The sequence below is a fragment of the Lygodium microphyllum genome, chromosome 23, assembly GCF_053477565.2.
Source record: "Lygodium microphyllum isolate KBCC chromosome 23, Lygodium_microphyllum_v1.1.10, whole genome shotgun sequence".
Lineage (NCBI taxonomy): Eukaryota > Viridiplantae > Streptophyta > Polypodiopsida > Schizaeales > Lygodiaceae > Lygodium > Lygodium microphyllum.
Genome location: NC_141157.1, coordinates 57,495,042 through 57,639,220, shown reverse-complemented (window position 1 = coordinate 57,639,220; position 144,179 = coordinate 57,495,042). Strand labels below are relative to the sequence as shown.

Sequence of the window (144,179 nt, the reverse complement as noted above, 5' to 3'; positions counted from 1 at the left end):
GAAACAAAAATAGAGTGTGTGTATGAGGGCGCACCTCTTGTAGCTCTCTCACCCCATGGCATCGAGTCATGTTGATGCACATTGATAGCTCCACCCTCCACCCATGACAAGGTCCCTTACTGTGCCTCCAGCTACCATTCTACATACTTTCTTGATATGAATATGACTTTTTGCCCTCAAGATGGGCCATTCTGCAAACAAGTGAGCATGTCATGCTCTGTGTTGCATTTCGTGGTGGATACGCCAATCTTTTTTTTTTCACCCAAGAAGGGGCTGCCAGCAACCCCTTCTTGGGCAAAAAAAAAAACATTCAGTTGCTCTCTCTTCTCCCCATGCTGTCTATTCTCGGAACAGTGGTTTGTTTTTTTGCCAAAAGAAGGGGAGGTGGCAGCTACCGATAAACAAGTGAGACTTGTGGTTTTTTTTTCCCACAATACAATGCCAATAAGAATGGTTTGTATTTTTGTAGAGGGGGATACAATTTTAGATTTTCAACCTATAATGTTGGAGGATGTGCCAACCACCACCACAGACAGTGGTGAACTAACCTGTCTCGATAATACTATCTACAATAACATTTTGAACGAGAAATATGTTGCTAATTATGAATTTATCATGCAAGAGGGCCATACTAAAAGTCACGTGGAAGTCCCCTTGCAAGACATCGTCTCCCATGAAGCTACAATGGTACAAGATGTTCCAACCACACGTGCAGGTAAACAAACGTGTAAGAAGTAATCTATTGTTAACATTCAGTAAGAAGAATATGTTACCAATCAAGGAGTCAATGTGCAAAGGTCCACAACATTGAAAGCCCCATGGAAGACCCCTTGTAAGTCGATGTCTCCCATGCTGCTATGATGGTGAAGGTGGAGTGGCATATTGTTCTGTGCGACCCATTAGAGATTGGAGATGCATTGTGAAATGATCAGTCAAGTGAGGCATTCTCTCGCTTTTGTAGAGGCATTGGAGGAGGTCAACCAACACAAGATGGACGAGGTTGACGAAGAAACCACAAACACAGCATGCGATATCATGGTGATTTGTCTCCTTGAAGATAGTATCGTGCATGGATTGGGGAATGGAATTCCATCATGGAACTCCCATACTGGGGCAAAGTCATCAGTCATCGATGCCATGTATCTGGTTGATTGTGTTCTGAAGGTCACAAAGATGTTACTTTTCCTTGCCACAACACATTCCATGGTAGAGCTTGTCGAGTAGGTTGTGGAGGATGGACACTGACAGATGGAGTCAAGAAAGAAGTGTTGGGGTTCATTGCGAGACATCTGTCTGTGTCATTAGAGGTAGAGAGGTGAGAGTTTTAAAGTTATGATATGGTCATGCTGGATACTATTTATGTATCACACTTGTTGGCTCCTTTTAGTGAATGCAATTACTAAAATTAGTATTTCAAGCTTTAAATGTAGGTACATGTGCTATATATTCTAGCATACATGCGTTCAAATATTGCTTACAATGGAATCATCCCTCCGGAGTTCACAAAAAACGATATTACTATGAATGAGTGGGTGTGAGATACATCAGGATCCCCAATGAGAGGTCAATATGAGATCCAATGTTGTTAAATTACTGTAGAGATGTTTTGTAAACATTTGGTAGATTCCTAATCCATTATATGACTACCAAATATTGTAGGTGTTATGCAATGTGGCAGGGATTTTTGAAACTTGTTCTTGAAAACATACACAAAAGAAGGGGACACCATTTTAGATTGTAATGTGGGATGTGGTGACTTTGCATCGATAGTGCTAAATTCCAATAAATAGATTTCATGTCTGTATCGCTTCGCCGAATATGGAAGATATCTAAGAGCAAAGGTAACATGTTTACATAAACTTGTACAATAACTGATTGCAATGTAGTGTGATATATCAAGATATAATATAAAATCATGCACATAAAAGTGAGTGATATTCTTTTCATCTTGATATTAACAACTAAAAGTGTCTAATACAATTTACCTCATGCAAACCCTTGACCCTTGTAAAAATAAGAGGGTTGTGAAAAACGAATGGATGACCCTTGCAAATTAAGAGGGGGGAGAAGAGAAAAGTTGCTAATTTAGAGAGAGAGAGAGAGAGAGAGGTTCCTATTTGAGAGAGTGTGAGTGAGTGAGTGAGTGAGTGTGTGTGTGTGTGCGTGTGCGTGTGCGTGTGCGTGTGCGTGTGCGTGTGCGTGTGCGTGCGTGTGTGTGTCTTTGTGAGTGCACAAGGGGAGAGAGAGAGAGAGAGAGAGAGAGAGAGAGAGAGAGAGAGAGAGAGAGAGAGAGAGTGTGTGTGTGTGTGTGTGTGTGTGTGTGTGTGTGTGTGTGTGTGTGTGTGTGTGTGTGTGTAGGAGAGGGAGAAAGTGAAAAGTTGCTAATTGAGAGAGAGAGAGAGAGAGAGAATGTGTGTGTGTATGTAAGAGGGGAAGAGAGAGTTGCTTATTTGGTCTAGTGCTCTCTGATCTTATATTAATTAGTTGCTTTATTTACTTGCTCTATTTGTGAGAGAGAGAGAGGGGGGGAAGGAGAGAGGAAGAGAGAGAAAGAGAGAGAAAAAGAGAGAGAGAGAGAATGAAAGGAAAGAGGGAGAGAGAGTGTGTGGGTGTACATATATTTGTGAGCGACACAAGGAGAGAGAGAGAGAGAGAGCAAGCGAGAGAGAAGGTGAATGTAAGAGAGGGAGAAGCGAGAAGTTGCCCACACACACACACACACACACACACACAGATGGGGAGGAGAGAAAATAGAGAGAAAATAATTGGTGGAAGATGGGGGATAGAGAGAGATGCTTGTCATCATTGTTTGGTTGTATTTGTATTAAAGGAAGGAAAGTGATCAAAACGCAAAACTCACAATGTAAGAATCAAATACATGGCCATTATTTCATTGTTTGGTCGATTGTTGCTTTTTGCCATTTGATATTTCACACTAAAATATCATTTGCACTTAGGAACCTTCACACCTAGGTTTTAGAGTTCCTTTGCACTGAAAGATCATTCTCATTGTAGTTCTTTCTCACCATAAGTTCACTCATCATATTTCACTCATTTAAGTTCACTCTCGATAGAGTTCATACTCATCAAGTTCACTCATTAGGTTCACTCATATCAAGTTCATTATTTCTAGTTTACTCATATCAAGTTCACTCATCTTGAAAGTTCACTCATATCAAGTTCATTCACTCATCTCAAGTTTACTTATATCACATTCACTCATATTGATTCACTCCCTCATATCAAGTTCATTCACTCATATCTAGTTATCACTCGTCTTGAAAGTTCACTCATATCAAGTTCACTCTCGTTAATTCATTCTTGAGAGTTCACTCTCGTAATTTCACTCTCATGAGTTCATTCTCGTCAGTTCACTCTCATGAAGTCCACTTTACCCTTGCCCTTTCCATTAGGCTAGCATTAACTCATTAACATCTTAATGATAGTGTTACCCTATGGCATTGCTTGTATATATGTATAGTGAAGTTGAAAGAAAGAAAGCTTGATTTTGCACATCTCACTCTTGTATATTCAAAATGTCTCAAGTATCTTCAAGATTGTATGTTTTTAAATCAATTTTTTGGAAGAATACTTTAAGTGCCTTAGAAATTCACTAAGAATCTTATACAAACCAAGGCCAAGAGGCCTAGGAAATAGTTCGACACATCACAAGGACCTAGCACCTAGGCAACTCACATTAGGCTAACATCACCTAGGGACATTTAGGATCATAGTGCACAACCACAACAATCATTTTCACATTTAGGAAACACTTTGTCACATCACAAGGACTTGACACACATAGAACCTAAGTAATACACATTAGGCTAACATCACCTAGGAACATTTAGGATCATAGTGTACAATTACAACAATTATTTCCACATTTAGGCATAGAACACACTACAAGTCAAGGAGGAAAATCATCCTACCAAGCTCCCATCTAGTGCTTATTTCCAAATGTTATATAGGTCAAACAAGTAAGAGGCTATTGACCAAGCTACCAAGAGTCCTAAGCCAAATTCGAATCATTTTAAGTCTTGAAGTGCACCAAGATTGAAGCAATTGAGAGGAAAATCCACCCATTGAGCCCACAAATTGAATACTTACACTTAATGCATGTAGATTCAACAAAGAGAGACAAATTTTAAGGATAGGAATTCCAAGAATCAAAGTTGAGAGATCCAAGAAGAGTTGATGATTCTAGAGATTCAAAACAATTGAAGCACATATAAGGCCGCACAAGACCTTGATTTAACAAGAAGATTAAAAGAGTTTGTTCTCTGGCTATTAAGATCCTTACACTTAGCTTACATGCTTAATTGTGAACTAGACAATGAATTCTATGAGTCCTAAACCTTTAGGAGTCAACTAAGAGCATACATTTCCATCCAACTATCCATTGACAAGATAGCTAAGTTAGCAACTCCAAAGCCAAGGCCACAACTAGTGGATTAGATGGCAATAGATAATTCTTCAAAGGTTGACCTTCGGTGCATTGAGTGTGGCATCACTCATATGTATCATGATTGTTCAACACATAAGGCATCCCTAGTAGCATCCTAACTAGATCTACTGCACTTAACATTCAAAAGGTCAAAGCCACAAACATTGAGTTGAAAGATGAAGAGCTAATACCTCCTACATATCTTAGGTTCAAACTAACTACCAAGCAAGAGTTCATCATTTATGCTCTCATTGACAAAGGTTTCAATTACAACATCTTGACTTATGATGTATGGACTAAGATTGATCAACCTAAACTAGTCTCAATAAATGCAATCATCAAAGCTTATGTAGGATCACCTTATCCCCTCCTAAGACAATGCAAGATTCTTCTAACTATAGAGATTGAGGGCCTACCCATCATTTTCTATGTGCCTCTAAAGCAAGAAGATATGGGCAAGGAAGTCCTACTTGGAATACATTTTAGGCATGTAACTAAATGCAATGTGGAATATGAAGCACATAGAATGGAATTAAGCTTACCAAATGTCTAGATTGTCACTATTTTTAGTAAAGGTAATCTTATCTCTTCTCCCCATAAGAGTAAGAAGCATGTCCTAGAGGCAGACCAAAACCCCTCACTCATGCACATGTTCATGCCAACATTGGAATTCAGACTGTCGAGGATAAAAAGCTCTTAGAAAGGCCTCTAACATGGTTAGAGCAATCACAAATTTGTTGGTATTATTATCTAGTAGTGATGGGAGAAGTCATGAAGAAAATGACCAAGGTAGAGCAAGAGAAGCATCACTTGCTTTCTCTCTTCCAACCTAGGCAATGTCAAGTAAGTATGGAGGAAGTTGCAATATCAGCTAAAATGCTGAAGGATGAAGTGAGTTTGAAAGAAAATGATATTCAAGTCAAGGTTTAGTTGCACGGTATGGCAACTAGATAATGACTATTATTGATCAAAGAAGGCACTATGGAATTTCTTGCATGATCTGACATATGTAGCCCCTATATCTTTGAGAGCGGTTGCAACTATCCATGGTGTCAACATTTCTAAACTTGCTAAAATAGATCCCTTGTGTGATAAACTCCTTTCAGAGGAAGAGCTACACATTGCAAGTCGATTGGGGCAATGCGACATGATGATTAGTGTCATTAGATATGTATTTTGCCTTACCCATGAGCCACAACTTCTTGATGGCCACAATCTTGATTTCTATGATTGGCTTATTCCAAGCTTGAGTGACACAAAACCTCATCTTTCCTCTGCTTCTAGTACCACACACAATGAATCTTTATCCACTTATGGAAAGTAGAGCATTGTACATATACCTTCTACAAACCTTGACATCATGGCTAAAAGCAATATGCTTGAAACTATGACTGCTAAGCCCAATGCCATTGATCTCCCTACTAGCCTATACCACCAATTAGACCTAAATGAGCAAACTAAACTACAAAACACTTCAAAGGAGGTTGCTTGGGCTCCCCTCCAAATTAATGCTACTAAACATACCCTCCTTTTGGCCTCTAGACTTTGCTAGTGTGTCAACCATTAAGTATGATGAATCAATTCATTGGAAACAAAATGCCAAAATGTTTGCTCCAATTTAATGCCACATTCACCACTTATGTCAAGCTATTTGCAATGATTGATTTAGACCTTGCTACAATGATGAGGCAATACAAGTTGCTTCCAAATGGAATTCCACTTGGGAAGGGAGTGAACTTCTTTACCACAAAAGTCTCTTGGTTTAAGATGAATATGTTAAGACTTTTCTCAGAAGCAATTGCAGTCATGCCGACTTATTACATCTTATGCTATTGATCAAAATCAATGACTAGTCTCAATACTTGATCGACTTGAGCATAATTGTGATTCCTCGATTCCATTCTTATAGAAGTGGTATTCTCATCGACTTGACCTTGCTTGCAATGGCAATCATCTTATGTGATAATAATAGAGTAGCAGTGTATAGTTAGTACACTTCAATCATACCTAACTTTCTATGACACCACTTCACTAAGCTCTATCGTCCTAGCTTGAAATCTAGACATGCCATCACAATTGAAATATCACGAATTGATTGAGAGAATTTTGATTGAAGAGGAATTACATATAGTGAGTAACTTTACAAGACCTTCCTTACTTAATGATTTGATACCTTTGTGGACTGGCCACCATCAAACCAATTGACTTGGATGCTTTTGTTGAATTCGAGTACAACCTAAATTTCTACAACTGGTGGATTCCTAAAACTCTAAAATCCTAGCCCTTGTTACTTTGTACGTATTCATTTTTTTAACTCCATGTGTTGCACTAACAAGAACCAAAGACCCCCTGACTTTTGGAACAATGCTATATCTTATCTGAGGGCAAGATTCGAGCTCCATGTGTTGCATTGACAAGAACCAAAAGACCCTCTAAAATTTGGAACAATTCTACATCTTATAGGAGGGTAAAATCCAAGGAAATGTCAAATGACAAAGCAACACAATGAAAACTCAATGTTTGAAGCTAATATCATCAACAATAGCACCTTTCTTAGAAGATTCAAAGCTTTTGTAAAATTGAGACAACAAGATCATCTAAGAGACTCCATCAAGAGACATAGACATGAGCTACCCATCCACAATGTGGTTCGCAATTTCTTCAATGCAAACATCCCTTGACTCTACAACATACAATGGTCATCTATATCCTATAGAGGAGTTGAAAATTGCTTCATTGATGAACACGTAATTCTTCATCAATAGTTCGATTCTTCTTCAACAACAACTTCATCAACAACATAGCATTGTGATTCACCATTCCAAGCTTAGTATTCAATCTTTAACATACGCACTTTGTTGCACAACTTCACTCTTTGAGCCACATTTACAATTTGTAGTCAATCTTTGGATCTTTTATGGCTGCATTTATCTTTGTATGGCTACATTCTAGTTGTACAACAATTTGATTATTCACAACATGAAGGAAAAAAAGGAGGAGCAAAAAGAAAAGAAAAGAGAGCAAAAGACCAATGATTAGTCTCGTGCACTCACCTTTCACTACACAAAGGAAGAATCAAAAGGACTGAGGAAACAAAGAAAAGGAAAGAAAAAGCAATATGCACACATATGCATTGCACCGCACCCACCAAGGTCCTCAAGTTGGATGCATTCAGTGACCCTAGTCAATTGGCATAGACTACTTTGTTACATTCATAAACGATTAATCGCATAAGTTTGGGGCCTTTCTTACAAGCAAAAATTGAATGGTTTGCCTATGTTTCGCGGCACTTTCTTGCCATGGTTGAGAACCACTCCAGGTATAGGCTAAAAGGCCTGACCATGGGTGATTATGTCTCTAAGGCTTATTTAAAACGTTTTGGATTTGGCCATGTAGTTGTTAGGATTGTGAATACTCTTTTTTTTTAAATAAAAAATTTGTTAGAGAAGGGACCATTAAAGGTCTCCTATATTGTTACCATATTTTGTTATTTGTTTATATGAACACACTTTAGTACCACTGGGGCAATTTCTTTTTGCCTCGCCTCCAGCTTTGCATACATGACCATTCACTCTAGGGTAAACTCAATCGTGTAAATCTTCTACACAAAAACTTCTCCATATATTTTGTGTTGTATGATATCAAGCTTCTCCTTCTCCAAGCTACATGTGTGCATTCTTACAACCCTAAATCAAACATTTAGTATAAGTGTGGGCTTTTAACTCCTCGAGTAGAGTCATGAACACCCTCTACTTCATCTCCTCCAATTAGGCAAAATTCAATGACCAACCATAGGTTGACTTAATACAGTGAGAGGGCCTTTAGGGCTTGGTGTCATTAGGTATTTTAATCTGTATTCAAGTTGATTTCAAGCTCCATTTGCACAATTGCAAGTATTATGAATGCTACTTTGTCCTTTTGTACAAATATTCTCGACAACATTCATTTCTACAAGGCCTTTGATAATCTATTTTGTGCAATGCTGTATATCAATGTTATGTAGATTTTCTTCTATATATACAACTTTTTCATTAGGTAAAGTCAGTGTCCATGGCTAGTAACAATCATGTATATTGTATATTGGCTATTAAGGACAAGGTGATTGGACCAACTATCAATTATGGCCTTATATGATATGTCATGCATTGGCTCCAAAGGGGTTGTGGAACATTGACCAAGGAATTCCTCTATATCTTGTTATATCTATGAAAGTTGCAATTGTAGCAAAAACAAGTGCTATTAAGGATATTATAGGCTCTAGTTCCATCAAAGTTAATGCTACAACACACTACCTAATACTGCTGAATAAAGATATTGGGAGGGTAGAAATGCAGAGGCTGATACCTCTAGTTTCATAAGCATGCTACCTAGTACTACCAAGCAAATTTACTAGGATAGCAAATATTTAGAGGCTCATTGCATGATTGCACGCTATTGATCATAACTTGATTCCACAAATTTCCTCATGTAAGATGACTAAAGAGGCTTGGGATAGACTTGCAACTTTATATTAAGAAACAAATGAGACTCATGTTGCTTAGTTATATAAACAATAAAGGGGTGATATACATGGATGAAGGCGACTCCATGGAAAGTTTTTTGACAAAGTTCAAGGATCTTAAGGGGCAATTAATTGATGCAATTGAGATTTTTCAACATAATTTTGCTTACGTATACTATTTTTAATGCTTTTCCTAAACCTTATAAAAGTCTTGCATCCACTTTTCTCTTGAAGATGAAAGGTAATCCCAAGGCCTTGCAATTTAAATAATTAGTATATGTTTTCCTACAAGAAGGTAACCAATCTTGGCAAAGTAGATCCATAATATGTGGTACATATCAAGCTTTTATGGCTAGTAAGAAAGGTAAAAAAATGCTACATTTTCAAGTAATAAGAAAAAATTTGTAAATATATTCAAACAAATAAGGATGATAAGAATGAAAGTAAAATCTTTTGCAAGTATCAAATAAATAAGGGTGATAAGGATGAAAGTGAAATAATTTCATGTATTATAACTCACAAATTGTGTCATTAAGGATCTTCCTAAACTAGCTACAAAAGAGGCTAACAAGAAAGAGAGCTAGTAGCATTGTTTTAGATACCTCTCCATCTAATTTAACATTTGTAAATGTTGTGTATAATATTGAATGGATATTTAGTGCACAATATAGGCACAACCCTTCTATGTGATCCATGCATATCTATGGTGGATTCAAATATGTGGTACTTTGATAGTGATGTCAATAAGCACATTACTGTGGAGCACAAATTTTTCATTTCCATTGAGTCTTTCTTTAAGGATAGTATTATCACATGTACTAATAACTCCTCTTATCTTGTTAAAGAAGTCAATAAAATTGTGTTGACTCTACTAATGGTAGTTCTTTCACACATTCACATGTTTTGTCCATACCAAATATAAAAAAGAATTTGTTGTCGATTTCTACACTTACAAGATTGACTTGATTATCAAATTCATGGATGAAAAAAATATTGTTCATGATCTCTAGTGTGGTGATACACTTGTTTCATTTGTTTCACTATGTCGTAGATAGTATAAGCTTGATAATTATGGGAAATGCGTGGAAGATATGTGTAATTGCATATTTGCGTCCTATGCAAAAATTTGGCGTGCATGCTTTGATCGTCTGTAATTTGCTAGTTTACCATGCATGCAAAAATCTACATGGTATCTTCATTGCCTACTCTCAAGGCACTTGTAAAACATAATTGTAAGGGTTGCATATTGAGTAAAATGCAACATGCTTCCTTTTTAAATTATGGTTTACTGAGTGTTGTTTGCAAATTGTAGTTTTTACACATTAATCTTTGCAATTTTTTAATCCAAACACTTATCTTTTGGCAATTACCTATATTTTCATGACTTTTATTGATGATTACTTCAAGCATGCATGGGTATGTCCTTTGAAAGCTTAGTCATCATACTTCAAAAAGTTTTTCTACATTAAGATAAAGTAGATACTTCTATTCTAATCAAGAGGGGAAGTATATCTTTAAAAATTCTAATAAATATATGGTTGCATGTGAGATAAAATACCAATGTACAATGATATATACACCTCAACAAAATGGTTCTGCTAAGAGAAAATATAGATCTTAGAGATGGCATGACGTATCATCAAAAGACAAGCTTTGTCATATGGTTTCTAGCTTGTCTATGGTGTGTACAACTTATGTATTGAATAGGTGCCACACCAAAGTATTGTACTTTGTCACAGCATATTAGGGTTGGTATGGAAAAAAACCATTTTTTACTCACTTGTGTGTTTTTAGTTTCCAAAGTTATGCATCAATACTTATTTGTTTTCAGTATTCTAAGTTATGCATAAATACTTACGTTTTTTTGATATCCTAATTTGTGCATTAATACTTGTGCAACATTGTAAGAAATTGGATGACAAGGCTATGAAATGTAAGTCTAGGAATATTTCGGTTAGTCACGATGTTGTCTTTATGGAAAATGTTGTACTTCCTTTACTTTCATGTATCAAGGAGATAGATATATGCTCATAGGATATATATGATACCTTGTTGTCTCTTTTTCCATGGTGGGTAGTTAAATGCAACACCAAATGAGGTAGTTTTTCAATACACACACGTTTATAGTGAATCAACTAATGAGAATATTTCTTATGTGGATGTGAATGATGCACTTATTGATGAGACACTAGAGATTGAGAAGTCTAGGACTATGCTAAAACGATTTGTGCGAACATTACATGATAGTAAATTGGGTGCACATTTTTCTAATGTGTCTAGCTCTCCTACTTGTTGAAAGGTGGAGTTGGAAGTGGAAGCATAACTTGAAGCAAGAAGGGAGCAAGAGCTATGGAGGGTTTAAGCAAGAAGAGAGAGACCAATGTATGGAAACTCCAACAGTCACAATGTGTAACCCACCTTCCCTTATTCTATTGTCATAAAAAGAATAAAGAATAAAGTGATTGTGAGAGCACCCACCACTTCTAGTGTATAGTTGTGCGTGTACTATATACAAGCAAATGTAGGTGGGTAGGTATAGGAGGCCTTTGACCCCCAACAACATCCCACTTAAAGGTGAATGTGCCTCAGTGAGGAGTGAAAGTAAAAAGGAGGGAAAAAAATACAACAGTATAAAGAGTACAATAGGATGAGAAAAAGCACCATTTCATTCTATGGCCATCAACCTCCTAAGGAAGGCATATCATTTCACTTGTAGATCTATAGGATTCGTATCCATAGGGATCTTGATAAGCTCAATGGACTTGTCCTCTACCACCTCTCTAATGAAGTGATATCACACCTCAATGTGGTTTGTCTTCCCATGGAAGATCGGATTACGAGCCAATTGAATGGCACTCATTGAATTTGAATGCAATGTAGGAGTCATAGTCATACCAAGATCTACAACCAAATAGCCTAACCATAGGGCCTCCTTGCAAGACTCAATGGTGGCTGCAATGTACTCAACCTCAATAGTAGATAAGGTTGTGCATTTCTACACCCTATGTATCCAAGAAATAACATCTCCAATAAAAGGTAAAGAGATACCCAAAGGTAGCCTTCCTATTGTTTGCATATCTTACATAATTTGACTTGATGTAACCTATGACTCATGTATCTCGGATACCATAGTAAATGCACATATTTGTAGTGCCTTTAAAGTATCTCGTGATATCATTTATGGCGTCCCAATGTCATGCCTGCCAGATGTAGTCATATAATGTGCTAGAACTCCCACTACAAATGCTATGTCAAGACGAGTGGCTATCATGGCACATATCAAACTGCCCACTACAGATGCATATGGAACCTTGGCCATCTCAACCCTCAACTGAGGATAATGGACTTGACTAACATTTACATAAGAAGATAAAAGGCAGCTTACCATCCCGCATATGGAATCACTTGAGTACTCTGTGAATGTACTCCTTCTAGGACAAGTAGAGAAGTTCGTTAGAGCAATTGCATGTAATATGCCTACCAAGTATGTATGAGGCCTACCCCATGTCCTTCATCTCAAAGCTCTTCTTGAGAGCTGAGTCTTTAAAGCATCTATCTTAGCATGAGCACTCCCCACAATAATCATACCATCACATAAAGCACCAAGATAATAAGGTTACCATCATAAGTCTTCTTTTTGTATAGACACAAATGCATATCACTGTGGGAATAACCCTACGAATGCATGAAAGCATCAAATTTATGGTACCATTTCCTAGGTGCTTGCTTAAGCCCATAAATACTCTTCTTCAATTTGCACACTAGGTGTTCTTTGTCTCTTTCCATAAATCCCTTAGGCTACTGCATATAAATGTCCTCATGCAAGTCCACGTGTAGAAAAACCATCTTAATATCCATTTGATAAAGATCCAAATCCAACTAAGCAACCAAGATTAAGACCAAGTGCTGTCATCTTGACCAAATAGAGAAGATCTTATAAAAATCAACTCCCTTTTCTTGCTTAAATCCCTTAGTAACCAATCTAGCCTTATATGTTGGCTTTGGGTGACTAGGGATACTCTTCAACTTGTACACCCACTTGTATAGTAATGCACACTTTCCATTCGGTATGAAAACAAAGTCCCATGTATGGTTCTTCTACAATGAATCAAACTTGGATTACATAGCCCTCTCCAAAGAATGAGAATCACCGCTACACATAGCCTCCTCATACGTAAGTGGCTCAATAGAGTCTATCACCATGACATAATCCATAGAGGGTTCATAGTGATCGGGAGGACATGAAGCTCTAGGAAAACATCTCAAGACTAGCTATAGGGCTTGTATGGCTTGTCCTCTTTATCCATTATCATAATCATGCTTAACAGGAGAATCCTAGGCAACTTCATCACATCAACAACTACATCAGGTTGTCTCACTAGGACTGACTGTAAGGTAACAAGAGGCTTCTCCTAAAAATCACCGTGCATACATCAATAATCTACTGTAGTCTCGTATGCATCTTCTTCTCGTGGAAATAACATCATGGTGAAGGGGATGCAATGGCAGTGGAGAAGGAGAAGAGGAAGATGCGGGAGAGAAGAGCACACACAATGTAGGTGCTATCCAATTGAATTGACAGCCTTATTACATTGTCATATTATATATGAAAAAAGAATGGGCAGTCACAGTGTACACGGGTAGGCCCAGAGGCCTTTTACCCCAACAACCTCCCACTAAAAGGCCAATGTGGCTGGGGAGTGAAAACAAAGAAAATAAAAAAAAAGACAAGGTGAGGAATCATGACATCTTACCCAACGCCCAATCGAAAAGCGAGCTGTGCAAGAAGTGTCAAGAACCTCTACAAAAGAAGAGTCAAGCATCCCCGAGTCCATGACATTCGGGAGATAAGCGATCTCACAGCTCCATACAATGGAGAAATCCAAGAATGCTTCTCATGAAGCAAGCACAACTCATCAGTGCACAGCTATAAAGCATCAGAGTCGCACATAGCATCACGTAGCGCATACAAGACAGTGGAGAGCAGTCAAACTCTCCAGAGTCAATCACTGCTGAAAGAGAGCCAACATCCCGAACACTTGTCCAACGGGGTCTCAAGACTACATGTGGCCTCAGCGAAGCGGAAGACTACTGGCTATCCAACCTACAAAACTACAAGAAAACAGCTCTCATGAGCCTGCAAGGGGTCTAGCAACTGACCACCAACATTCTTACCCTAACTGCTATGCATAACTATGTCATTTGGGCCAATAAGTGCCTCATTTCAACATAAACGGCTTGTTGTAATGGCACTATATTTGCTGTAAAATCAGCCATAAAGCGTATTGAATGCTCATCAAGAGGCCTGAGAGGTGTCTACGTCTCATAGAAGATAGCATGACGGCTGCGTATGACCTGCTGGGTATCCAAATCCCATAATCTGTAGACCTTAAAGTCACCACCTCCATAACCAAGGAGGATACATCCACGTGACATAGGCTCATGTGGCATATGTACAAATGCATGGCAACCAAACATCCTCAAGTAATCATAGGAGGGCTGCATGCCACTCCATGCCTCATGGGGTGTAATACCATCCAAGGTCAAGCAAGGCATCCTGTTAACCAAATAGACTGTCGTCATAAGGGCCTCAGCCCAAAAGCCATAAGACAACCTAGTTGTGGTAAGCATAGAAGCAACCTTTGCCTGTAAGGTCAGGCACATGCCATGAGCAATCCCATAATATAGTGGGCATAAGAAATCAATGCCGTACTGCTGACAAGAGGTCCAAAAGGTGGGAGAGAGAGCATGAGTCTCATAATCCATCTACAAGCACCTAGGCCTACTACCAGCAAAATCCATAAACATGTCAAGCATAACTGCAACATCCTCAATCTGCACCAAGGGAAAAGCCCAAACATGATGGGTAGCATGATCAACAAAGGTCACAAAGTACGACACTCCACCAAGTGATTGGAAAGGCATAGGTCCATATACTACACAATGGACAAGATCGAGCATGCCTCGAACGATTGCCATAAGCCAGGGGGGCACTGCAATGACCAAAAGTACAATCAGGGAAAGCATCAAGATCTGTAAGTGACATAGGAGGCAACAATGAGTCTAAACGAGACAAGATCTCCATATCTCTGTGATGCATATGGCCTAGGCGATAATGCCATAACAATGCATGTGGTATCTGGATAACTGCAACCATAGAATCTTCCACATGAGAGACATGCACTGGTTAATGAGAACCAACTCTAGAACCTCTAGCCAAAAACAAGCAACCATGATAGATCTTCCATGACCTATCCTAAAGAGAAATAGTATATCCTACATTATATAATTGACTGATAGAAATCAAGCTCTTACTAAGCATGGGAACATGTAAAACATCCCTGAGTATAAGAGAAGTCCCATTAGGCAAAGCCAGGTGTATATCCCCTGTATCAACAATAGCATAAGACAGCTCAAGGCCCAAATCAATACATCTGTCAACCTCCGTGTAAGAAGAGAACCATGCTCTATGAGGGGTAACATGACAAGATTCCATAAAGTCCAAAATCCAATCAAATGCATAGGCATGATCATAGAGCAAGTAAATTGTAGGGAAATAAGATGGCAGGAGTACATGCTCAACTGCATCATCATGGATAACTGCATGTACCTCACCACTAGTAAGAGTGGTAACACCTGCTGCATCTATTGTATCTCTGACTCTCTGCTCATGTAGAGTCTATCTTTGTCTCTACTGCTTTCTAATCCATCTAAAGCATTTTCTTTGAATATGCCCAAGCTTCCCACAATGGAAGCAAACAACATCTGAAGTAGAAGAACCTGTAGAAGATGACAAGGAATCCAAGTCATCATGAATAGGGCTATCCATAGCATCCACGAAGCTCAAGCAGTTGAGGGCTATCCCAACGGAGGGAACCTACTCATAAAGACAATCATCTGCAAGTACATCAGTGGTAGAAGCATGCTGCAAAGGCTCATGAAACCTCAACAAACGGGAGAACATAAAGGCATCAACCAAGGATGCAAAAGCTCCCACATGAAGAAGAGTCGTAGCCAACTACATGACATAACCAACCATAGTACGGTAAAGCATAAGACATCTGTCATAAGAGCATATGGTATTCACCCATTAAATCATCCCATAACCATAATGGCAAACAGGACTCTGCAATACATCAGACCACATAGTAGCATCCAAGTCAATGCAAGACCGATAAGTGGCGTAAGATCTTGCAATGGTCAAGCTCCAAGAGAAGCCCAAGTATCTGTACAACAACATCCAAATAAGTGGCTCTGTAAAGTACATGACAATAGACAAAGTGCATAGCCAGGTAAGCATCAAGAGCAACTGCTCTCAGACCTATATGGGCAAAAGCAACCCAACTAGCATAGAAGCTAGGCAACACAGACAAAGCCATAACTGCTAAACCCAAGCACTGTCAAGAAGTCTAGTGATCAAGGAGAAACCCACAAAGAACAAAGCATCAATGAGCAATGAAATCTCAATAACCAACTGCGAAGACAATGGAGCAAGCACTGCTCAAAACATGTATATGCATCCAAGTAAATCCAAGATCCATAATCGAGGCATTAAGGGCCAAATAGCATCCAAGTTGCATAAGTGATAAGCCAACCAAATGCAAAATGCTCCACAAAATTCTCAAATGCAAGTCGATTCTAGCCCAAACATCTGCCATACTGCGACCGAACCCAAAAGCATCCACATCAAACATCAGTCCCATAATGGGTAGCACGGGGCATAAACCTTGTCAAGTGAAGTACGAGCTGCAAATAAAATGACAATGAACCAATAATTGAGTTCTACTCTTTGCTCCAGGAGTATAAACATCAAAGTGGCATCATCCAAATACATCAACATATCATCCCGAGTAGTCGGGAGCACCCGTAAACCATAGGCATAACCAAACTGGAGGTAAAATAACCTATCAACCAAGATAGCATAAATCCCAACCAACAACGAAGTGTCGGCATCCAAATCAAGGCTCAATAGCTCTCAAATAGCATATCCGGACATAAACCATGATGACCAAGCATCAATAGATTCAACAGGACACCCGAATGTCAACAAATAGCATTATGCATAAGCCGTCCTTGATAAAGCCTTGCTGCCTGAACAATGTACAGCAGTAAATCCCTGCATAAATCAAGCTATGGAAGCTCAAACCAAGTCCCAAAGCATCTCAAAACATTGGGCGAACATCCCCAAAGCATTTGGGCATCAAATATCAAGCCTCGGGAGCATCACATAAGCTAAGAGCATGACATTTTCTTACTGTAAATCAACTCATATATATTACAAAAAAATTTGTGATCAGAATTTGGTAGGTCTGATATCACCATTGCGTTCAGAGCGTGCCAAAACCCCAAGTTAGACTCTTACCTTGCCTAAATTGGGTTCCGGATGCCCAAGATATGAGAAAAAATGTAAATGTTAAGCCAGATTTTGAAACAGGTGCAAAAAAATGTGAGCTGCTACTGTGGGGCCTATTGGTTATGCTGAGGATAAGGGGGCGAATGGGGGCATACAAGGTGCCCAATGAAGCCAAGGAACACCTGTAAAGAGCCTATGAGGGGCGGGGAGAGGTGGGAGATGAAATCTTACCTCGGGGGAAAGAAGCCATGGTTGGCATTGAAGCTCCAAGCTCCAGGTCTTCAATCCAAGCTGAAGTAATGCTGAGCCAAGCTCCATGATCAAGCTCCAATACTAGTTGAAGAGGATGCAATGGCAGTGGAGAAGGAGAAGATGAAGATGTGGGAGAGAGGAGCACACACAATGTAAGTGCTGTCCAACTGAACTGACAGCCTTATTGCACTATCATATTATATATGAATAAAGAATGGGTAGTCACAGTGTACACAGGCAAGCCCAGAGGCGTTTTACCTCAACACATGGCTATGGATAACCTTCCGAGCATGTAGATCCATGATAGTCCATCTCACTTGCATTCCCATATCCAAGGAAGATGCATTTGATAGACTTTGGATCCAACTTATTGTGCTTGTCTTTGGGAATATAGCATAAAGCCTCACATCCAAAGACTAGCAAGTATGCATATGAGGGAGATTTTCTAGACCGTACCGCCTCTGCAACTCTACCACTAAGAGTAGTGCATGGGAATCTATTAACAAGGGGGGTTTATTAGATCATATCTCCTTTGTAAATCTACCACCAAGAGCAGTGCATGGGGATCTATTAATGAGATGCACAACATTAGTAACTGCCTCAGTCCAAAATCGTTAAAGCTAGGACATGATGTACATTGTGAAGCACAAAAGGAGAACCAATACCAAACTACATTCTATGCCAATGATATCCAATGTAGTGTCATTTCCTAGTCTAACACAACTCGTAACAATACAATGGCTATGAAACCAATGGCAATGCAGGGTAATATGAAAGGAAATCCCTAAATCAAGAAGCCAACACTAAGAGTAAGAGAATGATGCATCGTCAAGTAAGTAGCATCACGAGATGAATTTGAAAGAATGTAGTCATCAAAACTATACTCCAATGTGTTTATCTCCTCTACCTTCACACTGGAATTAGGTACAATCTTAACGGACTATGCATTTTCTTGTCTTTCATTACCAATTTTATGGCATTACAATCTAATGTAACCTTATCACCCCTAATAATGACGTGTCAAACAGGATTTATGACCGTAAGATGTACCACAAGGTTACCCATAAGATTGAGATTTTCCCTTGTTGGGCTATGAGTCTCTACCATAGATATTATTACTATTTCCATCATTTCTACCTCTAATAGTTAGTGCATGAGAAGTGCAACTACATCAACATTCTTCTTGTTTACTTTTTCGATCAGTAGAGCACTCTCTATATCACTACATTTAAAACCACCTTAGGGGGATTAGCACTCATAGCAGTATAAAATGTATCCCATGATTCAATTAGACAAGCAAGAACAAAGACATTATGTTATCCTCAAACTTGATATCTTGTGAGATAAGCTGACTAAAAATAGAGTGAAACTCATTCAAATGAGTAGACATAGGGGTACCCTTCTTCATGTGAAGGTCCACAAGCTTCTTCAACCAATATAGCTAAGATGCGTGACTATGCTTGTAAAAAAGATCAAGGATCTTCTTCCATAACTCATATGCACCACACTCAATAGAGATAACATTGAAGTATGCTTGCTTAGACAAAGGTAGTATGATAGTAAACTTGCATAACTTATCAAAGCTCATCCCAATCATCTCTATCCCAACCTTCGAGCTTTATACCCTTTGTCTTCAATAGCCTAACTTGCTTCTTCTACACCAATACATGCCTTATTTACGTCTTCCAATATTGGAAGTTGTTACCATCAAGCTTTTCAATGTTGAAAATAGCACTATCAGTAGCTAATGCATGAGAAGTGCATATCATAACACCTGCAAAGGATTGCAAAAACGACAAGAGTACGGGTTATTGTAAATATAATAAAACATTCCCAAAACTGAGCCAAAAGGATAGGCAAGAGGTGGGAAACAAAATGATATATGGCTGTCCACAAACAATATGCAATAAAGTGCTCAATAAATACATATAGATTCAAAGAAATAGCTCATAAATAGTATTTAGTGTGTAGTAAATGACCATACATTAGTAGGCAAATGACCAACAAAGTAAGCCCCCACTACTAGGAATATCTGAATAGTAACCTAGGATTTACAAAATGCAACTAGTAATGTAGCAACCAAATACCAAGAATTGTCAAAGCATATGGAGTGTCAAATACATAAATACATATATAACCAATGCATGTTAAGCATCCACCATTGACAACCCACCGACAATGATAGGTATAGGGTATCCAAATTCTTAATAGCAAATCAGGCCACAAGAGTCAATATTTGCAAGAACAATATATGTGCATATCAATTGAGCATATACATAGCAAGGGACTCCTAATGTCTCTAAATAACCAAGCTTTGCAAGAAAATTACAATTGTCTCCTATTGAAAGCGAATCTAGGATGTCCAAGAGCCAAGCAAAGCTCAGTACATAATCCTCATAACATTTGAGTGCCTAATGACACGAATCATTCATCTAGCAACATATACTCGCAATAATCTTTCAAACTCGTAAATGGGAAACCACAAAAGTAAATAGCCATTGTAGGTGTATGGGGAACCATGAAAACAAATAGCCACTACAAGTATATATCCAATGAAGCTCAAAACCAAGGATTAGAGCTTAATATAAGCATATCCATGTAACATCCCGAAAGTGTCTATATGCATCCAATACATAAGCTTTCAACTTATTAGCTTATTGTCCATAGGGTATAACAGCAAATAACCTCCAAATGTTGAGTGCTAGACAAGCTCTAATTGATCCAAAAGCCTTTTTTGAGCCTCAATACATCATTCTGGCATAAAAAACATGGCCCCATAAGCATCAATAGAGCATTAAACTAGTAAAATACTTGCCCTGAATAATATATAGCAAGTCTATTTTGAACAATAGTTAGGACGATAGGTTTGTCTTGAACATAATGAATGGCAAGTCTGTCTTGAATGTAGTGAACAATAGGTCCATCTACAATACAATGAACAGTGAACAATAGGACTATCCTCCAACATAGTGAATAGCAAGTCTATCCTGCACATAATGAGCAATAGATCTGAACAACATGTATGTCCTACACAAAGTGAAACAACAAATCTATCCTGCACAGAGTAAACAACAAGAGCTGGAAGAGGTGAAAAATGTCAAGAACATGCACAACAAATCAAGTGTAGATCACACTGATGGCTATTGATTGTCTGCTACTACTATTGAGCTCAATGCTCACTTGGCAAAGCTCAAAAGTTTTGAAGAATGGTCCTAGTCAATGCTCGAAAGGATTAAAATGATTGGGGGACCAATAGAACTAATGCATATCTCAATGAGTGACTGCTATGGAAGCCGCAAATGAAGCTTTCTTCCTAAGCTGAAGTGAATGTCAACGAAACTCCTTGTATGCCCGCTCTCATACTAGTTAAAAAGTGGAGCCAAAAGTGGAAGCAGAAGAAAAAGCAAGAGCTATGGAGGGTCAAGCAATAAGAGAGAGACTAGTGTGTGAAAACTCCAACAGTCACAATGTGTGACATGCCTTTCCTTATTCTATTGTCACAATAAGAATAGCGAATAAAGTGACAGTGATGGGTGCTTATCACTTTTGCAGTGTACATGTGTACAAGTATTATATATAAGTAAATGTAGGTGGCTAGACACATGTGGCCTTTAATCCACAATAATTGTTATCCATTGGTTATTTCTAGTATGTGTGATGAGGATAAACTAGTTTCTTGTGAAGAGATATAAAATTCCATGGATGATTGATATGCAATTCGAGTATGATGCCACACTTCAATTTTGTATGACTTGTCTCTTAGCAAAAATACCATTGGTATTAAGTGGATTTATAAGTTAAAACATGGGCCAAATGACAATGTTGATCATTATATGCTTAGAGTTGTGGCAAAGGGTTATGCTCAACAAAAGCATAAACTTTCTATGAAACATTCATTTCCACTCATTTTACGATGATAATTCATAGCATTTGTGCATTAGCAACTCACAATGGTCAGAATACATATCAATTGGACATAAAAACCACATTTTTAAATGGTGACTTGCACTAGGAATTATATGTATTTCAAACTCTCTGTTTTATTAAAAAATGTTAGAAAAGCAAAGTGTGCAATTTGAAGAATATATAGTAAAGTCTAAAGGAAGCAACTTGTGTTTGGTAATGAGAAAATACATGCATACTTGACAACATATGGTTTTTAGAATAGACCAACTAATAGTACTTATGTCTCAGAAATGAGACTAACATGCCTTTAATCATTGTGGTTTATATCCATAACATGCTACTCATTGGTCCTAATGAGACATGTATTGTTGATTTTAAGGATGACTTACATTTGGTTTTTAAAATGCCAAATTTGGACTTATTGCATCATCATTTTGGCATTTAACAAGCAATGCTATGGAAGTTTTGAATTGTACCAAAGTATGTAGGTTTGAATGTGAGCTTTCATGATGATGTCAAACTACTTTGATATCTTTCTTTATTGGTAGGTTGTTGGATGATTGATTTGAGTATACATTATGGGATATGGCATTCAATTTGTAGTGTCACATATAAAGACTTGTATGGATAGCCTAGCCACCAAAAATCTGGTAGACAATGAAATGCATCTTTTGCTATTCAAATAATACTTAATACTTTGGGCTATTTTATCCTAAGAGGAGATCATTCCTATTAGCTTTACATGCTTTTTTGGACTCTAACTAGGTTGGCTCTTATAGTACTTGTGTCTCCACATGTGGGTTTTGGTTCATGATTGATTCTCATGTATACCATGGTTCTTGTTTCATGATTGGTTCTCATGCATATTGTGGCAAAGCAAGAAGTAGCCCACTATGCCCACTTTTGTTGTGAAGTTGAATATAGGTCAACTTTCATAGCTGCGGTTGAGCGTGATTATCTTTAGTGTACCTTTTTGGTTAATTTGGGTTTTGGATAGCCATCTTTCACCACCATCTTCACTAATAATTAGAGTGCATTAGGAGCTGAATGGAACTCAGTTTTCCATACTTACACATTGAGGTGCATTATCATTATTTTATAGGGAGAGACTCTTTGTAATATAGATCTCAACTTGGCTTATGCACTAGCACAAGTGAACCCTTGGAGATATTTTCACAAAGGCTTAATCTCATGATAAGTTTGAAGTTTTTTATACATGTTTGTGCTTAGTGCCCCTAATGAATTGATCATAGTCAATTGACTTGGCACTTTCTTATGCATGAGTACTAGCTCTAGGTCACTACATCACTCTTAGGGAGGCTTTATTATCATATTTTTTGATAGTGATGTGTGTGAACTCACTTAGGACCACTAGGGCATTCTTTTTCCTCACTAGAAGGCTTTTTTCCCTCGATATTGTATATATACCAATTCACTCTAGGGCAAACCCAGTCTTCTAAATCTTCTCTATAGATATTTCTTAGTGCAATTTGTGTTGTATGCTTTCAAGATTATCTTTCTTTAAGATGTGTGTGTGGCCAACCCTGGTCTTATAAATCTTCCTACTTGATACCTCTCAATACACTTTGTATTGTGTGTTCTTAAGCTTTTCTTTCTCCAAGATGTGTGTGTGTGTGTGTGTGTGTCATGGACATGGCATGATCAAGTGTATGGATTAATTATTGCTCGTGCCATATGAATCCACATCCCATGTGAACGCACCCTTAACAGGACATCCTTGAGCCAACTGTGCACATTGCCATATCATCATAGAACCTTCTAGAAGATATGCCGTGCCATTGCTTGCACTATTGATGATGTCATCATGGAACATCCTAGAAGATCTTTAGCCGCCCTTCGACACTTATAAAAGGAGGGGCTCACCATAGAGCTCCTCAGTCTTGCCAATGCCAGTCTTGGGAGCTCAAGGAGTTGAGACCTCCAAGTAAGTGACTTCAAGTTCTAGTTCTAGTTCTTGTCTAGTCATGGTATCTAAGCTTGTCTTGTATTCCATTATACTCATGTTGTCTTATCACATTGTAATCTCTTGTAATCTCATGGTATGAGATATTGTCTAGTACTGCCTTGTATCTTGTTCATTCCTGTCGAGAAAGATCTTGTAATTTTGATATCTTGTATCTATATCTATGGTCCTAGGTTGTGGGATCCTTCATACCCTATTGAGTCTTGTTGTCTATACCTACAGTCCCATATTGTGGGATTTTCCGTATCTTTTTAAGTTATCATTGTACTTTGTACGCCTACATGGGATTATCTTGTAATCAAAATCCTTGTAATCTTGCACCTAGTCTAGTCTCTTGAGCATAGTCTAGTGCTCCCATAACAGTGTGTGTTAGTCTTCCTATAACCCTAAGTCCAATGTGAATCGAGAAGATAGGCCCTTTGTGGCTTGGTTTTTTAAATTAATGATACTTTTATTGGTGTGGTAGCCAAGAAGTAAGTAGTGGACTATTTATTGGAGGTTTAGGACTAATTTACAAAGCTTTTTGCTTCAAAATCAGTCGAGCTAAGATTGAGAGTCTACTTTGGTCTTAGAGAGGCTGAAGTTTGGATTGGTTAATACAGATTCAAGCCCATTAAACTCAAAGAGGTATTAAGGTTAATTGGTTGCCCATTAGGCATTGGGAAATCCTTAAAACAATTGATTTAAGAGTAAGGCTATGGCAAAGGTCTCTGAGTGGACATTGATTCCTCTTACTTCTTTCGATAAGCTAGTAATGGTGAAAGGCATGTTGTCTTCCCTGATTACCTTTAGGGATGTAATTTCAAAATTCTATAGAATTGCTTGGGAGCTACTTGAGAAGGTTTCCATGAACTTCGTATGGGGTTTGGTCCTACACAAAAAATCTCGTTTGATTCCTTTGAATCTTATGACTACTATTGAGAAGGACTGAGCATTGGGTTTGGAGAAACTCAATGTCTTTCTAGTAATAAAGGTATGTGGCAATGCGCTATTTTGGGGACGACTTTGAGCTCATGTTTGAATCTATGGAATGTATTTGAGCTACGCATAAGCTCCGTCTTGGTTGGTTTTCACTGGCATTTGGACCGACTTGGCATGCTCTTGGATCGCTTATGCCTCGTGTCTATGCTTGACAGTTAGGCTTCATACATTACATGCTTTGGTTTGTGATATATGCTGCTTGGTTCGTCTATGCTTTACCGACATTGGGAGCTTTGCCTGGGATGGTTAAACTTAGAAGATTTGGGAATTGGACAGGGTTGTAGATAAATTTTGATTGTCTAAGAGGGAGACCATATGGCTACTTAATTTCCTATGGATGAACAAGATAGATTTGCCCATTGTTTATAAGGATTAGCTATGGTCATATCTTAAATACTTGGTTTCCCCTTTGTGGAAGTGTTGGATGAGAAGAGACAGACTTAAATCCAACAATATACACTTTTTGAAGGTGTGGTAGAAATGGAAGAAAGCCCTTCTTTATCAAAGTTGAGAGCAAGGAAGCAAAAAATATAGAACAGTTTGGCTAGTATACCCTTTACAAAACAAAAATTGTCCACTAGAGAATTGATTATGGCCAAGTAACATACTAAGGATAGAGTTAGGAGTAGAGTGGACCTCTCCCCACTATGCACACAAAAGAACCATAATTCACCTCTTTTGGGAAGATATAGATGACGAGACACTAAAAGTTTGGAATGTCATTGGTGCCTTGACCATTATGCTTGTCTAGATGTGGAGAAACTCTTTCTTGTCTTTAAATGTTTCTCTTGTAGGACAAGCCAATTGAGGGGATACCTTAATGAAAAGAAGAAGCAATTGCTTTTTTAAGGGCATTATGAAGAAAGTTCATGCGTATAAAATGTCTTGCAAAATGCTACCTATGATCTAAATAGTTATGGTAGAGATATAGTCTTTTTGGTATATGGGTTTAGGTTTGCTCAATGGGACACCCCATGTTACATCTTTAAATGAAGTGTAAATATATTTAAAACCTTTATTTACAATATTTTGCATAATCAAATAATACATTGCGTGAGGATGGATTCGACCTTGTCACAATGAAAATTACAATTGTGAGTTTCCTTGTAAGCTGAGAAATCACAATATTTTACATGCAAAAAGATAGATTTTAAATAACAACCAATAAAGGAGAGCAATTTCCTCGTTGTAATTTTTGCTAGTATGAGGAAGTGCCATATTTGGTTTACTTCTCATTCATAATAGGCTTGGCAACATTATTTCAAAAAAAGTTGCAAGGCATTGTTATTATTTTTAATACGATATGGTTAAAAGTTCTGCATGTTTTAAAAGCTACAGGTGGACTACTCTTTGAAGGTGTACGAGATGGGCACCAGGAACAGGCCACGCAGAGAGAAGCATAAGCAGGTTGAAGGACAGAGCTCCATCTATAAGCATCGTGCAGAAGAAGACGACGACGCTGAAGGAGGTGACAAGGCGGCTTTGGAGACAGGAGAAGACGACGCTCTCACAGGCGTTCTGTCGGATGATACCATCATCCACATTCTGCGTCACTTCCCCTCTCGATTCTTGCTCTCCTCGCCTGCACTCGTGTGCCGGCGCTGGCACCGCCTTTCCTCTGATGCGGTAACGTGGCTCTCTAATTTCAATGTCTTTCATAGATTGCTGTAGCTTTAGTGGATGCAACTTGGAAGAATCCTTTTTCAAAATAGCAAGACAAGACAAACAGACCATCAGCTAGTCCTCTATTTGCAATGTATGCAAACTATCTGGCAGAAATTGGTGTTTCAGCTTCAGCGAGCAAAGCTGGCACATTTCACTGGAAATGGCCTCCAAGCTAGCATCCTTTGCATGCAAGAAAGCCACGCAACCACCTGGCAGAAATTGGTGCATTTCAGCTTCAGCTAGCAAAGCTAGCACATTTGACTGAAAATGGTTTCCAAGCTAGCATCCTTTGCATGCAAGAAAGTCATACCATGAACGTGAGTGAGGGTAATATGTCACCATTCATAGCCCATTTGTAAAGCAAGGGGCTTTTGGATTAGCCAAGGAGATAGGAGAATCTTGCCTTCTTGTAATTGATCCATTGGCAATTGAAGTTAAAGAAATACTGAAAGAGGCATCCGTTTTGGGGCCAACAGCTAGTCTATTGTCCAAGATTGTTAAGGTAATGTGTGGATTTCAGTTTATGCTCAATTATTAATTGTTGTAATCAAGTGCTTGATGAGGTTTTACTATCCTATTTGAGAAGGAAGACTCCCACTACTAAAAGGTAGGCACACTCAGAATGTAAGAAAGTGAAAGGAGAAATGTGCAACAGAAAAGAGAAGAAGACAAACTAGAGTGTGCTCTATAAGGATCAAGTGATGCATAGGTGGGAAGTGGAAAGGGATCACGGTCAATATTGTGGAGATCTGAATCAGAGTAAGGCTTCATAATGTGTTGGGCCGAAGGGTCTCTAGAAAAAGTGGGCTCAGGTGCTCTTGGTTGCGAACTTGAAGGAGAGGATAACTCGGAGCGGGAAGGGGACTCATCAAGTTTGTCCTCAAGAGAGATAACATGTGTCCAAGGATAGCTAAAGTCCATAACAGTAGGATGGGTAGACATTTTTGACAACTCCCTAAGTGAAAAGGGAGTAGAAGAACCATTTGCCATACGAGCAGTGGGTCTACCCTGTCGTCTCGACATTGTGTAGGGGGGATAGGAGTGCCCTCACCAGATGTGCTCGAGATGTGAGCCTTGGGTGGACTGCTCTTAGCCTCTAAATGACACTTGTTGTCAAAGCGACGAGTCTTTTGAAAATGTTGATAATATTGATTTTTCTTTGGTACATTTTGTCACCCGGGTTTGAGTTTTGATTGGAAAGCTCTTTTGACTCACTAGCTTCGGTTTGATTTGGATTTTGATTGGAAGTTTGAGTTTGCTTGCCTTTCCCTTGCTACCCCTTTGGAGAAGATGCAACAAAGGTCCTCTTTGTGGAGGATGTCCCATGAAATTGATTAAACGCTTGAGCATAACACAATAGTTGACACTAAAGTTTATAGAATGTGTTGAGGCTATGAGATCACTTGCTGCACAAAATGGAAATATTTCCTCAGGAGCTTATTAAGGAATAATGTAACCTGATCGTCAGGGGACTTAGGGGCTCCAGTGTGGTTGTTGAGAACTTAGTGATAAGACACCGATACTTAGCCAACTTGACTTTCAAGTCATCCTTATCAATGATTGTGAAGTTTTGCAGCTCGTGGTCTAAGTTAATGCAATGAGTTTGATCTCATGCCACATATCAATCAATGAGATGGGCCTTACGCTTAGAGACACATGAGCCTTGTGCAAATGTCGACTGGGGAAGAGAAGAATGACCAATTGATCCACTAGATAATGCCATGGAGGCAAATGCAGTTCCAATTGGGGCACACTTAGGACGTTTGGGATGCACTCCTAAAGGGATAGCCTGAAAATGTATGTGGGGGAGGGGGAGCCTTCATCATGGGTACATTGCTTGGATAGGTGGAGGAGGTGTCTTAAAGGCTGTGCCTATTGTGCAGAATACCCTAAGGTAGTGTGTGGTGAAACGTGTCACACTCAATGACAATAGGCAGGACACATGACAGTTTGGTCGTACAGCAAGTTGCAGTCATCGCAGGTGCCACGTGGCACAACAGGAGTAGTTGGCTAGTTTGTGTGTAGTCTGCTGCATTGACCGACCTACATTATTTTTAGCATTTCTTTTTGGGCTATTTATTTTACCCAGCCTCCACACACTTTCACATATTTTGATCATAGGTTTCCAGATTGCTGATTGTGGAGATTGTTGCATATACTTCGAGGTTCATAGCTCATGAGATCTTCGAGGTGGAGACATATGTAGACATACACTGTGTGCCTGTATACATATCTGCTTCCTTATACAACATTCTTTATTGAAGATTTTCTGTGTTTCACTGTCTCTTTCTCTCTCTTCTCTCTCTATTTACTCTCAAGACTTGGTCATACACTTCTGTACTTCACTTTGGCATGGTATTAGAGCATTGAAAGACTTTGACTAAGGGTGGACCTACTTGAAAGGAGATTTCAGCGCGACACAAGGCTGTGTTTTCAGCATTCAAGGGCGAGTAGGAGGGTTGCGCATTAGAACAAGGTTAAGGCAAGTGTGGGTGTGCGAGAAAAGGAGCAAAGTTGCTGAAGCTCCTACTGATTTTTGCTGTTTTAGAAGGAAGAAGGCTGCATTTTAGACTTTCAAGTGTAGATTTCACATTTTCATCGCCTTTGGTGGGTGAAGGAGAAGTAGAATGAGCGGAGAAGAGTCCTAGTTGGTTGCGTTTTCACAGTTAGAGGGGACTGCTTTTTGTGTTTTGTGCAGGCATTTTAGGTGAAGATGTCTTCTGAGGCCAAGACAGCGTTTTAGGCAATCATGGACCGGAAGGTGCCCGTCTTACCCAACTCTTTCATTAGATCAAAAGCTCGATGGTGAGAACTACCGCATTTGGCGTGTTACAATGCTTGCTATTCTGGAGTCCTATGATTTGGTGCAACTTGTTACGAAGGCTATCCACCGTTCTTCATTGAGAGACGAGTCCAAACTCTCTACATGTGATAAGTTGGAGTTGGCAAAGAATGCACGCATCCGCTCATTTTTCTCTCTCTCATGTACTATAGAAACTATAGTTGTGACATATAGAGCATTTGATGGTGGCTTGGGAGATATGGTTGGATCTTGATCAGATGTATAACTGAATGACCATCATGAAACAAGTTTCTTTGGAAGTACAGATGAGGACCACGAGTGTCAACAAGTCATCTTCTATGCGAAAGCATATCAACAAGTTGAGAGAGCTTCAAATGTGGGTGTACAACGTAGAAAAGGTGATCACTTTTGAAGACATGGCGATAACTCTTCTTTCATAGTTACCGCCTTGGCTCAGTGGTTTTTATTTTGCCTTGAGTGCCTCAGGGTGCTCGGAGACTTTTCGTTGGGAGGAGTTGGTTCCTATGGTCTTGGACCAAGAGGAGCAGTTTAAAGGGACCGATGCTTCTAAATTGGAGGTATTGATAGGTAGTCCTCTTAGAAGAAGAGGAAGGACCAAAAGAAGGAGGGGGAGAACAAATCAAAGAAGGACAATGAAAAGGAGTCCCTTTGTCACATTTGTGGCAAGACAAGTCATTGAAAGAATGACTGCCTTGACAAGGAGAAGAAGGAGAAATCTTCAAAGGATTTGGAAGCAGTGATGACTGGTCCCTCATTAGCTGCTTTCCTCCACTTGAAGTGGTTGAGGCATTGACCTTGAAGGCCTTTGATGTTGCATTGACAGCTCCACAATTGGAAGTGGATTGTTGATAGTGGTGCATCTCGGCACATGACTCCTTCTATAGGAAATGTTACTTATTTGCGGCCTTTGCATGGGCAGATTTTCATTGGTGATAGTTCTTCTATCTCTATTCAGGGACAGGGTAACATGCATCTTATTCCAGATGGGCATGGTGATGCTCATATATCCGAGATGCTTTTTGTACCGGCCTTGGGATACCATTTGCTTTCAGTGCGCAAGATTTGTGCCCTCAGCCTCTTGGTCGAGTTTGATGTGGATTCCTTTTAGATTCTTGATCATGGATTGAGATAGGTCCTTGCTTCAGGTTATGAGGAGAATGGAGTCTACAAGTTGAGATTTTCTTTTGCCTTGACTTCTCTTCTTCTCACCTCTCAGACACAATTTGATCTATGGCATGCTTGGTTTGGCCACCTCAACTATGATTACCTTCAGAAGGCGTCTAGGGGACAACTTGTTTGATTTTTGTCAGACATTGTGGTGAGCCAGCAGCCATGTGTATCTTGCATCCATGGAAAGCAAACTTGTGATGCTATTCCCAGCAAGGTTTTGAGGTAGGGGATAGCTTGTTCGAGGTTTGCCAAACATTGTGGTGAGCTAGCAACCATGTGTATCTTGCATTTATGGGAAACAAACTCGTGGTGCTACTCCTAGCCAAGGCTTCGAGGCGGTCTTTAGCACCCTTGGAGGTTGTTTGCATTGATATTTGTGGACTGATGTGGATGGAGTCCCTTAAACGGAGCTTGTATTTCATGCTAATTGTGGATGACCACAACAGGATGACGTGGGCTTATTTTTTGAAGTTAAAGTCGGAGGCTTTCTTTAATTGCATGGATTGGTTACTCTTTGAGGAGAACTGATCAGGCTGGAAACTGAAGGCCTTATGATCGGATAAGGGCGGAGAATTTGTTTCTAATGAGCTTGCGCATTTTTGTGTAGATCGTGGTATCCACTAGGAGTTTGCCAATGCAAACACCCCTCGAGAGAATGACATATTGGAGGGGAAGAATCGCAGTGTGATTGAGATGGCGCTTGTCATGATGGAGCATAGACAGACACCTCAATGTCTATGGGCTAAGGCTGTGGCTATTGCATCGAGATTCAGTACCATTTCACTGGAGAGAAGCTTATGGATGAGATTATTGATGTGGTATACTCCAAGATAGAGGATAATCTTGCAGACTCGCTTACGAAGGCTCTTCCTCAGGCTTTACTTCGACAACATTCCCGATCCCTCAGTCTTATGCCCTGTCTAGGATTGAGAGGGGGCTTAGAGATTGTCATCCCCTAGATAGGTAGTCATATGCATTTCCTGTCAGACAAGCATTCGCGAGTAGTTTTGCATGGTGGAGCAAGCAGGATATCCACGTGGCAGATTTGTGTGTAGTCACAGTAGGTAGGACATGAAACCAACCTTCCTTCTTGGAATGGGTGGTGATAACCTGATTTAAGAGTTAATTACAACAATAAATAAATGCACATAAAATGAAATACACACTTTACCATAACATTCTTGGATAGTAGACACTGTTGGCCCCAAAATTGGCGCCCCTTGTGGTATTTCTTTAGCTTTCATTCAATTGGAAGGAGTACAACTCGAGATTCTTCAATCTCCTCCTGCTAACCAATTGCTCTTGCTGTCATAAATGACCAGCAAGCCTTTTGGGTCATTTGCCCCTTGATTCACCCAGGACTCCTTTAGCTTTCATTCAATTGGAAGGAGTACAACTCGAGATTCTTCAATCTCCTCCTGCTAACCAATTGCTCTTGCTGTCATAAATGACCAGCAAGCCTTTTGGGTCATTTGCCCCTTGATTCACCCAGGACTCCTCCTCCAATTTGACCCTTGGCTGGCCAAATGCTGCCCCACATCAATTTGGGATGGGCTGGCTCTTGAAATCCCTTGATAATCTTCAATTATCAGCTGCTAATTTCAGTCCCTTGAGTCTTCAATCTTTGGCACGGATCCCAAGGTGGCTACTAAACCCTAATTTCTGCTGTAAATTAGGGTTTATTGTAGAAATTACAAATCAGCCCACCAAAAATGGCTAAGATCTCCTCCGAATGGCTAAGAATAGTTGAGAATGGCTGAGCATAGATTGAAGGAGATGAGAGAATGCTATAGAGAGAAAATTTTGAGATTTGTCGCGAAGAACTGATCAAAATCAGCACTGCCCTGTTGTACCAGCCCCAAACGGATGCACCAACAATAGGAGCATCAGAGACTGTGATCTTCAGGAGAGTGCATCAGCAGCAATCGCCAGCTTCCCAAGGTCAAGAATATGCAATCTCCATCACCAAAATGGTCTCCAATGGCTGGGAAATGGCCCCAAAAGCTGGCAGCAACAATCCAACACATCTTTCCAACAGCTCCAAAATGAAAAAAACGAGATTTCCCTCTCCTTTTAGCCCTATTTAGCCTTTTCCCCACTTGTATGGGAAAGTTTTGCCAAGTGGCAACTTTCTTAATCCATTTGCAGCAATTTCCAGCCATTTAATTAATTTTCAAAATTAATTAATTCTGAAAATTAATTCAGCCCTTAATCCATGCCCAAAAAATTGACCTTGCTCATCCAAAAATTAATTGGCTAGGCCATTTGCAACCCAAAGTGGTCCCATGCATTAATTGACCCTTGGACAAGCATTAATCCATTAATGAATGCCTAGTTCCTAGTGTCACCACTGACACTTAATGGCCAATTAATGGTCCTAGGGGCAAATTGACACCAAAATTCACCTAGAATCTAACAAGTGTAACTTGTTACAACTTTTGCCTTTGACACCCATCTTTTTCACAGGGTCCTTTGGCCTTCAACTGTGAAAAAGTATCTTGCACCTCACATGTGCAACATGTGCATCTTTTAATTGCACATTTGATTAATCCTTTAATCAAATGTCAATTAAACATAAGCAAAGCATCAAATTTTCATGTCCTTGTGATAGACCACCCCCTTGAAATCCTTGCAATCGTCCTTGATTGCACTGTAATGTGTCAAAGTAAACAATACTGCACTGGAATTTCCACAAGGCATCATAGTCAACACAACATTGGCCACTGCTGGCTAACTATCTCTTATGCCCACCATTTGCGGAAAATTTCCAGCCAGCATAAACATAGCATAAAGCTCAACAATAGTCCAGAACTGTTGCCAGAAACCCATCGGATGCATCCCTAACTCTTGTTTCTCAACAGTGCTGACTACACAACCATAGTAAAGCATAAACCGAGCCGAAACCATGGCTGAATTGTCAATGGCATTCGGTACACATGCTGCTGTCCATAGAACCAGCTGAATACCACTGAAACTAATGATTATACACTGAAAACTAGCACTCGGTAATAAATCTCTCATGATCATAACTTGATGCAATGTACAGTTTTAGAGCTGCAGTGAAAACCATACCCATTTGCATACATACTACAGTGACTAGTACATTGAATAGTGACCTCATGGCAGACATACTGTTAGCACAGTGCCTTGGATGCATGCTGAATACATCCGAGATCCACTATACACGAGAGCAGTCCTGATAGATGACGGAAAGTCAGATAGAAAAAACGATGAAAATGCACGAGTGATTCTTCTCCTCCCAACCACGCCTAGATCAGTGCTGGCCCTCTCACTCGGATTCCTTTGCCAGCCGTCAACTTCCTGGAGTCCTACTATTCCTGGACTCTCTTACTCTCTAGGCTCCCCTTAACCCCGTTCAGGCGCCCAAGAGCTCGGACGGTCATTCTTGTGCATGTTCCCCTAGATTTACCTTAATGTGACATTAAATGTCACTTTTAATGTCACATTTCATATTTATGACCTTAATGTGACATTAAATATCACATTTAATGTCACATTAATGTCACATTTCCTTCCTCTTAAGAATTGGTTTCGTCCTCGAAAACGATAGTTGGAAGGTCTAACTGTAAATCGGGAAACCTTTTCTTTAAAGTACTTACTCGCTCCCATGTTGAGCTTTCCTCTGAACAATCTTTCCACTTAACCAAACATTCTTGATAAATAGTATTCCTCGTTCGCCTATTACGAACATTTAATATTTTTTCTAGTTCATGTGGATTAGATTGATCATAGAATAACTCCTCAATATCATCATTTAAGATGAGATTATCCAAATCACCCAGCTTTTTCCTTAATTTACTTACATGAAAAATTGGATGTATTTTACTACCAGCAGGTAGTTGGAGCTTGTAAGCCAATTCTCCCACCCTTTTAAGTATTATGAAAGGACCATAATACCTGGGTGAAAGCTTTGGACAGTGTCCCTTTTTCATAGTTTTAGTTTGTTCAGGCACCTTAAGATAGACCAATTCTCCTTCTTCAAAGGAGATGTCTCTTCGGTGAGGATCCGCATATGCTCTAGCTCGATTTTGAGCTTTTTTAATATTTTCTTGAGCAAATTTTAACATACTATTCATATCCTCCAAAAAATCTTTAGCTGCTTGAACCCTTTCCTTATGCAGTCCTACTGCAAAAGTAGGACTGCATAAGGAGCTCTGGGCTGAAATCCATACATTAACATAAATGGACTATATCCAGTGGAAGAGTGCTTGGCACTATTATATGCAAACTTTGCTATCGGCAAATACTCTTCCCAATTAGTTTGCCTTTTACTTACATATGCCCTAAGCATATCTTCAAGAATTTGGTTAACCCTTTCAGTTTGCCCATCTGTTTGCGGGTGATCCGCCGTACTCATGCTAAGTTTAGTATCCAATTTCCTAAATACCGCACGCCAAAAATGGCTATCAAATTTTCTATCCCGATCAGAAACTATATTTGCCGGAAGGCCATACAATCGGTATATGTTCTCTACGAACAATTTAGCCAATTCTGGTGTTTTAACATCAGTTGAAGTTGGAATGAACCTAGCCATTTTGGTTAACCTATCCACAATCACCCACACAGAGTCATGCCCCCTCTGTGTTCTAGGTAAAGCAACAATCAAGTCCATGGAGATACTCTCCCATTTTCCCGAAGGAATTTCTAATGGATGGAGAAGTCCTCCCATTTTTAATTTTTCAGCTTTATTAACCTGGCATTTATTACATTTGACCACATAGTCAAGGACGTCCTTATTCATTCCAGGCCAATAGAACTGCCTTTTAATAAGACTATAAGTCTTACTAACTCCTGGATGTCCCGCACTAGGGTATCATGACACTCAAAGAGTATCTGGCGCCTTATTTCTGTATCTTTCGAGACACATACCCTACCCTTGTAGAGTAAATAACCATTATCAATGGTAAAATTCTTCCACTTGAATCCAGTTTGAGCAACCCCTGATGCTCCCTTTCCTTGTTGAACATCCTCAGATATTCCTTTCTCAGTAGAAGCACTTTCAGTTGGATCCCCATTTTTTATTGCTTCCCATATGTTGGAATATGCCGGATCAACCTGGCATTTCCCTTTTAAAGATTCAAGCAAGTTGGAAGTGAACTGAGTAAAACTCAATTCATTAATGATGGGCATATACCAATGATAGATGACGGAAAGTCAGATAGAAAAAACGATGAAAATGCACGAGTGATTCTTCTCCTCCCAACCACGCCTAGATCAGTGCTGGCCCTCTCACTCGGATTCCTTTGCCAGCCATCAACTTCCTGGAGTCCTACTATTCCTGGACTCTCTTACTCTCTAGGCTCCCCTTAACCCCGTTCGGGTGCCCAAGAGCCCGGATGGTCATTCTCGTGCATGTTCCCCTAGATTTACCTTAATGTGACATTAAATGTCACTTTTAATGTCACATTCCATATTTATGACCTTAATGTGACATTAAATATCACATTTAATGTCACAAGTCCATTCCTGGAGGAGTGGAAGTGCTACCTCCCCCTTGAGTATCAGGTGGTACTTTGGACCCATGCCATGCTGAACCTGAAAGAGCCCGATCCAAAGTCGGCTCTAAGTGAAAGGCATCAAGGTAAAGCTGCAACAACTAAGGATGGTCTGCCAAGACATCCTCTTCCATTCATTTAGCATCCATTGGTGAACAGTTGTGAAACTTCACCCAACAGCTTATGGAAACTTTACCTTTGACCTTTTCTTTTTATGTGCCAAAATCTGCTCAGATATCAATATCTCATTCAGCTCCTTTACATTGGATTGAATTTCAGTAGATACATCCTTAGGCACATCACCATAAAAAGGCCTCAACAAGCTCACATGAAAGGCATAGTGTATCTGCTAGTGTAGAGGCAATTTCCATGATAGGCAGCATTAAACGGAGCATTTGCATGACCAGCACTTATTCCTTGAGCCCCAAAAGCACGATAGGGTACTGATGCTAGCCCATATGCGTGATTTTGCACACTAGGCATCATACCGATGCCGCTATACATCGGATTATGCATTCCATGAGCCATACCCGAGTACATTGGGCTATGCAAGCCATGCATTGGTTGCTGAAAGTTATGGGGAGGTGTGCCATACATTGCTCACCCACCATAGCATGAAAAATTGTGCTACCACCAAAGTAAGCTGGCTGCCTCAAATTCTCATGCAAACCTTGCTGTCCAAAAACCATAGGATTAGCATTTACATCATGAACTTGCATTTGCATTTCTTGCCCAATTGGCACCAACTGCTTTTCACCATGAGCATCTTTAGGGGCATCTTGAGAAGGCTTTGGCTTGTTCTGTGGTGCATCTTGCTGTCTCGAAGTTCTAGGAGAGGATTTTCTCTTCTTGCCCTTCTTGTCCTTCGTAGGAGTGTTCAAAAACCGAGTAAACTGAGGATCTTTTGCCAATTCAGCAAAGATATTGGCTGTTGCCCTCATTCGATTCTTGAATGCATCATCGAATTCCATTTCCCCTTGTTGATCATCATCCTCTTTCTACATTGAGGGTCCAACATCCTGGCCTTCAGCCACATTTTCAGCATGTTGTCCATGATTCGTGCCTTGTCCAAGATTATTAGGCATTGCATTTTCTTCTTCCCCATGTGAATGTGCATCATGAGAGGCATCATTACTGCTTGATTGCATCCCATTGTATGAAGACATCTTGCTGTAATTTCTTAGCTGAGCACAAAGATCAACACTAGCACAAAAGTTTGGCTTGCAATCAAGTGCCTCGGGTCCACCAAATCAAGAGATTTGATGTATTCCGGCAATGGAACCTTGAAACTAGCCTTCCTTCTTGGAATGGGTGGTGATAACCTGATTTAAGAGTTAATTACAGCAATAAACAAATGCACATAAAATGAAATACACACTTTACTATAACATTCTTGGCCAGTAGACACCCTGTTGGCCCCAAAATTGGCGCCCCTTGCGGTATTTCTTTAGCTTTCATTCAATTGGAAGGAGTACAACTCGAGATTCTTCAATCTCCTCTTGCTAACCAATTGCTCTTGCTGTCATAAATGACCAGCAAGCCTTTTGGGTCATTTGCCCCTTGATTCACCTAGGACTTCTTCTCCAATTTGACCCTTGGCTGGCCAAATGTTGCCCCAAATCATTTTGGGATGGGCTGGCTCCTGAAATCCCTTGATAATCTTCAATTATCAATTGCTGATTTCAGTTCCTTGAGCCTTCAATCTTTGGCACGGATCCCAAGGTGACTGCTAAACCCTAATTTCTGCTATAAATTAGGGTTTACTGTAGAAATTACAGATCAGCCCACCAAAAAAGGCCGAGATCTCCTCCAAATGGCTAAGAATTGTTGAGAATGATTGATTGTCGGGAAGAATTGATTAAAATCAGCAGCCCTGTTGTACTAGCCCCAAACGGATGCACCAACAATAATAGGAGCATCAGAACTGTGATCTTCAGGAGAAAGTGCATCAGCAGCAATTGCCAGCTTCCCAAGGTCAAGAATATGCAATCTCCATCACCAAAATGGTCTCCAATGGTTGGGAAATGGCCCCAAAAGTTGGCAGCAACAGTCCAACACCTCTCCCAACAGGTCCAAAATGAAAAAAACGAGATTTCCCTCTCCCTTCAGCCCTATTTAGCCTTTCCTCCATTTGCATGGGAAAGTTTTGCCAAGTGGCAGTTTAGAATTAATTAATTCTGAAAATTAATTCAGCCCTTAATCCATGCCCAAAAAATTGACCTTGCCCAACCAAAAATTAATTGGCTAGGCCATTTGCAACCCAAAGTGGTCCCATGCATTAATTGACCCTTGGACAAGCGTTAATCCATTAATTAATGCCTAGCCCCTAGTGTCACCACTGATACTTAATGGCCAATTAATGGTCCTAGGGGCAAATTGACACCAAAATTCACCTAGAATCTAACAAGTGTAACTTGTTACAACTTTTGCCTTTGTGCATCTTTTAATTGCACATTTGATTAATCCTTTGAGGAGAGAGAAAAATTGGAGCAAGTTGATGATGATGTGGCAAGCTGATGGTAACAAAAGTGCATGCATGATGATGTGGCAAGATGAGGGTAGTAAAAACGTAGGTATGATGATATGGTAGTTTGTACAGTAGCCCTAGATTACAAACACAGTAGTTCAACAGTTCGCTAGTTGATGATGTGGCTGATCAGTAAATGTTACAGAGACGTGAAATTTTGAGATGCTTTAATCCACCTAATAACATTTATTAATCAAATGTACAAGGCTGTTTAGCACGTGATGCACATGGCAATTATTTCATAGTAACAAGCCAAGGACCTTGAGGATGTAGTGGGTGTCAAAGGCAAAAGTTGTAATAAGTTATGCTTGACAGTAACTAGGTGGTACTCGGTGTGAGATTTGGGTCTAGACCAATTTATTGGCCATTAATGTCAATGGTGACATTAGAGACTAGGTATTAATTAATTAATTAATGCTTGTCTAAGGGTCAATAATTGCTCAAGGATACTTGGAAGATAAATTGACCTAGCCAATTTAATTATTGGTTGATAAAAGTAAAAATTTGAGCACTAGAATAATTATTAAATTAATTTTTAGAACTAGTATTTTAAAAATTAATTTAATAAGCTAGATAGTGTTGAAAAATTATTAAACTAATTTTTAAACTAGATAATGCTGAAAAATGGGATTAAAAGGCTACCACTTGGCAAAACTTGCTTAGGCAAATGAGAAAAACGTTTTTGGGGGCTAGTGGAACTCTATTCCAGCTATTGTGAGAGAGAAGGAGGTTGTTAGAGAGTAAAGAGAGGCTCTGTTGATGTGATTTGCAGCCACCAGGGATAAGTCCTTTAGTATGTGACAACAGATTGGAGCCCTCTAGGAGCAGGTGACAGTAGCCCAAGGTCCTTTTGGTGCAGATGACAGCATACAGGAGGGGGTAGCAGTCTTTGTGGCGGTCCTAAGCTGTAGATGACAGCTTCCATGGTTGTTTGAGCAGGCCAGCAGTAGCTTTTCAGCGTTTCTCGTGATGAAACTCTGAAATTTCTCTCTACAACATTCTCTCTCATTCCCCATCCATCTCTCAAGTTATCTCAGCATTTTTCAGCAATTTGAGCCATTAGAGGAAGAGATTTCTGTCAATCTCTGTCGTAAACCCTAATTTACAGCAAAAAGTAAGATTTTGACGATTGCCTTGGGATGTGTGCTTAAAATTGAGAGCCTAGGACTTGAATTGCAGCAGTTTAAATTGAGGAATTTGAGGGAGATTCAAGAGGCCAGCTAATCACTATTAGATTTAGGGCTGAATTTGTCTTTCAAGGAGCAGGGTGAAGGCCAACCCCCAAGCAAACCTAGGGGTAAATTGGTTTGGAGGCTTGTTGGTCAGTTTTGACAGTAAGAGGCACTTGGATTAGTGGAGGAGATCAGAGTATCTCAATTATAGTTCTTCCGTTTGCAATATACGATAAAGAAATACCGCAAGAAGTGCTAATCTTGAGGCCAAGTGGGTGTCCAATGTCCAAGATTAAAGTGGTAAAGTGTGACTTTTTAGTTTATGTGAATTTTATGCTTGTTGTAATTAGTGCTAAATCAGGTTATTTACTACCCTATCCGAGAAGGAAGGCTAGTTTTAGCAAACACAATAGAAAACAATGTAAACTGCTCGATGGAGGCTGGAAACATGTGTTAGACTGATGTAGACAGCAATGGGCAACTTCGAATGAGATGTCCTTTGCGAACAAGGTGTGGGCTGGGAAGCTAGAGGAAATGAAACCTCCAAAAATGAGATTGTGGGAGTGTGGTGAGCTACATGCCTATTTATAGAAAGTTTGGGGCACCTAAATTAGGGTTTTGTATGTGGGACATAGTAACTCTCTAGGATCGTTTATCTTTTTAACATAAGAAGGTTTCTTCATTAATTAAGCGTGTTTTGGGGCTGTTTAAGTCAACATATTTTTGTAGCTCAACATTTCCTCTTAGATCCAAGATTGAGCCATGAGAAATAAGCTCTTTTGTTTATTTTCTTTTATCCAAAGACATCCCATTCCAAAGTAGGCAAGGTTGCAAGCAAAGGGTGCGCGTCGGCTGCACAATGACCTATCAAGACTACCGAGGGAGAGGGAGCCCAAATGAACATCCCAGAGAGGCCAGGATATCGGGAACCAAGGGTGCTCGTTGGCTACCCAGGGGCCTACCAAGTCTTGCAAAGGTGGATGGAATCAACAATTGACTTTTTTTTTTTTTTGAGGCTTTGTTTTAGTTTGTCAAAAGATTTAACATTAAGTGAGGGTTTCAAATCAATGTTCATCCCATTGAGTCATTGTGCCCCAAGGTACGGGAAATAAGGACGGGTAGCCCCACTACCTTCATAAAACAAGCAAAAAAAATCCCACACACTACTAGGATAAGTGCCTAGGGATTATGTAAGGGTGTGTGTGTGTGTGCTAATCATGTGGAGAATATGTGGAGAGAGGCAAGATGATCGGATAGCAAGCAAGACAAGCAAAGTCAACATGCAAGCATAGGAAAAAATTGCCTTTGAAGATTGCCATGCCACGAGTATGGTGGATCTAGGGTCGACCACTCCAAGGGTGACCGAAAAGGGATAAATGGGCAAAGATGCATGTTTATATGAACAAAATGCCAATGCATAGGGTAATGCAAAGGAAGATGTAAGATTTCATGCCCATTCAGAATGCGATGCAATGGTGCCACTTGGACAGTGTCCTCGCAAGGGAATTGTGTAGTTGTCCAAGTGCACTTTTACAATCACGTCATTCTGACAACATGGATATACAATATAAAATGCTTGTAATAAAATCTGAAAGCATCATCACTATTACTATCAAGAGAAGAAGCCACCTCTTCTCAAAGTGAAAGGGAAAACTGTAGACCACCCCCTCTCACCAAGGGATTGTGGAAGGAGAAGTAAGCACCCCCTATGTTCACATAATGTTGATATCGATGGGAAAGTAGAGTAGCACCCAAAAAAGAAAAGTGAGATACATGTCCAGCTGAAAACTTGTGAAATGAGTAGCCTCCAAGGTGGTCTCCGATGAGGCAATGACAAATCCCAGGAAAGAAGCGCCACCAAAAGATGCAACCATGGGAAGGGGTGTTGAATGATCCAAGGCTTCACCAGGCTATAGATCCAGTAGAAGCAAATGGCGAACTGCAAAAGGAACTACATAAGATAATAAAACATGCAGACCTCGACTTCAATGTTAAGCGCAAGTTAGTGGAATGGACAAATGTGAATGGGACTTCCACCACAAAAGGTTTGCTAAGAATGTAAGAAGGTAAAAGGAGAAATGGAAAAGAGACGATAAACTAGAGCGTGCACTACAAGGATTGAGTAATATAGGTGGGGAGTGGAAAGGAATCACATGCAGTATCACGGAGATTTGAACTGGAGCAAGGCTCCACAATCTACTAGGCCAATGGTCTCTAGAGAAAGTAGGCTCAAGTGCTTTTGGCTATGAACTTGAAGGAGAGGGCAACTCAGAACGGGAAATGGACTCATTAAGCCGGTCCTTAAGAGAGACAACACATGCTTGAGGATAACTAAAGTCCACAACAATAAGATGGTTAGACATTTTTGACAACTCCTTAGGTGAAGAGGAGCAGAGGAACCAACTGCCATGTGAGTAGTGTGTCTATCGTGTTGTCTCAATTGTGGAGGGGGGGCGGGAGTGCCTGTACTAGATGGGCTTGAGACACTAGTTATGGGTGGATTGTCCTTAGCCTTTAAATGACACTCATTGTCAAAATGATTAGCCTTTTGACAACATTGACAATACCGATTTTTCTTTGGTACATTCTGCCACCCGGGTTTGAGTTTTGATGGGGAAGTTCCTTGTGACTCACAAGTTTGGTTTGGATTTGGATGTTGATTGAAAGGTTGATTTTGCTTGCCCTTTCCTTGCTGCCCCTTTTGAGAAGATACAACAAAGATCCCTCTCTGTGGAGGATGCCCCATGAAATTGATTGAATAGCCGAGAGTAAGGCAATAGTTGATACTCAAATTCATAGAACATGGGCATCTGAGGCTATGAGATCACTTGTTGCACAAAATGCAAATATTCTTGCGATAGCTTATTGAGGAACAATGTAACCTGATCGTCAGGGGATTTGGGGACTCCAGTGATTGAGAAATAGCAAGTAAACATTAATACTCAGCCAACTTGACTTTCAAATCATCTTTATTAGTGATAGTAAAGTTTTGAAGCTCATGATCTAAGTTGATGCGACGAATCCGATCTCGTGTCACATAGTGGTCAACGAGATGGGCCTAACGCTCAGAGGCAAGGTCAAAGTGCTGGAGCCATGAGTGAAATTTGACATTTTTGCTTTTCCAAGAGCGACCCTTATATGAATACTAGCAAGGGTCAAACTAAGGTACTTGTATGAGGACAAGCTCTCACAAAACTTGGGAATCCAATACATGCCTTATCAAATTGGATCAAGTGGTAAAATTCGACCCGCTAAAATGAGTCTCATCTGAAAAAGCATTCTTGGTGGATGAGGATGAATGGGAAGTTGGGGGGGGGGGGAGATAGATGGGTGGTGTAGAATATGGAGGTGTATAAGGTGGATTTGTTGGAGGATGAGGTGGGTAGGCAGAAATAGGCTGTGAATGTCCAAGGGGTGCCGATTGATGCGGAGACACAGGAACATGAATGTCTCCATAAGGTGTCCATGGGGGAGGTGGAGGCACCGAGACACGTAAGCCTTGTCCAAATATTGGTTGGGGAATGGAAAAATGACTAGTTGGGCCACTAGGTAAGGCCATGGAGGCAAATTTGTGGTGTCAATTGGGGGACACTTGGATATGTTTAGGATGCACTCCCAAAGGGATACCCAAAAAGTGTGTGGTGGGGGAGGCTGAGTCTCCATTATGGGGATGCTGACCAGATAGGGGGAAGGAGGTGCCCTAAAGGTTGTGCTAAGTGTGTGGAACCCCTTGAGGTGGGATAGGTGGAAGTCCAAAAGGATTTGTGATGGATGTGGAAATGGGAAATAAAGTGGGTTCCTTTTGTCCATTAAATGCATTAAATTGAAAAGATGATTATGATATGGGTGTGGATACACGTACTTCAGTTTGACCATGAGGAACAAAATCATTTGAAGGAAAAAGAGGTGAAGGAATACTAACAGCTTTTGCGTTCAATTGAATACCTTCTTTTGAGCAGTCTTACCGTCAATCTATTGCTGAGCCCTATGTATAAGAATAAGATTGTGCTCCACAGCTGAAATCTTGTATGGTGGGTGGACTCCATGGTAGTTTGAAGTTTCTCCATCCATGCTAGATCTATTAGAAGCAAGCTAGGAGGCCCATAACGGCGGATTGTTTCTAGACATGTTTGATTATGGAGACTGAAGCAATGTGGAAGTATTCAAAGTCAGCTGACCCTTTTGTTGTTTCTGCTTCTGCAGATGGGCTTTCCGATCAAAGTCCTAGGTATCTCAAAGAGAACTTGGCTTTGATACCATGTGAAGAAATGCTCTAAACACAGAAAACACAAAACCAATTGCACGACAAAGCATAAATTGATAAACATAGAACACAGTTAGGGTTAGGGTAATTTAGAGATAGTGAAAACAATGAATAATGAAGTGAATGACTATTGAACATGCAATGCTCATGCAACAAACACACTATGTAGTGAATACTGAACCTCGAACTCTCGTATTTCAAGGATGAAGGCAGAGGTTATGAGCTGGAGAGTGTGTCATTGTAGAGGCGAGCTCACGCTCAACCGCCAAGATCCACGGACCGCTCATTGTTTCAAGCGTTTCAAGTGAACAGCTATGGCTATCTCTCACCTAGCCGACACACCTTCGATCCTACCGGGGTGTGGTGAGCTTACCTTGATGCCCAAACGAATTGCCTCCTCTCTCAAGCACATCGGTAGCTCCACGATTCGTGATGCGAGCTCAAGCAACCTTAAGCTTCCACCTTCAAGCTCCATCCTCCATAGCCGCGCACAAGAGAAGAGAAGAGAATAAGAGAGGAGATGATGGAGAGATTCTTCTCCTTGATCCCGCACCCTCACATACTCACTCCCTCACACTCTCACACTCCCTCTCTCAAGCACACACAAGCAAGCAAGGAGAGAAGAAGATGAGTCCACTTTGCTACACACCAAAGAATGAGCTCCTCATTCACTTTTCAACTTTATATACAAAACCCTGAATCCCTTTTGGCCAGTCATTCCCTTATCCCCTTTTTTACACGGCCTAGGCTCTCTTTCCCATTGTCCTCCTATCTTCCGAGCTTCCTTCTTACTGCCCATCTACCTTTACAATTTGCATAGGAGGGAGATTGGTGCTCTTTTACAAAAGTTTTAGGGGCGCCTTGCATTAAAAAATGTGTTTTTGCCTTCGACTTAGCTTTTGAGGTCGCCCTTGTGCTATTGGGCGTTTCCCTTCCTGCTTTTTTCTTTGTGTCTTCATTTGGAGTTTTCTTGGACCTTATTGGACTTATTCTTTTTTCGTCTTGAACTGGGGTTAACATTATCACCCTCCTAGACGAGTGCCAGTCCCATGGCACTTACGTGTCCGTGTTGTTGAGGGCTCGGTGATTCGAAAGGGTGGTTGGTGGGTTGATGATAATGGGGTCTCATTGGGATTAGTTGTTGGAGAGAAGCTAATCAAAATGTTGAGGTGGTGGAGGTCGAGAATGGTTGGAGTGGATGATGAGGCCTCCGAAGTTGGTGGTTTACCGCCTTTATTTGTACCTGAAAAGAAAAAAAATTGCTCTACTTGGGGGTGTGTCTACCTTATCGTGTGGTGCATTGTGCTCATGCTAGTGAAACTGGAAGTTGGGTCGAACCACAAGCCTAGGTGTTATCCCACACTTGAGGACCTAGTTTGTGCATTGTTGGAGATGTGGTGCGTGGCTTAGGGAGACAGGTCTATCCATAGGCAAGTGTGACCTCCCTCGGGATGCCCTGCCCTTCATGTGCCCTAAGCATGATGTGGGGAATCAAAATGGGCTAGGGGGTTAGAGACGGAGCCGGCCAATTGAAGCCACCGGATATTGCTAACTTGAGGACCCCTAGGTGTAGTGTTTGTGACCTTTGTGCATGTTTTTTTTTTTGTTGAAAATTACATAGTCATGATGAGAGCTAATTTTTGTCATCCGTGTCGGGAGAGGGTGGAGTTGGAGGCTTATGAGATTTACTAATGAATTGCCAGCTCTGTAGGTACCCTCTGAGGTTCAGCCTTCAGGTGGACTTGGAGAGTAGTACTAGAAAGAAATGGATGATTGCAGCGTATGAAGTGGCTATCACTCATATCTTCCAAGAGGGCTAAGCAAAACTAAGGAAGTAGAGTTACTTGCATCATCAATCTTGCCATGGCGCAACTATCTATTCCATTGGGATAAAAAAGAGAGGATGGAAGGCGATGCTCATGGTGTGGGATCCTATCTAAGGAGTATCCTAAGTAGTCTAAGATAATTACAGGTAGTGATGAAGGCGGGATTGGATTATGAGGAGAATTCATCAATGAAGCGGACTATGGAATCATATAGGCCCTCTGGCGCGAAAATGAGGGCCTCTTCAGGTTTAGTAGCGTTGGCGTTATAGATCGATGGGAAGTCGTATCGGCCGTGGATGCTTGGGTTAAAATCCACTCCTACCCTTCGCAGATATGGCATGAAGGTTGGATTATTTCGCTTGAAGGATAGGGTGTTACAAAAAGCCATCCAAGTGTCCATGTTCACGTAAAAAATGTGCCTCCTCCATGTGGGTTGGTACTCATAGCCCTTCACAGCCCTAGGCACTTCAAAAATTTTATCCTGCCAAAAATCTGCGTCCTTGGTCCATTTGTCTCCTAGCCGGCTTCCCACATTAATGACCTCTTTCACCACCTCGATTGGCAGTACTCTGCGCAAGTTGGTGGGGAATCGGAAATTAAGGTCGAAGGTCCTTCTAGTGATCTCTTGTTGCTCCTAGATCACAAGTTAGGCATTGAAGCTTGCTGGGCCGTCGTCTTGGCTTGGTGGGATGGGCGTGGACGGCACCACTATTGGCTTGGTATTCAATCTGCGCCTTGCTTGCTCCACTATCCGTTGCCTCTTCCTTTTAAGCTCTGCCTTTCTTTCAACAAAGGTGTCTACTTGCTGCTGCTATTCTTCTGGGCGTGGGGAAAGAGATTGTGGGACGAGTTCTTCTTTGTGAGGTCCCACGTCAAAGCTTGTGCTAGCTCCTTTTCCTTGTTGGTCTTCTTGTTGTGCCCCCTCAGCGAACCCTAGTGTATTGTCTTCTTGTGGGGTCAAGCCTGCTTGCAGTAGATAGCTTCGTTGCTCCTCAAGGCCAAGGCTGACACCCACGGGTTGCGTTGGAATTTGTAGGCCTGCTCTCGGGGCTCTATGTGCAATCCCTAGCTTTCTCTTTATAGAGTCAACGGCCTCCCCTTCCTCTATTTGAGTGATATCAAGCAGTGTGCTCAGGAAGGTGCGTTGCTGGGCTTCGAAACTCACTTTGGCGGCCTCTGCTCTGCTCTCTGCTAGCACCTTCTCTCCTTCCACACGCGCTAGACGGTGCACCGAGGCCTTAACTCTTCGTTGATTATGATTAACCCAATCTTTTGCTCTTCTTTTCATTTCTTCAAGGCTCTTCCCTTGCCTTTGAGCTAGGACCATCAGTCTTTGCTCTTGATCTTCAATACTCTCTCGAATCTCTCTTGCTTCTCCTGCTTCAAGATTACCTCATTTTTCAAATTTTCTATCTCTTTTTGATATCTGTGTGTCCTTTCCTCTCTTGCTGCTTCTAGCATTTCTGTGGCGTCTTGGACATTCTCCATTCCCTCTTGTAGCTTTTTATACAACTTTGCTAGCTCGTCAGTGTGTTGCTCCATCCTCACTAGGCCCTGTTTCTCCTTAGCCGGCTTCGCTTCCTACTTTTTTTCTTCTCCTTCCTTAGCTTCGAGCTTTACCTTCAACTCATGTATTTCTTTTTGGCGCATAGCTACTTGGCCGGTCTTCTCTAGTTGAAACGCCGCCATAAACTCCTTTTCCGCTTCCAACTCAACCACTGCTACCTTCTTATCCTTCTTTGCTTTCTCTAAGTGCGAGAGGAGCTATTGGGCATACTCATCATAGTTTGTAGGTGGCGTCATCATTGTGGGAATGGAGGTTGTGGAGCTTCCACCTTCCCCTCTTAGGGTCCTGTCTCGACTTTGTGTCTGTTGCTGCCGGCGGTCCCTTAATTCTCGCCCTGGGAGCTCCTTCATATGCCCCTTGGGCCATTTCCTTATTCACCAAGAATTGCACCCAGGCCAAGAAGTTGCTGGCACCAATTTTAGGTATGGAGTCTGTAAAGAAAATACCCTAACACAGAAGCATAAACAGAAACCGTACGACAAAGCACAGATTGATAAAAGAACATAGTTAGGGTAACTCAGAGACAATGAACACAATTAATAAATGAAATGATATGACTACTAATAATACGATGCTCATGCTGCAAACACACTATGCAGTGAATGAATACTGAACCTCGAACTCCTATATCTCAAGGATCAGGGCAGGGGTAATGAGCAGGAGAGTGTGTTGTACTTCAAACGGATCCTGAATCGTAGCAAGGCAGCCTCCGGATGTCGAATACTAGCAAACGCAATAGTGAGAAGTTGGATCTGATGCAGACAGCAGTGAGGAGAGAGAAAGACTCAAAACGCAGGCGGGACAGCTTGCAGGAGAGAGAAAGGTTAAAAACGCTGGCAACAGGTGAGAGAAAGACTAAAAACGTAGGCAGGACAGCCTGTAGGAGAGAGAAAGACTAAAAACGCAGGTAGGACAGCCTGTAGGAGATAAAAAAACTGCAGTGATTGCTACAGGAGAGAGAAAACTGTTAGGGCGGCAGCTGGGTTCTGCAAACGCAGTAGTTTGTTGACGTGGCAGGCTGTACGACAGCAGTGCAGATGATCATCAGTCAGTCGCCAGGCAGAAACAGCAAGAATCAGCGTGTGGAGGGTTGGAAATAGGCACCAGATTGTAGGGAACAGTGATGGACAGCAAGGGCTGAGATGTCCTCCGCAAACGGGGTGTGGGCAGCAAGCTGCTAACACTTGAAACCTGCAAAAACGAGATTGGGGGAAGAGTGGAGGGTTGGCTGCCAATTTATTGAAAATTAGGGTTCTAGATTCTCTCCCACTTAAATCTCTCGATCCGCTTCCCGTTTTAGGGTTTTGACTAAAATAAGCCTAAAATAAGCATGTTTTGGGGCTGTTTAAGTGGCTAACAGCAATTCTTAGCACAACACTCCCTCTTAGACCCAAAATAGGGTGAGAAAAGTAGGCCAGCCTAAATTTTGATTTACCCCAAGGTGTCCCACCGCAAAGCAGCTAGGGCATCGGACAAAGGGTGCACGTCGGCTGCCCAGTGGCCTACCAAGACTACAGAGGCGATGGTTATCTTACGAAGGGAGCCCAAGTGATCACCCCAGAGAGGCCAGGGCCTCGGACCAAGGGTGCTCGATGGCTGCCCAAGGGCCTACCAAGTCTTACAAAGGCGGATGGAATCAATGGATTTTTTTTTTTGGGAAATGTTTTGAAAATACATAAGTAATATAGGGGCAACAGTCGATTAAGTGACAGATAGGAAAATATAAAGAGAGTTTTAAACCCAAGTCAAGCACAAAACTAGTAGACCAATCCCTTGCATTGACTAGGATAAGTGCCTAAGGATGAGAATAAGTGTGTGTATGTGTCAATCATGTGGTGAATATGTGAAAAGGCAAAAAAGAGGATGGTGGGCTGAGCGAGACAAGCAAAACAAGCAAGCAAGCAAGGGTAGGGAAACTTCCGTTAGGAGAACTGCCATGTGTTATGCTATGAATATGGTGGATCCTAGAGTCGACCACTCCAAAAGACCGAAAAGGGATAAATGTGCACAGATGCATGTTTACATGAACAGAATGCCAATGCATGGGGTAATGCAAAGGGAGATGCAAGATATCATGCTCATGCAATATGCTATGCAATGGTGCCATAGGGACAGTGCCCTTGCAGGGGAATTGTTCACTTGTCCAAGTGCCCTTTTACAATCAGGTCATCCTGATGGTGTGGATGAAGTTACAAATGCCCATAATACAATATAACAGAATAAGTGAATGTAATGTCGAAAAACTATAAGCATCATCACTGTCACGATCAAGAGTAGAAGCCACCCCCTCTCAAACTGGAAGGGAAAGCACCCTCTCCTCGTCAAGCTGAAGAAGTAGGGGAGGGTATACCCAAGCCAATCTTGGATAGCAGGTACTGAAGAACCGGCCGGTTGATCGCTTTGGTCAAGATATCTGCAAAATTATCTGATGAAGGCACAAACTCTAGGCGAATAGTGCCTAGCCCAACCTGCTCTCTGGAAAAGTGGAAGTGGACTCCCACATGTCGTGTCCGTGGTGTGATGATTGGATTGCCCGCAAGGGCAATGGCACTCTGGTTGTTGCAGTAGACAACTATGGGAGAGTCACATGGAAAATGAAGCGCCGCAAGTAAACTCCTAAGATAGATGGCCTCGGTGGTGCCATCGAAGAGAGTCTGGTACTCAGCCTCGACCGTGGAAGCCGCCATCGTCTCTTGCTTACGGCTGGACCAAGAAATGGGAGCCATGCCCAAGGTAAAAAGGTAGCCGCCATGGAAACGCTGGGTGTCAGGATCTCCTGCCCAATCAATATCAGTGTGCCCCTGCAAACATAAACTAGAACCATATGTCAAGCCATAAGAAAAAGTACACCGCAAATAACGCAACATACGAAGACATGCAATCCAATGTGACATCCTAGGTGCTGTGAAATACTAATTGAGTAAGCTAAATCTGGCCTAGTGTGAATTAACCAAAGAAGTTTTCCTACAACAGAACGATAGGTGTGTGCATCGGAGGGCTGTCCTAGGGTATCCTTCGACAACTCGACAGTAGGATCGAGAGGCGTGGCCGTTGGCCGTTTTTGATTTGAAGTGGTAAGCTTATCTATATTGTCATCAGGTGTGTGTGTGTACGCACGACACCCGAAGACTTCGAAATGGAAAATAACAGGCCGAGAGCCAAAAAATGCCTCATACGGGGTCTTCTGAGGAAGAGCCGCAGTCGGGCACTGGCCGAGGATGTACACTGAAGTGTTAACAGCCTCGACCCAAAGGTGCTCAGGAAGCTCTGCTACGAACAACATAGAGTGTGCCATTTCCATGACTGTGCGGTTCCTACGCTCTACGACTCCATTCTGAGAGGGGGAGTTGGTAGAGGTGAGCCTGTGAGAAATGCCATGCGTCTCATCACCGCTATCACTCCTCGTACACGCGACATGACGACCAGTCTGGTTATGAACTAGCAGTACCCAATTAGAAAAATATATGAAAGCATCTGACTTATGCTTGAGAAAGTACACCCACATGTATCGAGAATGTTCATCCACTATCAAAAAGAAGTACAGCGCGCTGTTCAAAGCGGCAGTGGATGTTGGTCCGCAAAGATCAACGTGAATCAATCTAAGAGGCTCCTTAGCTCTATGTGTAGACTGCTGAGGAAATGGGGTACGGTGCTGCTTCTCGAGCTGACATGCTTTATAGACATCTCGAGCTAGCTTTAGGTGTGGAAGGCCCTCAACCAGCTCACAGAGTGACAACTCATAAAGTGAGTCATAACCAAGATGCCCTAAGCGAAAATGCCAAAGACGCTCATTGTGTGTAGGCTCTCGAGATGTGGCTAAGGCTTGGAAGCTATGAAACATGGAGCCCTCGGCAGTCGGCTTGGTGAGAAAATGAGTCATGTGGGAGTCATGTGGTATAGGTTATTAGGCTGTGCCTCACCGCGAGTAATCACTAAACCAGTCTGAGAGTCAAGGACCTCGACTGTGGTCAATGTAAAGAAAACTGCTTGCTCCAACTGGCAAAGTTGTTGAACAGATAACAAGTTCACCCCAACCTGAGGAACATGATATACATTGTCCAGCGAAGCCAGATCCGGACCCTTGTCAGTGGCAAAACTAATGCAACCTTGAGCCTGAATCTTGACCGAGGAGTTGTTTACTACACGGATCCGCCCGGCTGCAAGGGCTCGGGTACGGAAAATGTCCTCTATAGGAGTCATGTGATATGTAGCTCCATTGTCCACAATCCAAATTGGAGTTGAAGTGCTCGGTTGTGACGAGTGGGCCTCTGTAGTAACTTCGTTAGGAGACAACTCACAGATGTGAACGAGACTCGCATCGGATGTCTCTACGGAGATGATGTGGGCCTGTGCAGACCAGTCAGACAAGCCCTCTGGAGTTGAGAACGTTGTCGACCGAGATGGCTGTGCAGTGGCAGTGTGAGTCTGACCTTTAAACTGCCCCTTGCTATCACCTTGCCTCCCCTGTTGGGGGTTGCCCGGCTGAGGGGCGGGGGTTTGAGACTTAGGTTTTGCTGCTGTGCCTCGTGCCTTTGATTGACACTTGTCGTCAAAATGGCCAGCCTTTTGATAATGTTGGCAATACCTATTTTTTTTAGGTACATTCTGCCACCCAGGTTTAAGTTGTGACTGGGAGTTTCCTTGAGAATCCCCAGATTGATTTAGCTTTTGAGTTTGATTTTGATTTTGAGTGGAGGTTTGGTTTGGTTTGCCCTTCCCTTGTTGCCTTTTGTGAAAATGAGCAAGAAGAGCCCTCTCTAAAGAGGAATTCATATGAAACTGATCGAACAACCGTGCGTAATGCAACAACAAACACTCAAATTCATTGAATGTAGGCATGGTAGGCTTTGAAACTATTCCTTCCACAAAATTGAAGTATTTATTGGGGAGTTTATTTAGGAACAATGTGACCTGATCGTCAGAGGACTTGGGAGTCCCCACAGTGGAGAAATAGCGAGGAGACACCGATACTTAGCCAACTTGACTTTCAAGTCATCCCGATTAGTGATTTTGAAAAGCTGAAGCTCATGGTCAAGATTAATACGACGGGTCCTATCCCGAGCCGCATAGTGGTCAGTCAAGTGTGCCCATCGCTCTGACGCTAAGTCAAAATGCTGAAGTTGAGAATGAAACTCAGGCAATAAGCTTTGCATCAGCTCGACAATAGCGGAGACATTCCTAGCCTTCCATGAGCGGACGACCTCGTATGGAACAAATGCGGGACCGGGTTGGGGTTCCAACCCCTGCACAAGATCCCATAGGTTCTATGAGTCAAGAACATGTCTCATCAAATTCGACCAAGTAGTAAAGTTTGACCCGTTAAAATGAGTCTTGCAATTAAATGCATTCTTGGTAGAAGATAAGCTAGAACCATGAGGTGTCGGGTAGGTGGTGTAAGATGATGGTGGGAAAGATGATGGAGGTGGGTGTGTTTGATAAGAGAGAGAGGGAGGGGGAAGAGGTGGGTAGGCAGAAGGAGGCTACGAGTGTCCAATGAGTGCCGATTGATACGGAGGCACTGGAACATGAATGTTTCCATAAGGTGCCAGTGTAGATGGAGACATTGGGACACAATAGCCTTGTTCAAAGTGAGGCTGGGACACAGCAGGATGACTAGAAGATCCACTAGGCAATGCCATGGAGGCAAACTGTGGAGGCAACTGATCCACACTCGGGAAGAGACTGAGTGGGATACCCAGGCTGCAATGATCCCGAAAGTGTATATGAGATAGGTGGAACACCACCCTGTTGAGGGAAGGATGAGGTCCTAAAGGAGCTGCCTAGGTTTCCATAACCCTCTGGTGTGATGTGCAGTGCAACATGAGGTGTCTGAAATGGAAATGTAAATGGTGTAAATGGAAGTGGTGAAGCAGCGGAAGAATGTGGTGGGTTTTGAAAGTGAGGTGTATGAGATGCAGATTCTTTTTGTTCATTTTTATCATTTAAAGACTGAAAATGAAATTGTGAAGATGATGATGCACTATGTAATGAAGTAAAAGGAACACCAAATTCATTCTGATAATGTGAAGTAGATGGAAAAGAAGGAAGGGCAGAAGAAGAGGTACCTGACTTTTTCTTATAATCCCCGTGACGTGTGTTAACATACAAGAATTGGTCCTCAAGAGGACCTTTTCCGTAGTCAACAGATTGAACTCTTTCTTCCACATGATCTCTACCAGTATATTGCAAAACAGAAGAGGTAAAAGAAGAATGCACAAAAGACGAATCAAAAGTACATTTCACTGGAGAGGACAAAAGAGTCTAAAAAAATGGAAAATACTTTGGATCTTGCTCTCCAAGAGGAGGGCCCATTTGTGATGGAGGTCCCGACGGCCCTGTAACATCATTAGACTTACGCGCAACATTTGAAGAGTGAAAATCATGCATACCTTCATTCAGAAGCTTTTCTTGAAGGGCAATTCTTCGGTCAAGCTCCTCAATCTTCTTTCGTCGATAGACTATGATCAATTTATATTCTTCAGAGGTCAGCTTGCCTATCTTTTCTTCCATGTACTCAAATGCGTCTTCCACCATGTCGGAACTTTGTGGAGTAAGTTGATCGGCCCACTCTTGCTCGGTTCTCGGCATAGGCTGTTTTGGAGACTGAATCGATGTTGATGTGTTCGAAATCATTTGAACCTACTATTGTTATTGCTTCTTGCGAAGCGCTCTCAGATCAAAGGCCTAGGTTTCTCAAAGAGTACCAGGCTCTGATACCATGTAAAGAAAATACCCTAACACAGAAGCATAAACAAAAACCGTACGACAAAGCACAGCCTGATAAAAGAACACAGTTAGGGTTAGGGTTAGGGTAACTCAGAGACAATGAACACAGTTAATAAATGAAATGATATGACTACTAATAATACGATGCTCATGCAGCAAACACACTATGCAGTGAATAAATACTGAACCTCAAACTCGTGTATCTCAAGGATGAGGGCAGGGGTAATGAGCAGGAGAGTGTATCATACTCCGAACGGATCTTGAATCGCAACAAGGCAGCCTCCGGATGTCGAACACCAGCAAACATAGCAGTGAGAAGTTGGATCTGATGCAGACAGCAATGAGGAGAGAGAAAGACTTAAAACGTAGGCAGCAGGTGAGAGAAAGACTAAAAACGCAGGTAGGACAGCCTGTAGGAGAGAGAAAGACTAAAAACGTAGGCATGACAGCCTGCAGGTGAGAGAAAGACTAAAAACGTAGGCGCTCCAACATGGGCACGTTGATTCTGTACATAAGCGAATTATACCTTTGGCTAGAGAATAGGGAGTGGATGACCTTTGCTTGGAACCTTATCTCTGGGTCGGGGATGTCTTGAATGCTACTTCATCATTGGTCAGAACTTGGTCTTTCTTCATGTTCAACATGACATAGACATCTCTTTTCGATTTCTTTTCCACCTTGGGTTCTAGCTCTAGTGTCTTCTCCACCAAGGCCTTACTGAGCTGGACCTGTACCTGCTTGAATCCTTCTCCTCTTCCAACTGTTACGGTGCCACATTCTCTGCCTCGGGATCGTAGGTTCTCAAGAACTCTACGCACTTAGTGTGGTTGCCCAACTTTCTCGACATACTTAGCAAGATTGCACTGTTTCATAATTCTTTTGGCAGCCTTCTCCTTGGCCACGACCATTTCAATATTGTGGATATTTCTGAACTTTAGCTGGTTGTAGGCATGGTTCTTGAGGGAGATGTGGTACTTTGCCCTTTCTTCTTCCGTGAATGGAAGCCGATGGGCTTGATCCTGCTGTGCTGCCATTTTGAGTTCTTGCCATGATACCATAGTTCACAATTATTGTTCTTAAGATAATTTCTTATTGAAAGGTAAGTAGGAATTGATTATGCTTTCATGGAAAGAATAAAATGCTCAAGCACAAAAAGAGAAATTTCCTTCAAGCAGTCCATTCATTTCAAAAAATTTATGATACTTTTCCTCAATCATAAGTTGATTTTCATCCACTCTTTTCCGCTTTTGGACATTGATTGAGGCTTTTTTCCTTGCTTGTTTCATTTACTCTATATGTTTGATTCACCTTACCCTCTCTCCTTTGGAATTGAGAAGAATTCTTCCTAGGATTAAGGTTTGAGAGGTCAAGGGCATTCAACGCGTGTTCTCGGTGCTTTACTTTTGCATGAGCCAAGCATAGAAGTCCGGATTGTATTCTAGATTAGCATAGCAGTCCACATTGAAAGGACGGATGCCTACTTGAGTAATGTAGGCGAGAACATCCATGAGGAAGTCACAAGAGTCTATTCGACTGGCAATGTATAACTCCTCTTCAGTCAGAATTCGATCTAAATATAGGTGGGTCAGGAGGTGCTCTTCTAGGGGTCGGTTACGAATGGTGGTCAACACCCTATAGGAGGTTGGAGCTACATAAGTAGAGTCATACTCTGAGGTTTTGATGGCACATCGTTGCCCAACATTGGTCACGATTTGGTAGCCCTTTTGTTTCCACTGGAGTTTGAGAGTATACCACTTGTGTAAGAAGGATGAGTCATTATCAGCTAGCTTGCGAAGTTCGTCCAACTTTTGGTTTGTGGCAGTAACTCTGCTCTCGCTATAGGAGGTGATCAACCGTTGTTTGTGCTAGAAGTGGTGCAGCAATGGAAGCATAAACACGTGCTGAAATAAACTGCTGAACACAAGACTAAAGAAAAGAAAGAGAGAACACAATACAGATGAGAACTCAGATGTATGCTCGAGAAATGGAATCCATATACCAAGACATGAGATAGTACAAGAGCAATGTGAGTCACCGGTTGTGGAGGCACTGACACATGCTCCCTCTCCCCAAGAAATGTCAGGCGATGTATGAATGAGGAGGAGGGAGCTTGAGAATATATAGGCGAAATAAATGCCATAAAATAGGCTGGCTGCAAATAATGCCAAATCCTCATGAATACTGACAAATAAAATGTCTAAAATATCTCTAGTGTCTAGCCTATTGTACCACATGTACAGACTCAGCCATGAACTGACTAATCTGCTAATACCCTCTCTCAGATCATGGGTGATCTGATACAATACAATGTATAATGATAATGTCTCATCATAGTACATATAACAATGTCCATCAGAGTAGAACCATGGATACCCAAGTAGTGGGTGCGTAAGCCACCACCAAGGTGCCTTGGAGAGAACCTGATGTCGATGTCGATCGTACCAACTCCTGAAAATAGAGAAGAATCATAGCAGCTCTCATATCCGTCAATGATGCCTCTGATGTAGCACACATGACCATCCTGTCACCAATGCCGCAGCGCATAAATGACCATGAATTCCCGTCCTTTAGCAAAACCGCCAAAGTATCCCCTCATGTGAGCTCCAGACGAAAGCCACCCACTCTCTATCAAATAACCAGCCCATTATGAACCTGGATGTCAACCTTAGCTCAGGATTTGTACTTGCCAAACTTCGGTCGTCAATGCATCAGGGATGTGTCAACTTTAGCTCAGGATTTGTACTTGCCAAACTTCGGTCGTCAATGCATCAGGGATGTCCCTCTCTCGATCCTGTGCATCTGTATAAAAATATAGATGAGGCACGGTTGCCCCATCTCATCACCCTTTCACACTCCTTGTCTGGCACTAGAGAGTCCTGAGGGATGACCGCATCACCACCACTAGAAAGTAGCTAAGGAAGGGGCCACCAAGCCCTTCCCCCAATCCGAAGAAGAGGATTCCTTCTGCGCCTTGGACTTTATCCTGGCTAGAGGATCTGGGTGGAAATTTGAGGTAGATGATGACTTGTCGGAGGAGTCCACATCCCGCTTCGTCTTCTGCTCCTTTTTCTTCCCGGAAGCCGCTAACTCTTTGCAGTCCTTTCGTAAATGATCTTTCTTGCCACAGTGGTAACACTGGGCCTTCGACTTCTTCGTCTTCCAACCCCTCTTTGAAGCTACAAAAGTTTCATGGGAATCTCCATGTAGCATATCATCAGTGGATGTGCATGGAGGAGCCATCTGTAGAGGATTGAGAAGAGAAGTAGAGAAAAGAAGGTATTTGGAGAGGGAATACAGCCAAAATACGAGCACAGACTGCCAAAAAACGAGAGTTCACATACAATATAACCCAAAATCTGACCAAAATAAGACAAAAACTGTTGCAAAAAGTCAAAAAATCAGTAAAAAACTGTCAAAAACAGCAAAAACGGACTGATAATGTAAGCACCCAGCCATGAGAAGATGCAGAGGCACCAAAATGCAGGCTGAAATGGACATGCAGGCTGTACGGATGCTGACATCAACAAAAAACGTAGGTAAAACAGGTCGCCTGGTTGGAGCAGCAGTCACCTGATCAGCAAGGGTGAAAATACTCCTGAAATCAGCAAGGAAACAGAGCAGGAGTACTAATCCTGAAATCTGATACCATGTCAGAAGTGGTGCAGCAATGGAAGCATAAACATGCGCTGAAATAAGCTGGTTACAAAAGAAAAGAAAGAGAGAACACAATATAGATGAGAACTTAGATGTATGCTCGGGAAATGGAATCCATATACCAAGACATGAGACAGTACAAAAGCAATGTGAGTCACCGGCTGTGGAGGCACTGGCACATACTCCCTCTCCCCAAGAACTGTTGGGTGATGAATGAATGAGGAGGAGTGAGCCTGAGAATATATAGGCCAAATAAATGCCATAAAATAGACTGGCTGCAAATAATACCAAATCCCCATAAATACTGACAAATAAAATGCTTAAAATATCTCTAGTGCCCAACCTGTTGTACCACATGTACAGAGTTAGCTATGAATTAACTAATTTGCTAACAATTTGAAGGCTTGGTCTTGAGATATCTTGGCATTGGCGATCAAATTTTCCACGACCGTGGGGGTTTTTATTGTCACAAATTCGTATTCCTCCTAGGTGCATGTCATGGAGCGGATCTCCGACGCCAAGGATGGATCAAGCAGACCTAGGTCCAAGTGCTCATAGCTCTTAGTGAGTAGGGTGAACGTGGCATCCAAGTGCTTGACGTGGGTAATTAGGTTGTCTCCTGTGTTTTCAGCTAGGTCTTTAGCCAACGTGAGGATCGATCGTCGTTCATAGGATGGTTTAAGACCTGCTGGCGGGTAGGGTTTGACTGAACTAGATAATTTGGCAGCTAATGGTTGCGTCTTTGGTTGCTCTTGAGAGTGTGGTTGGGCTTCTTGTATGATGGGCTTAGTTAGAGTCGGGGATGCTGTGCTACTAGACACTAGTGAGATCGTAGGGGCACTAGGACTGGGTTGAGGCAGTGTGTGAGTAGCAGGGTGCGGCTATGAGTCGTTTGTGCCATTGGTGCCTTGTTTGTCACGTGGCTTTGTGTGGTTAAGTTTGGGAGCGGCATTGGTGTAGGATCCTTGGCCATTCTCGCTTTAGGTACCCAAATCCAGGTGTTACCCTTGTAGTAGCGTTGCGCTTGCAATAAGGTTTTGGGGACCCATCGCGGCTTGACCATTTGTCTTCGCCTGTATTGCCTATTCTGCGGCCTCCTAGCTCTCGGGTGTGATTCTTTTGCGTTGCGAGGTCGTGTGCTTGCTTCTAGGAGGTGGACCTTTGTGCTTAGACATCCAATTGAGCTGTAGTTCCTGGGCCTTGGTCTTGATTTCTGTAGTTTGTTGGGATTGAGGTTTGGCGGGTTGTGACGAGTCGCGATCTCCCTTCTTAGGCTCGGTAGTGAGTTGCTCTATCGGTGGCTTGGTAGGCGGTGATGGAGTTGAGCTGCCCTCGTTGAAAGCCATTACTATCCTAACATTGCCAATGGCAAGGTGAATGCGCTGTGAGTTATAGTCGACCTTGTAGTGTGCTTGTTTCTTGAACACGCGTCCCAATAACGATTCCTTACCGGCGGTCTTACCGTCCTCCAAATGGATTGAGCTTAGTGTTTGTAGACTGCAGTTGGGGTTGACAAATGAGAGTCCAATGATTGTGCGTCAGGATGTTATAGTTAGTTCCCTCGTCAATGAGTACGTCAAATATGTGTCTTTTGGTCAGTCATTGCTAAGCGTAGGTAGGCAGGTGCCACTACTTTCTCGTCTTTATCTTCAATTTCCGTGATGGTGGCCACTCCTACCTTGACAGGGTTGGGTTGTTTATGCGAGCTTTTGGCCATCATGCAAATTGGCACAGAAGATGCGTCTCCAGGGTTATCAGCTGTCCGCTTGCTTGTACTCCTCACTGTCCAAGAATGGTAGATCTATCGTGGCAAGCATGTGCATCCAATCTCTCTTATTCTCGGGATGGGGAATATACTTGGTCAGTGGCTTGTAAGATTTCCTAATCTGCGCGTCACCCGTTAGCATGGTGGATGTGGCATCCAAGTCGACTGGTGTGGTCTTCCATGTATCCATCTCTACTCTTACTGCTTCTGTTCGATTTCCTAAGAAGATCAAACTGTTGCCTAAGTCTTCTATGACCCATGCATTGCGCATCTAGGGCCAGCCTAATAGGATGTCATAGTCCACTCCCTTCATGACTATAAAGTCAACAGAGAATTGGATTTTTGCAATCTTCAAGGACCAGTTCTTGAAATCTCCAAATGGCCACACTTTCATTCCATTGGCTAGGGTGACATTGAAGCGAGCATTCTCAACAGGCGGGTTGGCCCAGTCTTGGAGTCTACATGGCTTAACACACCAACTCTTGATCCTATATCTACAATTTCCTTTTTGGTGTTGTCTCCCAAAGCCAGGACCGGTAAGACTGCATGCCTTTCTGTGCCTTTCCAAAAAGCATTGACGTGTAGGGACTTGGGCACCGAGTGCAGTGTCAGATTGGGTATCTGAGTTACCGCGTCATGATCATGTCTCAGTTGCCCCTTGCTCCACTGGTCCTTCAACCCACTGCTTCAGTTCTTGCCATAGTGTCGGATGCTGCCTAAGTAGATCTTCTAGGCTTAGAGTCACCAAGGTGGTTACAAGCATGGTGAGGAGGTCATTGGCTGCTTGCCTCTCTCCTAATTTTATGTTTCTTGGCCAATGGCCTTGACTAGTTTGCTGGCCCGTAGTGTGTAGGCTTTTTTTAAGCGGCATTGCTTGTGGTACAGCCGCGTTCCTTGACCATGGTAGTGGAGGTGAAACTGGTGTGCTTACATTGGAGAGATCATTGATCTCATCTTCCAATATGGGCTCAACATCCTGTAGGTGCTCCTAGGCTTTTTTTACCCACTCCTTGACCTTTTCGATAGCCTCGAGTTGGCGCTTCGGGTGGGGGTACTCCTCAACCCAACCTTTGCACTTTCCTTCTCGGCCGTTTTTGGGGCTGACGTTTCTGCCTCTGCGTCTGTCACCTTTTTTCCGGCAGGTAGCATTGTGGCACTCTCGGTTTTTAGTGTGACCTTAGCATCGGCTTTCTTTCTCCTTCACCTACGGCTCTTCTTTCTGATTGAGGTTGCATCTAAATTGTTGGGCCTTGGCAATGATATGCCGGCCTGCTTTGTTTGCACGCGGGTCATGACATGCAACGGGATGGGTGTATGCTCTCCGTTAAATGTCTCAACTCCAAACAGCCCCAATGGTATAGATAGCTCATTTGCAATACTAGAGGGTGGTCTTCGTCTAGGGCGTTCGGCAAACAGGTGAGTGATTCCACACTTTGGGTATCTAAGATTGGCCTTTTTCCGATTAGCTTACTCCTGTTCGGGGCAGTGTGAGGACATATGTCCTGGGTGTCCACAAGTCCATTGGTTCTTGGGTTTGCCCTTCAAAGCCTCGGTCTCTATCTCTACCTAACGTTATCTGTTGGGTATAAAGGCCCTTTACGCATCTCCCATGTATATATTACTTCACACATGTGAACTCACCCTAGCGGGTGTAAGTGTACCGTATCCTAAGTATAAATACATTCTTTTATTCTTTGTGTGTACCACACTGGTACACACCTATTCGATGACTCACTCTCACTCTATCTCATGATTCAACACTGTTTAGTTTTGGATTATAGGGCACCTCGATTAATGCTCCTGCTCCCTGCTTCGGCTTCAACTCTATACCATCATTGGTACAGGTCGGTAATCCATAAGGATTGCTTTGCTCTCTTCGTCATACGATACGTAGGGATACACATAAGGCTCTTGGTCGTTCGGCTTCTCCACATAGTGGACTAGAGCGTCGCTCGGTGGATGGGTTATGTAGGGTCTTGGTGGCCTAGGTATGCTTGTGGGGTTTATCTCCATCTTAGGAATGGTTGGTTTGGTGTCGGGAGAGCCAATGGGGCTTTCCTCTTGAAAATGTTTTACGGCTTATTCGCTAGGTAAGGCTGTCCGTATGGTTGCGAGGACGGGAGTCTCCTCGGTAGTTTGCAGCGCATGACATCGTGACCGAACCTACCGCAGTTTGTGCAAGGTCGAGACCCGGGTTTTGACACTCAGTTGGTAGGTGGTTTCCACTACAATACACGGATTGGATGTGAGGGTGTATTGGTTGTCCCATCATTTCCTGTAATTTGGCTAGGTCCGTCTTCATCTCCTCTAGCTCCTGACTTGCGTCCGTGCCCTTTCCTTTATCTTGAGTACTTGGGCCTGATCTTTCACTTGACATTGAAACTCTCTTAGAGTTTCTAGCATTTGTCTTCTCTCGAGTTGAGCTCTTGGAGCTTCTCTCTTTGAGCTGGTCGTCCACTCTAATTACCTCGTCAAAGACCCTAGCTAGCACGTCTCCCTGCAAGCTTGAATTGCCTGCCAAGGCCTTGTAGAGTTCCTCACTTCATATCCCATTGATGAAGATTGTGGAGATTGCTTTTTTAGTGGGTCGCTCACTAGTTGGGATCCTCTTGAAAAGACTCGGCACGTGGGTAACGTAGTCTCTTATGTCCTTGTCTTTCTGCTTGACGTTCATTAGGCTCACTAGAAGGTTATCGGAGTATCCAGACCCAGAGAGTCTCTTAATGAAGAGACTCTTGAGGTTGTTGAAGTCAGTCCGCTCAGCAACGTCTAGACTCGTGTACCACGTCCTATCCTTATCTTCTAGGCATAGACCGAAATCTTGTGAGTGCAGAGTAAGATCTGTGAGGCCATTGGCCTCGTAGACTTGCTCGAATTGCTCTACGAAACTATATGGGCCATCATTTGGCTGGTACTTGTTTAGCTGCTTAGCCACTACAGGGATTCTTGATTGGCTCTTAGAGTCTTGGTTAATTTCTAATCTTGCAAGCAACGGGGTTGCCATTGCAGCGACGCTTTGCTTTGCGGACGAGTTGTCTAGCAGTTGCTTTGTAAGAAGCTCACTCAAGGTGAGATCTCCTTCAAGCGCTCTTTTCCTTTTTGTGTTAGGTCTTGTTCTATTTCTACTTGCTAGGGATAGTACTCGCTGAATCTCGTGCATTTCTATGTTTTGTCGCAAGCTTCTGGCTTGTTGCTCCTGATTGTAGGTTACTATGTCTTGCAAAGCTTTCCGTGCTAGTCTCCTCTCCTCTTCGAGATCCGTTATGATATTCTTGGATGTCCTACTTGTTGAGAAACCCTTCACTCGGAGTTTGCGTTTTTGCGTTTCTGCGTTTTGCGTTTACGGTTTGTGTTTAGGGTTTGTAGCCCCAAAAAGGGCGCCATCCTAGATTGACTGTGCATATTTATAGGCCACTCTCTCATTCATTCCTAACGGCTGATTCATTCAGTCCGTCACCTCTTCTCTCCAGCTTCTCCACTACCCTCACACCCCTTTAGGAGGACATTGCGGTTCGTGGTTTGTGGCTATCATCATCATCTTCCTTATGCTACGACACCTTTGTTCCCTTGTATCACATTCACTCCGTGATTCGGAACTTCATCATTCCATTCATCAGAGTTTCTTCTCTCTTCTTTTTTCTTCTCTTCTCCATGTTTGCTGAGTTCACTCCGTGTTCCTCCTCGCCAACCCTACTGTCTCGCTAGTACGTAATCTTTTGACACTATCGTGGTGGTCTGTCCAGGCCTGTAGGTCGTAATTGGTGACTAGCTACTGGATTTCTGTTGGCGGAAAACCACCTAGGTCAAGCTGTTTGCCATGTCTGTGGTTCGTGCTTGACTGCCATGTTTGCGGTCTCGTGCTCCACTAGGTTGTCGATGAGATTGATTAAGTCGGGTAGATCCACTCCTCCAATGGTGTCGGTCTTTGCAGCATCTGACTCTTGGGTCGTGTCCGCGCTTGGCTCTATACTTGGGGTTCTTGATCACCTGACTGCTTTTTAGGGTCTTTTTCTACTAGTGGGTTCGTTCTAATTGTTAGGTCTGAGTGAGTTCCTTATTATTTACAAACAGTTCTCAATTAAACTCACTTGGTGTGTGTGTGTATGCGTGCTCTCTTCTGTGCACTATGCGAATTCAGGCTTTTAGCTTTTCTTAATTGCACTTTAAGTGTTGGAAAACAATGTGGTGTGAATACAAAGTGACAATTGCAGCTCTCGCACTTTCGTCTTAATTCTCGGCCTAATGGGGCTCTAAACTCGATTCCTGGCCGTTTTCTCTGATCTCTAGGGTCTATGCTACATCGTTTAGCTTGCTCAGGGTCAAATGGGGTTTGTTGGTTAGCCTACGGCTCTAAGTGTGTTGAATATGCTCATATGAGTATCAGCAGTGTGCCTAGCCGTTTGGTTGTGATTTCGAGGGTTTAATTTGCCTGTAAGGCTTTCGGTGAATTCCCCTCTTGCAGATTGTATTCTCTGTCATTCCGAACGTGCTAATTTTGTCAATTTTGATGTGTCAAAATCTGGTCCGATTCTGCAAAGTCCGATTTTAGGAATTGGACTCCGACTTGACAGGTGTCAGATTTTGTATGGTCCGATTTTCATGTCCGATTCTAGGATGTCCAATTTTGGGATGTTCGATTCTAGGAATCGGACAGAGTGGTCTGAGTGTCCGATTTTCAAAATTAGACAAGGTCAGGTCCGAGTATTGAGGTGTTCCTGCAGTAGAGAGAGAGAGAGAGCTTATGCAGGACTTGGTGCTTCCAACAAATCGATCGAAGGCCACATGAGTTTATTGCTTGGATCAGGTGTGTAGAAACCTTTCTATGCATCTAACCTTTGATCTTGGTGACTCTTGCTAGCGCGCGTGGCCAGAAATCGATAGCACAAAGCGATTTTCGTTCCTTCGGTTTACGTACTGGCAGAATCGGACGCAATCTGCAAGCGTCCGATTCCCAAAATCGGACGCTCGGACGCTCTAGACTCGTTTGATTCCAAGAATCGGACGCTCTACAATCAGACGGGGACCACCCAAACTCGGACCGTCCGATTGGCTGATCGGACCAACCAAAATCGCCTGAAAATGAGATCTCTCCCTCCTAGGGTCTTAAACCCTTACCGGACTCAACCTTAATCTACCCGATCACTCCCCATGCGATTCCAACACCTCCAGACACTCATTTTTTCCATTTTTCTCCCTGTTTGGGCTTGTCCAACAACAGAAATCCTAAAGCTTTTTCCTTCAATTTCTTGGTCCTATCCTACTTTAAATGCAACAAAAATCAAAAACAGAAAACTTAAATGCTTTCTTCTATTTGCCTAATCATTAAAAAACCAAAATACTTGTTGCAGAGATTAAAAACCCAAAACCTCCTACCTATCTCAAGCTTCGGTTCGGGGATGAAAGCCTTACTTCGTTGCTCGATTTGAGGCGTGCAAGTGCTCAAGCTCGAATCCTTTGGTCCCGATAACGGAACCAAAATGTATAGGCGAGCTCACGCTCAACTGCCAAGACCCACGAACCGCTTATTGTTTCAAGCGTTTCAAGCGAACACCTATGGCTATCTCTCACCTAGCCGACGTATTTTCGATCCTACGAGGTGTAGTGAGCTTACCTTGATGCCCAAATGAGTTGCTTTCTCCCTCAAGCACATCGGTAGCTCCACGATTCGTGATGCAAGCTCAAGCAACCTCAAGCTTTCACCTTTAAGCTCCATCCTTCATAGCTATGCGCAAGAGAAGAGAAGAGAAGAGAAGAAGAGAGGCGATGATGGAGAGCTTCTTCTCCTTGATCCCGCATCCTCACACACTCACTCCCTCACATTCTCACACTCCCTCTCAAGCACACACAAGCAAGCAAGAAGGAGAGAAGAAGATGAGTCCACTTTGCTACACACCAAAGAATGAGCTCCTCATTCACTTTTCAACTTTATATACAAAACCCTAAATCCCTTTTGGCCGGTCATTTCCTTATTCCCTTTTTTACACAGCCTAGGCTCTCTTTCCCATTGTTCTCCTATCTTCTGAGCTTCCTTCCTGCCGCCCATTTATCTTTACAATTTGCATAGGAGGGAGACTGGCACTCTTTTACAAAAGTTTTAGGAGCGCCTTGCATTAAAAAATGCGTTTTTGCCTTCGACTTAGCTTTTGAGGTCGCCCTTGTGCTATTGGGCGTTTCCCTTCCTGCTTTTTTCTTTGTGTCCGTATCTAGAGTGTTCTTGGACCTTATTGGACTTCTTTTTTCTTTGTCTTGAACTGGGGTTAATAGTCATACTCTGAACGGATCTCGAAATGTAGCAAAGAAGTCTCTGTTTGTTGAAGAGCAGCAAACGTGGCCAGAGAGGCCGGATCTGATGCAGATAGGTAGTGAGGAGAGAGAAAGACTAAAAACACAAGTATCTGAGGAGAGAGAAACCACATCAAGCTGATGATGATGTGGTAGGTTGATGGTAGCAAATGTTGGGGGTAAAGGCGCCCATGCCTAGCCTCCCGTGATTAGTTATACTGACAATACATGCATACCCGCACACTAGTACACTGCAGGTGGTGGGCACCCATCACTCTCACTTCATTCTTTATTCTTTCACTGATGTTTGAATAAAGGGAAGGCCGGTCACACATTGTGACTGTTGGAGTTCCCACATCTTGTGTGTCTCTCTCTCTCTTGCTCTTGCTCCTTCCACCATAGCTCTTACTTCCGCTTCGTGCTTCCACTTCAGGGCTCACTCCCTTCAAGTGGTATCAGAGCCATTGCATCTGCATTGGGGAGCTCAACTTGACATTGCTTCAGATTGTGGAGAAAAGCTTCAGCTCATAGTTCCAATGGCAGCCATGGATTCTTCACCCTGAGGTATGCATTGAGCTCTACCTTCTTCCCGACCTTCCTATCAGCTGAGGCTTGTCCCAAGGCTTCCCTGGGACCTACTGAGCTTCCCCGAGCCTTAAACACCATCAGCATGAGCAGCCACAACAGCAGGAACAGCCAGCATGATTTGCGCTTGGCTGTCTTGCTCCTTCTCCAGCTTCATCCCACCTCCTGTGTGGCCTTTGACACTTGGGCAATCCTTCCTGACACTCCCCGGCATTGGTCTTTGCTACTTGAGCACTCCATTGGAGTGTTATCCTTCAGCTATTGACTGTGTATGAGAGTTTACAGGCTGTAATAACAGGGCAGTCCCTTGTCTTTAATGTCCCATGATCAGTGGCATGCCTGTTTGATGTCCGAATGGCTATGAATGATGCTACCATGTTCGGGGATGATATGCCTATGCTTTGAGCTCACTTTGGAACTGATTTGAGCATTGTTCTTACTCAGTTTGACAGTGATCTAGTTGCTGTAATAACCAGGGCTGAAGCCTATTTTATCAGTGAAAGGATATGCCTATTGCTCCTAGGTGCTTACCAATTATTCTGGGTGATGTACCGATGCTTATGTTCATGCTACATGCTTGGTTATGCTTCCAGATTGCCTTTGAGCTAAGATTGGAGTTTTGAATCTTAACATTGATTGTCATTCTTTGTTATGTATGGTCATTTGATACTCCAGTAAGAGCTGTGCATGATACTTGGGTCAGATGCTCCCGGATGTATGCTACTTGGATCTTGGATATATTGATTCCTTTCACATGATGTTTTGAGCTTTGTTTACTCATTTGGCATTTGACTTTCATTCTAGTGGGAGCCACTTCTTGACATTTGGAGATTACATTGAGCTTTTGGTTACATAGTTAAGCTTGAGGGTCTTACAGTGAGACCGTGGGACTTGGTGACATGTGTGTGCTCTTGTCATGCTTTATGTACGCAGTTGATGCTTAATGGGCTGATCTGACATTACTTTTGGGTTGGCACCTATCTCTGTCTCATGATGTTGTCAGTGATGTATGCATCTTGGTTGGTTAAGTATTGAGCTTCTGTTACACTGTTCAATCCGTTGTGCCTCTAGTTGGTATCCTTTGTTACCTATGAGACCTACTCTATGCATGATGGTTATGCCTATGGGATGTATCTTAGTCTAACACATTGATTCTTTGACAGTTCTCGGTGCCAATCGCATATTCACTCATTGGTAGTTGGAGAGCTACGAATCAAAAGATACATTTCAGCTGATTTTCTCTCTCTCTCTACAGCATTCTCTCATCTCCTCCAGTCCATGCTCAAGCATTCTCAGTAATTCTCAGTCATTGGTAGCAGAGTACAGCCAAATTTGGTGGACAGCACAGGGTTTACTGTTGTAAATCCTAAATTACAGCAGTAATTAGGGTTTAGCAGCCACCTTGGGACTCGTGCCATCAATCAAAGGCATTGTACACTGAAATTAGCACCGGAAATTCGTGGAATTGTGAGGATTTCAGATGCCAGCCCATCCATTGTGAATTTGGGGCAGCATTTGACCAGTTGGGGTTCCATTAGAGCAAGTCCTGGTTGAAAATCAAGGGGCAATTTGCCTGAATGCTTTGCTGATTATTGGAATAGGAAGGGGCTTTTGAATCAACCAAGGAGATCGTGAAATCTCGGCTTGTAATTTAACCATCAGCAATTGAAATTAAAAAAATACTGAAAGGGGCCCCAGTTTTGGGGCCAACAGGGTGTCCACTGTCCAAGTTTATGAAGGTAATTGAGCATTTCAGTTTATGTTCATTTGCTAATTGTTGTAATTAAGTGCTTAATCAGGTTAAACCACTCTATCCGAGAAGGAAGGCTAGTTTTAGTTTGTGCACTTGTTTGCTTTCATTATGGTTGGTGGTTCGACTGATAATGCTATCTTTAATATTGACAAGTTGGATGAGACCAACTACAACTACTGGAAGACCCAAATCTAGCAAGTTTTAGTGCAAAAAATGTAGGTTAGGCCCTTAAAAACATAAGGGTGTCAAGCCCAAACTTATTGATGCAGATGATTGGGTTGAATTAGGTGAGCTATGTAAGTCCACCATCATATTATCCCTCTCTAAGCAGGTATTCTATAATGTTGTCTTTAATGGGCAGTCTGCACAGGAATTATGGGAAAAGATTCACAATATTAATGACAAACAAGGCCCTCCTTCTTAGATGTATTGGCTGAAGCAACTCGTGGACGTTTCTATAAAGGAGGGCACTTCTATGTTAGCCCACTTAAATGAGTTTTATTCCATTATCAGTCATTTGTCTTCATAGGGGATTGAATTCAAGGGCACTCTTCTTTCCTTGTTTCTCTTAGTTACACCACTTGAATCATGGGATACATTTCGTACGGCTATGTTGCCAACACACCTATTGACGAGTTACAGTTGCAGGATGTAGAGGGTGCACTCTTGATTGAAGAGTTTAATAAGAAGAATGTCGATGCTTCCCGCATCTCTCATGCTTCGACAACAATTAAGAGGCAATAATGGTAGGGGCGGTAATGATCGTTGTGACAAAGACTCTCAGTAGACTCGCTCTCAGTCACGTGGATAGTCTCGCAATAAGTTCTATGGCCATAAGACCTCATTGACTTGTCATTATTGTGGGAAAACATGGCATATTTGGTTGCAGCGCTATGAAATGCGTGAAGACAAGCACAAAGAAAGGGGAAAGTGTAGAGCACATGACAAAAAGGATCGCATCATTGTCCCCAGCAAGTCCAGTGTTAAGATTGAAGAGATTAATGTTGTGCAGATTGATTTTGATGATGATTTCACACTTGCAGCTTTTTCTCTTGATACTTCACAGCTGATTGATGCTTTGTCAGGTTATACTTAGTGTTGGTTGATAGATTCAGGGACTTTTTTTCATGTGACCCTTTTTAGAGAGTGGTTTTACTTCTATCGCAGTATGATTATATCTGTCCATTTGGGTAATGACCTGGCATTGGAGATAGTTTGTATTGGTGATGTCTAGCCGCAATTTGGTTTAGGTCACTTGTTTACTCTTTATGATGTATGTCATGTACTGGCTCTTACGAAGAGCCTTATCTTTGTGGGCAGTTTGGATGATGCAGGTTATGTAGTTTCTTTTGGTGACTCCTCATGGAAGATTACTTGTGAGAATTTTGTCATTGCATGTGGTGCTAAGTCCAATATTCTCTATCCCTTGCTTGTATTTGGGTTCGTTGATCATATTTTGACAGTGGATGCAGTTCCACATGTATCTCTTTGGTTGTTGCCTCGGACATATGTCCTTGAAAGAAATGAAAATGCTTGCTTGCAGTATCTTCGATGTCTGACTAAGTGCTTTGAGTCTTGTGATAATTGTTTATACGGTAGGCAGACACACAATATGCTTACAAAGCTCGGTATGGGGCGTATGGGTGAGCCTTTGGCTCTTGTTCATTCGGATGTATGTGGTCCTATGCCTTGCAAGTTGTTAGGTGGTGCAACGTTTTTCGTTACTTTCATTGATGACTATACTTATAAGGTCTGGGCATATCCTATTAAGTAGAAATCAGAAGTTTTGGCTACATTTCAACGTTGACTTGCTTTGGTTGAGAATCAATCACGGTCTAGGTGGAAATGCATAAGGTCAGATAATGAGGGTGATCATGTCTCTAAAGCCTTTGAGCAGTTTTGTAATGGGAGGGATATTAAACGTAAGTTGACTGCAAGCCCATACATTCCAACCCAGAATGGTATGGCTAAGCGTACAAATATGACAATTTAGGAGCGAGTTCGTAGTATACTTAGCTAGACAAGCTTACCACAATATTTTTGGGCTGAGGTAGTTACCATTGCCATTCACTTGATTAATCGGTCCCCATATATTGCTCTTGATTATCAGGTTGCAGAGTAAGTATGGTTTGGAAAACCTCCCTCATATGCTCATTTGCATGTCTTTGGTTGTGAGGCTTTGTGCCATGTACCCAAGGATAAGCGCAATAAGTTGAATCCTAAGTTTAGGAAATGTATCTTTCTTGGTTATGGGGATGCATGTGAGATGGGCTATTGCCTATGGGATTTGTAGGCTCGAAAGATTATCCGCAACCATGATGTTGTTTTTCAGAAAATGCATAAGCAACGTGAGCATTACTGTATAGCCAGCTTGACAGTCTATAGCAGTAAGCTGATGCCCCAGTGGCCTAGGTCTCCGATGCTCCATAGGATATATAAGTCCCACAGTCAGGTTTGAGGTGGTCTACTTGAGAAAGATGATAGTTTGTGCGGTTTGAGCCCCTATGGATTATATTATGGTGACAGATGTTGGTGAGCCTCTTACTTAGGATGAGGCCATGCGCAGAGGTGATAGTCACTCTCAAGAGAGGGCTATGCAGTCAGAGTATGACTCATTGTAGAAAAATCACACGTGGGATTTAGTTCCTTTGCCTAGTGGCAAGCGTGCTTTGCTATGCAAGTGGATATACAAGTTGAAAAGTACCCCTGGACGCCCCAAGCCGAGATACAAGGTAAGATTAGTTGCTAAGGGCTTTAAGCAAACATGGTGTGGATTTTGATGAAGTCTTTTCTCTTGTCGTAAAGATGACTACTCTATGCTTGGTATTGGCTTTGGTTGCTTAACTTGACTTGGTCAGGCCGATTGTCGGTAGCCTGATGAGCAGAAGGCCGAGATGGCCAAGATCCCTTATGCATCCACAGTGGGCAGTTTGATGTATGCCATGATAGCCACTCGTCTTGACATTGCATTTACAATGGGAGTGGTGGTACGCTATATGGTTATACCTGGTAGATGGCATTGAGATGCCGCTAAGGGTATTATGAGATACTTGAAGGGTATGGCAACTATGTGTATTTGTTATCGTGGTCAGGATACAAGAGTTGTGGGATACATCGACTCTGATTATGCAGGATATGCAGACGGTAGGAAGTCCACCTTTGACTATATCTTCACCTTTTTTGGAGGTGCTGTTTCTTGGATGTCCAGGGTGCAGAAATGCATGATTCTATCTACTACAAAGGCAGAGTATGTTGTAGCCATTGAGGCTTGCAAGAGGCTCTTTGGTTAGGCTGTATGGTGGCAGACCTTGGCATTATTGATGTGATTTCTATACTGCATTTGGATTCTACGAGTGCTATTTAGTTGGCTAAGAATCTAGTTTTCCATGTGAAGACAAAGCACATTGAGATGCGTCACCACTTTATTTGAGAGGTCGTTGAGGACAAGTCCACTGAGCTTGTCAAGATCTCAACATACCAAAATCCTGCAGATTTGCTCACTAGAAATCTCTTAGCGGAGCGCTTTATCTTCCTTAGAAAGTTGATGGGCGTTGGATGAGATGACACCTGTTCTCATCCTGTTGTACTCATGTACATTTGTACTTTGTTACTTTTTTCTTATTCTCTCCTCACCAGGGGTACATTCGCTTTTAGTGGGAGGTTGTTAGGGGTAAAGGCGCCTATGCCTAGTCGCTCGTGTATTAGTTACATTGACAGTATTCGCATACTAACATGCCTGTACATTGTAGGTGGTGGGCACCTATCATTGTCACTTCATTTTTTATTCTTTGAATGACATTTGAATAAAGGGAAGGCCGGTCACACATTGTGACTATTGAAGTTTCCACATCTTGTGTCTCTGTCTCTCTTGGTTTTGCTCCTTCCATCATAGCTCTTACTTCTGCTCAAAGCTTTCACTTCCGGGCTCACTCCTTTTAGCAAAAACATAGCATGATGACGTGGTAGGCTAATAGCGGCAAAAACACATGAATGATGATGTGGCAGTCCGTACAGTAGCTGTAGATTACAAACGTAGTAGCTTAATAGTTTGCCAATTATAGATGATGTGGCTAATTAGCAAACACAACAAGAAACGACGTAAATTGCGTGATGGAGGTTGGAAATAGGCGCCAAATTGATGTAGACAGCAATGGGCAGCTTCAAATGAGATATCCTTTGTGAATGAGGTGTGGGCAGCAGCGAAGCTAGAGGGCCCGAAACTTGCAAAAGTGAGATTATGGGAGAGTTTTGGGCTACATGCCTATTTATAGAAAGTTTGGGACACCCAAATTAGAGTTTTGCATGTGGGACACTGTAACTTTCTAGGATCGCGTTTCTTTTTAATATAAGAAGGTTTCTTTCATTAATTAAACATGTTTTGGGGCTGTTCAAGTCAGGTTGATGCATTTTTGGCCCAACATAGAGACACCTGCTTCATCATGATCATCCAATTGTGCAATTGGTCTAGTTCTAGCCATATCTCCTAAGCATTAATCAAATGCTCAATGTTAGCAATCACAACAAGAGCGCAAGAGAGAAATAGAAATGAGTAGGTGTGGGCATTTAGTTTGTCCCAATGTGCATGTACCTTTACTGAAACTGGTCTATGACTCACATAAAGTGGTAGTTCCTTCAATTAATACCTGGTCTTTTCACACACACACACACACACACAAACAGAGACCTCACTTCCTCGCTCAACACCAGATTGGCCCTGAAGACCGGTACCCCTATCGGTATTTCTTTATCAATTAAAAGATGGAAAGTTACAAAAATGAAATGTTCCAAAATACATAACCTGTGAACAATTGGTTTTTATATTTTCTGAGTAAATCCTAGCTGTATAAGGACATTACAACATGACCAGAATAACATCCCTTTTAGGAAAGCATTTTTTGTGACCATAACTCAATAATTCATGTGCAGAATTGCAATCTGCAGAACTCTGTATTTACTGTTCTTACTGTCCAGCATGACCAAAACAACATCCCTTTTAGGAAAGCATTTTCTATGACCATAACTCAATGATTCAGAACAACATCCCTTTAAGGAAAGCATTTTCTGTGACTATAACTCAATGATTCATATGCAGAATTGCAGTATGCAGAACTTTGTATATACTGTTCTTACTGTCTAGCATATCTAGAACAACATCCCTTTTAGGAAAGCATTTTCTATGACCATAACTCAATGATTCATGTGCAGAATTGCAATCTGCAGAACTATGTATTTACTATTTTTACTGTCCAGCATATCCAGAACAACATCCCTTTTACCTTGGCATCATTCCAGCAGTAAAACAATCCCACAAACAACACTAAATCAGAGCTGAAAAACCATGTTCCTGTGTGGCATGGTCATCACTTTTTTTAGTTCATGCATTGGAGAAGCCAACAGCCTGCTCCTGAACCTGGACAGTGAGGCTCTTGCCTCAGTAGAAGTGCAAAGAAAACAATCGAATTTTGATCTTGGCCAGGCTCATTGTCCTGCACCATCTCCAGTGGCTAAGCATACAATCCCAAACCACTGGCTTTTTATTCTTCAGTGCCCATTCAATATGGAACCGGTCCTAAGGCTCAGACAAACCATTAGTCCAATTTGTCCCAATGGTTGCCTCTTTTGGCCATGCAAAGATCCCGGCTTAATCCAAGAGAACTCTGGGGGTAAAAAGCAACATCAACTAAAGAAAAGAAAAATAAAATATTTATACAAGTAAATAAGGAAAGCAACAACAAAAAGTATCACCACTTGGTGACATACCTTCCTCTTGAAAGAAGCAAGCGACCTTGATTACATGCCAAACATGCTAATGGATAACATAGGACGATAACAAGATTCTCCGTGTTATTTGTGCCATTGCATGTATCACTTGCTAATAGATGACACGGGGCGATGATAGGAGTTTTCCCACTACCATTTGTGCCATTGCAAGTTCAAGTCTCACATAGGTGAAGGATCACATCCTATATCCAACTATGATTACTAGGAGCCTTTCTAATATACATGTTTTTGGATGTAACACGGTGATAGTACGTATCCCCGAACTATTAGTGTCACAACATGCATAATCATTCAACTGAAGTGTAACAAATACAACTTCAAAGCACTGAGATTTCATTCAATGATACACATGTTAATGCTAAGTGTAAACCATACATTGTGCATTATTCAATGAGATGCAGTATTCAACTGTACAATAGAGAATGTACATTGCTTCAAAAAGCATTCTAAGTCACTGTAGATTCCAGTAAGAAAGCTTCTTGGTAAAGTTGTAATAACTGAGGCGAATGTGCCAATTCAGCCTCTTTCATCCATTTGGCATCCATTGGTGAATAGTTATTGAACTTCACAAAAAATCTTCTTACAACTCTACCTTTCACTTTCCTATCCTTATGTGCTAGGATCTGCTTAGGAACTAGAGTCTCATCTAATTCCTCTACTTCAGGCTGTTCCTCTTGAAACATATCTTCTGGCACTTCACCAATAAAAGGCCTCAATAAGCTCACATGGAATGCATTATGAATTTTCCAATTCTCCGGCAATTTCAGCCTATATGCCATGTCATTGATCTTCTCTGAGACTTGAAAAGGGCCGTAGTAACATATACTTAGCTTTGGAAACATATCTTTCTTGCCATTCTGTTTTCTCAAACGTGCCTTTTCAAAATGCAATAAGACCCAATCATCCTTTTTGAACAAGAGTTCCCGATGACAACTATCAGCAACTATTTTCTGTTTAGCTTGTGACTTTTCTAAGGCATACTTGACCTTTTTATATGCTTCTTCCCAATCTTTTGTATAACGATCTGCTTCAAAAATGTTATCTTTTGTTTGCAAAATGGAAGGCAATTTCTTTCCACCTTCCACAACCTCAAAAGGTGCTTTGCCAGTAGATGAGTGCACTGTATTATTGTATGCATACTCAACCAATGGCAAGTAGTGTTTCCAAGAAGTCTTATGATCTGAGACATAACACTTCAGTAGATCTAAAACATTCGAATTTGCTTCTTCAAACAATCCATCAGTTTGTGGATGGAAAGAATATGAAAATTTCAGCGTAGTGTCCATGTTTTCAAACAATGCTTACCAAAACAAGCTAGTCATTCTTGGGTCTCTATCACTCACAATCGACCGTGGCATTCCATGGTATTTGAAGATATTATGCATAAACATCTTTACCGTGTGTTCTAACTTAACCTTTTTCCTTATAGGAATGAAATGTGCCTGCTTGCTGAATCCGCAAATGATAGTCTAGATTCTATCATTCCCTGAAGAAGTTCTTGGAAGATAAAAAAATGAAATCCACGACGATACTTTCCCATGGCCTTTCTCGAATAGGTAGTGGTTGCAATAACCCTGGTGCCTTCTGTCTATCACATTTGACCTTTTGGCATACAAGGCAATATTTGACATATGCATCAACATTAGATCTCAAGGTTGGTTAATAGAAGAAAGTCTCTATCGCTTTGACTATAGCATCAATACCACGATGTCCTGCATATGGTGGAGCATGACTTTCTAATAAAACTTTTGGCTTTAGTTGTTTTGTAACGCATAGTCTTCCATGCATCATGATAAAGCATTCTTTGAACACATAATGACCATGATTTCATGGTGATAAGAAATTGAAACAACTGACACCTGTGGTTTGCGAGATAAAGCATCTGCAACTACATTCTTCTTGCCTTCCACATGTACTATTTGAAAATGAAACATAGATAGGAAATTTGCCCAACGCATGTGTTTCTCTGACAATTTAGCATGTGTGAGAAAGTATCAAAGTGTTTGATGATCCGTTTGCACTACAAAATCAGCACCAAGCAAATAGTGCTTCCAACTAGAGAGTGCATGGATCACAGCCAATAAGTCTTTCTCATAAATTTGGTAAGTCCTTTCAATGACCGAAAGTACTCTACTCTCGTATGCCACAACTCGGCCATTCTGCATTAATACAACGCCAATGCTATTTCCACATGCATCACACTACACTAGGAATGGCTTAGAGAGATCTGGCAAGATAAGTACTGGATCTGTAGTCATTTTTCCCTTCAAACATCTAAATGCTGATTTCTCTTTGTCAGTCCATTGCCATTTGACATCCTTCTTTTCAAATGCATGTAAAGGAGAAGCAATCTCTGCAAAGTGTCTTACAAATCTTCTGTAGTGAGAGCATAGGCCAAGGAAACTGTGGACATCATCAACGGTTTTCAAGTCTGGCCAAGAGACAATTGCTTCTATCTTTGCAGGATCCATCTTCACACCATCTTTAGAAACTATGTGCCCAAGGAAGTGAATCTCTTCCAAAAAGAATTCACTCTTCTTGCCATTAATGAGCAATTTGTTATGCGTAAGCTCATTAAAGATTGTAACTAAGTGTTTTCTATGCTTCTCTTCATTCTTTGAAAAGATAATCCTATCATCAAAGAATGTGCTAGCGAAACTTTGATAAGGGTGGAAAATTCTATCAATCATCCTGTTAAATGTAGCAGGAGCATTGGTCAATCCAAACGGCATGACTAAAAATTTATAGAGACCAAATGTCATTCTAAAAGCAGTCTTATGTATATCCTCTAGCCTGATTCTGATTTGAGGGTACCCACTTTTCAAATCTATCCTGCTAAACATTCCTGCTCTCTGTAATCGATCAAGAACCTCATCTATCCTTGGAATCAGAAACCTATTCTTGATTTTGTTCTTATTCAAGGCTTTGTAGTCAATACACATTTGCCAAGAGCCGTCCTTTTTCTGAACTAGCAGCATAGGTGAACAAAACGGAGAACTACTGGGCTGAATTAGTCCCTTCTCTAAAAGCTCATTAACCTGTGTCATAATCTCTTTCTGCTGCGCTGCACTGACCCTGTACAGTGGCCTATTGGGTGGACTAGTCCTTGGAATAAGATCTATGGTATGATCTTCAGGCCTCTCAGGGGCTAACTCTCCTGGTAATGAATCTAAGGAACAGCCATTGAATTTATCTAAGAAAGCCCTTCTACTTTTATCTAGTATAGACACATTAGTGTTAACTTCATTAACTTGCTTTGCAAAATTGAAGTACGCAGAAATATGATTTTTCATTGTAGAAGTAATTGCAAAAGCAAAAACAACTGGGACATACTCTTCTTTAAGCTTCACATCTAACGTATGAGTCTTGCCTCTATGTACAAGAGTAATTGTTCTATTGTAAGTATCTAAGATAGCATGCTTCCTGTGGCACCATGGAATACCCAACAGAACATCACAGCCCTCTAAAGGCATAATATGGAACTCCTCTGTGTCCACATAGCTCTGAATGTGCATACGGAGTTTGCCAAGAATAGGGGTGACAGGTTGGCATGCTAAATCAGTCTGTGCAACTGGTCCCATTTCCTCCAGACATATACCCAGCTTAACTGCCAATGCTGGTGAGACAAAGTTTGCACGAGCTCTAGGATAAAAGAAAATAAGCACTATGGAATCTCTAATCTTTCCTTAAGCTCTGCACAATTCTGAAGCATCATCAGCTGATTGATCTCCCACCATATCAAGCACTAAGCCAATGATAGGCTTCTTTTTACTTGGCGCATCTTTATCCTCTACATCTTTAGAAGATTGCTGTGGACACTTAGAAGCAATATGGCCTTTTTGTTCACATATAAAGCATTTCCCAACCATCATTAAAGCCTTTCTTTCTTCAAATGATTTGCCAAAAAGTGGCCTCTTCTGTCCTTTGCCCTGTTTAAAAGAAGTCTGAGGTTGTTGCTGAAATCTTTTCTTCCAAAAAGACTTCTTCGTAAAGCTGGTCTTTTTTGGAAATTACTTCTTCTTCTTGCCAGGATCCTGCTTAAAATGAGAATCCTTCTTTTCAGTGTCTTTAGAGCTGTCAGCTTTTCCTTTCAACAATGCATTTGCCACACCGGCATTTTCAATTAACTATACCATATTTGTAGCCCTAGTCTTGGTACAATAATCCTTGATGGCTCCGAGCAAACCGCAACAGTACTTTCCAATTTGTTCTGACAGGGACATTGTCCTGTAAGAACTCACGGGCAAAAGTGCTTTCCAAAATTTCTTATTGTACTCTTCTAAATCCGCACAATTTTCCGCGTCCAATTTATGCCATGCAGTCATGACATCTACTTCAAACGTGTTAGTTAACCATGAGGCTTCAAACAACTGTTTGAAATGGACCCAAGTGGGAGGTGCATATCCTTGCATCAACAATATGTTCCACCACTGCAAAGCATTACTTTCCAAAAAAGTTGCAACCTTCCGCACCTTAGTCTCAGTAAAATTCCCTCTAGTGTAAGCTGCATCAAACTGCTATTTAAATGTCAAAGCTTTCAGCTTATCTTGCATATCACTGAAGGTTTCAAACTTTAATGCATGACTACCCTCTTTATAGTCTTTAGGCTTTGCACTTTTTGGTGTCAGGTTGTCATAGACAGGTGGCTGTAAAAAGGGGAGTCCCTTAGGCGCATTATTAGCATTCATTTCACCTATCTTAGTTGCCATATGTCCACTAGGCTGAAAAAAACCAGCCACTGCATTTTGTACTCGAGGCATCAAATAAGGACTCTACAAAGTCTGATAATCGGGCTGTAGACCAATATTAGCATAAAGTGGGTTCACTGCCTCAATAGGCATAATTCTTGGTGGCCCTCTAGGCAAGTATTCTTGATAAACCGTGGGTAATCCGGCCATTGCTTGAAAAACTGACCCACCACCAAAGTAACCAAGATAAGTAGCAAACTGAGGAGGAATATTCTGCTGTGCCACTTGTGCATAGCTGCCTTGACCATTCACTCCCTGATCCTGTGCTTGTGCTTCTTGTTGCACTGGACCTGTCTCCATGTTTGGTGTCTTGTCCACATGCTCACGCACATTAGAGGTTTGCCTTTTTGAGTGTTCCATGGTATGATGTGATGACTCAGTCTGAGAATCCTCATTATGTGACTTCAAATTTTTTTGCATCCGAGGATTCTTTACAAGTTGTTGGAAAGAGCCAAGCATACTGAGGAGTTGTGCCATAAACAAGTCCTCCTGTTCTTGCTCCTCATCTTGTGGTTCAATATTGGTTCTGGAAGGTGCTGACACCTGTGCACCAATACTCTCTCTTCGATGTCTATGAGGAGAAGAACTCTCTTCTTCATGAGGGAGTTTTCCTTTGCCTTTATCCATGTTTGCCATCTCTCTAGTCCTGTAATCTCTGTAAAACTTGTTTGTATGGCCTCTTCACCCAAAATTGTCCGAGCTTAAATTCTTATAGAAAAGAATTTAAATCCCGGGGATGGAACCATGAAACCGATCTATGACTCACATAAAGCCTTAGTTCCTTCAATTAATACCTGGTCTTTTCACACACACACACAAACAGAGACCTCACTCCCTCTCTCAACACCAGATTGGCCTCCAAGACCGTCGCCCCTCTCGGTATTTCTTTATCAATTAAAAGATGGAAAGTTACAAAAATGAAATGTTCTAAAATATATAACCTGTAAACAGTTAATTTTCATATTTTCTGAGTAAATCCCAGCTGCATAAGGACAATACATCATGACTAGAACAACATCCCTTTTAGGAAAGCATTTTCTGTGACCATAACTCAATGATTCATGTGTAGAATTGCAGTCTGCAGAACTCTGTATTTACTATTTTTACTGTCCAGCATATCCAGAACAATATCCCTTTTACTCTGACATCATTTCAGCACTAAAATGGTCCCATAAACAGCACTAAATCAGAGCTGAAAAACCCTGTTCCTGTGTGGCATAGTCATCACTTTCTTTAGTTCCTGCATTGGAGAAGCCAATAGCTGCTCCTGAATCTAGACAGTGAGGCTCTTGCCTTAGCAGAAGTGTAAAGAAAACATAGAACTAGCTCTACCTCCGTACATGAGTTAGAGAGAAAGAAGTACTCTCCATAGCTGATGAACTTGCAGCAATCTGCCCTCACCTCCTCAAAACTTCATTCCTAGATCTGTCCCTCATGCCTATTATGTTTTTAAAAAAATGGTCTCTCTCTCTCTCTCTCTCTTTTGGGAATTTGTACCACATGGCTTACATGTAACAATTTTTCCGTTTAAATCTTCCAGTCTAAAATTCTCCCTGACCTCGGCACAGACCAAAGAATTAATCCTTGTGCAAAAACGAAGACAATGACGTGAACAGATTGTGGGGTCCAAAAATAGTAACTCCCTAAATTTTAGGGATGGTGACCCTCGCATTTCTCAAGTTTTTCTAAGTAACTTTTATCATTGCAACCACATCAAAAAGTGTAATGTGGCTCAGTTACGGTGACTTTTATTCCGTGAGCATTCTCACATGTGCATCTTGTGTCTTAGCTAGTCTCATTGTTCTGCACCATCTCTAGTGGCTAATCACATAGTCCCAAACCACTGGCATTCTATTCTTCAGTGCCCATTCAATATGGAACCGGTCCTAAGGCTCAGACAAACCATTAGTCCAAATTGTCCCAATGGCTGCCTCTTCTGGCCATGCAAAGATCTTGGCTTAATCCAAGAGAACTTTGGGGGTAAAAAGCAACATCAACTAAAGTTAAAAAAAATAAAATATTTATATAAGTAAATAAGCAAAGCAACTACAAAAAGTATCACCACCTGGTGACATTTGCCAACTCAGCTTTCTCATTAGCAGAAAGCTTGGATGTGTCACGGACTTTAGGATAGTCTATGGCTTCAGTCATGAGTTCCGCCAAATCACAGGACTCTAAGATGCCAAGTATCATTACCTGCTAGATGTGGTAATTTTCCCCATTGAGCTTTTGATCTTGAGGAAGAGTTGGTAATATAGGGACCTTATGGTCCATAATAGCTTGAAAATCCATATTGAGCTTAGAAGACATTGTCACCTGAAACAAGGGCAGCCCCCTCTAACTTCGAAAACACAGCCTGCTAGCGCTTCCTCCTCTTGTCTTGAGCTTCAAAAACACAGCCTACTAGGGCTTTCTCCTCTTGTCACGAGCTTGTTTCAACCATTGGAGGCGATGAAAATGCAAAATCTGCACCAGAAGGCTAAAAACATAGCCTTTTTTCCTTCATTAACAGCAAAAATCTGCAAAAAATAGCAACTTCTCTCCTTTCCCGTGCTTCACCTATTAGTCCTAGTCTTGTGTCAATGTGCAGCCCTCATGCTCGTCCTCGAATGTCAGAGTGCGGCAAATGCAAAAGCGTACGACCAGATTGAAAGAAAATGAATATGGAGAGAAGAGGGACAGAGAAAGAGATAGCAGAATGCAGAAATCTGCAGCGAATGAGCGCTGAAATGGAGAAGGCAGTTATGTATGGTGGATTGTCGAGTATATCTCTGTTGGACGATCTCTCTTGCCACTTGGAAAACAAGTGAGAATGACTTTGCTGACCAGCCTATAAATAGGCAATTAAAAAACACAAAAACAATCAGGTCGCTAGTAAAAACTGGCCGACTGCTGCAAAAAACTAGTTGCAACAACAAAATGAGTGTTGGGTTTTCACTCACGACTACGCTCATATAGGGGTGTTGGTTGATCGGTAGGACATTGGGACACTTTTTACTCTTGGTACGAGAGGTTTTTTCCCCTAGACTTAGTCTTATTTCCTATGTGCTTATGTCACACACTTACGAGCACTTATCGTGTTCGGGTGTGAACACCCCCTATGACCCTAAGGTTTAAGGGTTGTACTTTGTACTTTCAGTTTATACTCTTTCGGTCTATTGCATTGGGTGTCGTGCTTCACTCTCCATATCGTCTACTGCACTCTGAGTTGAGCTTTCCCTCTCTCCATCTCACATTTGGTATCAGAGCTGAGTTCAGTTGAGCTGAGCTCAGCTCACCTCAGTTCAACTCTGTTCAGCCTTTAAGAGTGCTTGCGAGCTCCACTTGCTTTGCTCTTAGCACTTGCAAAGTGCCGCCCTGTGGTGCTCTTTTTGGAGCCAGCCAGCTAGCGCCAACAGTCTTGTCCACTCCGCCTGCCTAGACTGCCTGGGCTACCAGTTAGCTAGGGAGCCCACCCGCCAACTTGCCCGTACGTGCAATGGTCATATGCCGCCTATTTGCTTGGAAGCCCGCGTGACTGTCTTGCACCCTCGCCTGTCTGTTGCGCTGCTCCAGCCACCTGCACTCGCTTGCTTGTCTTCTAGCGCCCTTGCGGTGTTATGTTGCCCTAGCGCCAACACCTCGCCCTGGTTTGCCGTCCCCTCAGTGCTCCCATGCGACTTGGAAGCCGCCATTTGTGCCCATTGACTATGTAACAACTTGATACGCCTGCCACCAACAATTGTGACAGCTTCCGATTGTTAAGTTCAAGGCAAAAGACATTTTTTCAATTAATTTTTTATTTCAAATATTATTCGTAGGAAAGCATTGTGCTTGGGCAGCACATCTCTGCACTTGCGAGTGTCTAGGATACATTTCATCTAGAGATTTTGTGAAATTTTGGGGCTTTTAAGGTTTTTGAAGACATTGACACATGTATTGTAGTCTCAGTCTCAGTGATAGACTGTTTTGGACAATTTTGGGGTTTTTCCTCATACAGTGTTGCTGAACACTAAATGCACCTTGGACTGTGTGTATTACAGAGTGTACTTGAGTGTACTAATTGCAGCAAGCTATTTGCTGTAATTTCTAGAAATTTTACGATTTTCAGGTTGGTCCAGCTTGGATATTGTTCTTTTGCTTTCTTTGGCATTGATTATCATGGCAAATCAGGGAGGTGATGTCTTTACCTATGTATCCAAGGAGAATAGATTGGATGGTAACAACTACTCACTTTGGTCCTTCATGATGAAGAATGTGCTTGTGGTGAAAAATCTTTGGGATTATGTCAGTGGAGAAGGAGTTAGGCTCGGAGTTGTGGCTCCAGCTACTCCTCCACAAGGATGTGGACAATGGGCACCTTAGCCTATTCAGCCTGCTACACTTCAGCTACTTTCCCAAAGATCAACAACTCAAAAAGCATGGGATACACGAGATGCACAGGCTTTGTCGTTGATTGCATTGGCAGCAACGGTCCATCATCCTTTAGATTCGTTCTACAGTTTCTTTACGAGAAGCTTGGCTAACTTTGGAGTAGATGTTTTGCTGGTAAGAATGAGACTCGTATCTCTTTCTTAAAGAAAGAGCTAGAGATATTGAAGATGGATAAGGGTGATTCTATACAGGATCACTTGAATAAAATTTAGGACTTGTGTGAGCAACTTATGAATGTTGATAAGTACTATTCAGATGCACAGGTGATATCTACTACATTGAACTCATTACCTCCTTTGTACTTGGCTTTCCACACTGCCCTAAATCTCACAATGAGGATAGCCCCACAGCCTATTTTCTTTCTTCAGTTAGTCAGTTTGCTTCTAGAGAAGGAGCAAACAAGAAGAAATAGTGGTGTGGATGTCATAGCCTTTGAGCAGGCTTTTATGGCTAGACAGAAGGGCAAAGGCAGCAAAGTAAAGAATGCTCCACAGAGCTCTGGGACTTTAGGCACCTCACAGGGAAGTAAAAAACAAGGGGACACGCAAGCCAAAAGGGCAAATGTCATTATTGCAAGAAGCCAGGCCACTACATCACTGAGTGTAGAAAGTGCATTGCCAAGGAGAAGAAGGAGTCAGGAATGTCTGTTTTTGATGCTCCTTCCACTGGTATTGAGTTCACGTCCTTTGTTGCAAACATGGACTATTCCTTTTTACACATGCAGTTATGACACTTCTTGGACTGATCGAGCATTTAGCTCTACTGAGGATACAAGCACTTGGTTTTTTGACAATGGTGCTTCTAAGCACATCACATCTCATAGAGATTTATTTGCTTTTGTTGGTGCAGCTCCAGTTGGCAAGTCTGTACAGTGTGCCAACAATGCATTATTCCTTGTTAGAGGTATTGAGGAGATTGTTCTCACAGCCATCGATGGCTCTATTATCCGCTTATAGGATGCTTTGTTTGTGCCAGACATAAAGAAGAATCTGCTCTCTATCTTTGGCACGTTGTGGATTGCAGGTCACATTCGATGATGACAGATGCATGGTGAGAGAGAAGGAACACATGACTTTGGTCTTGATTGGCACTTTATGTCATGGGTTATATGAGTTGGATGCTCTTTGAGTTGATCAGTCAGCGTACTTGGCATCCACTATTACTCTTGCTATGATACAAGCAAAGTAATGGCATGCTCGCATGGGGCATGCGAACTTTGGTAGCTTAATGATCTTACAGTATACACAGATGCTAGATGGATTACCTCTTTTGGAGAGACCTCCTAAGCACTTCTGCGAAGGATGTATTTTGGAGAAAATGCATCGGTTTTCGTTTCCCCATGATGTTGCTTTTAGAGCCACAGCCAGGTTACAGTTAGTGTATTCAGATGTATGTGGACCTATGCAAACAAAGTCATTGGGAGGATGTTACTATTTTGTAGCTTTTATTGATGAATTTACTCGATTCTGTTGGATCTACTCTTTGGTAAAAAAGTCAGAAGTGTATGATGTATTCTTGGCTTTTGTTGCACTTGTTGAAAACCAATCTGGTTGTAAAATAAAGACTCTCCATTCTGACCGAGGGGGGGAATATATGTCCTCTATGCTGAATTCCTTTTTGAAGCAGAAGGGCATTGTTCATCAATTCACTACTGCTTATACTCCACAGCAGAATGGGGTTGCAGAGAGGAAGAATCGGTCACTCATGGAGATGGCCAGATATATGCTGAAAGCAAAGAGCTTGCCACATAGTTTTTGGACGGAAGCTGTTATGTGTGCTTGCCATGTTTTAAACAGATGCCCCACCAAAGCATTAAAGAAAATTACACCTTTTGAGGCTTGGAACTGTCGGAAACCTTCTATTGGACACTTTCATAGGTGTCTTGCATATGCATACATTCCATAGGTACTCAAAAAAAAGTAGGATAACAAGGCTGTCAAATGCATTTTTGTGGGATATAGTAGTGAGAGCAAAGGCTATAGACTCTATGATCTTGTCTCTAAAAAGGTGTTTGTCATTAGGGATGTACTATTTGATGAAAAATCAGAATTGTCCCTTACTAGTTTAGATACATATCAGGCTGCCCATGATGTATTTGAAGGGCCGTTGCCCATTACATTTGGTGATTCAGTTGGAGTTTCAGCAAGTGAACTCAATGTGGAGCTAGCTGCTCCATTGCAAAATGCAGAAAATCAGCCATTGGTTGAACTGAATATTCAGTAAAGTGCTGAAACTGAAATTTAGCAAGAGCTTATGCACAGTCAGGAGGCCAGACAAATGCCTAGATGGTATTTACAGACTTTGAAAGATAGTCATCTGGATGCACCCATGGCTAGTCGTACTAGAAGGCAAGCTCGTATGCATGATATTGCACATACCATGGAGTTTGTTATGGCAGCAAGCATAGTTGATGATGAGGAGCCTAAATGTTTTGAGGATGCACAACAAAGTGTGCATTGGATGGCAGCAATGCAAGCTGAATTGGATTCTATTACTAAGAATCAAACATGGGATTTAGTGTCTTTGCCCTTTGGGAAGAAAGCCATTGGAACAAATGGGTCTACAAGCTGAAACAGAATGCAGATGGATCCATTGACAAATATAAGGCAAGGCTTGTAGCTAAAGGCTATGTACAGAAGAAAGGCATTGACATGAGGAGACATTTGCTCCTACCTCCCGAATGATGACCATCAGGTCTATGGTTGCTTTGGCTGCCCATTATGGATGGACTGTGCATTAGTTGGATATTAAAACTACATTTTTACATGGGGAACTTCATGAGGAAGTATATGTACAATAGCCCATTGGTTTTGCAGTTGAGGGATCCGAACACTTGGTTTGCAAGCTGAAAAAGACTTTATATGGTTTGAAACAAGCTCCTAGAGCTTGGTATGCAAAGATAGATGCCTTTTTGCTCAGCCAAGGGTTTATAAACAGCTCATCTGAGTCTACCCTTTACGTATGTAAAGAGAGGGGGATCCATGCTGATCATTTGTCTATATGTTGACGATCTTTTGCTTATAGGGACACATGCTGATCAGATTTCAGCATTCAAACAAAATTTGCAGCAAACTTTTGACATGTCAGACTTGGGGTCTTTGCATTATTACTTGGGCATTCAGTTTATACATGGTGCTAGAGGTATTGGTTTATCACAGTCAAGATACATTGGTAAACTTCCTGAGAAGTTTGGCTTACAGGATTGCAAGCCAGTGTGTACACCAATGGAACTTGGACTAAAGCTGTCATTATATGATGACAGTGATTTGTTTAATATACACACATATGCTCCAGTAGTTGGATGTCTTATTTACCTATGCAACACTAGGTCGGACATACAATTTGCAATTTCAACCCTGAGCAGATATATGCATCAGAGGTATATTGAGCCTTGAAAGAAAATACGCTTATTTGTTGGCAGTGCCACAAAGGCTTGACCAGGATGATGCTGGGCCAGATTCAGGTTGGCTAGATTTCAGCCTGTTGACATTTAGTTCAGAGGCAGCCCTTGTGGCATTTTGCAGTTATCCTTCCCTTCCATCACTATAATTGTCATCTGTGGAGTTCATGAGAAAAACACAGTTCACAGCTCAGCCTATTAGTTTCCTGATTTGTTTACGTTCTATTTGTGAGTTGAGCAAGGCTGAACTGTCCCAGTTATTTTGGTGTGCTATGACCTGTACTGTTTAAACATATTAATGGTTACTCTTTTGAGAATAGAAAAACTTCATGGTAGTGTACATGCCTTTTTTGGTTTTTAAGTAGATCACAATGCTCAGTTGTCTCATTCTTAATAATAAGAAAACTTATCTAAACCTATTATTTGTGCAGCTGGTTCGTTTTGGCATGTAGATCTGAAATAAGCCTGGTCCAGTGACATGATATTGTCTATTGATATCTTTCTTGTGGTTTGTAGGTGTTGGAATTAGTTCCATCCCCTTTGAGCTCATATAAGTCGCATTGGGGTCCATTGGTATGGTTGTTTCCTACCATCTTACTTGTTGTGGTTCCATGTTGTTAAAGGAAAGAGTGTCAGCCTGGACCTCTTGCAGTTGTTTTTGCTTGCACATAATTTATGTTGGCACTCTCTTATAACTTAGATATTTTGATTAGCTAAGCGTGAGCAACTTGTGGAATAATGATTTATCCTTGTCGTTGAAGAAATGCATGTTTGGACTTTTGGATAGTATAGGTATCCTGTGATGAATGATGGAAGTTGCAGAGGTATGTCATGTAGAAGCAATTGCTACACCAGAGAAACATGGGATGGGGGAAGGCTAAAACCAGGGAACAGAGACAGGGGGAGGATGGCATTTTAAGTCTTTATCAAACCACTTGGGCTCATGCTGCTAAAGAACAGTAAAATTATATACGTAAAGACAAACATCTTGGAGACACGACATGTATGCTCTCATGCTTGCAGTGTGTCACAATAGAGAGGCGGCTCAAATTTATGGAGGTGAAGCTGGCAACTGTTCTGTAAGGGTTTTGGGCTGTGCAGATAAAGGCTACTGCAGTTTAGGACTCAAGATTGGCAGGATCATCAAAAAGGACCTTTTTCAGCTGGATTACTTGGACATGGTGACAATAGTGCATGGAGTGGGAATGAAGACCGCTTTCTATTGAGAGCATCTTCTACATTCTGCAAACAAGGGCTTTATTGTCTGTTCGAGATAAAACAGATCAAGGCTTTATTGCTCATTGGAGATAAAAGGAAACCCATCTCTCTCGTGGTATCAAATGTGCTATTGGCTAGTTACACATCTCTTCACATCAGCTAGAGATTGAGACTGGCAGTTACGATCTATACCCGCTGAGGGCATATGCCAGATTTGTCAGCTAGGGACAAAGGCAAAGGAACATTACATTTTTTGTTGTCTGGCCTACTGTGAGATGAGGGCACACTTTCACTGTCTCTTATGAGATGGTTTTGGACCATTGTTGAGAGTCCTGGATTATTTTGATTAGTGATGTCTAGGCCTCTTTCTCCTTGAGATAAGATACTCCTTAGGGGCAAACCATCAATACACAGGTGGCCTTTCTAGAGGCAGCTTAGAGCTTTTTACGCAAGGAGTATTGAAGCAGTTTCAAAGCAGTCTCAGCTTGTATCTGGGAGGAGTATACATGGGCCTCTTTCTCCTTGAGATACACTAGCTTAGAGAGACACTCCTAAGGAGTAGAACATCAATACACCAAGGGCCTGTCCTAAGGTAACTTACACATTGTTCCATGAGGAGTACCCAGGGGGTTTCAAAACAGCTTCAGCTTACATCCTAGAAGAGCACAGAGGAGGTCCCAACACAGCCCCATCTACATCTACGTGAGGGGGATATTGCTTGATCGAGAAGTCCTACTTGGCCGATCTAGATGTCCTAGTTGTTGATCCATGTGTTGGTAGTGGTGAACATGCTTAGTAGGACAAGATTATTTCTCAAGCTAGAGCTAGGCCCTCCAAATTGTTCTCCGCATGGGACAAGATTGAGGCTATGTGATGACAATGAATGAGGGCTTTCTTAGGATGAAAAGTATCCACATTGTATTCCTAGGCATACTTGGTTCTAAATATAACCGCCATGTTTATGTGTTATGCATACTCATATCATGTTTTGTAACTACTTAGCATAAGGTAGAAGCTGTTATTGGAGCACAATGAGATTATCACTCGGAAGGAGGGTGGTAGTGGCAGGCCAAGTTTTGTTAGCCACCATTATTACTTATTTTTGGGCCTTCTCTAGGTCATGCATTGGCTAGATGAAGCGACTCATTATGGATTTTAAAGATTGATGGCAAACTTATGTGAGAGGATTTGGATTAGTTTGAGACCACAATATGATATCAATTGAGGATTAGAGTTGTGCTTCATTGTGACATGACTTGGTACTTAGTCTCAGACCCTTAGACTTGCATGATAGATGGATGAAGACATTGGGCATACAGGAGGAGGTCACTATAGAGACTTTGGTGGGACCCTAGAGAGTGGGAATGGAGAGATCCATTTGTAGAGATGCCTTGGGATGTATCCTTCTTTGGGTATACCACTAGGCTGGGGAGGAGGATACAAATGAGGAGGATTAGAGCAGTGCGAGCTGTTGCTCAGCATTGGACCACCCAGGGTGTATTGCAACCTTTCCTTGTAGACTTGTGGAGAAGATTGGATGCATACTTGTAGATGAGATTGAAGGATAGATGTAGAGGCATTGCATATGGGATACCCAAGGGCTTAGGAGGTCTGGAGGAGAGCCTTAGGAAGGTATTTCATTTCACTTTAGACTCTATGATTGCTACGTGGGGAATAGTTGATTGGGTTACAGATAGAGGACCAGTGTGTAGATATGAGGATGTACAAGGGTGTCACGCCTATCTTGTTTTGGGACAGCTTGTGAGTAGGATTATCATGCCAGATTTTTCACAGATAGTGTGGACTCAATGGCATTGTGATATATAGGAGCTAACAACTAGCTTTATTGCTTGGTACATATGGACATGAAGATGTAGCCAGGCTATTGATTTTTGGACATATTGATTGCAAAGACTCTCTCCAGGTTCTGGACAGAGATTTTCTTGGAAGATGGAGTGGATATAGGGTAGTTGGGAGACTATGAGGAGGAGGAGAGATGCTTTTCTTAGGACATGGGATAGTGGTCTAGCATTATAGACTTTTCAACTGGTCACTTGTTCAAGCTTTGTAATAGACTTCCTCGTTACATATTTCTTGATATGAAAGTACCTTACAGGGCTGCTTTGTATTTTGCATTTTGCCTTGGGATATTTTGTTTTGAGTGTCAAAAGATGACGTACCAACGAGACAGTAGGGTTGGCGGGGAGGAACACGGAGTGAACTCGGCAAACATGGAGAAGAGAAGAGAAGAGAGAAGAAACTCTGATGAATGGAATGATGAAGTTCCGAATCATGGAGTGAATGTGATACAAGGGACCAAGGGTGCCGTAGCACAAGGAAGATGATGAAGACAGCCACGAGCCACGAACCGCAATGTCCTCCTGAAGGGGTGTGAGGGTAGTGGAGAGGCTGGAGAGAAGAGGTGACGGATTGAATGAATCAGCCGTGAGGAATGAATGAGAGAGTGGCCTATATATAGGCATAGTCAGTCTAGGATGGCGTCCCTTTTTGGGGCTGCAAACCCTAAACGCAAAACGTGGAAACGCAAAAACGCAAATTGCGGGCGAAGGGTTTCTCAACATGGTCCTATTTGAGATTGTAGACCCCAAGTTCCAACACCATTGACAAGTCCTAGCTTGGAACCATAACCAGTTTTATATCAGCTTTTTATCTCGGACAGGCAGCTCTTTTGTGAATCAAAATAAATATTGTGAGGGGTGCCAAGGTTGGGGCCCAACTAGTGTCTTTGTGCTTGTGTGGGATTATCCTAGCTCCAGTATTGTGAGTAATTTAGTTGCTGATTTTCAAAATTAAGTTAATTTTGTTTGCAACTTTATGTTTCTACTGCTCTTTAGCCATGCTGAAAGACCGTTTCAAACAATGTTGTTAAAAGAAAGAATTCTGTAAAAATTCATGCTAGAAAGACGTCACCTGCTAGCCGCTATAAAATATGCAGCAGCCTTCTACCTTGGACTTTGTGTTTCTGGAGTGGTTGTCAAAACGCCTCAATCAATATGCAAAGGGAGCAAGGGAAGGCTGGAAATCTGCAAAAGCATATTAATATACTACCACAAGCACATGCCAAGAAGCTCAAGAATCGCTGACCTCTACTGTAACAGCAGACAGGATCTGCGGTGAAGACTTTTTCTGGGAGAAACGGATGTTCAGACTGCAATGCTCCCACAAACAGCAATCATCCATATTTCAGAGAAGTGTCAATAATGGGGAAGGATCTGTGCTGTGATACCATGATGATAACAGAGACACAGAGTGGACAGCAGGACAGAGAAGAATGAATACACTGATGAAAGCAGAATGAACCTAGCTACCCAGGCTGCAAATGAGTAATCAATGTGAATTAAAGTATAGTGTGTGCTGCCTAATATAGCAACAGGGAGAAACACGTCTCACCAGCCTACAAATCCAACCTAAATCAGGTTGGACCAGCCTGGACAAACATGACAGGACAGGCCCAAAACAAGGAATCATCACCTAAGAAATTCTAGGCATCAAAAGATTATGCTACAAGGAATGCATGATTCCTTTCTTTCCATCTTGGAGATACTCTAATTATAGGAGAAAATCTGCCTATTGAAATGAAATTTAGCATCTAATTGGCCTGATTGTCTATCCAAAAAAACTTCACCAGCTGGGCAATAACAGAGTATGTGCAGGGCCATCTCCATAGGCTGTGAAGCCTCAGACAACGAGGTGAGGCAATTTAGCTCTGCTTAGCCAAATTTCGTTCAGCTGGAATCACTCTGATAAAATGTTTTAAAATAAATATTGTTGACCTACCCTTGGAAGGGGAAATATGCCTCAAGTCCAAATGGGGAAACTGCACGACAGCTAGGAGTGTTCCTTATAAAATTTCAATCATTAAGTCTGCCCATTTCATGGATTTGAGGACATGATCACACACACACAAATATGCACAGGTGCACATGTATAGACCAAATCATGCATGACTTATACACCTTCCGGACACTACTCAAATGTTACTCCCCAAGTTAACAAAGAGAAAATGTGGGAATACTTTAATTTAGTATTATTTTTTCGAAATATATTCACCCAAGTTAAAAGCAGTTGTTTTCATGGAATCATGACCATTTAGCTGCTTCAACGAAAGAATTATATCTTACTGTATTTCATAAGAGTCCCTTGTTTACTGTCAGCTCCTTTTTATCCAAAGAGAAGCTCGTGCTCTGCTAGCCATAGCCAGCTCTCTGAAGGAGTTTCCACTTGTTCTGATCCTTTGATATACTGACACTTCTGTGGATCTCTTGATTCCAGAGCAAACTGTCTAAACCATTTGATCAAGCCTGAAAACAATCTGTCCTCTTGTTCATTGCCAGGAATTGTTTGGGTGCAAAAACCTGGGCATGTATCTCTTGAACAGCTGACATTCAGCATGAGACAGCATCGTATGGACCTTATCCTGTATGGTCCGATTCATACGCTCTGCAACTCCATTTTGGGGTGGATTATGAGGGGCAGTGAGCTCCCTCTTTATCTCTTTGCTGTTACAAAATGCCTGAAAGGCCTTGGACACATATTCCCCACCATTGTCAGAGCGAAGACACTTAAGTGTCTTATCTGTTTGATTTTCAGCCAATGCTAAGAATTTTTTAAACTTGTCAAGCACTTCATCCTTGCTACGAATAGAGTAAACCCATACTTTCCGTGTAGCATCATCGACAAAGGTGACAAAATATTTCTTTTCCCCTAAAGATAATCCTAGCATTTGACATACTTCGAATGTACTAACTCTAGAGGAGAAGATTTCAAAGAAAGAGACTTTTTGTAAGACCTCTGTGCATGTTTGCCATAAATGCAATGATCACAATGCTCAAAATTAGCATAACGAAGACAAAGCAATTAACCCAAATGAGAAAGCACTTTCATTCTTGTTTGACTCATGTGCCCCAACCGGCCATGCCACAAAGAAACGCTTGGCTGCTTGGTCACGGAAACAACATGGTTACGCACACTAGATACATGAAGTGGATACAAAGTGTCACTCTTGCAACCTCTGGCAATAACCCTAGATTCCTTATAGACCTTCCATTTTTCATCACCAAAGGTGGTATGAAAACCATCATCATGTAGCTGCCCTGTACTAATCAAGCTCTTCTTGAGTTGAGGTACATGCCGTACATGTTGAAGTGTGAAGACAGAGCCATGCTGAAACTGTAACTGCACACTGACAATACCTGCAGTCTCACATGCATAGTTGTCCCCAAGATGGACAACACCATGTCGACCCCCTGTATAGGCGAAAAACCACTCACGATGAGGGGTGACATGAAAGGAAGCACTTGAATCAAGAATCCAGGTATGCATGTCATCAACTGTATTTGCAAGTAAAGCATGTACACCAAAATGTGAAGAGACAGAGTACATCACTCCCACTGTCACTGTTATGAGTGACTACATTCACCTCTTTAATTTTTACACTGCTCTTCTTAGGTTGACTGTCCTTCTTTTCTTCCTTGCAATCATCCGTCTTCTTGCCTTTTCCTTTCTCTTTCTTCCATTTGTAGCAGTCACATTTAAAGTGACCCTTCTTGCCATAATGATAGCATTCAACATCTTTGCCACGTGATTTACTGCGTCCCGTGCCATCATATTTACCCTTTTGCTGTGATCTGCCCCTAGTATGCAAAGCACTGGAAGACTTGCTGGATGCATTGTTCTGTCGATTCATCTCTTCCATAAGTAGAGCACTCTCTACATCATCATACAAAAGGATCACATTAGAATTGCTCATAGCAGTCCTGAATGTATCCCAACTCTCTGGTAGAGTGCAAAGCAAGAAAGTAGCCTTAAATTCCTCATCAATCATGAACTTCAAGGCAACCAGCTGGCTGAAAATGAAGTTAAACTCACTCAAGTGAGTAGACATCGCTGTACCTTCTTTCATATGCAAATCCATAAGCTTTTTCAGCCAATACACTTTGCTTGTAGCACTCTTCTGTGCATACAGTTCTTCCAGTCTAGTCCATATAACATATGCAGAATCCAAACCTTCAATGTTGAACAGCAAGGCATCAGAAATTGATAGCTCTATGTTTGAGCGTGCAAGCTCATTCAACTCATCCCAATCATCTTGATCCATGTCCACGGGCTTTGCCCCTTTGGTTTTGATCAGCTTTGCCTGCTTCTTTTGTAACAGGATATTGTATCACTGTTTTTGCCAAATTGCAAAATTATGTGCGCCTTCAAGCTTCTTTATGTGCATCAAATTACTGTTGTCATTGCTGCCAGCCATGATTTTCAGCCCAAATGTGACAAAAAAAACCAGCAAATGCAAGCCTAAAGTGTCACCCAAGTGACAAGGTAGAAACAAGTACCAATCAGCAATAAATGGCCACGCAGAAGTACATATTTCAGATTTGTTATTTTCAGAAGCGCCAAAACAAGTGCGCTATAGCATTATCCAACTGATTACAGCTGTTCCAAGGGCATGTGCATCACATTATATGAGAAATCCCAAAATTTCAGCTGCAATTTCTGTTGTACATGTACCCACGGGCATAAAATTTGACACAAATGGTCAAAAACCCCAAAATTTTGTGCTCAAAAGCGTCAAACACACATCCGCATTTCCTTTGTCATGCATAGGACTGTCCAATTTTGCCAAAATAAAGCAATTTCAGCAAAACCCCCAAATTTTACGAAGTGTTGATCTCCAAATTGTGCGGAATTCAACCTGCATGTACATAAAGTAACCAAATGTTGCACAAATTTTACCCAAATTGCAAAAGCCCCAAATTGCACGGTGTCCAATGTGCTTCAATGTCGAGAAATTGGGTTAATTTCAGCCCAATTTGTGCATGTACATAAAAAGCGCTAATGTCGGGGAAAAAATGTCACAAATTCTTGCAATTTCTGAGACAAAATTGCTTATCATGCATCAAATTTTCCAAATTTGAGAAAAGCCTCAAATTTCTGGGCCAAAATGTTGAGAAAATTCACTCAAATGAGCAAAATTTCAACAATTTTGGCGAAATCCCCAATTCAAATTCCGCACAATGTTTGCAATTTCAACGTAGATGCCTCAATTTTTCACAAACAGTGCTGAGGCTGGCGAAGCCCCAACTTTCTGGGCCAAGATTGCACAAATTTGAGATTTTGTGCTTACACGCGCAAAACCTCGTAAGTGGGTCAACGCCCGCTGCAGTCGTGTCGCGTGACGACTTGTCACTTGTGCAGCCCGACCGTCAGGCCGCTTGTTATACGCCGCCCGACTGCTGGTCGTCGCCAGTTTGCAGCGTCGCCTGCAGAAGTCACGCTTGTGCTGCCTGTCGTCCGCTGGACCACATTGGTCAATGGTCACCTGCAGTTGTTGTTAGTTGCTGCACCGGTCGACTGTCTCTCCAGCACACGGGTCTGCTTGCGACTCTCTTGCTTGCCTTTGAGCTGTCTCTTGCCAGCTCTGGTCTTCTACCTCAGCCTGACGACTGTCTGCAGTACCTTACACTCTGATACCAGTTTGTAGAATCAATTAGGCACGGAGATCGAGGCAGACAGTCGTTACGCGCTGTGAGAGAGATAGAGAGAGTGCGAGAGAGCAGAGCAGAGAGTGGACACGTTTTTCAGTACAATGACGAGTGTATCACTTTAGGTTTTTAGATAGATATATGTATGAAAGTACAATGTGCCAAGGGTGTGTTCACACCCGTGCACATATAAAAGGCACGATGGCCCTTTATTCCCAACAGTACTTTCATATATATATCTATCTAAAACCTAAAGTGGTACACTCGTCATTGTACGAGAAAGGTGCTCACTCTCTACTCTGCACTCTCTCACTCTCTCAGTCTCTCTCATTGCGTGTAGGACAGTCTGTCTCAATCTCTGTGCCTAACCGATTCCTACAGGATGTGGTCATGATAGAAAAAACATGCCACTTATGTATTCGCCTCTTCCTTCTTCTTGGGATCCCAACTAGCATCAAGTGTGCTTTGTCTATATGCAACATGTGGTGTTGTTGATGCCATGGCCGGTGCAATGCCTGCAATAGGTGTGTTCCTGATATTGATCCTACTCTAGACACATTTGATGGGGATGATGTTGCAAAATTTGTAGGGTTAACTGCAACACGTGGTGGTGTAAATGCAAGATAAACTTGTTGACTTGTTACATGATCATGAAGCTCCTTTTGCTTCTCCAAGGTCACATTAGGACAAAACTGCACCTTTGAATTTGCCTCATGCAGAAGATGAGCTTGGACCTAATTATGTATAAGACGAAACAAGTGGCAATTGATATTTCATATTCTAATATTTAAGTAACTTTGAAAAATTAAAATCAATAAAAATTCAAAATAGAAAGGCTCGGCTCAACAGATTACCTTGTTTGCTCCACTAGTTTGCTTGTATGGTAAAGCTTGCAAGCCCATGGTTAAGATCCTCGACCACTCAATGGGTGGTCAGTATTTACTTCTTCCCACCGTGACGCTAGAAGCTGCAGGTGAGAGTAAACCGGGGGAGGCTGGAGTAGACCGGATGGGGGCAGTAAACCAGGTGCCGGACGTGTGAAGAAAAGCGTAGAGGCACCGCTAGGGTTTTTGTGTTGAGGGAAACAGTGTATGACCACGATAGAAGTACAACGACACAAATACAAACACAGAAAACAAAACTCAAAACTCAAACACAAACAGAAGAAGGGATAGAACGAACATAACTGTGAAGTGAATGAATGTTGTAATTGAATGTAAGATATACAGTGTGCCCAAGGGCAGAGTAGTGTGTCGGAGAGTGATGTCTACTAGAGATAGATTCCAAGTCATTGACCACTAGTCAAAGTGTAGGATGAAGAGGATGCAGCAAATGCAAGTGTCAGGAGGACTTAGAACACCAAACCCAAGTTGGATAGGTGTGGAAGAGAGTTGGTACCTGTTGCCCAATGTGGAGGATAGCGTTGCTTGATGTAGGAACTATCACTTGATGTGGAGGACACCAAACGCTAGTAGCGGGAGGTGATGAAGATGCTGGCGATGGCTGGTGGATGCCAAAGGTAGCCTCAAAGAGTGTCTGTCAGTGGGCGGAAATTGTAGCAGCAGGGGACACAAAGCACTGGAGCGGCAACAGATGGAGTGGTAGCAGTCGATGGGGTTGGGCAGCCACGTGTGTATGGATTGTCTGTTGAAATCAGCACTCTAGGGTGAGAAACCTTTACAAATGGGAATAAGATTGAATGGGGGCATCCTATCTATTTATAGATGAGGATGGATCCTTTCAAATTAGGGTTTCACTGAACTCTCTCGAACCACTTCTCATTTTAGGTTTTCATTAAATTAAGCTTGTTTTGGGGTTGTTTAAGTGGCTAATCAGTGTGGAATACATTTCTTAGCTCAACACCCCCTCGTAGGCCCAAAACAGGCGACCCATTTTGCCTAAGGCGTCCCACTCCAAAGCAGCTAGGACATTGGACAAAGGGTGCACGACGATTGCCTAGTGGTCTACCAAGACTATAGAGGTGATGGTTATCTACCAAGGGAGTCCATGTAGTCACCCTAGAGAGGACAAGGCATCAAACAAAGGGTGCTCGTCGGTTGCCCAGTGGCCTACCAAGCCCTACAAAGGTAGATGGAACTACAATGAACTTTAATTAGTTGTTTAAATTTTTTTTTTTTGAGAGATGGTTCATGGTTAATTGAGGAGAAGATGGGAAAACGAGAAGGGATGGTTAGGTCCAACCCATCACAAAACAAACAAGCCACTCATCGACTCGAGGATGTCAATGATGAGGCAATGGTGATGAAGTAAATGGGGGGAGGTGTACAAACTGTCAGTGGAAACAGTTTAGGATCTAACTATTGGTGCTATGCACAATGAGTATGCTACATATTGTGAAATGCTCATGCAACAGGTGTCACTTAGATAGTGTCCCTCGTAGGAACATTGTTCACTTGCCTAAGTACCCTAGTGCAAAGATGATGAAATCATCCAATGCAAAGGGTGAAGGTACAACAGGTGGGGAAGGTTGATATTGAAAACAAGTGCCGAAACCTGTAGAATACCAATAGGAGTAGGAACCCCCTCTCAACCTGGAATGTCGATGTTGAAGGAGGAAGAGGAGCCAAATGTCGGTTTTCATGTGGTGCTGAGAACCATGATGAGAAGAAGTATCTTGACTGGAAGAGCAAGGTAGAAGTCACCATCATGACAGCATCAAGAGAGATGTTGTACAATCCGCCTCGGGATGGGAAGCCTCCATGCAGGTAGAAAATCAAAACTCTTTTACGGAAAAAAAAAAGAAAAGCAAAACTCCAAGATGATGGAACCATGAATGGAATAGTGCTCATTCCATGTCTCCAATCCAGTAGGACTCCATGAATCTGTATGTTAGCCCTGCACGGAAAATAAATTCTGCAAATAGAGCAATATCTGCAATCATAGAGGTCAATAGTGAGATGCTCTAAAAACAAAACTGAAATGGAAAAAGTAAGGGAATGAACAAGTACAATAAAATGCAAATGTGCATATGTGTATAAAGGTAGTGGCAGACTGAAGGATGAAAGGCTAAGTGTGTGGCTACCATTGCATATGGTGAGGTGGGGAAGAAATCCTAGGAGGTGCAGTGGAGGTCCTAGGAATGGATGCATAAAGTGCAATAGGTGAGTCACTAGCAGACCAATCAGTTAACCTCTCAGGAGAAGAGTAGGATGGCCGCTGAGATGTGCCACATGTCCAGTAGCCGTGGGGTTTGAAGGAGCAGATGGGGTAACAACAGGAGGTGTAGTCCCACTAGACTATGTAGTTGTAGTAATTTGTTGTGATTTTCTAGGTGGTAAACCTTGGGCCTTGGTATGACACTCCTCGTCCACATGGCCGCAATCTTTGGCAGTGTATGCAAAACCTATTTTTCTTAGGAATTTGCTGCCAAAGGGGTCGTGTTTCTTTGTTTTTGTCGGAAGAAGAGATGTTACCCTTGGTTTGGCTTGCCTTTACATCTTGTGTGTTTTTGCTACTGGCGGTATTTGCTCTTGAAGAAGAGGTAACCAACCCTCGCCCCTAAAAATAGATGTAAGTGGAGGACTTCTTGTGGACTTGAGCATGTAGCCTCGCGTAATGCAAGAACTGACACTCAAACTCGTAGAAGCTCGGCAATCTAGACAGTGAGATAATGTGTTGGATAAAATGGAAGTATTTGTCAGGCAACTTGTTTAAAAAGAACGTGACTTGATTGCCATTTGACTTTAGAGAACTAGTAGTAGGAAACTTGGCTAGTAAACGTCGATATTCAGTCAACTTGACTTCCGAGTCATCCCCTTCCTTAATGGAAAAGTCTTGAAGCTCAAAGTCGTTGTTTATACACCAAGTACGATCTCTGGCCGCATAACGGTCAATGAGATGACTCCAACATTCCGATGCAAGAGGGAAGTGCTGTAACTAAGAGTGAAACTCAGGAAGCAAACCCTGCATCAGCTCAACATTGGCTATGGCATTGCGAGCTCACCATTGACGGATATAATCAGGGTGGGCTAGGTGAGGGTTAGGCATAGGCTCAAGATCAACGATGAGGTCCCAAAGACCCTAAGACTCAAGTACTTGTTGCATATAGTTCGACCAAGTAGTGAAATTCGACCCATTGAAACGAGTCTTGTTCGTGAAGGCATTCTTGGCCGAGGCAATAGGAGTGGTAGCGCTCAGATAAGGTGGATAGGTTGGGTACTGTGGGGGAAAGTAGTACACTTAGAAATGGATCCTAGAGTGCCCACCATGCATATGAGAAGTGTGCATAGTGGATCCAAATGTGTGTATAGGATGACTAGGCATGGACATTGTCGCTGCATGAGGATCCCATGGTGGAGGGATAGGAACACATGGAGCAGAGGATGGAAATCCCTGCGTAGGAGTAACCCATGGAAAGTGTGATAATGCACCATAAGAAGCAGAGGATGGAAGTCCGTGTATTTGAGAGATCATGGTGTGTAGTTGGGGGTAGTGAGGGGGATGCCCATCATAGCCATCCTAGTGGGAAAAGAAGTACCTACATGAGGAAAGGTAGAGGGAACTATGTTAGAGGGTGGCATTCCCTATAACGAAGTCCCATAGTGTGGAATGGCTTGTGAGAAAGGGTAGGTGATAGTGTTAAGAGGTGGAGTGCCCCCTAACGAGACACCATGATGTGAAGTGGTAGGGAAGTGTGAATATGGAATAGAGAATGAGAAGGTGCTAGGAGTGGAGACAGAAGGTTCAACTCCTAGTGTGGTAGAGGCATATGTGGAATGTAAGTCAAGGTTTTGAAATGAACATGATATGGCTTCAAGAGAAGAGGGTGGGATGGTAAGGAGAGAAGAAGAGTAATTGACTTGCTCAAATGAAACAAAAGATGTAGGTATACCCGATGATGAATGTTTGCTTCTTGAGCCCCCTCTATTAAGATTTACATACATTTGACCATTCGGATCCTGCACACCAAAAGACAAAACAGGAGAAGGTTTTGATTTGAATGACTCAAAAGAGTTGTACGAACCTGACATAGGGGCCAAAATGATGAAGATGGATCCCTAGTCGTTCCAAATGTCAGATTGCCTCCATGATCAGAAAGGTGGCCAACCTCACCAACCAGTTCAAAAGTAGCAAAACTAGAAGAAGAGATGTCTTTTGGTCTGTACTTGTTGCATAGGTACTCCTCAAACTCCTCTGTGAGGTTAATGAAATTTGGAATATTTGGCATGGGTGTAAACATAGAAGGTGATGGTGAGGGTGAATATGGAGTCTTGTCTTCCTCACTGAGTCCATAATGCCTCCTTAGGGCCTCTAGTGATAGAGAAGCTTGATAAGACAACATGGAGTCACGAGAAGAAGGTGTCTATGACATTGTGGTTCGGTTAGGAGTCGTATTGTGTGCCTCGTGCAAAGACTAGCACTCCACAACATTCGCAGGATACTCTTTATAAGAGCACCAACTCTGATACCATGTAAAGAAGAGTGTGGAGGCACCGCTAGGGCTTTCATTGAGGGAAACACAGAGTGTACGACCATGAGAGAAGCACAATGAGACAAACATAGACATAGAAAGCAACACTTAAACCCTAAACACAAAACTCAAAACTCAAACACAAACAAAAGAAGGGATAGAAAGAACACAACTCTGAAGTGAATGAATGTTGTAAATGAGTGTAAGAGTATACAATGTGCCCAAGGGCAAAGCAGTGTGTTAGAGAGTGATGTCAACCGAAGATGGATCCCAAGTCTGTGACCACTAGTCAGAGTGTAGGATGAAGAGGATGCTGCAAATGCAAGTGTTAGGAGGACCTGGAACATGAAACGTAGGTTGGAAAGGTGTGAAAGAAGGCTACAGCTGTAGTAGGGGATGCCAGGCATTGGAGCAGTGACAGATGGAGTGGCAGCAGTTGATGGGGCTAGACAGCCACGTGTGTGTGGATTGATGGCTGAAATTTGCACTCAAGGGTGAGAAACCTGCACAGATGGGAATAAGAGTGAATGGGGGCAGCCTGTCTATTTATAGATGATGATGAACCCTCCCAAATTAGGGTTTCACTGAACTCTCTTAAATTGCTTCCCGTTTTAGGTTTTTCATTAAATTAATCTTGTTTTGGGGCTATTTAAGTGGCTAATCAGCATGGAATGCATTTCTTAGCTCAATAGGATGGGTTGGAGGGCTGGAATAAAATGAGTAGATGGGAGTGAAACAAGGACAGTAGAGCGAAACCAGGCATAGGAGCTAGAGCCGACTAGGTAAGTGGCATGCCACCTGGTGTCCCCTATCCCATTTCGGATAGGGAATTCCCCGCTGCATTCCCTGTCCGAAATAGGATAGGGAACATTTCATAGTATAAGGATGCAATTTGCGACAAATTCGCGCCAGGGACAATGTTTCGGTGTGCCGGGGGCCGTTCCGGTTGTTTCCTGTTTCTATGAGAAGGACCCCAATTGCCAGGTCTTGATAATCCGGACCCTCGCAACCTATCATGTAAAACCTTTAAGATTTTGATTGATTGTGGAAGAACCCACTCATTTGTCTCACTGAAGTGTGCAAAAAGGCTAGGAATAAACACCACACTTGCATCTAAGTTGTTAGTAGAACTAGCAAATGGGAAAGAGGCAATTTCTACTCAACAGATTAGAAGAGTGGAATTTAACTTAGAAGGCAATCTTTCCAACATGGGGTTCAAAGTTATGAATCTAGGAGCTTACGAGTGTTTTCTAGGGATGGATTGGCTAATCTCCAATGATACTCATATTCATTGTAGGAAAGGTTAAATCGCGTTCCAAGGTTAAAAAAGGAGAGTTAGTAACCACTCATGGAGAAGCTGGAAAACTTAGAATCTAACTAGCAAAAGCTTCTCAGTTCGTGAAGGGGTTAAAAATTGGATTACCTATCTGCCTCTTCTAGACAGCTAGCAGCAAATGGTGATAGACATTGTTGGTATGCTCAGATGAGTACATGGATGAGTTTGCACGGGGTGCAAATTGACAGACTACCCCCCTTTGACTATAGCTTGGATTGCCCTACACTCAACCTAAGGTGATCAGAGTTGAACCATGTGATCAGAGTAGACATATTGAGGTTAGATACGGAGAAGACTTGGATCCAACCCCCCTCTCCCCATGGCAGGAGGATGGAAAATAAATATTTAAATTAAAGAGTTGGTTTCCAAATCCACTAAATCTGATCCACGTGTTGCCATGTCAGCATGCCACATTGGCATTTGAGAACATGTTCATTTTGTAGTTAGATGATTTTTTTTGGAATCCTCTTTCTAATTATGTAATCTTTATGTGTAAGCTACATGTTATTGAAAACTCTCATTCTTGATGCAACCTTGACTCTTGATACTTCATTGTTACATCGTACAATCATGTGCACCTTCAATCTCATCACCCCTCTATTCTTGCAAATTAGATTGATAGCCCAATAAATTAGGTTTAGCCATTTAGGTTTTATCCACAAAGATAGTGTATAGTTAAGTGTCTAGCAAAATTACTTTGGGCTGTAATACCTTTTGTGCGCTTTGTGCATTGAACATATCATAAATCTATTGACACAAAGAGATTGCTGATGCAATTGTGGTAACTACCAAACCTGCCACATGGCTGTTCCTGCTCAATCGTTGCTGTTTACAGCAGTTTATGCTGTTGTGACTGTTATTTTAGGTGGCTGTTGCAGACTGCAGTCGTTGACTTTTTTGCAGCTTTTGTGTTGAGTGTTTTGTAATTGTTTTTCTATCTGCCCGTGTTGAGTTTTCTGCAGTTGTTTTTCTATCAACTGCAGTTGTGGGCAAAAATAAAACCACTTTTTTAAAATCCCAATTCACTTTTGGCTCTGATACCAATGATAGACCAAGGGCTTTTGGTTGTTGGTTGATGAATAATTACGGTTTAGCGGAAAAATTGAAGTGAAGAAAGTAAAGAAAATTGTGTGAGAGATCCTCCCAGTCTTCGTATGTTTTACTTTTGTGATTGAGCACCTTAAATGTTAGTAAATTTCTGCATGTGTACCACATCACCCACTTACTTGGCTCTAGCCCCTGCTCACATGCGTTAATTGGCTTGAGCTCCGTATGTTGATTGGCCTTAGCCCTAAGTCTCATATGTATAACTTAAGTGTACTATTAGTTGTGCCCATTTGAACCCCATATGTGTATATTCTATCATATATAGATGGTTGCAGTTCTTTAAGGTGTTTACCCTATCAACTTCACTTTAATAATTATCACATAGCTCTTATGTGACACTCCTCCACTCTCTCCCCCTTGATACCCATCTCCTTACTCTTGGTGCACCCACACCTTTAGACCTCTTTTCGCTTCATTTAGTGGATGTTTCCTATTGCTAGCCTTGACTTCTTTTTGCAAGATTGTGTGCATATTGCTCTCATCATGTCCAAGTTTCAATCATGTTGGGTTTTACTCACGCCTATGCTCACATAGGAGTGTCAGTGATCTGCACGTAGGAAACTAGGGCACTTTTTACTCTCCATAAGAGAGGCTTTTTCCCCCAGTCACATTATTTTTCATTTGTCTATTTATGTTACACATATTGGTTACTTACCGCACATTAAACACATCTGTGTGTGAATGTACTTTAAGTCACTTACACAACCCTAAAGCATAAGGGTTGTACTTTGTACTTGGTGTCTTACTTTTCAATCTATCAAGTGTTGAGGTGTGACCGCGCACACACACACTCTCTCTCTACTATCGTGTTCACTCTGAAGCTATACTTCAACAAATGGTATCAAAGCATTCCTGTCACCTGTCTCGTGACCTGTGAATCTGCCACCAGCTTCAGCTTGCACATTCCTGTCAGCAAAGAAATAGCCATCATTCCTGTCAGCTTCTGTCTGCTCAGTTCATTACCTGCCTTGTGCCACATCAACATCGCTGCCCTGTTTTTGACGCCACCAGCTGTGCCCTCAGCTCTGCGCCAGCTCAGCCCTGCTCTTGTCACTCTAGTTCTTGCGCAGCTTCCTCAGCCTGAAGCCGACTGCCACATCAGCACGTTTTCAGCAATGCAGTAACTGTTAGAAACCCTAATCTGCAGAACAATCCCAGACTGCCACGCCAGCAGTTGCCACAGGTATATTTCATTATTTTATTCAGAATTTCAGAGCCAAAGCAAAGGGCTTTTGTAAGGACAGGTCAATTTTTGCTTCAACAAGTGCTTCAGTACACAAATTGTGGAAATTTGTAGGCATTTGGGTTAGCATATTTAGGGCTTTTGTATCTTTGGCAGATATTGGTACATCTATTGTGGTTTCAGTCTGAAATTGACTGAAATTATGTACATTGGACGGTCAAAATTTGGGGCTTTTGTGTTTTTAGTGCTGTTGAGCACTCTTATTGCATTGGGCAGTGTGTTGCTTGTTGAAATCTGAAAAATTTCAGCACATTGAGGCAATAGTGGTCAAGTGTGACACGATTTAGTTGACTATAGCTTGGCATTTGCTGCAATTTCTGGAAATTTAAAGATTTCCAGGTCAGCCAGCTTTTGTTATTGCTCTTGTGCATTTGATTGAGTGACATCTACCATGGCAGCTCAAGGACAAAGTGACGTCTTCACTTATGTATCAAAAGAGGATAGATTGGATGGCAAGAATGTGCTTGTTGCAAAAAATCTTTGGGATTATGTCAATGGGGAAGAAGTACATCCTGGTGATTTGGCTTCTGCAACTCCTCCACACAAGGAGGTCGTGGCCAAAGGGAAGAGGGTGCAGCGGCAACCTCTCAACAAGGAGCAAGGCCTGGATAAGTTGCCGCTTAGTGACTACCCCAAAGAACAGCTCCATAGAAGGCTTAGGACACTAGGGATGCCCAAGCATTGTCACTTATTGTGCTGGCAATTCAGCGATCGATAATCCCGTATATCCGTTCTATTGTTACTTCACAAGTAGCATGGCTTACACTTGAGCATATGCTTGTTGGGAAAAATGATACTCGTATTTTTTTTTTTTTGAAGGAGCTTGAAAATGTGAAGATGGAAGAAGGTGATGCCATGCAAGATCACCTTAATAAAATTCAAGACTTGCGCAAGCTCTTGATAAATGTAGATGAGTATTATTGTGATGCTTAGATGATTTCTACAACTTTGAACTCTTTGCCACCTTCTTATTTGGCCTTTCATACGGCATTGAATCTTACAATGCGGGTTTCTATGCAACCACTTACTTTTTTTTAGTTGGTTAGCTTAGTGCTGTAGGAAGAACAAAGAAGGAAGAGCAATGGAGTGGATGCCATAGCTTTTGAACAAACTTTTATTGCAAAATAGAAGGGGAAGTGCAATCAGTCCAAGAATTCTCCGTAGAGTTCTGGAAGGTCTGAAACTTCATAGAACAAGTAGGGGCACACAAGCCAAGAAGGGCAAGTGCCATTATTGTAAAAAGCCAGGTCATTATATCACAGAATGCAAGAAACGCATTGCCAAAGAGAAAAAGGAGTCTAGGATGTCATTTTCAGATGCACCTTCTACTGCTACTACTACTACTACAAATTTCGTGTCTTTCGTCATTGAACATGACTACTGTTTTATACTGCAGTTATGATTCTTCTTGGGCAAATAGAGCATTCAGCTCTATAGAGGATGCTAACACTTGGTTTTTGGATAGTGGTGCTTCGAAGCACATTACATTTTGCAGGGGTTTGTTTACTTCTGTTGTTGCAACTCCTGTTGGCAAATTAGTGCAATGTGCCAACAATGCATCTTATCCTGTTAGAGCTGTTGGAGAGATTGTTTTGAAAGCCATTGATAACTCTACTCTTTGTTTGCATGATGCTTTATATGTGCCAGGGATAAAGAAGAATTTGCTGTTCATTTCTTCTTTAGCAAAATGTGGAATGCAAGTCACTTTTAATGATGATAAATGCATGGTGAGGAATAAGGAATTCTGGCATATTATGTCATGAACTTTATGAGTTAGATGCTCACTCGATTGATCGGTCAGTTTATTTGGTATCTACTCTTACTCCTATGTCACAGGCAGAGTTATGGCATATGCTCGTATGGGGCATGTGAATTATGACACTTTGATGCTTATGGAGCGTACTCAAATGTTGGAAGGCTTGCCTTTCTTGGAGAGACATCCTGAGCACATTTGTGAGGGATGTGTTTTGGGAAAAATGCATCGGTTTTCTTTTCCTTTGTGATATCAATGGCTTTCAAAACAATCTGTCTAATGAAGTGATATCACACATCTATATGCTTTATGCGTAAATGATACATGGCATTCTTAGCCAGATACACAACACTCTAGCTATCACATCCCAAAACTGTAGTACCCATAGACATGCCGAGATCCTTTGCAAGTCTGCTCAACCATATAGCTTCCTTAGAAGCTTCAGTAGAGCTGATATGTATTCAGCTTCAGTGGTACTTAGTGCAATGATGTTCTGCAACCTAGAACACCAAGAAACAGCTCCACCAGCAACTGTGAAGACATACAGCCTCAAAGGGTAAAACTCCAATGCTAGTATGAGTGGAGTTATTATAGGAAAACTCAATTAAATCCAACCATGAATCCCTGGTGGACCTATGAGTGTCCAAGTCACCTGCCATGTCTGTATCACAATAACCTTGCAAACTAAGTGTACCCTGCTCGTAGCAAATACACTTTCTTTGTGTACCCTTAAGGTACACAAGAATACACTTGACAGCCTCCCAATGTGTTTTGCCATGATTTGATATAAATCTGCTAACAACTCCCACTGCATGAGCAATGTTTGGACGAGTAGCAACCATAGCATACATAAGAGAGCCACAAGCTGATACATAAGGAACTCCTTTCATAGTGTTTGCTTCCATGTCATCTTTTGGGCTGTTGGCTTTGCTAAGCTTGAGATAAGGAGGTAAGGGTATCCCAAAAGGCTTAGCTTTAGCCATGTTATATGTGTCTAGTACCTTTTCAATGTACTTTTCTTGAGATAAAAACAACAATTTCTTCATTCTATCTCTACGAATCCTCATGCCCAAAATATGCTATGCATTCCCCAAATCTTTCATGGAGAAGGCTGATTTTAGCTAATTTTTGAGAGCATCCAAGCTAGTCTTTCTTTTCCCAGCTAGCAACATATCATCCACATACAAAACAAGTATGATGGGTTGCCATCTGTATCATTTTTCATGTACAAGCAATGATCTACATGGTTGCGTGTAAACTCATGAGATAGCATAAAAGTGTCAAACTTTTTGTACCATTGCCGTGGTGCTTGCTTCAGCCCATACAGGCTGCGTTTTAGTTTACACACCATCTGCTCTTTTCCAGGAACTACAAAGCCCTCGGGCTATTCCATATAGATTTCCTCATCAATGTCACCATGCAAGAGAGCTGTTTTTACATCCATTTGATACAGCTCTAAATCTAAAATAGCAGTGAGAGCAAAAAGCACACGTAGAGTGGTAATCTTCACAATAGGTGAAAAGACATCTTGGAAGTCAATCCCTTTCTTTTGTGCATATCCTTTGACGACTAGCCTTGCATTGTACTTGGGTTTCCCATCAACTGTCTTTACTTTGTACACCCATTTGTTTGAAAGTGGCTTTCTTCCCTTGGGCAATGACATAAGATCCCAAGTATCATTTGCATATAGAGATTCAATCTCTTTTTGCATAGCAAGCTCCCACTTATTGTGCTGAATTCACATGACTTGGCCTATTTGTATGTAAGAGGCTCATCCTCTTTTGTAAGCATCACATAATGCAAGGAGGGGTCAAACCTATGTGGTTGCCTTCTTACGTATGTAGACCTGCGTACCCGACGATTAACATTTTCAGGAATTGGGTCTACATCTGGAGGTATATTATTTTCATCATTTATTGGGTGCTGTAAGCCATTTTCAGCACGCTGTTCATGGTGTATAGTATCTTCATTTTCATTACTAGCACCTGTTGTGATGAGGACATGTATTTTTGAAACCTCACTTAACATGTGGATTAAGTTTTAATCACACGATTAAGTAAATGTTGCACATGTGAGGTGCAATTGGGGTTAAAGTAAATTTATGAGCACGAGACTCGAAGAAATCACGGGATGCTAAAGGCAAAAGTTGCTATAAGTTATGCCGCACAGATACTTGGTAGTATCTGGTGCCAGTTGTTGGCCTAGATCATCCATTTGGCCATAAGTATCAGTTAGTGATACTAGAGAAGTGGCGTTTAATGGTATCTAACGCCAATCTGATGATCAAAGATGGCGCAGAGACACTCGGGAATGGAAGTTGTCTAGCCAATTTGATTATTGGCCAGTCAAATTATTTTTCAGGGCATCAAAATAATTATTAGATTAATTTTCAGTATTTAAAGGCTGAAAATTAATATTTATTATAGAAAATGTTGAGAAAACCATTTGGGAAGGCTGCCACTTGTCAAAAATGCCCATGCAAGACTAAAAAACGTCTTTATAGGTTGGAGAGAGGCATTTTTATAAATTCAGCCTATAAGAAAGAGGGAGAAGAGGCTACTGGTCTAATTTGCAGCCATTGGAGGACCTCTTGAGGCTGCCAAGGGTAGGAGAAGACCAATCAACAGCAAGAGACAGCATCTATAGGGACTGTTGAGACAGGGCAGCCATAGTTGTCAGGTATGAAAGGTACGATACGGTATGGTACGATAAAATACGGTACTAATTGGTACCTTATGATTTTATAAAGTACGGTACCATATTAGTACGAAAAAAATTAAGATGATTTTTTAAATAACAAAAAGCATAAATCATTAAATGATAGATCATAAAATACATGTTTAAAGTGGAAATAGCCATTTCATTACAGAATAAGATGAATACATGAGGGTGACCATCGTGGTCGCATGGGCTACGCAAAACATGCGATACAACTACAGTCTAGTATATCTGATACAAAAAAAAAGAGACCTATGTGACATGCCATATGAATGATGAATCTATGACGAGGTATCACTATCATCATCAGAACCATTTGAGTGCTCATCAAGAGAGTCTGAAGATGACTCCTCGACATCCGATGATGAGACAGACTCATACTTATCCTCACTGATGAGGTTACCATCATCATCAAATGATGGCTCCCTAGGTGGCGGCTGTGTAGGCAAGGGAGGGATGTCATCATGAGGCACAAGATGTGGGCTACTAGAGCCCCGCCTTACATATGTCTGCAAGCCACTCGAACCAGCCCTCCTCGATGATGGAGGGTGTCGAATGACCATGCCCCTGCTACCACCTACTCGAACTCCTCGCCCACGAGCACGCTGATTGCGAGTGTTACGAGTATCTGCTGCTGTAAGCTCTCTATAGAGCTTTGTAAAAATCATCTCCTCCTCCTCGTCCACCTCCTTATGTACACTCGGAAGAGTGTCGCCCGTCAACTTCAATGCATTAACATTCACCTACACAATCATCAATGTAGTGATGCACATAAGATTGATCATGATTCATTGTAAATACTAAATGCTAAAGTCTAAATTGTAAAGTATAAAGTTTAAACTTCAAAGTTCAAAGTTTAAAAGTTAAAACAACAAATTTTAAATGTTATGGTAAAGTGTTTAAACTTTACCTGCTTTGGACTACCCATGCTCATCATAGCCCTCATCATGCATAAGTTAGTGCGGCAATAGACTAGCTGCTCTAACTGTCGTGTGCTAAGCCGATTGCAAATGAGAGAATAGGCACTCCGGTTTCTCTCACATGCACCCGAAGAGCAATCCTAGGCAAGGACCCTCTTGGCTAAGGGCTGAAGGGTCTCTAGTGCATATCCAAAGTTTTGCCACCAAAATAAAGGCTTCACAAGTGACTCTCTCCTCCAACAAGTGGGAGAAGCAAAAGCCACATGCCCTCTCTGATCTGCATAGCATCCTAGCTCCTCTAGCATTGCATTGTGGTCATCAACAGGGACCACACGAGTCAAATAAGCAAGCTGGTTTGAACGGAACTCTCTATCATCCATGACCGCCGGTGACTTGAAGGCTGGATGTACCAATGCGGCAAAACCATGGATGGACTTATGCATCCACGCCTATCTCCTCTCTGCTATCTCTAAAACATGTGCACGCTGTGTCTTTGTGATCACTGTACAAGCACGTGCCTCCGCCAATGCCGCTCTAAAGAAGTGAACGAGAAGGCCCATGGTGGACCCCTCGCAATCACTTATACGTAACACCCTATAAAAGGGAGTCACGACAATGACAACGGCACGGACTTTTTGCCAAAACTGCTCATTAAGGCACAAGCGTTGCATGGCTTTGGCCTCCCCTGTCTCATGCTTATCCCACTCATTCCATAGAGTGGACACCACTATCTGGCGCAAGGCGGACCGCACCTCATAAAGGCGCTCCAGCAATAACCACATGTAAGCAAACCGAGTTGAAGAAGGCTTTTTCAACTCAATTGTGCTATGCTCACAATACATTGCAAGCACGTTTACCTTTACCGTGAAGAATGTGACAATTGATGTAGCTTTGCGGACCACCCTCTTCACCCATTTGAGCTTCCCAATGTCCTCCATGAGCAAGTCCAAACAATGACTTGCACATGGAGTCCACACAATGGTAGGGAACTCGGCCTCAAGCAAATGGCCCATGCACCGACAATTCGATGCATTGTCGGTAACAACTTGCACTACATTTGAGGGGCCCACCTACAACCACAATTTACAAATTACAAGTTATGTATAAATCAAATTTCAATTATGAATCATGATATTATGATTTATCATTATGAAAGAAAGTGAAACAAATTTAAAACGCAAATTGCAATGTATACCTCAATGATAGCTTATCGAATGTGGTGGTAGATGAATGCGCCTGTTGTTTTTCTTCCCCTCTTGCCGGTATCTACGGCCCACAAAAAGTAAGTGTCGAGTGGACATGAGATGAGTATGTTGATGGTGCCTTGTTTCTTATGATCACTCCATCCGTTAGTGAGAATGGAGCAACCATATTTTATCCATGCGGCTTGAATAGGATGAAGCACTCTATCAATCCTCTCCTTCTCTTCATCAATCTTTCTCGTCCTCATGTCGTTGTATGTGACACTGGTTCATCCTTCACATGGACCCACATTGGGAATGGCTTTTACCATCTTCTTTCATTGCTCTTGCTTTAAGACATTGAATGCAAGATTGCACTCAATCACCGTGCGTGCAATTTCAATGTCCGCAAGTCGTTGCCTTTCTCTAAGAAAGGCAACCGATCCACGCACATGATCGGGTGCTTGAGAGAGAGACGATTGTCTCTGTGGCACCGCATGAGCCTCCACTTTTTGTCTTTTACTGGAGCCGGATGCGGATGTGGAGTCCCCCACCACCAATGGTAGAGGCCTCTCCTGTATCGGTTGAAGATACACCCATATTGGATGCTTCCTCGTTAGTAGGCATAGGAGTTAGTGTCAATAAGCCACTTCCTCCTCCTCTTGTGGATCCCTCTCTTATCTTGGCGGGAATCTCCTCTGCAATGTTTGGAGGGATCTCCTTGCATGGAGCAACTTGCCCCCTCGTCTTGGAAAGATGTTGGAGAAGCCGAGTTGCACCACTTGTATAGCGCTTCCCGCAATACTTGCATGTCCAATGGTGGGGGTTGGACTTCTTTGTGTCCCTCTCCAAATGGATCGCATGCAAATTGAAGGCCTTGTGCTTCTCACGAGTCATGGTGCTGATGACGAATAAAGAGGTCTGAGAGAGAGAGAGAGAGAGAGAGAGAGAGAGAGAGAGAGAGAGAGAGAGAGAGAGATGCTTGAGTCTCGACTCTCGACTCTCGACTCTTGAAAGTTGAAACTTGAGTCTTGAAAGTTGAAAGGGAGACTCGAGAGGCCTGAGGGTTGGGATAAAGTTGTGGGGTAAAGTTGAAAGAGCAAGAGTGAGAGAGAGGGAATGGGAGATGAGAATGGCAAATGCTTTGAAAGGGTACGGGATAGAGGGGATGGGATATGAGATTTGACTCTTTGAGAATGACAAATGCTTCAATAGGGTGCGGGAAAGAGGAAGATGAGAATGGTAACTTGTAAGTGCTTGCTGAATTGGTGTGGAAGCATGGAGGAGAGGAGCATCTTTTGTAGATAAGAGAAGGGTCAAAGTTCAAAGTTCAAACAGTCGAAGTCTAAAGAGAGAAGGAATCCAAAGTCTAGACTCTAAAGAGAGGCCTGCAAGCTGGAACCTGGAAGGAATCCAAAGAGGAGCATTAAGTTTTGCATGGATGATGGCTGGAATTTGGAAAAGGAGCATGGGGTGAGGTATCCAAGGCTTCCCACCCCCCCAAAAAGTGCAAAGTGCACATTGCAGCTTGCAGGAAAAGCGCAGGAAACGTGGGATGTGGGGGCGTAAGAATTTATGCGGAAAGAGCACACGCAGGCCAGGTGGCCGAAATAGATCAATTTTATTGTAGGAAATCGTACGAAATCGTACCGTACGGTACCGTAGGGATCGTACCGTATGGACCGTTTCATACCATGTACGGAGGCAACTATGAGAGCAGCAGTGGTAAATGAGTGATTTTCTTCAGTTCTTTGTATCTACAAGCTGTTGTGGCAGGGTATCAGCTGCATTTGACTGATTTTCAGTCATTCTTCGTGACAAAACTCTGAATTTTCTCTCTCTACAGCTTCCCCTCTCATCTCCCAGCCATTTCATAGCCTTGCTCCGAAGATCTTAGCATTTGGACCCTTGGAAGCTGAGAAATTTCAGATTTCTTTGTTGTAAACCCTAATCTACAGCAGAAATTAGGGTTTAGCAGCATCTTGGGGAAGCATACCAGAATTTGGAAGCTCCAAGACTTGGATTCAATAGGGCTGAAGCTGTTTTTAGCCTATTTAAGTGGAGGGGCCAGCAAATAATTGAATTTGGGGCATTTTTCCATCTCCATCAAAGCGAGTGAAGGTCAATTGATTTCCCGAATCAAGGGGCAAATAAGATTGAAGACTTGCTAGTCACTTTGGACAGCAAGGGGAGTTTGGATTGCGAAGGGGATCGGAAGAATCCCATTGTAAATCAACTTTTTCTTCAATAAAGCTAAAGAAATATCGAAAGAGGTGCCAATTTTGGGGCCAATTGGGTGTGCATTGTCCAAGATTAGTAGGCAAATTTGTTGTTTTCAGATTTGCATTATTTGTTTGGTGTTGTAACTAAGTTGTAATCAGGGATTTATCACCCATCCACGGAAGGAAGGCTGGTTACACTTGCATTTTCATAATCAGCAAGCCTATCTTGTTGTCTGTGACCTCCTTATGCTCCTATATGCTGTCCATCATCATCTGGCTCAAAAATAACCGGCTGATCATCAGTTTCAGCTTGTGGTACAGCACCATGAGGCTCATTTTCTGAAGTAATAGGTGGCTGCAAACTTTGAAATTTCACCTTTTTCATATCTTCATTAGAGGCTAAAGTACCTTTCAACAATTTTGCCTCATTAAACACAACATTAGGGCTGCGAATAATTTTCTTGGATTGAGATAACCACACTCTGTAGCCAAATTCACCCTCATCACCATAGCTTGTGAAAATGACTTTGGTGGATTTTGGATCAAACCTCCTCAGGGATGCCATTATTTAAGGACTTGTTTGGAGAGCGGTTGCAAATGTGAACCGCGGTTTTGAGTGCCTCTCCCCAAAATTCATGAGGGAAATTAGTAGTGGACAGCATGCACTGCACTGTTTCACATAAAGTCTTGTTATATCTTTTAGTCATCCCATTTAAAGAAGGGCTGTAAGGGGCTCCCTATTAATACCATGCAAGTCATAAAAGGACTTAAATTCAGTCGATGTGAACTCACCCCCATTATTAGTTCTCAAGCATTTCAGCTTTATATCTGTTTGAGTGGTCACAAAACAACAAAGCAAGGGGCAGATGTAACAGCCCTAGTCAAAAAGTGAATGAAGAAGCTTATTTGGAATAGCGTAGGAGAAGGCAGCCACCACGGAGGGCCAAACAATGGATCTGTCTAACTTTATCTTCAATTTCAAAGATGGATCCGTACATCTGCCTCTCTCCATGTAGGGATTCATCCAACTTTACCTTCAATTTTGAAGGCATAAATCCCTCCAACACACTTCCACCAGGGCTAGTCTGCAAACTCAAAAAAGGATTTTGAGAATCACAAATCCCTCCAATACTAGGGCTCATATCCAACTCAAGGGCCTTTCAGAACCATAAATCCCTTCAACACCAAGGCTCATATCCAACTCAAGGGCCTTCCAAAACCATAAATCCCTCCAACATACCTTCCAACAAGGCTCATATACAAACTCAAAAAGCCACCTGGCTACCCCAACAACACCGTTCGACTCACCAGCCAACAATGTCATGGGATTGGCATTTAACTAGGAGGGGGGTAATATTTATTGCAAAGCGAAGGAAGCGAAAAATGAGGCATCAAGAGAAAAAGCACAAGGTAGAAAAAAGGAAAGGTGCCCTATAAGAGAATTGGCCTGAAAGAAATCTAAAAGCATGGGAACAACCATCAGGAGTACAAGACGCAAAAAATAGTAGCTTCAACTTGATAGGGACTTCATTCTTGGCACAAAAAAACTTTAGAAAAGCAATAAGAAAATTGGTCAATTTTAAGCTCGTATTTTGATGCTTTTTGGGTCATATGAGCACTGTTTGAGCTTCGTTTTGAATGTTTCTTACTGGACAGCTAATGTATGATGTATGGGCATCATGAATGAACGTATATGATAGCATTTGAGTATATTTATAGCATCCATTCTCTTGGAAGGGAATTCACATAAAATTTTGGGCTATTGTGGTGCATTTTTTGTCTCGAGTTGACCATTTGAGGCAATGGTGGTTCATGTTGATGAATGCTTGATTGGGGCAGCATATACTACTGGTTTTTTTGAAATTGTAGCTATCAAAATGTCAAACACAGCTCAAATTACTTAGATTGTTGAAGATAAATTGACCAAGGACAACTATAGTGTTTGGTCATATAAGATGGAGAGTGAAAAGTTTTGAAAACAACAAACACTTCACTTTTCTTTTTGAGCAAGTAGACCTAAATTTTCTTGAAATAGTCATCAATAAAGGAGACAAAATATACACCACCACCCAATGATTTCATGGGCATACTACATACATCAGAATGCACTAAGTCCAAGATATTGGACTTACGAGAGACACCAGAGTAAAAAGAAAATTTATTTGCTTTCCAAACTAACACTCATTACAAAAGTCAAGTTTAGAGCCTTATCCATCAACCCTCTTCAGAGAGGTAAGGAGATCAAGTCCTTTTTGGCTCATATGGTCCAATCTCTTATGCCATAACTCCAAGTGGCTGCAAATTTCAGCAACTGCAAGAAACTTGCCATTCAAGGCTTTACAGTGCAAACAGTACAAAGTGCCCTTCTTGGTTCCTTTTGCAATCAGTATGGAACCCTTTTTTACTTTCCACAAATCACCACCAAACAGTGTGGTGTAGCCATGCAAGTCAAGCTGCCCAATAGATAGTAAACTCTTTTTAATGCCAGGCACATATTTGACTTCTTTCAATACAAGCTCTTGACCATTGTCTAAAGACAAGTGTATAGTGCCAATCCCATCAATGTTGCAAGCATGGTTATTTCCAAGATACACATTTCTATAAGTGCGTGCATTGAATATAGCAAAACACTCCAAACAAGGAGCTACATGGAAAGAGGCACTAGGGTCTACAATCCAAGTCTGAGTGACACCATCATCAACTGATAAAAGTGCATCAATCATATCAGCCTTGGTAATCTGCATATCTTGCATTTGACATACAAGGGCATCATAATCAACTGCACATAATACATTAGCCTTTGTATCTGAAAGTTCCTCTATGACCACACTAGAGGCTACATTGGCATTTTCTTTGCCTTTGGTTGCCTCAGATGCATCTGTCTTATCCTCATTCTTTTTGTCTCCTGCATTCTTCTTTCTTTCTTGTTTTTTCTTGTAATACCTGCAATCAGGTTTCTTGTGGCCCTTTCGACCATAGTGATAGCAAGTAATGCCACTTTTTTCCTTTCCTTTGCTCTTGCTCCTGTTTCTCTGCCCTGCATTTGCATTTTTCTTTTCAGCCCTGCCTCTTACATTATAAGCTGAGTTGCTATATTCTCCCCACTAGACATACATCTAATTTCTTCATTCACGATAGAACCCCTCACCCCATCATATGAGAGATTAGGGTTATTGTTGAGTGAAACTACCAAGGTCTCCCAAGAGTCAAGCAGTGTCATGACAAAAAAGATCTCGCTCAACTTATCATCAAAGTCCAAATTTGCATCTTTGAACATTCGCACATTCAAAGATGACACTGCTTGACTTTGATGCAAATTTGGACTTTGATCTCTCTCAACTCATCCAGTCGCACATTCACCAACTTGCGCATTAAATGCACGTGATTAACATATGTGGTGATCTCATAGGTAGTTTTTAGTTTTTCCCATATTGCATAACCTGTATCTAAACCCTTAATGTTTGTCAAGATGTCATCAGTGACACCCATCTTTATGTAAGCCACAAACTTTTTATTTACTCTGGCCCAATCTGCATCAAACATTAGTGCGAGTTTATCTTTCTGCAAAACATGCTCACAATCCTTTAGGAACAAGATGCCTTGCATACGGTCTTTCCTAAGGTCAAAGCCATGACCATCAAACCGTTTTATCTCCATCAAACTCTTGATGTTTGAACTGGAAGAAGTTGTAGCCATTTTATCACCAAGACAAGAGTAAATGCTCTAAACTGTAGAAGCACAAGTTGAACCAGCAAAATACACTGCAGTTCTTTCTCAATCTAGAAATAAATCTCTGTTGTTTGTACAAGAACCAACCACCACACGGGCAAAAAATGCAGAAACTTATCAAATTCTGCGCAAATTCCCAAAATTTCAAGTCCAAAATTGCATGATGCCAGTCAATCTGACCCTGCTGATCAAAGTTTTATCAATACATGAAAAGTCCAAATTTTCTAGGATTCAATGTCAAGAAATTTTACTCAAAAGAGCAAAATTCTGACAAATTTGGTAAAATCCCCAAATTAACTGAGATCACCATACGAAATGTTTGCAATTTCTGACTTGAATATCTCTGCCAGGTATAGACGAGGTCAAATCTGGGAAAAGCCCTAAAATTCTGGCTTGATTTTGCACAGAATTGACAATTGTGCTTTCACGCGTGAATCCTTGGTAAGAAGAAGGGGTAACTTTAAAATTAAAGGAATTTTTGATTCCTTAAAGAAAAATGACAAGGAGGGAGGGTCCGTTGACCCTATCCTGTCGCATGACAGCTATCACGCTTGCTAGCGCCTGGAGTCTCGTCAACATGCGTACCTGGTCCGCCTGCCCACTTTGTCGCTCCTGTGCTGGGTGCTGGTCACTGGCTTGGTCGCCTGTCGATTGTGACTCCGACTACTTCTCGCTGAGTCATCTGCACGCCTAGTCGTTGCGTGACTTGCAGGTCACACTTGCTGATGTTCGTCAGTGTGATGCCTAGTGCGACACATTGCCCGTTGCACCTCTGACTCTACCTACTGAACGTCACACTTGTGCACGATTGTTGGAGCATTCAACACAACCTGTGCTCTGATACAAGTTGTTGGAAAGCTTAGCAGCCACAGTGACAAAAGTTCGAGGAGTGAGCGTGAGACTGTGATAGAGAGAGAGAGAGAGAGAGAGAGAGAGAGAGAGAGAGAGAGAGTGAGTGAGTGAGTGAGTGAGTGAGTGAGTGTATATTAACGTCTCTAAAAGGCCAATGTGGCATATGAGACCAAAGCAATACATACAATGATGGTGTGTTTCTCATCTGGAACGAGAAAAAATGAAAAACATGCCTATAAGATTGAAAAAAATAAAATAGTGTCCTATAAAAGGAAAACATGTCAATGATCTAAAAGTGAAAGTAGAAAAAGGAAAACTCTCCATCAATGAGGTGTTTGTCCTCTAAGGAGGTGTATCTCTGCATGGCTGAGGCGTCTCGGCATTTGTCTCTTATGGTGCTCAATGATGGCTTTAATTTGTCTGTGGTGTGGATGTCTAGGCCTTCGTCCGGGTGGACGTGGGCGCCTAGACCGCTAAGTGCCACTGCTCTATCCAAAGGGACACTTACAGAAGATAAGGTCCAATGATGATGTACTGTAGGCTATGTGGCAGTAGTAGTGGTATCTGCCATACTCTATCGTGTATCAGTGAAAAAGTCAGTGACTGCTCTCTGTCTATGTGAGCGGAGCTATGGGGGCCTCCTACTCCGTAGAATTGTTGCTTTGTGCCTCTGGAGCTCCAAGAGGAAGAATCTCAAGCATCTCTGATCCTCAAACTACATGATCCGTCTCAAGGGTCCAAAACCCTCTCGAAACAAACAGTAGTATCTACCTCGTATATCATAATATACAGTGCATCAACAGATGTAGTGTTCCTCTGTCTCTGGCTCTCTGTCGCATAGTGGGCATATGCGTTCCTCTGTCTGTATACCCTCCCATCTGCTTGTCTCAATCCTCAGGTGGTGGGATGAGGTGTGGATCTGGCCAATAATTGTGCGTAGTCCATGAGGCAGCTGTGTGTCCATGTAATTGGGACGGGTGATGAAACCATCCTTAGATACCTGAAGGAAGTGGGTCTGGTAGTGTGTCATCCTCGTGCCATGGGGGGAGGGGGGTCGGATCCAGGTCTTCTCCGTATCTAACTTCAGTATGTCTGCTCTGATCACATGGTTTAGCTCTGATCGGCTTAGGTCAAGTGTAGGGCAATCCAAGCTATAGTCAAAGGGGGGTAGTTTGTCAATCTGCAGCCCATGTAGACTCATCCATGTACTCATCTGAGCATACCAACAATGTCTGTTACCATCTGTTGCTAGTTGTCTAGAAGAGGCCAGGGCTAGCCGTGGGTATCTATCTTGGGGGAGCTCCCATAGTCTATGTATGAAAGTCACTGCTTGGATCAAGGCCTCAGCCACCATGGGTGATGCTCCCAACTCAGCTCTTATAATCTCATGTGGGGTCGAGCTCTTCGCTTGTATCATACGTGAGATCATCATGACCAGTGGTCTTTCCATATGCTCCCACCCGTCATAGTATTCCTTCTCTGGTCCATCCTGGTCTCCTCGTGTGAAAGAGACTGGGACCCCAAATAGCTGCCCCATATAGGAGTGTGGGTGTAACCAGGGTGTCAAAAAGCCACAATTTGGTGTGCGGCTCATGAAATTGTATGTGAGCACATTGCCTCTCCAATGCACCTAAGGCTGCATATGCTTTTACCAAACGAGTCTCCGATGTCTCTCTACAAGAGAACTGTGGTCCCTTAAATGTGTTTCCCAAATAGACATACTGCCTAACCATCTCCACTGGCTCTCCATCAAAAGTAAACTGGTGCTCAGCTCTTGTCACCCAAGCAGCTGAAGTGTTAAATACCATAACTTTAGTTTTCCCAAGGTTCACCTTAAGATCTCTGTCTCTGCAAAAAGCTGATAATGCATCCAAGTGTCTATTTAGTCCCTCAGGTGAGTTAGATATAAGTACAATATCGTTGGCATAAAGCAGTAATGGTATCAACACTCCAGCTAGGCTGGCTCCGGCTCCACCAGTTCTGTCCACATATTCTGAAATTTCATCTATGTACAACCCAAATAGTGTCGGTGAAAGTGGACAGCCTTGTTTCACCCCAATGGTGCTATTGACTGTATCTGAGATGCCCTCAGGTGTTCATACTGTGCCCGTTACTGTCTCATATAAGGCATAGATACTCCACTGTATCTCTATAGGCACATCAATGTTTTGCATTCTTCTCATGAGTCTAGCACGTGGCACTGTGTCAAAGGCCTTGCGAAAGTCCACAAAACGGCAGTAGATCTTTTTCTTGAATGCCTTGCCTTCTTCGATGATTGCCCTCAATGTAAAGATATGGTCTAGAGTTGTATATCCCCTCCTGAAGCCAGCCTAGCCTTTTGATCTCAGGCCATGCATCATCGCCCATTCACTCAATGCTTGTTCCATGATAGAGCCATATATTTTGGCCAGCATGTGTCCAATCATGATAGTTCGATAGTTACTAGGTAGTGCGGGGTCTCCACTCTTAAAGAGCGGCACAATAATATGGTTTGACCAACAGGTTGGAAATCCCTCACAAACTGCCCTATTAAAGATGTGAGCCAGCGTTGGTGCCAAGATATCACAAGCATGCGCGAAGTGTTCAGCTACTAAACCATCATGATCTTGGGCTTTTCCATTTTTCAGTTTCCATATAGCATTCCTCACTTTTTTTTCTATGAAAAATCTGCAATTTGCTGCTCTTGAGGTTGAGGGAAGTGGCATAGGCTCTTGGCCAGAAACATCATAGAGTGTGCAAGCATATCCATGCCAACCATCCAGTCTAGTAATCTGTAAGGGTGGCTGGTTCTCATGCATCTTTTTCTATGCTCTCTTGCTGTCCTGTCCCAAGAACATGGAATACATTTCTATTTCTAGTCTGCTCAGGTATTCCCGCTTCTTTTTGCGTACCAATCGTCTAAAGAGGGTTCGAGCATGCTTATGTGTACATATGTCAAGTGCCACCTCTCATTGAAAACGTGCTCGTGTCTCTCTGCACTCATCATCATACCAGCCATTCTATGGGGCATTGCCTCGTGGAGGTTTATCTGACGGTGTAGTGTGTGGGAAAGCGTAGGCTGCTGAAGTGTGTATTATCTCGGCCAACTGTCTTGTAAACTCATCTAGAGAGGCCTGTGTGTCTAGCTCCCTCAATGCATCTCTCACAATAGTGCTGTATATGTGTGAGGTCGCTTCCACAAAATCATTGCGTGGTAATTTTGGTATGTGTGGCTGTGCTTCGTGTATATGTCCATATTGCATTGTGAAAGCTAGAATAGCATGGTCTGCTGCTAATCCAATTGGTCTGTTTGAGATTTCAAAGCTTTTTATGTCAGGTAGCTGCTAGAGGAGATCACAGCGTGTACAGCAGGTTGCATCGTCGAGGTGGAGACACGCAGTCCAGCGCACTGCGCCCGTGTATATATCTGCATATCTTTGTATTCAGCACACTTTATACAGCAGATCTTCATCTTCCACTGTCTCTTTCTCTCTCTTCTCTCTCTGCGTTCTCTCTCTCTCAGTCCTACGCTTCCACACTGCTGCACTCTGACATGGTATCAGAGCAGTGTTGAAGGGCTGACTGAGCGCAGAACCAACCTGAAGAGGAGTTTCTATCGCGACACAAATTTGCGTTTCCAGCGCTTGAGGGCAGACAGGAGGGCTGCGCCTCAGAACAAGGCTGAAGCGAGCGTGGGCGCGCAGGAAAGGAGTCCAGATGGTGGATTTGCTGCTGTTTACTGCTGTTTGACGCGGAGGAAGTTTGAGTTTTCAGCCTACAAGTGCAGGTTTTGCTTTTTCATCGCCTCCGGCGGGTGAAGAAGTTTCAGGACGCGGAAGAGCCTTAGTAGGCTGAGTTTTCACAGTCAGAGGGGGCTGCTTTTGCGTTTGTGAAGGCATTACAGGTGAAGATGTCTACAGAGATTGACTTGGAGTTCCAGTCGATTATGGACCGGAAGGTGCCTGTCTTACCGGCTCTTCCTGCAGATCAGAAGCTCGACGGCGACAACTACCACATCTGGCGCGTCATGATGTTGGCCATCCTTGAGTCCTATGATTTGGTGGAGCTTGTACAGGAGGAGATCGACTGACCCTCGGTAAGAAATGAGTCCAAACTCTCTTCCGATGCTTGTGCGGAGTTGGCCAAGGCTCAGTCTCATTGGGACAAACTGAATGCCAGGATTCGTTCCTTTCTTTTTCTATCTTGTACTGCAGTCGTGATCGCTCATATCGAGTACTTGACGGTGGCTCGGGAGATATGGCTGGAGCTTGATCAGATGTACAATCGGATGACCCTTATGAAGCGGGTTTCTTTGGAGGTACAGATGCGGACCTTGTCCGTAAACAAGTCTTTTCTTCGCTGCGGGAGCACATCAACAAGGTAAGGCAACTTTAGATGCAGGTTCAGAATGCGGGGAAGCCGATTTCCTCCGAAGACATGGCGATCACACTATTGTCCCAGTTGTCGCTAGGATTCGGTACATTCTACTCTGCCCTTATTGCTTCCGGGCGAGAGTCTACTCTTCGATGGGAAGAGTTTGTTCCTATGGTCTTGGACCAAGAGGAACAACTAAAGGGACAGAATGCTTCCAAGTCGGAGGCGCTGACAGGTCAAGCCTCTTAGAAGAAGGGGAAGGACCAAAAGAAGAAGAAGAGGGATAACAATTCAAAGAAGGACAAGGACAAGGACAAGGACAAAGAATCCACATGTCATATTTGTGGAAAGACTGGCCATTGGAAGAAGGATTGCCCTGACAAAGACAAGAAGGACACCAACAAGAAGGACACAAAGGATTCTGGAGCGGTGGCTGCACCCTCATCAGCTGCATTTCTTCATCTAGCTGTCATTGAGGACTCTTCACCGAATGCTTCTGATGCTGCGATGACGGCTCCCCAGGCTCGAGAGTGGATCGTTGATAGTGGTGTCTCCCGGCACATGACTCCTTCATCAGATGGTGTTGCCCAGTTGCGACCCTCGCGTGGGTAGATTCTCATTGGAGATAGCTCTTCAGTATCTATTGCAGGATGGGATAAGATGCAGCTTATTCCAAATGGACGAGGTGGTACCCATACCTTAGAGGTTTTGCATGTACCAGGCTTAGGGTACCATCTCCTGTCAGTTCATAAGATTTTCTCCCTTGGCCTTTTGGTGGAGTTTGACAGTACTACGGTGCGAGTCCTTGATCGTGGGTCAAGGAAGGTTCTATCATCCGGATATGAGGAGAACAACATTTATAAATTGAAGTCTTCCACCGCCCTCTCTACTCTTCTTCTTACCTCTCAGTCACAGTCAGAGTTATGGCATGCTCGGTTTGGTCACCTCAACTATGATTATCTTCGGAGGGCGTCATGTGGACAGCTTGTTCGAGGGTTGTCGGATATAGTGGTGAGCTAGCAGCCATGTGTCTCCTACATTCGTGGAAAGCAGCATAGGGATGCCATTCCCCACACAGCTTCGCGGCGGTCTACTTCACCGATGGAGCTTGTATCTACCGATCTATGTGGCCCTATGAGGAATGAGTCCTTGCATGGGAGCTCGTACTTCATGCTGATCGTAGATGACTACAACAGGATGACATGGGCCTATTTTTTGGCATTAAAGTGAGAAGCTTTCTTTCACTTTAAGGATTGGCTTCTCTTTGAGGAGAATCGATCAGGCCGGAAGTTGAAGACCTTGCGATTCGACAAGGGTGGTGAATTTGTTTCTAATGAGTTTGCTTGGTTTTGTGCAGTTAAAGGTATTCACCAAGAGTTCGCCAATACCAACACTCCTCAAGAAAATGGCATTCTTGAACGGAAAAACCGCAGTGTGATCGAGATGGCGCGCACCATGATGGAGCACCGACAGACCCCTCAGGTTCTGTGCGCCGAGGCTGTGGCTACTGCAGTCCACATCCTTAATTAATCCCCTACTTCGGCCGTTGAAGGGATGACCCCTTTTGAGGCTTACTTTGGGACGAAGCCTGATGTTTCTTACTTTAGGGTCTTTGGGTGTGATGCCTATGTTCACATTCCCAAGGCTCACCGTGATAAATTTGAAGCAGCTTCTCGAAGACAGGTATTTGTTGGCTACAGCTCCCAGTCCCAAGGCTATCGATTGTATGATCCCGTCAAGCGGGATGTGTACACTAGTCGAGATGTGCGGTTTGTGGAGGTTCCGGCGATAACAACGGGTGAGGAGCATCCCGTTCTTGGAGATCCAGGGGAGAGTTGGGCTCCTGCTACAGTTCCACTGGAGCCTGTGCCTTTTGATTATGATTCTATTTTTGACACAGAGTCTACTCTTCCACCGGTCACCCCTGAGAAGTTACCACCGGTGGATATTCCGGAGTCTTCAGCTGCTGATGGAGAGAGACGAGGGGAGGTTCGGCATCCTCCTCGTTGGGCCCGTGACACACTCCGTGATTCAGGGATCGAGGGGGTTTCTGAGGAGTGGGGACCGCAGGAAGGTCCGCGGTGGTCACGGCGGCACCAAGTACATTCTACGGAGCTTGTTTGCTCTAACTATTGTTTGATGACCCGTGTTATGCAGGATCGCGAGCCCACCTCCGTGAAGGAGGCTTTACAGTCCGCACCATGGAAGAAAGCTATGAAAGCCGAGTTGGAGGCTATTGAGAGGAATGACACTTGGTCACTCGTGCCCCGCTCCCCGAATAAGAAGGTGATTGGCGTCAAGTGGGTCTTCAAGACCAAATACCTTAGCGATGGTTCTTTGGATAAGCACAAGGCTTGCCTCATTGCTAAAGGTTTTGCACAACGCCCAGGGATTGATTGTCATGATACTTTTGCCCCCACTGCTTGTATGGCGACCATTAGAGCTGTTCTTGCCTTGGTTGGCCATAGGAGATGGCATGTGTACCTGTTGGATGTGAAGTCGGCCTTCCTTAATGGTGATTTGAAGGAAGAGATCTATGTTGAGCAGCCTCCTGGCTTTGGATCCTCAGATGGGAAAGTCTACAGGTTCAGGAAGGCCTTGTATGGCCTCAAGCAAGCTCCGCGTGCATGGAACGAGAAGATTGATTCGTTCCTTTAGTCTCAGTTGGGATATCGGCGTTCTAAGGCCGATCCACAGCTTTATGTTCACACTTTCGAGGATGGTTGTGTGCTTTTTGTGTTGTATGTCGATGATTTGATTGTCACAGGTGATCATGCACAGCAGGTCCAAGAGACGAAGTCAGCTTTACATCGGACGTTCGAGATGACGGACTTGGGTCTACTCCATTTCTTTTTGGGCCATGAGATTTTTCAGTCTCAGAGGGGGATCTTCATCTCTCAGCAAAGATATGTACAGGAGCTCTTGGTGTCTTTTGAGATGGCGGATTGTCGGACCCTTTCTACTCCTATGGATCTGAACTGGAAGGCCACTTCCCATTCCGCTTCTACTATGGCGGATGCTTCCCGCTATCTCAGTTGATTGGATCCTTGATTTGGCTTCTCAACACTCGGGTTGATCTTTGTTTTGTTGTTGGGCTCTTGGCAGGGTTCATGAGTGAACCTAAGACGGTGCATTGGCAGGCTGCTCAGAGGATACTTCGGTATTTGAGGGGGACGTCTGATTTAGGGATTCATTATCCCGCAGGGACAGATGGTTCAGCTCTTGTACTTGCAGGTTGGAGCGACTCGGATTGGGCCGGTGATGTGGACCACAGGCGGTCTACTACAGGTTACTGTTTTACCTTGGGTGCAGGTGTTATCTCATGGAGTAGCAAGAAGCAGCCCACGGTAGCCCTTTTGTCTACTGAGGCGGAGTATCCGGCCGCGTCTTCCACCACATGTGAGGCTGTGTGGCTTCGGCGATTATTGGAGGAGCTTGGGTGCCCCCAGACTCGTCTTACTTTGCTGCAATGTGACAATGAGAGTTGCATTGCCTTGGCACGGAACCCTGTTTTTCATACCCGGACGAAGCACATAGAGATCCAGTACCACTTCATCAAAGAAAAGCTTCTGGATGAGACCATCACTGTGGAGTACTGCAAGACGGAGGACAATCTTGCGGATTTGTTTACGAAGGCACTTCCCCAGGCTCTACTTCGGCGACATTCCAGATCCCTCAGGCTTCTGCCCTGCCCAAGCTCTAAGAGGGGGTGTTAGAGGAGATCACAGCCTGTACAGCAGGTTGCATCGTTGAGGTGGAGACACGCGGTCCAGCGCACTGTGTCCGTGTATATATCTGCATATCTTTGTATTCAGCACCCTTTATACAGCAGATCTTCATCTTCCACTGTCTCTTTCTCTCTCTTCTCTCTTTGCGTTCTCTCTCTCTCAGTCCTACGCTTCCGCACCACTGCACTCTGACAGTAGCAAGTTGGGTGATCCAATCAAATAGTCCACTGTGCTTGACCCTTTCTTGTTATTCCAACATGTGAAACCATTAGATCTTGGCCACTGTGGCAGCCCGTTAAGGATGGCCAAACCATGTGCACTTCCCAATGCCAGTAGGTGTGTTCCATATTTTGTTATCTCTCTATCTTGGGCTGATCTAACTAATCCCACTTCATCTAATGCAATATCTCTGAACATCTCATCGCTAGTGTCAAAGAAAGCAGATTGGTTGCTTCCTGTGCGTGCATTAAAGTCTCTTGCTAGTAGAACATCCTCAATTCTCATAAATCTCATTATGTCCTCATATAGTGGTGTATACGGGGATGCCTCTTTAGGGGCAAACTTAGAGTATGCAGGGGGAAAGTAGCATATGGCAATATACATGTCTCGAGTTCTACTTGTATGTAACCTGATCCACATGTATCTTGCCTCTACATCTCTATGTACCACTTGGATTGTATCTCGGAGCTCTTCTCTAAATAGAATTACCACACCTCTTGATCTCCTCGTCCCTTCAGGCGGCCTAGGCTGAGGGCGATATACACTTTCCTATCTATATCCATATACATCAGGTAGATGGCTGTCTTTACATTGATGTGTCTCAGTATACATAGCAATGTCTATCCCTTTGAAAGTATCCTCAAAATAACTTGCATCTGTCTTAAGGGAGCCATTGCAATTCCACAGTGTGAACTTTAGGGTCTCATAGGCCGCGCACCATCATGTTGTCCTTTTCTTTGTGATGATGACTCTTCCATCTCTGTAGACAGCCCATTTACCTGCTTTCCGTGCCTCTAGAACACGTGGCATATTTTCCCTCTTGTGGGCTATCGGGGCTGGGGTGAGGTCTTCATCTAGGTAGATTTTTTCTCCTTTGAGAGCGATCCTCTTGGAGAGGAAGGCTCTCTTCTTTTCCAAGTTTCCAAACTTCAAGATGAGGACTTTTGTTTTTGTGTCGGCTTTCTCGACTCACCAAGCCCCAATGATGGGTACATCTGTAGCCCCAATTTTGGTGGCAAGAGCAAAGTCAAGTACGATTCGATATGAGTGTACCAACAATGTGTTGGTACACAAAGAATAAAATGTATTTATACTTAGGGCATGTAAGGGTGTATCCACATGTACAATGTGCGTGTACTGTACATGGAGGTTAAACCGGGCCTTTATCCCAACATCCTTGTGATGTTGTTTTAAGAGCTACGGCGAGGTTGCAGGTTGTGCATTCAAATGTATATGGACCCATGCAAACAAAGCCATTGGGTGGATGCTATTACTTCATCACCTTCATTGATGAATTTACACGTTTTTGTTGGGTTTATTCATTGGTTAAAAAGTCAAATGTGTATGGTGCATATTTTTCTTTTATTGCACTTGTAGAAAATTAATCTAGCTGTCAGATTAAATTCTATGTTCGGACTAGGAGGGAAATATGTCTTCCTTGCTGAATATTTTTCTGAAGTAGAAAGTCATTGCACATCAATTTACTTATGCATATACTCCACAGCGGAATGGAGTTGAGAAAAGGAAGAACCGGTCAGTTATGGAGATGGCCAAACGTATACCAAAGGCCAAGAAATTGCCACATGTATTTTGGATGGAAGCAATTATGTGTGCTTGTCACATTTTGAATAGGTGTCCTACTAAAGCATTGAAAGATATAATGCCTTTGGAGTCTTGGAACAATCATAAACCTTTAATTGGTCACTTTCGTACTTTTGGGTGTCTTGCATATGCTCATATTTCCAAAGCATTGAGAAAAAATTGGACAATAAGGTTGTCAAATGCATATTTGTGGGGTATAGTAGTGAAAGCAAAGGATATAAATTGTATGATGTGTTTCCAAGATAGTTTTCGTCAGTAGATGTTGGGTGTAAAGGCCCTTACACTACTCTCATGTGTATGTTACTTTACACATGTGAACACACCCTTGTGGGTGTAAGTGTAGCGTACCCTAAGTATAAATACATTCTTTTATTCTTTGTGTGTACCACACTGATACACACCTATCCCTCCACTCTTGACTCTCACTCACTACTCACTCAGCAGCTGCACTCACCTCGATTGGCGCATATATCTTGATTGCTTCCTCTCGCACTCTTCAAACTAGTATCAGAGCATTGGAAAATGTGTTTGTGTTTTCAAGGACCGAAACAAGCAGTCATTGTCTGTTTGACTAGTAGTCGTGACCAATAGGTAGTCATGAATAGGCAATCATTGCAGTCGTGACCAGTTGTGGCAGGCTTTGTGCAGGCATCACTGCTGTTGGGCGAGACAGGCGGCAAGTGCGACAACATCTGCAGCAATTGGGATAGGCTATCGACATTAGGTGTAAGCGGCAGGACTGGTGATAGCTTGCGGAATTGGTGGGTAGGTCTCAAGCAAACAACGACGGGCAAGTTCGACGGCCAAAAAGGCATAGTCAACATCGCGACAGGCTCGACATTCTTACATTTCTAATATTCTGAAAATTTTCTTCTCTTTTCCTTACTGGGTGTTCACGCACGCAAGCACATGGCTCAAATCTGTGTGAATTTACATCTGAAATTTTAGGGCTTTTCCCAGATTTGATGTTGGGCATGCATAAAAGTGACTTTTGACCCAAAAATTGCAGACATTGTGTGCATATGCCCCAGAAAGTTTGGGGCTTTCCATATATAAGTGAAATTTTGCTTAGCTGACCCAATTTCATTGTAATTAGTGCACATTTGGACCTGAACTTTGGGGGTTTTGCAGAATTTGTGAAATTTTTGCAACATTTGCCCATGTTTGATACTCGGAGACTGCAAAAATTTTGGGGCTTTTCGCATCGGTGATGCATTTTGAGACGATTTGAGCTTTGACAGTGAAATTACAGCAAATTCACTGTTGAGTGGGAGAAATTTGAACTTGGGATGTTTCAAATGTTATAAAAGGGCAGCTTCTCTTGGTACATGTATTGCTGAATGTTCATTATGCAGTGAAACACTGGTATATACAGCACTTGGGTTATTGCATTTGGGTATTATGGTAATGTATTACTGAAATGGGAGTTGTCATTTATGCAAATGTATCAGATTTGATTCGTGTACATGTTGTAATCAGTAGTTGAGACTGAAATTGCAGCAAAACGTTTGCTTCTTGGATACCTTGGTAGTTCAAGTGTGTGTACTTGCTGTTACATTCAGCAACCTTGCTATTGGCTGAAAGTATTTAGTAATTTATTGCAATCTTTTATTGTTGAAGATGGCTAGCAGTGCATTTACACCTGACACAAAGAATCTCTTTGAGATTCATAAATTTGATGGCAATGGCTTTGATCTTTGGAAAGATCATATGCAGGGTGTATTTTTTTTGATAATGCTTCGGTAGAACATAAGCCTGTTGCTTTGTTAGATGAGGATTGGGCTAAAATGAATAAAAAGCCCATTACTTACATTAAAATGGTTGTCACAAATGATATCTTGATTGATATCAAGGGACTTGATACTGCCTATGCAGTTTTGGGAGAAACTCAAAGCTATGTATGAGAATACTACTCCTGTCAAGTAGGTACATCTCATGCAAAAGTTGGTCAACTTGAAGCTTGATGAGTCTAAGCCTACCTTAGAGCATTTAAATGCATTCACTAGTATTTTGAGTCAGTTAGAGGATGCAGGCTTGCCAGCTTTTGATCATAAATTGACGGCTATCTTCTTGCTCATGACTTTGCTTGATTCATGGGAAACATTGGTTGTTTCATTGAGCAACAATCCCAACTTGACATTTGATGGTGTGCATGATTCCATTTTCAAGAAGAGATTAGACACAAGGCAAGTGGGGAAAAGAGTGGACTAGCCTACAATGTAAGAGGAAGAAATGAAAAAAGGTCAAATGTTGCAAATAAAAACAATAATCACAGCAAAAGCAAGGCAAAACAACAACATGTCACTTGTTATTAGTGTGGACGCAAAGGGCCCAATTGCATGTACTATAAAAAGGAGGAAGAACACAAGAAGCAAGCTAATGCAAAAGGCAGAAAGAATGAAGAGGATGGCAGCTCTATCCCTAAAGAAACAGAAAAAGAAAATGTGGTATCCAATGTTGTTATTGAAGAGATAAAAGAAGATTAAGATACTGATTTGTTGGCTGCATTTTCAAGTCCACATGCTATGATAGTGGAGGACATGTATATCACTAAAAAGGACGTGATAGATGCCTTGTTGTCAGCTCATGATGGTTTGTCACAATCGTGGATTATTGACAGTGGTACTTCATTTCATGTAACTCCATCTTTGGAGTATTTTTCTTCTTATGTAGAAGGTAACCGTGGGAAAGTCTATCTAGGCAACAACTATGCATGTAATATTGAAGGAATGGACACCATACGCATGGCTCTTGAAAATGGTTAAGAATTGATCCTTCATGATGTTAGATATATACTTGGCATTAAGAAAAGCTTGCTTTCTGTTGGATAGCTAGACAACAGGGGTTACTTCACTACCTTTGGTGGTGGAATGTGGAAGATACAGAAAGGGTCTATGCTAGTTACTAGAGGTGGTAGAAAGGGAACTCTATATTATCTGTACTGCAAGACACTTCTTGGAAAGTTTGTAGTAGTTGCTGAAGTGTAGTTACATACGGAGTTATGGCACAAGCGTCTTGGATACATGAGCCAAAAAGGTTTGCAGGTACTTTCTTCACTTGGAAGAGTTGATGTGAAAAACTCAAAGCTTGACTTTTGTGATGACTATGTTTTGGGAAAACATGTAAGTGTTCATACTCTCATGGAGCCTATAGGAAGGCGGGTATCTTGAATTTAGTTAATTCTGATGTATGCACCATACCAATAAAAACTCATAGTGGTTTTCGTTATAATGTGTCTTTTATTGATGACCATTCTAGAAAGCTATGGGTTTACTTGCTTAAGTAGAAAAGTGAGGCATTGGACGCCTTTATAAAGTTTTATGCATTTGTTAGTACTCAAAAGGGTATAAAATTAAAATACATAAGAACAGACAATGGGGGAGAATATGTATCTAAAAAATTCAGTAAGTTTTGTGATGTCATGGGGATTAAATGGGAGCTTATAGCTCCTTATAATCCATAATCTAATGGTATGGCTAAGCGAATGAGTCACACGTTATGTGAGAAGATTCGGTGTATGCTGTCCACAGCTAATCTCTCGCAATCATTTTGGGGAGAGGCACTTAAAACTGTAGTGCATATTTGTAACCTATATCCACAACGTGCACTTGGAAGTGGCAGCCTTGAAGAGGTTTGGTCTGGCAAACGTGCTTCATATGACCACTTAAGGGTCTTTGATTGTGAATGCTATGTATATGTACCTGTTGATAGCAGAATCAAACTTGAGATGAAATCCCATAGAGGCATCTTCATGGGTTATGGAGATGAAGGTGAAATGGGCTATAGAGTCTGGGTTCCAAGCATGAAAAAGGTGCTATGCAGCCGGGATGTGGTATTTAATGAGTCAAAGCTGCTGAAAAATGTCACATCTAATGACTTGGACAAAAAGAAAGTAAAATTTCAGTATGATCAGCCACTTGAACAGCCATTACCTATTGAAAATACAGCTCCATTTGATGTTGGTTATGATAATCAGTGTATCATCATTGAGCTAGATGAAAATGGGTAGCAAAGGGATTTTGAAAACCAGTTTGCGCAACAAAATCAGCATGCTGAAAATGAATTACAACAACTTGAACATGCAGTTCAATAGCCAAATAATGAGGTCATTGACATCCCTTTAGATGTGGATCCATTGCCTAATAACACAAATCATTGGGTAAAAGGTTTACACGTGTCAGAAGACCTATACAAAGGTTTGATCCCTCTTTGGGCTGCATTTTACTCACAGACGAAGGTGAGCCTCTTATATATAAAGAGGCATTATCATGTGAGTTAAAGAAAAAGTGGGAGCTAGCTATGCAAAAAGAAATGAAGTCATTGTATTAGAATGATACTTGGGATTTGGTTCCATTGTCCAAAGATAGGAAAGCTATTCCTAACAAGTGGGTTTATAAAATCAAGTGTGTGGATGGCAAACCCAAATACAAAGCCAGGCTTATAGGGCTATACACAGAAAGAGGGGATTGACTTTTAACAAGTCTTTTCAGTTGTTATCAAAATGATCACTCTTCGGGTATTGTTTGCTGTCATAGCATCTATGGATCTTGAACTTGATCAGATGGATGTTAGATTTAGAAGAAGGGCTGTACATGAAACAACTAGAAGGCTTTGTTATTATAGAAAAGGAGCACTTGGTGTGTAGGCTTAAGAGAAGCTTGTATGGTTTGAAACAGACTCCTAGACAATGATATAAAAAGTTTGATGCCTTCATGCTCTCACATGGATTTAAAAGAAGCAACGCAGATCATTGCTTATATATAAAGAAGGCTCATGATGGAAGCCTTATAATACTTGTGCTTTATGTGGATGACATGCTTATTGCTGTAAGCATAAAAGCCAGGTTGATGCATTGAAAAGACAGCTGAATTCAGCCTTTTCAATGGACTTGTGTGCCAATGAACACATTTTGGGTATGCATGTGACAAGAAAATGAGAGCAGCAGCTCTTGTTTCTCTCACAAGAAAAGTACATCCGCGAAGTACTTGATCGTTTTTCTATGGCAGGTGCTAAGCTGCTTGGTGTTCGTTTACCACCATACCTTAAGCTTAGCAAAGCAGATTGCCCAAATGATGATAAGGCAGCTAGCTTTACGTAGGGTGTTCCTTCTGCTTCAGCTTGTGGTTCACTCATGTATGCTATGGTTACCACTAGACCTGACATTGCTCATGCAGTGGGAGTTGTGAGGTTTATGTCAAATCTTGGCAGAGCACATTGGGAAGCAGTGAAATGTATCTTACAATACCTTAAGGTCATACAAAGAAAATGTATTTGCTATGGAAAGGGTACGTTAGATCTATAGGGTTATTGTGATGCAGACATGGTAGGTGACTTGGATACTCGCAAGTCTACTAGTAGTTCATATTTACCTTGACAATTGGGGCAGTTTCTTGGTGCTCTAGATTGCAAAAGATAGTAGCACTCTCTATCTTTGAGATTGAATATATTTCAGCCACTGAAGCTTTGAGAGAAGCTGTTTGGCTTGGTCGTTTGGTCAACGATTTTGGACTGCCCACCAAAACACCTGTACTTGGATATGATAGCCAGAGTATTGTATGCCTGGCTAAGAATGCCATGTTTCATGCACGTACCAAACATATTGATGAGCGGTATCTCACTTTATCAGACAGGTTTTGGATGATGGTCTAGTCACACTGACTAAGATCAAGTGACAGGATAACCCTACAGATGTTCTCACTAAAAGTCTTGCAAAGGCTCAACATGAGCATTGCAGTCGACTAGTGGGACTTGGTTGAAGGTTTGCTTAGGATCTTTAAGTGGGAGATTGTTGGGTGTAAATGCCCTTATACTATTGTGTGTATATTACTTTACACATGTGAACACACCCTTGTGGGTGTAAGTGTACCGTATTCGAAGTATAAATACATTCTTTTATTGTTTGTGTGTACCACACTGGTACATACCTATTTCTCGATTCTTCACTCTCACTGCTCACTCAACAGCTGCACTCACCTTGATTGCCGTGCATATCCTGATTGCTTCCTCTCCCACTTTTCAATAGAGATGTGATTTGTGATGAAAAATCAGAATTATCTCTTGTTGGTTATGACACATCAGGCTGCAAATGATGTCTTTGAAGGGTGGTTGCCTATTTCTTTTGGTGATACAACTGGAGGTTCATTAAGTGAACAAAATGTTCAGCCACTTGCTCCATTAAATAATGAAGAAATTTAGCCCATAGCTGATTAGAATATTCAATAAGATGTTGAACAACAAGTTCATCAAGAGCATGTATATAATTAGGAGGCTAGATACATACTTGGATGGTACTTTCAGACTCTACAAGATAGTCATTTGGATGCTCCTCTTGGTTGGTCATACTCAAAGACAAACACAATTGCATGATCATGCTAATGCTATGGAATTTGTTATGGCAGGAAACACACATGATGATGATGAGCTTGATTCTTTTGAGGATGCACAACAAAGTGTGCATTGGATGGCAGCAATGCAAGCTAAATATGATTCTATCATGAAGAATCAAACGTAGGATTTAGTTACATTGCGTGTTGGAAAGAAAGCCATTGGTACTAAATGAGTCTATAAGCTGAAACGAAGAGTAGATGGATCCATTGATAAGTATAAGGTCAGGCTTGTGGCAAAAGGCTATGCACAAAAGAAAGATATTGATTATGAGGAGACATTTGCTTCTACACCCCACATGACTACGATCAGGTGTATGGTTGCATTGGCTGCCCATTATACATGTAAGGGATATCAGCCTTGTCTATTGTCCTACCAAGAACAATGTGGCCATAGTTTCCAGAAACGGCATTACTGGTGCCCGGAAACGGATGGCCATTTTTGGCCGTTTTCGTTTTTGGGAAACAACGTTTCTGCCAGACAAGGGACGGGCAGGGTAAAACGCCCAAAATAGGCTGTGTTTCTTAGTCGCGTGCATATTTCGTCTCTCCCCCTGCTCGTTTTGGACTCTCCTATTGCTGCACCTGCTCGAAGTGAAGCAATCGTGCCTGAACTGCTGCACATCAGCCTGTGGTCACTCAGTAACATTGAAAGCTCTCTTTTCGAAAGGTAACCTTCAAGTGTGAACATTCAACTTGTTTTCCTATATATTTCAAACCTGAATGTCGGCAATTTTCAGCCAAGATATATGAAATTTTTTGTCCTGTCAGTTGTGTGTGTACTATTTCAGCCTTGTGTGTCATTTGTTTGTGAACATTAAGCCTGTTTCATACAGATTTCAGACTTGAATGTCTGCAATAATCAATTTTCAGCCAAGATATATGAAATTTTTTGTCCTGCCAGTTGTGTGCACACTATTTCAGCCTTGTGTCATTTGTTTGTGAACATTCAGCCTGTTTCATGTAGAATTCAGACCTGAATGTCTGCAATAGTCAATTTTCAGCCAAGATATCTGAAATTTTTTGTCTTGCCAGTTGTGTGCACACATTTCAGCCTTATGTGTCATTTGTTTGTGAACATTCAGCCTGTTTTCATGGCACATGTAGATTTCAGAACTGAATTTTTGCAATTTTCAGCCAAGATATAAGAAAATTTTTGTCTTGCCAGCCATGTGCACATTATTTCAGCCTTATGTGTTATTTGTTTGATGTTTGGACAGTTTGCAGCTAAGAAAATACCATGGCTCTTGATCCTAATTGGCGCCATGTTACTCTCATAACCTCATATGAGGGGTCAGGTGGATCTAAAAAGTGGAAATGTATTTATTGTGGCATGGTGAAAACAAAGAGTGCCACTAGGGTCAAAGACCATCTTGCTCATGTGCCAAGAAGAGACACAACTCCATGTGCAAATGTGCCAAGAGATGTGAAGCTTTCTCTTGATTTATGGAGGAGGCAACGGCTTGGTCTTCCGATAGTTGGTGTAGAATAGGACCAAGACTTAGCCACAACTCAGCAATAAGAGGGTAGCACAAGTGTGGTTGGACCGTCAAAGAGAAGTAGGGCTGCATCAAATCCTGTTGCAAGTGCATCCGCTTCAGTCTCGGTCTCTGATTCATGTGCAACAAGGTCTCCTTTGCCTCAGCCTGATGTTTCAGGTGCTCCTAGAGGTTCATTACAGAGAGCTAGCATACATGCTGCTATGCAAAAGCAAGCCATAGTTGAGGCAACTCGAGAGTTGATGAGATTGTTCATTAGATGTGCTATTCCCTTCAATGTGGCTAAAACAAAGCAATGGAGGCGAACCATAAAAGTCATTAGTTGCATTGGATGTGAATGGGAGGGTGCATCCTCAAAGGCACTACGCATACGGGAGCTCAAGAAGGAAAAGATATGCATTGAGGTTCAATTAGAGCCATTGAAAAATGCATGAAAGAAGTATGGGTGTACCGTTTTGTGTGATGGATGGTTTGATGCCTGTAGGAGAAATGTGTATAATGTCATGGTTTCATGCTGCAAGGGCACTATGTTTGTGAAGGCCATTGATGGCTCTTTGCCAAGCCTTGTAGTGACAGGTGCATTTTTATGGCAGCATTTGCGGGATGTCATCTTGAAAATCAGGCCTGAATATGTTGTACAGGTTGTGACTGATAATGGAAGCAATTGTGTCTCCATGGGCAGCATGTTAGAGGAGGAGTTTCCAAGCATTGTATGGACACTATGTGTTTCTCATTCCATTGATCTTTTGATTGAGGATATAGGCAAAATTCAATGGGTTGAGGCCATATTCAGCACAGCCACAAGTATGGTCAATTTTGTGAGGAGGAGGCCCAAGGTTCTTACCATATCTTGCTCATTTAGCCACCTTGAGCTCTTAAAACCCTTCACTACCAGATTTGCCTACATCTTCATTGTGCTTGAGAGATTGGTGCGCGTTCACAAGGAGTTAGTGCGCACTATATGGTCTGATGAGTTCATGCAATGGGATGAGTATGATTATCCAAAGATCATGGCATTTCGGTGCAATGTCATGAATGATACTTGGTGGAAAGATGTGGAGACTATGGTGAGAACTCTCAATCCTATCTACAAAGTGCTACGCATTACCGATATGGAGGATAGTACAATGGGTCTTCTTTATAAGTATATAGATAAGATAGGAGAGACTCTTTAAAAAAATAACTTTTTGCTCTCATACAAGTAAGTAACTCTTGAGTCTTTATTTTACAAATTGATATTGTATGTGTAAATTTTAAAATTTGAATAACTATTCTTGAGACTTGAATTGACATTTCTTCAATGTTGACATCTTAAGGACTACTCAAATCGTAGCTGTGTGGGAGAGGAGATGGAATTGGTTTCATAGACCAATTCATGCAGTGACCCATGTCTTGCATCCTCTTTGGTGAGATGATGAGTAGAGTGAGTGTGAGGAGCTAGAGAAGGGATTCATGGAGTATATGACAAAGGTGACAGGTGGCGATGTGCCAATTCTTCAAAGGATTGAGGATGATCTTTTGACATTCTGCAATGAGAGCTTGCATTTTGGTAGAGAGACTGCGAAGTTGAGAGAGACTCAGCTTCAGCCTGTCTCATGGTGGGAAAAGTATGGAAATTGTGCGCTACATTGGTAATTTGCAACTCCAAGATTTCTTTTAATAATTATACATAATCACATATTTGTAATTTATTATCACTGGCATTCACTGCATAGTTTGATTCTCGAAAGTTGAATCTTAGATTCTTATGGCTCCGTTTGTGTTTCTATTTAAATGATGATTTATAGAAACACATTGCTATACGGATTCTCTTACAAGATTGTAGCTCAGGTCCTTGTGAGAGAAATTAGAGTACTTGGGCCCTTTTCCATATAAAGAAAAGGAATAAACTTACCACTACACAATTAGAGAGGTTGGTCTTTTGCCATTGCAACCTCCAATTGCTTGAGAAAAACGATATTCATCCCAAGTCTGCGCAGGTGATTATATTTATATTTTGCTAATAGCTTATGGTCTCTGAAGTCTGACTCTTGAATGCCAATTCTAGAATCTAAAGATGATAACTTTTTAAAATCTCTATGTCAAATAAACACAGATAAATATTGACAAGATTGATATAGAGAAGGTGAGGTTTGTTCTAGACATCACTCCAGAGGAGCGGGACATATATACCATGCTCTACTAAGAGATGATAGCCTCGAGCCGTACCACGTGCAGCAAGACTGCTTCACAACGTCAGAGAGCCATAGATGGAGCTAGTACTTTAGCTGCTCTAGCAAATTCTCTAGCAGATTCAGGGGCTTCTGATAGTTCTGGCTCATCAGCTGATGTAGATAGCGATGAGCTAAAGGAGGATCAAGATGATAGCACCTCTATTGGCTTAGATGATGTTGCTACAGATGCTTGAGCCTTGAGCCTTGATTTTATCGTTGATGTTGAGCATTGTTGACAGTTGTCAGTTGCTTATGTTTTTTCCCATGGCTGGCCAGTGGCCGTTGTTTGAACCTTGAAGTTATCAGTTCTTTGAGATCTCATAGATCTATTATCTTACTTTGATATTTGACTCTTGAGACATGTCACGACTCACATGATACATCATATGATCATTGCTATAGCTTGTAGTCTTGACTCTTGAGTCTTTAAATTGGCTTTTGTTGATGCTAGATGTATCTAGATTCTAGAATCTAGGTTGCCTTCTTTTGAAATTTGAATGATGAATGATGAATCTTGATGTATCATGTATCTACTTAGTACTATGATCTGTCACTGGTGACTACTCGTATTATCATGAGTGACGAGTGATGAGTCTCATGAATGGTAAACTTGACTTTTAACTTTTAAGTTCTGATCATGATCATGATTCTTGGATGACAGATGCTATGATGCTAGTATGTTACACTTTTGTTTCAAAATATTGTAAGTTATTTTGGGCGATTTAAGATTTCTTCAATCTTATGATTTGCAGCTTGCGAAATTGATAACTGTGTGAAATTGCTACACAATGTGATTTGTGAAATTTAAATCATGGGTCTTGGAAGTTGGATTTTTGTGCTAAAAGTTAAGATTGTTCAGTCACCAATGACTCTAGTCTCTAGTATACTTAGTATGTGTATATATATGTATATTTAATCATAATTTATTGGTTTCTCCGAAACACCGTTTCCACCAAAATTTAAATTTCAAATGGCCGAAACTCCGAAACTCCGTTTCTTCGAGTTTCCGAAACTCTCGTTTCCGAAACGCATGGAAACTATGAATGTGGCAAGCATTTTCACCAAAGCTCTTCCTCTCGCGACAAATTTAAAGCCTTTCGCAATGCTTTAAATTTGATCTCCGTTGGTGGATGATCCTTGTATGCTGATCACTTATCACTCCAAGGGGGTTTGTTGGGTTTTACTCATGCCTATGCTCACGCAGGAGTGTTAGAGAATTGCACATAGGACACTGGGGCACTTTTTACTCTCCATAAGAGAGATTTTTGTCCCCAGTCACATTATTTTTTATCTGTGTATTATGTTACACAATTGGGTCACTTATCGCACATTACACACATTTGTGTGTGAACACACTTTAAATCACGTACACAACCCTAGAGTCTTAAGGGTTGTACTTTGTACTTGGTGTCTTACTTTTCAATCTATCAGCTGTCAAGTTGTGACCACACACTCTCTCTACTGTCATGTTCACTCAGAAGTTGTATTTTTGTTCTTTGACTTCAACAAATAATTAGGACGAAGACACCAAGGTTTGGTTGCAATGACTTATGAGCATTAATACATGTTGGAAATCTTGATTGCAGTGAAGAAAGATGAAAACATGTGTTCATACTCTTTCACATGAAAGCAAAATTCAGTGTATCAAGTAAGGGAACTTTGCCTTTGAAAAATTCGAGAGTAAATTTTACATACTCTACTATTATTCCATCCCCTCCACACTCTCTTGCTAAGTTGCTTGACATGAATGCATTGTGGAGTTGCAATGGTATCATGGGAAATTTGGTGTACTGCTCGCATTTGGATGAGATACACAAATTTGTTCATCTGTACATTGTCTTTACTTCCAAATTGTATTATTGATACACCTTTTTGTAATATTTCTCGAGAATTATCTGATTTCTTAATTCAGAAGGTTCCAGCGGTTATAGGGTGCTCCTTGTCCTCAAATCATCCAGTTTTAATACAAAAGCTGTCCACAGACACGCCTTAACATTTTTTCTAAACCAGAGCAATGCATTGTCTAATTGGCTGTATATAGATTAGGTCTAACCTGCTTGAAAATGATGAAACATTAACATCATCTTGGCTCATTGAAGAAGCAACTGTGTGACAGGGAGAAAGAGAAGTTTTGGAGCTAGGAAGGCATTATTGTACAACTTTGGAAAAAGTGAATCTTTATGGGTAACAGTCTTTCTGAAATTGCATCATTTTGCTAATCATCTACTATCATCATCAGCTGCTGTCATTGTCATTTTCATTATTGATGGTTAGAATGACTAAAAGGTAGGCACGGGTAAGCACGTTTCTATTTCAGCAACACAGATTATCTACTAAAGTCTTGCAGTTCTTTTTAATGAATGCGTTGCTGCATTATATTAAGTATCTAGAGACTCTAATACTGTGTTCCTACTCCCCTGTTGCAGCCTTCCAAAGCTGAAGAATGATCAAATAGTCTCTCTTCTGAAATCTTTGCCCAAACTTAAGAATTTTGCAGTGTTTGCTTGTCATATGGCTGAGTCTGAAATTGAAGATCTTGTAGATGCTCTCCCTCAAGATCTTATCAGTCTTGATTTGCATTATGATCATTTACTTGCCAGCAACTGTGGAGACTGTTTCAATCCTCAACAATCAAATATTTCCTACTCTGTTCAATTAATTCAAAGGAATTGCCCTAATCTGCAAAATCTAAATCTGGACTTCTGCACCAACATCAGTGTTGAATGCTTGGACAATTTGCTTCTGGCTGCTCCAAATCTTCGCAGCCTTAACTTGCATAGCCATATGCTTGGCTGGTCTGAAGTGTCGAAGGTTCTTCAAAGCTGTCCTAGATTGGAGTATCTATCAATTGTTTCAGCTCGCCTATGTGAACAAAATTCTTGTGACAGTGATGAAGAACACACCTTTAGAAGGCAACCAGGTCTGCGAACTCGAACAACAGTTTTCACTTCAGGTTCTGAGCCATGCAATATTGCATCACTTGTTCCAGCATCTCTGTGTTCTATTCGGTTGTATTCTTCACCACACTATTCCGTTCCACTTGACATACCACCACTTTTTGGGCTTCTCAAGGACAAAGGACGACAGCTTCAGCATCTTCATGCAGAATCGCTCTTCAATACAAGTTGGCATGTAGTATCAGTATGGTGTGCCAATTTAAAGACTTTGGACTTATCTCATGCACGGGCTAAGGCTTATGTCGCAACTGGGGTAGGTTGACTTAACTGGTTTGTGAGATAATTTCTGTGCTTCGGTATTTCAATGATATGGTTCTGTAAGGTGCATCAAATCATTGGTTTTCTTTTCATAAAATTGAGCTGACTGTCAGCCTCCATGCAACACTCTTACTGGCATGCTTCAGGCAACACCAGTCAAAGGCTGTAACTTAAACATTTCCGCATTATGTTTAACATCAAGTTTCTCCTGGCCTTGCTTGGGTGGAAAGCTTATTTTCCCTGCATCTGTATGGGTTTGAAAATCCAGTGTTTAGTTCTGTGACATGTGTGTCTTTGGAGAGTGATGACTTGGAATAAAAGGACTTAAATTGGCAGACTTGAATGTAGAAACGGACACAATTTAGATACTCTGACTACAGCCTTTACTTACATTGTATAAAATAATTTTAGGTGGCAGAATTGAACAGAAAATGCTGAACGTTTTGTATTTCATGTTACTGATTTTGGTTGTCTTTCTCTTGTTGGTATGCTTTTTCTCACTTGAATTCAGTTGTAGCAATGAAGTGGATGTGTTTTTCCGTAACTGATTGGTTGTTGTGGTTGTTTTTGCTTAAAGATTGAAGAGGTAGTCCTCTGTGGACTTCCACAGCTCTTGAAGCATCTAGAACAATTAGCATTGCCCACGGTGACTGATCGCATTTTGGTTAACCTTGGGCGTTTCTGCCCAAAATTGAAGGAAATCCATTTTGAGGTATGATCTTATGCATGTTATAGCTGTGGACTTCTGTGGTGAATGGTAACTTTTCACCTGAATATGACCAAGGATTCATACAGGGGTTTGGAGCTGAAAGTATGGTGGTACGAACACGGAGCACTGTCACAGATAGGGGAGTTGTAGCTCTTGCAGAAGGGTGCCCTGATTTGCAAGTCATAAGCTTGGCTGGCTGTGTGGCTGTAACAGTTCATTCACTTCGGTTTGTACAGGACCTGATTGAAAGTCATTTCTTTTCACACTGAGAAGTTTAGGTCTTGGCAGTTAGCTTGATTCTTTGTGCAGAAGTCTTGCCTTCCACTGTCGAAATCTAAAAGCATTACTCCTTCCCGGATGTACAAAGATAGATGATGAGGCAATGGTTGCTGTTTATCCTCGTTTTGGGAACTCGCTCCTTGTTCTTGACCTGACTGGCTGCAGAATCACCTCAAAAACAATCAGAAATTTATGCCACCATTTCCAGGTTTTCATTTGTCACATTTCATTTCTCACTTATGATACTCTTTTGCAATTTGTTTCTGGCCCATGATATGATTTCTTTTTTGTGTGATGACTGGTTAGATGCATGGGACAAGCTTAGTGGTGTTGGCAATTTCCCGCAGTCTGTGGAGGTCAAGCAAGTCTGAACTTTCCAAGCTCTCAAAATGGATACGGACTATTAAAGTCCTTAGTAGTTCATCAGGTCTTCCCTGGGATGGTTTTTATGGCTCCCAAGGTTGCATTCTGGGGTAATGAATGAAATAGTGGGCATTACAGCATCATCATAGAGGAAACAATTGTGCAGAATGTTATGTGCTTTATATGCTTTTATATATCTGCACACGAGTGCATGCAATATAAATGTATGTTATCTGTACACATGGGCAGCAATGTTGTCTGTACATACCTACGTACATACATGCAGTCTATACACTGAAGTGAGGATTGTATGCTTCAGGAGGCTTTTGAGCCACTTATGAACTAATTCCGCGTGCGCCCCCCCCTGCGCGCCCCCCCCCCCCCATGATAGTCTCGACCATCATGACAGATTCCTAGGTGCAGCATATTGATTCCAGTTTCAGATCTCACAGAATTTGTCATTTGACCCACAGATAAAGACCATTAGCTACAGCTTTTGGGCAGGAAGCAACAGATGGCAATCTTAGAAACTGTTCAAAAGTGCAATCTTTGAATACATGCCGTTTAGGACCTTTCCCACAAAGCAAGGTTTTCATACTATGAATTGTTAATCAAGCTTGGTGTTGAATGTTGGCTGTAGCTGTCTGCTTTTTAGCTATCAGAGGTTGAACTTGATCAAGTATACTGTGTTATTGGGAGTAGCAATACTAGAGGCAGTGCCCCCAGGCGAGATAAAATTGGTAGAGTGCAAAAAGTCCTCTGTATTTTTACAATATAGGACATTCAAGTTCTCTGTATTTGTAATATACCACTGGAGAACAAACAAACGAGTTTTTTCCAAGTATGATGTGCAGCAAAAGTGAGTTCAACTGCTATTCAACCTATTGATCAACTTGCAACAAGATGGGGCAGAAAGCTGGAGAAATCATTCATCTTGAGAATCATGCATGGAAGATTTTTAAACAAATGGTTATGTGCTGAAAATTAAATTAATGTATAGAGGAGCTTTGCATATGTTCACAGATGCAAGTGCGATACACTTTTGTATTTTTGTAGTATTTGCTAGCGTTGTATGTAAGGGCATGCTATTGTAATGGTCAAGGTGCACTCTTCATTAGAGCAATTGAATAACTCCAAGCTAACTCAAGTGCACCCAGATGTGTTAGATCTCTCTCTGTTATATCCTTTTCCCACAAATTGAATTACTCCAAGGTAACTTAAGTATATTAGGACAAGTGTTAGATGTTTCTCTCTTTTATATTCTTTTCTCAGAAATCTCTCTCTCTCTCTCTCTCTCTCTCTCTCTCGTGCACATTCCATGTATGTTTAGGAGGTCTCCTTGACAGGTTAGAGGAGCTCGATGATGATGATTGACAAGCATGTTCAAAATCATACAAGGTAGAGACCAAACTAAGGCTAATATTAGAATGGAGAATCACCAAGGAAGCATAGTAACTTTAGTGTTTGAAGATGTCTAAGATATAGTTGAAGCATTTAAGCAATCAAAATGTTTCAATGAAAGCAAAATGTGCATCATAGATGAACTTATACTAGCACTACTCAAAGCACAATAATATGAATCGTTTACATGAAGGTGATTTGAAATGAGGCAAGTGGACAACTTATAGAGGTAGCAAAGCCATCTTAGAGGAATTTACAAAGCTTAAGTAATGATGTATTTGATAACTTTTATAGCTTTGGTAATTGGTTTTTCTTTTTCTTCAAGTAACCCACATTTTGAGTGTACTCTCATGTGTCCCTTCTTAGTCTTGAAAAACACATTTAATAGTCTTGGAGCTACCTCTTTATTACGCACTTGATTTTTCAATGTGAGAACACTTGACCTTGAAATATTTTGGAACATAACACTTCTTATGTAAACCTCTTGGAGCAAAAGCTATTAATAGTTATGTCGCTTGTTATTTCTACCTTACCCATCATAAACAAGGCATGTGAGCATATCTTTAACTACAAAATATACTTGTATGCTCTTATTCAACATGTTTATATATACTATTTAAGGGTTCCATCATCTCTAGAGAAAATGATATTGAGTTTGATTGTTCTTACTATTTCCCTCCCATCCAACATTGGGACTAATTGAGGTGCTTGCATACCATGGTTATGTAGATGTGTCATACCACCAAATGGACTAGTGGATACACTTGTATATTAGTGGAAGACCTCTTTAGGATTGAGCAAATGATCTTATTTCTTTGCAAACTAATGTTAGTTACTTTTTTTTTAATGATGTGTAGGTGTAACTATCATTCCTAAACTTGAAACCTTGACGCATAATTCCAACTTATGACTTGCTAAAACAATATCTACTACCTACCATT

At 41.9% G+C, this 144,179-nt stretch overlaps 1 protein-coding gene and 2 pseudogenes across 1 annotated transcript; 2 read left to right on the top strand and 1 right to left on the bottom strand.

The window, feature by feature from the left end:
- The first annotated feature begins 25,746 nt into the window (after positions 1 to 25,746).
- LOC148016213 (uncharacterized) lies at positions 25,747 to 142,991 on the top strand. The gene is made up of 8 exons (XM_087664053.1): positions 25,747 to 26,050; positions 86,579 to 86,635; positions 139,388 to 139,455; positions 139,698 to 140,481; positions 141,064 to 141,198; positions 141,282 to 141,421; positions 141,505 to 141,682; positions 141,781 to 142,991. The coding sequence occupies exons 1-8, from the start codon at positions 25,790 to 25,792 to the stop codon at positions 141,949 to 141,951; spliced, it is 1,794 nt and encodes a 597-aa protein (XP_087520179.1). The 5' UTR covers positions 25,747 to 25,789; the 3' UTR covers positions 141,952 to 142,991.
- On the bottom strand, positions 103,478 to 110,361 carry LOC148016215 (uncharacterized; annotated as a pseudogene).
- LOC148016214 (uncharacterized) lies at positions 134,343 to 137,465 on the top strand (annotated as a pseudogene).
- Positions 142,992 to 144,179: the final 1,188 nt, after the last annotated feature.

Bases quoted from the DNA above. Each gene is read 5' to 3' on its own strand.
- LOC148016213 (XM_087664053.1), top strand. From the start codon at position 25,790: ATGGGCACCAGGAACAGGCCACGCAGAGAGAAGCATAAGCAGGTTGAA. The intron at 139,456-139,697 runs GTAACAGTCTTT...CCCCTGTTGCAG, and splicing joins GAAAAAGTGAATCTTTATGG to CCTTCCAAAGCTGAAGAATG. The intron at 141,199-141,281 runs GTATGATCTTAT...GGATTCATACAG, and splicing joins TGAAGGAAATCCATTTTGAG to GGGTTTGGAGCTGAAAGTAT.